We start from the raw sequence: 130,612 nt of genomic DNA on the forward strand, positions 1-130,612 counted from the left end.
AACCCCTCACTGTTTCAGTGCCTTCTAGTCTCATTAACGAAATGTGCCATGAACCACTCCGTCATAAGTTGTTTCGTGAAGCAGGATTTTTATTATTCCTGTAAATCACAAGTAAGAATTTTACTCCTTTCAGAGAAATGGGATTGGCGTTCTTACCCATTAACCACTGGTTTACATTTACAAGTTCCACCTGCATTGCAATATTAAAGAACAACTTTAGCTCCTTTTCACCTGTGATGGTGCCGTCTTTCGCTCTCACAAATGACTTTCAAGGCAAAAAATTCCAGTCTCGTGCATATTAAAATTCTGTTCTGGGGTAACATTTTCTTTTGCCACCCGCACAGAAAATTTATCAATAAAATTCTCTGCAGCATTTTTATCTGCTGAAAGTTTTCCCCCATAGGCTTTCAGATAATGTATACCGTGTCCTCGCTTAAATCTGTTCAGCCAACTGCTTCTGAAATTGCGGTGTCCACCGATAACATAGCTGCAAAAACATCGCGGACGAAAACGTCGCGGAGAAAACAACGCAAGGCGAAAACATCGCAAAGAGAAAACATCGCAGTTCTAAAACATTGTGGTACAAAACATCGTCGTCGAAAATAAAGCGATTCAAAAACTTCGCAGTTTAAAAACATCGTCGTCGAAAATATCGTGGTAAAAAATAAAGTATCTACAAATCATCGCATGACGATAACATCGCAGGCATGCTTTTTCAGGTTTTAATAATTGTAAATGGATATTCTCATAATGATTTTTGAGCGCAAGATGTAAAGAAGGATAATTTTTACTTTCACATTTTTTATTAACTAATAAATTTTTGCTGAAAAAGTAAGAAGGAAACTTAAGCACAGAAAATTAAATACAACTTATAGATTGTACTTTTCATGAAAAATTCCCAGTAAAAACGTTATTAAGAAATGATTTATTAATGGCCCGCTTAAAAATCATTATGAGAATATCCATTTACAATTATTAAAATCTGAAAAAAGCATGTCTGCGATGTTATCGTCATGCGATGATTTGTAGATACTTTTTTTTTTTTAACCACGATATTTTCGACGACGATGTTTTTAAACTGCGAAGTTTTTGAACCGCTTTATTTTCGACGACGATGTTTTGTACCACGATGCTTTATAACTGCGATGTTTTCTCTTTGCGATGTTTTCTCCCACGATGTTTTGTACCACGACGTTTTCGCCTTGAGTTGTTTTCTCCGCGACGTTTTTGTCCGCGATGTTTTTGCCGTAATGTTTTCGGCTGTAACCGAAATTGCACATCTCCTCTGTTTTTAAATCAGCGTGAATCTGTTTTTCCTTTTCTCTCAGTGTAAGGATCTTAAGTTTTACTAACGTTTATTTTATTTTAAATCTTTACTATCACTTCTTATTTTCTACTTCCGGCCAGAATTATAAGCGTGAAGGTTTTTATGCAAAGTTTGTCTGGCGAACGCCAAGTATTTAAGTGTGGCCTTTTTGCCAAGCGTAGGAGAGGAAGCAGTAAGTCAACGCAGGCCGCTTACCTTAGAAGTTACGCAGTTGCTGTTCGCCTTCCAGGCCAGAGGTTTTAATCCTCTTGATAAATTAAACGTATTGTAGTGTTCACAGTCTCTGTGCTACATACGCTTCCTGTTATTATAAGGCCAATCTTCCACGTGTATTATTCTAAAGTTAAATTAGAGTTTAGTTTTATTTTTATACTTTTTTACGTTAGACCCCGAGTGGAGGGTCAGTGTATTCCGAAGTACGGAAGTTATTGTATATAGAGAAAAATAAAGGGTTTTGTATATCCTTCGTCTGTATCCTGTCTACTTACCACAATTAGTGAACATAGCTTTAGTAAGCTCTCTGTTCCGAGTCAGGTCCTTGTGTGTTCCCGAAGAAGGTTAGAAGGAACATTGAACCTGATATCAGGAGCAGACCTGAAACTGGTACCCCATCACACCGCACCACTCGTACAAAATAGCATCAAGACTTTGACAATTTTGCTTCGTGCAAAGATTTCCGTTATTGGATTCCGGTGTTAAAATCACTGCTGCCGTAAAATTCCAATAGCTTTTCTTTATTTTCCCGTATATCATATGCGATTTGTATCATAACTGCATACGATTCTGCAGTAATCGAAGGAGTACCACTTCCCTCCATCTTTTGCAAAATTCCACTTTTCGCATTACCGTCAATGCAACGTATTTACGTTTTCGAACGTTGCAAGCAGTAAATTCATGAACGCGTTTTCTTACCTGCCACTGTATTAAGAAGCGCAGAAATTAAAAATATTTTTAATTTTATCCACAAAAAATCCAGGTGAAATAACAAAACGGCAACAACAAACAATCTCGTGGAATAACACAGCTTAGGAAATAAACTCGTATTCAGTCGTAAACTTGAAAGAGAATTTGAGTGACTTCGTTTGCTTTTTTATCTCGACGCACACTAGAGGGGAAAAAAGCTTTTATCATGAGGTCAATGATTTGCTAAGTATTTCCAATATGTCATCATTATTTGGAAAGTATTTTTCTTTTCTTCGGTATTTTGTTCTCCATGCTGCAGTTTCCCAAACCTATAAACTGAGTGTTTACATTTTGTGAGATTTCGCGGATTTCAGGAGTTGTCAGATTTTTGGTATTTAACTGTACAACTGATTGAATTTTCACACTACAAGTATAAATATTTTTAGAAACGTTTTGCAGTTCACTAAGTATTCTTGCCATGATTAATGACAAATTCACTACAAAAAATGCAAGAGATTCAGAAATAAAAAGAACATAAAAACAGTATAAAAATAGATAGAAACAAAAAAAATATTGATTTTACATACCGAGCGTCAGGCTATCAAATTTAATACTATTAAAATTATGTTTCTGAATGATGCAAAACTAAATAATTTGCACTATTAAACACTTACCTGTAAGATAAAAATAGATCGGACTTTAGGCGAAACTTTTCACTTTTCTATTTGAAAACATTTTTGCAAAATTTTTATCATTTTTGAATTCTGTCGAATTATTTATTAAAATTTTTCTTGTTAATAAAGAAAGGTTTTCTAGACATTCAGACAAGGTAAAATCACACTCGCAGGTATCAAAATGGGGAAGAGCAAGCCAACTCAACTATATAGACGAAAGTTTGTACAGTAACATTAATGAATTACTGTAGCTGAGGAAAGCAGCCTTATGTTTTGCAGTTAGTTCATTTAACACTTGCCCAATATAAATAACAGCTAGCACAGAAATTTCTGATGAACAGATTAATTTGCCACGATCTAATTCTTTTATTAATTCATATGGACCTTCTATATTTTCAATATATTCTATAATTCCAACTGCAACCAAGTTATGCAAGCCACACATTTTTTTTTCAACTCGTTATGAACTATAAAACCTGATATATATATTAAAACAGGTAAAACATCATTTTAAACATATTCAGTTGAAATAGAATCATTAACATATCATCGTATAAAAAATATATCAACCGTATCACAGTTTCTCTCTTCTAATAGAATCAAAGATTTTAGCAGAACGTTCAAATTTTTTGCCAACACAATAACCAAAAGTCTTAAAACATAACTTTCTTTCATTTTCTAAAACTTGTACCAAACTTACGTAATAATTTGATCGAGATAATTGGCGATGTGCTCCAAATCTCGTTTCTAAATCTTTTGTTTGAAATTTTTCAAGTAATACATAAACCATTTTGCATTTTTGAAAAAGATAAGGAATTAAGTGACAGCTGCTTCATTTGCTGTAATTAACGATTGAAAAGTCTGCGGTGATAAACCATTGGTCGAATGAATAGATCGCTTCCAATTATTCAGCCAGAAAGTCATATCTTTCAAAAAATTTAATTGCATTACATTATCAACTCTAACTGGTTCTCCCTACATATAGTTTAAATGTCTGACTTCATATGGACTGAATACATTTATTATTTTCCACCAAGTTGCAAAGTTTGAAGAAAAAACTGCAAGTTCCTATAGTATCTGTGAATACGGTTGGGTAATGTTTAGATATATATTTAAGGGGTGCATTATTTTTTTCATTCAACAATTTAAGAACCAAATTAATATTTTGTTTTTGTATGCTATATGTCTATAGTACTTTACGGGGTAACAATTGGCCATATTTTGCAACAGACTTCTGTTCCATCTGAAATAGCATTTCGAAATTCTTGAGGTATGCTTTCTGAAAATTGGAAGGATTTTTTCTGTCGGTAAAAGTAAGTGTGCCATTATTTTTGCTACTCAAGCATTTATTTCGAATGCATTTTAAAACGTCCACCGAATCAAACAATATAAAAACCAGTCTGGAACCAAAAGGATATGGAATAACAGGCTGTAATAATTTATTTGGCGTTAGGAGCCCAAAAGCTTTAGATTTATTATATTATTGTATGCTATTAAACAAGTAATTTTTAAATCCAATTTGTTCAATTTCTTTACTTAGCAATATACTTTGCAATAAATCACTGGTTAAATTTGTAACCAGCACTGTGCATACTACATCCTTACATGAAGATAAAATTGATAAAAATCATTAAAACTTGCGCAGTTTTACCAGTTTTTGTAGCATTAGAATCAGTGACGCTATATACATGGCCAGCCTTAAAATTTAATTGTGGCTCAATGTAAATTTCATCCAATAGGAGGTTCTCTAAAATTTCTTATTTTCTTAAGTATTTGAATTTTGCTTTTAGATTTTAGATTTATCCCTGAAGAGAAGCATTCTACAATGAAAATTTCGAAAACAGCTTCTGTGTGTTTCATGGATGAGGCAGACAAATTGACCCACGTATGTAGACCGCGCAGTGTGAAGAAGACAGAATGCGTGTACTTTAATGATACAGCTAATACAATCCTCTCATTCCAATATCTTCTATTATTTTAGGTACTTGCAGAAGTTTCAGCTTTTCAGTAATAAATTTAATTTTCTTTTCTTCTTCATGATTAATTAATTTTAAAATATCACTAGCCTAGTTAAGTGCAGTTGGCTTCTCTACCTCTGGCTATTCTAAAAATTTATTGAATTAATACGTATAGTATTTTTCTGAAGCCTAGAATTTATAACTTTGCATTTATTAACAATTATTACATTTATATACATGTCAAATTTTAAATCAGCATATACTTCATTATGTCCTAATATCACAGGAATAATATCTACATTTATCATAGAAATATTTAATGTTCCAGAATTTTGCTGAATATGCTATTTACTTGGAATCTCTTTTTCATTTAATTTAAAATGCAATAGCATATCTAAAATTTCATTTATGGTTTGCTTTTCTTCATTTTCCTTTTGATCTAGTCAGCTCTGCCTTATATCTAAATCGAAATTATTTTGTTCAACATCCACCACGACGAGAGGGTTGACTATTCGAACTCAAATATTTTGGTAAATTAAGAAAACACTTGGGACAGCATTATCTTTCAGTTTTGGAAGTTTCCTAGGATACGGTTTAATATTCTATTTAATAATTTCATCCACAGGAATAATGTCACATTAACGGAAATGCTTGATATACAAATGGATTTTTTCTGTCCTAAAATCTCTGTAGATAGTTTTCTCAGCCAAGCTTTTCTCTTTACATCTCAGAAGTGAAATCAGTGTTATGTATTCTTTTTCATTGTCATAATTTGAGCGACACCCAGCAACACTACACTTGTTTGACATGATGAAGTGTCTGAAAAGAAAGAAAATAAAAAAATAAGAGGACATTAAAAAATAAAATTTAATTAAATAATAAGGTTAATTTAATAGAAAGGTAGCTACACTTAATTTCATTTATTTTAATCCATATGAAAGACAATTTTTGAAAATAAGAAAGTTTATCTATCTAAGCTTTTATTTTAACTGTCAATAATTATACTTAATTTTTAATCAAATTATTCAGTTAACTTGCACAGACATTAGGTTAATTCGAGGCAGGAGATGTGAAAAATTAGGAATGCCCTCGCCGGGATTTGAACCACGGACCTCTCGAATGCGAGCTGAGTGTGCTGACCAGTACACCACGAAGGCATCCTAAGAAGGCGGAAGAAGTAACGTTATAAACTAATTTTACTTAAATAGCGAAATAGCTTTGCTTCATTTATTTTGACATTTATGTGGCTCTGAGAAAGACACTTTAACAATTATGTGAGGGGAAGTTGTTTACTTAACTAACAATATATTTTACGGGAAAATAATAATTTAATTTCTTTTTTCTGCTTTCATATCGCCCTTGAAAAGGCCCTTTTGTAAAAATAAAACTGTTAGCTCATGAAAATTGCTAGATTATTTTACATAGGTACACTAAAAAGTTGTTAGTTGACAGTGCTTAATGAGCAAGTCTTAGTTAATATGTATCTCCCTCTATACGTATTTATGGTTTCAAGTTCAGAATCTCAATAGCTTAAATAATTGAAAGTGTCTTCAAATCAAATATAAAATGAAATAAAGAAAGATCTGCATGCGGTTCGGCGTGAACACATTTACTACTAATTAAATGGAATGCTATTCTCTCATCATAACTGTTTTATTTATTCCAATTAACTTAAATTAAAAATTTAAGTAAAATATGCGCAGTATCTGAAAATAAGAAACAAACTAAAAAAGAATAAATTACTAACCAAAATTATATTTAAAGACTGCTCAAATTTTCTTATTCGAACTGAACTCGGCTACGTCTAAAATAAACAGAATTTCAAATAAAAAACTTAATATAAACCTGTACGAAAAACTTTCTTAACTACAGAAACGTACACGTTGCGTTTAACGTTGTTCGAAATTCTAATATTAAACAAATTCAAAATAAAAATACGTTTAATATAAATCACAAAAAGAGCAGCACAATGCACGCACGTAATTCAAGATGGAAGATTTCCAGCCTTTCTTGTTCACGCGACTTTTGCGTGGCAGGGCCTTGTATATCACGTAGGCCTCGGAGTGATAGCGGCATTATCCATTACGGATGCACCAAGAGTAACCCATTTGCCTTCCCCCTGTGCCTCTGTTGAGGACACGTTGATCAAAGAATCCCCATTCTTTCCCATGATGCTGTCTAGCTCATAAATTGTGCAGAATTGAAAATCGATAAGTTTTTAATAAAAACTGAGATAGTAAATGGGAAATTTAATCAGAATAAATCTATTGACTATTTGCCTGCTTTAATTAAGCCTATTTATATTGCATATATTATATGTGATTGATTTGTAATTCCTAACTGTTTACAATGTAGGAGAGTTAAATTAGTAAGCCATTCTGAGAGCTATTAACCTGAATTTATTTAATTTTGGCTATAGTGTTTCTAAAGTTATGTCAATTGATTACTATCAAATCGTTCACGGTTTATCTGTTTTTCGTAGGTATAATTTTCATTAAGTATTTTTCAGGATAGCTCAGATGGATACTTATTGCTAACAATAATCATGAAAAACATTTCTCAGTCTTGTAATATGTGAAGACAACAAAGAAAAGAAAAAAAAAAAAAAAAAAAAAAAAACGTCTAACGAGATTTGTCCCTTTCTTTCATATCTAATTATCGCAGGCTGTCCCAAACTCCACAGCTAATTAAAATGGCTCCAGTCTGTAGGGAAAATAGCGAGTGCTCAGGACAAATAGCCTTCGAACATGATGTTTGGTATATCATCGTTATTAAAATTCAAGAAATTCCTAAATTTTAAATTTTCATTACCCTAGGGAATTTAATAAGCTTCTTTTTTTTTCTTAAAAATAATTGCCGTTTCTAATATTCTGTTCTAGGAATGAAAGTTTGTCGACGAATCAGTTTAAGCGCTCCTTTGAAAAGACTTGGATCTGTGCCATTCGCTACACTGTATCCTGGTTGCGAGCAGTACGCTGGTAATGAAGATGATTATTTTCGGTGCCAACTTAGATCAGTAGTTTTGACATTCAGCCATTACGTGGGTACCGCGAAGATGGGGGATCCAGAAGATCCCACCACAGTTGTAGATCCTCAATTGCGGTAAGTTATATCTTTATAGCATTTTAAGAACACGCAAATGCTGGATGTCTGATAATAAAATCAATAATAATTTATCACCTGTTGTAGACAAACGAACATGTGATAATAAAGTAATACTTTTTAATACTTTTCCTCAGTAAACGAAAAAAATAAAATTCATAACAAATCAAATTGTAGGAACGTCTTTTCCGAATTCATACACTTATAAATCGCAAAATATAGCTATAAGCAAAATATTCGACAAGAATGACCTGTCACTAAGAGAAACTCTTAAGCCATCCCTCCTATAGATTATCATCAGTAATTGATTCTTAAAATGATCCACTATATTTTCATCTATATTAACACAAAGCGTTGGCGTTCAAAAATACCTCGACGTGTTCAACAGATTTCATTTGTAGAGCGTATGTATGTTGCTTCGATTCAAGAAACTCATTCGCAAGATAGGATCGCTGAGCTGGAAAATTGTAGTGTTAGGAAACTCTGTAGTTTCAGGCTCTTAAAAAGGCTTACTTCAGAGTGTGGAACCTCGTCGGTGTACCTTTGGCTGATTTATAATATAAATCGATGCAGCCATATGTCATGTTTCTTCTTGAAACATGCAAACCATCACAGTAGAAACTGAGTTTCTCACGGACATTCCATGAGATGTTGCATGTTTGAGAATTACTCCAAATAATACGTTGGAAAACAATATTTAATCTTAGCCTTACCTTATCGGGGAATAGAACTCGTAAGCAGAACGTCTGTAAGCGCACTTACCAAATTAGCATTACCGGACTAGTAGTTACCCTCTGTTAGCGAACTTACCGAATAAGTATTATCTAACTAGAACTTACTCTCTGTTAGCGCACTTACCGTTATTTCCTACATGTTATAATATATCATATATACATACAAATAACAAGCCTAAAGCATTGAAAAGGAAATAACAATTTTGTAAAATTAAATATTAAAACATTAACATCAGCCAGCTCGATAATTCAACTTAAAATAATATTTAAAATAATGCAGCTGTGCATATCAGCATCTTCTTACTGTGCAGTCTATGCTAAAAAAGCTGCTTTTTCTGGCCCAGGAGTAAATGGAGAATAATATCTTTACAGTTTCCTATACAATCATAATTAAACTCAATGATGTGTTCTGTACTGATTAAAATTTTTATGGTTTCTTCTCGCAGAAAATGCTTGATATGTAAAAAATTCCCACCTATTCGCCTTCTAAGCAACATCCATCAGAGCACACACATTTTCTTCATAGCTCCAGCTTTGACAGAAAGTCGATGACTGATGTTGAAAGGGAAGCACTAATAGAATTTCCTTTTCATCATCAGTTATCGACTGTCCGTCGTATTGTTTTGAATAATTTGAAATGTTTAAAAGTGCTCCATAGAACCATCTTAACAAAAAAGAACACAGGAGTCGGTGACTGAAAAACCTGGAAAATAAAATTATTAGGTCATGAGAAAGAGGTGTTTCTAATCAAAGAAACCCGGTCATCTTTACCAAACGTTTCTTGCTCAGAATACGACATCGCACTAGAACACTATCTCAGAAAATGTCACTTGATATTTACCTTTTATAGAGAGTACTCTTACGCCACTCAACGTCAAATTCAATTAAAGGAAATTTCACAAATGTGGCGGGAGTTTTCCTCAACCGTTTTGAACAGAGGAGTATATGAATATAAACTAACACTTTTACTCAGCATATTTAAAAGTGTGAAAAGAGAAGCGAGTGCATTTTCTGGTTCTTTCAGCATGTTACCTGCCAATGCAATTCAACACTAGTCAATCCTTTTTTGAGATCATTGATATAGGATGAAATTATTTTAATCCTTAAGAAACAGAACGTTATCTATTTTTCTTGTGTACTGTTCAAAACAAATATTGTGATATAATGTGTTCATGTAAACATTTAAATAACTTTCTTTCATTTACTTTAATAAAAATGTATTCACATTTCTTCAATATGTTGATTTGTACTTTATTTGCATTTTACTTCTTACTATTAACTGATGTCATCTATTTCTAGAGTCAAATATATAAAGGGTCTGCGAGTCGTTGACGCCTCAGTTATGCCCACAATAACATCTGGCAATACCAATGTTCCAACAATGATGATAGCTGAAAAAGCCTCCGATATGATTAAAAGCACAATAAACTGCTATGCACATAATCCAGATAAATGGACCTGGACGCGGCATACCGACTTTTCCAACAGTGAGGAAGTTGATCCAACCATTTCGGAGAATCCTGTGAATGCGTTACCGCAGGATGCAAATCAAAAAGTGATTAGAGATCATCCGCCCGATACACTGGAAGAAGCCTGGGATAAAAATTCGCAAATTATTCTCCCGTGGAATAAGGAAATTACGGATAATAAAATGTTTCTTTAATTGCAATCAAAATTCCAAGTGAAGTTTGTTTCTTATTGGTAATTGCTCTCTAGATCATAATCAACTGAGGTCTATTCTGAAAGGTGCTTCACTGAACTCTTTTTTTTTTTTTTTTTTTTTTTTTTTTAGGAGAATGAAGATAACTATGCTCTTGATGGAAATGCGAAGACCAAAACTTTCTTGTCAACTACAAATCAGCCAATTCCATATAAAAGGGAATATATAAATAGAAGTCCTTTTAGAAAAAATCACAACAGACAGTAATTAAGAGAATCTGGAAATATGTTATGATTATTTTTAAGTTTAAAGCTGGAGGCATCCATGATCCTTTAGCAGTTGTGGCTCATATGCAAGAATGAATAACTAATTCTCCTGCAAATGCCAGATTCATTCTGTTATTACATTTCGTCTGGCTAAGGGACAAAATACAAGTGAATTTCATCTTACATTGTTTCTTGGCTATGGAAAAGGCTACACGGATGTCAGAGTTGGGCTTAAAAAGTATTGGAAGTTTTAAGATGCCCGCTCCGTGATGAGAAAGATTAATGAGGGAAGTGGGAACTGACAAAGCTGTTGAAACAAATCGCAAAGTGGTTTAGCGAGTCCATCTACATTATTCTCTTGTTAACTTTTGGTTTGTATCTTAATATTCCTCAAATTTTATAACTAGTTGACCAATAACAAGTTTCTAAAATAACAAGTTTCTAAAATGAAGGCATACAAAAACTGGTGACTTGTCATAGTTTTTATTTAGGAAAGCAAATGGATAGAGAAATAATAGCGTATCTATCTAACTTTTGTACGTATTAAAACATTTTCCCTCATTTTTATTTAATTAATTTTAATTTATTTAATTAATTAATAATTTCCTCATTTTTATTTTTACGGTACATAAATAAAAATAGACCGCGTATTCAAAGCAGTCTCTCAGATATATAGGAAAACAAAAATGCTGTAAGCAAAACTTACTATAAGCAAAAAGAAATATTTCAACCTTTAGAAATTATTCTATCTGAAGTGGAGAGCGATTAACAATAGATATAGCTATTTTGTGTAACATCAAGTGGAAATTACCAAAGACTATTTCTTCTCCTCTTCAGTGAGACTGCCGACTGCTCCCACTCATCCAGAATTAGCTGAAACGAATTAATGTATTTATTATTTTTCTTTGAAATGCTGATAAAAATTTGCGTGTGCTCCTTATTACTTATATAAATGATCTTAATCGGGTACAGACGAACATAAATGGATACATTTTGTGGGCTAATGCAGCCTAATTGTACCACATATAAGATTAATGAAGTAAGAAAATTCGAAATATAATGAAGAAGTGGACAGTCCTTGCCCCAGCAGCAAAACATCATCCTGAACAGTCAAAAGAACCTGAATCATTAGAAGAATAAAACATAGGCATGAATAATACCTGCTGTTGCAAACTAATAAGACTGAATCTTTATTGCTGAATAAAATAAAAGGGGAAGAAAATGTATGGAATTTTCCCCTTCCTTACTGTGTGCCTTCGTGATGTAACTGTTAGTACATCAGATTAACAATCGGAAGGTCGGGAGATCGAATTCCAGTACAGGCATAGTTGCTTTCTCATAATTCTTGCTTCACAAATTCCAAGTTGTACAGACATTAGGCATTTTTTGAAAGCAGGAGATGTGAAAAATGAGCAATGCCCTCACGGGGACTCGAACCACGGACCTCTCGAATACGCGCCGAGCGTGCTGACCACTACAGCACGAAGGCATACTAAGAAGGCGGAAAAAATACCTTATAAAATTTCTATAAATCTCGTTCGATAAAAAAAAGTAGTAGGCGATAATTTGTCACCACCTGAATTCGGCGACTGGGGTCTCCACTCTCAGTTTCTCTTTTAGAAGGAAGAGCATTTGTTTTTGAATGTCAAAAGGAAAATGTCACAGAAAAATGCCAAAATATGAAAAAAAGGGGTACGCAGAGAGAAACTTGATTATTTTTCATTCTTTTAACCTTCAGTTTCTGTTATCTGTCAGCTACAGAGACAGTCTGGTTGACAAAAATGAATCCATTAAAAATAAGTACAAAAACATTTATAATTTTAAATAGACCATATTGTACAAGCAAGTATGATTATTTTGTTCCCATATTTAGAATAAAAGGCTGAAAGTTTTAAAGAGTAGAATACTGTACTGTCAAAAAATAAATTTAAATTTAAAAAAAAAATGCAGTGAAAATGTTTTTCATTAATAATTACCATGCAATTTCGACTGCGTACAATATTCGATGACATTAAAATACATACAGTGTTCAAACACTTTATCTTTTTTAATACGGTGCTGTTATGTTATTTACGCAGTACCTAAAATAACTAAAAATTGCCTTGTTACAGTGGAATGTGTACTACATTTTTTTTAATTACGCTGTAGATAAGACTATAACATGACATTTTATTTTAAATTAAGATAAAATAAAGGCGCTGTCGAAGAGTAAGATTTTTTTTATGTTTATTGTGCTGTCGATGTAGATTGTTTTAGGTAAATAATAAATGTAGTTTTTCTATACACAACAGAAAGCTAAAACAAACTAGCCGTAATAAAATGACAAATTGTCAGTTCTAATCTTAATTTTTATATATATACTACTCGTGCTATACGAAAGTACTAAGAGATCTTAGTTGTCAAATTCATGTATCCTATGCACGTAAGAAGTTTCTGTTATTCACCTGTTCTTTTATCCATCACGATGACTCTCTCGAGACTGATGGAAATCAAAGGGCCATCACATTACACTTTGAACAAAATTTAAAAAGAAATATGTAGAAAGACATGCAATCTATAAGCTATTACAAAATTTCATCATAGCCTAATAAACCAAAATAAAAATTTCCTCATTTATTTTGGATGAAGATAACAGCGTACTTAAGTAATTGGAGTTGAACTTATGCAATCGGTGTATTCCCAATGGTTGAAACTGAAACGGCATTTATATATATGTTACGGTGAAACACCGAAATCTGGAGAATGTCGACTTTCACCGGTGAATGTCAACATTCACATAGTCGCTTGGTGTATGTCCGAAATATTCTCCAAATACTCTTATTTCCGACTTACACCGGTAAATGTCGACATTCATCATGTACTAATGGTGAATGTTGAACATATAAGAATATTATATTTTCTTCTCCGAATTTCAGTTGCAAAAAAACGCACTTGAGATTTAAAATAAGAACTTAAGAATATAAGAACTTAAAACACACAGTACATTCAAAATGAAAAGGAAAATAGAAGTTAAAACTTACTTAATTATACAGTACGTTCTAAATGAGAAAATAAAATAATAGTAATAAAAAACTTATTTAATAGTAATAAAAAACTTACTAAATTGTGTGATTCAAATCTTATGTATTGCAACAATTTAAACTATTATAACACTTTATGACCTCTCTTTTCGACCTACACCAGAGCATATCTGCGATTGTCGACATATACCGGTGAGGGTCCGAATGTAAAAGAATGTAATGCAATATTCGATCTTTCACCGACGTATTTGGTGAATGTTGACATTCTCCAATTTCGGTCTTTCACGGTAACATATACATTGCCCTCCAAAAATTAAGGAACAGGATGCTTTTTCAAAGCTCACCATTACAAAAATGTCAGTAACGTTTAAATTCACAATTCATATGCATGACAGTAACGAAGTTTAAGAAAATATATGCGAAAACAATACCTACCCCTTTTATTTTATAGAAATGAATATTTATATAGGAGTTTGAGAAAAATGCAAAAATTGTAATTTTTGTGCACGAGTGTTGATCTTCAGTTGTTATTACAGTTTCATGGACAATATCCATGAGAGTCTATCAATGTCAGGAGAAGTCATTTGCCCGATTCGTTGAGGTGGCGGGCGATCGGATGGAGGGAAATAGGGATGTCACAAGCTGATGCTGCTAGACGTCGCAATGTCTCTCGTAGTGTGGTCCACCGACAATGGAATCAGTCTGAATACGACGATTCTGTGTCTAGAAGACAAGTTCCAGGCAGACCTAGAGTTACAACATCTGCGGGAGACCGTTATTTAGCTCTTTCGGCCCTAAGGAAGAGTAGCATTACTGTGCCTCAGCTCATAGCAGATCATTTAGAGGCAACAGAAACAAGAATATCAGCTACTACAGTGCTCATATGCCTGCACAATGCAGGTCTGTATGCAAGACGACCAGTTATTTGTGTCCACTTGACCCGAGTACACAGAGGTGCCCGTTTATGTTGGGCAAGAGAACATATCTCCTGGTCCAGTCAACAATGGGCGTCTGTTCTCTTCACAGACGAGTCTAGGCTCATATTGGAGAGTGATTCGGGTCGTCAGGTGATCTGGAGGGAACAACGCACCAGATACAACCAATCTCACATTTTGGAAGGACACAGTTACAGAGATGGTGGAATAAGGATCTCTCTCGGTGGTCACACTTACCTGTGTGTGTTTCATACAGGAACTTTGACCGGTGTGAGATATCGAGACGAGATTCTTGATCAATATGTCCGCCCATATGCCGCTGCTATTGGTCCTGGATTTCTTCTGATGGACGATAATGCGCGACCGCACCGAACTCAGGTTACTGAAGAATATCTTGAGGGTCACGATATGGAGCAGATGGAACGGCCAGCTCAATCTCCAAACCTGAATCCGATAGAGCATTTTGAGACTACCTTGGAGACAAGTTGCTGCTTTAAGTCCTCCTCCAAAAGCCTAAAGAAGCACGAAACTGTGCGCCATGTAATGTTGTATATAACATAAATGTGTGTAATCTGAAATGCTAGAAATTATCACAGCGAATAATGAATGTCTAACGAAGCATGTACTTGTGTACCATGTAATATTTTATGTAATTTAACAGTATGTAACCTGCAACGCTTGAATCAGAAAATTTGTGTCTGCCGGTAGCTTTTTTTTCCATCGGGATGCCATTAATACGTTAGGCACCACAGCCTTAGGCCAGATGTCATCTCGACGACGAGAAGTAACGAGAAGGTAGTCAGATGAGCTTGAACATGGATTACTCCGTGCCCGGTCGTTCCTTCCCATTTTACTGACCGACAACTTAATTGACAGCATAGAACGTCACTGCCGCTAATGTATTGCAGCTAGGGGTGGACACATTCCTTCCATTTTTTTAATGTTACCACATCATTATCCTTCAAAAAAACGTGATATACTGTTTCTCCAAGGCTGGATTTCTCTGCCAAGAGTGCAATTTTTAGTTGCAATTCATGTTTTATGTCAAACTCTAGAAACATTCTGTGTCGCATTCATTAAAGAACTGTTTAGTGAACATGTCCTAAAAATTTCTTGTTTCTGTGTTGCTTCATTCTCAAATTAGACACAAAAAACATGCTGTTCCTTAACTTTTGGAGGGCAGTGTATATATATACTTTACATATGTAATGATTAGGTGGTACCGATGACTTGTTGATTCCCAGCTGAGCACATAAAATGGCAGAACCGTTAGATATCTTGAAGATTAGAAGATGTTGGCGTTGTAACAATTTGGAGAGAGACACGGCAAAGGATTCGAACATAATTTGCATTTCTTGTTAAAGAAATTCCGAAACGATAATCTGATTCACGGATCAGTTTACCACATTTGGAGTTCAGCACACACAAGACAATGAATAATTCTTTGTTTCAGAGCTAGCGGCAGCAGCAGGTAGGCAGTGCAAACTCACAGCGGGTAAAAAAAGAAAAGAGACTGCGCAACAGTGGTACTTATATTAATTTTTTTTCAGTCCGATAGGCTGAGAAATATACGCAATGCAGAAGATGGCATAATGCGGAATTAGTCTTCAGACATGACGCAGTTCAGAAAATGTTGTTACTATTTTTAGAATACGGGGGGGGGACCAACCTAAAAAGATGAATTAAGAGGCTGCTATTAATTTAAAGCATAATTTATAGTTACATATTTTTCTCTTGCGTATGTGTATTATATTACCAAAAAGTTACTTAGTTTAATTATATGCACAAAAAATGAAACATTTTGAAGAAATTTGAATAATTGGTCTCCCTTATAATTATTTCAATACGTGTCAAAATCTTACATCAGAAAACGAAGAAACACAAGTCAAAGATCATAATCACTGAGATTAGAATCTAAATTTGATTTTACTAGTAATTCATGTTTTTCCCCCACTCTAAATTTTTCGCACGACAGTTCCTCATTTCTCTTAACTTTCATGTACTAGTTTGGCTTATTTTCAGCTATAACATTTTAAAAATGTTTCATAAAAGTACAAAAATTTTACAGATAATTCTGTTATGCTCTAGTTTCAGTTTACCATCATCTTTTCACGTTACTACTTACTAATATTGTTACGAAATGCCCATCTGCGGAAAGACAGCTTCCCCGCAAATTGGGTTTAGGGTTGCCAAAAAGTGGCAAGGAAAGGCAGGGTTGCCAGATCTGGCGCGAAAATTGCACACATTTGGCGACAAAATTGGCGATGTGCCATAGACTGAGCGGGAACATTCTAGTCTAGAGCGAATTCTTACCGTTATACTCGAAAATGTTCTCGAAGGTAGGTCAAAAGATATATATACCATGCTTTTACCCGGCGTAGTTTATCTGCTTGGCTGGATTCCTGGGCTGCTTCCATTCAGTGTCAGAATCATCAGCTTTCATTGTAGATTCTCCATTAGGCTTCAGCTTTTTCTTCTCTTGATCGCCACCGTTCTGGGAAAGCTCCACAGCTCGCAGGTCAATCTGATTCTGCTTCAAATTTTCTCCAATAATTTCTTTGAATCTGGTTGGCTCCATTTTAGATAACAGGATTCGCAGATGTTCATCCGAAAACGTTTGCCGAGTAGAAGTAGTGAGTCCTTTTTTTTGGAGGTACAGGATCCAGAAATTGCTTAGCCCTTTGTATTCGCTGATTTCTTCATAGCCTCCGTAACTAAGAAATCTTCTTTTCGATTTGGGAGCGGTTGCGATTTCGTTGAGATAGAAGAGTTTAGCAAGCCCTTCTCACTCATCTCATCCTCACTAATATCAGTCGATGTCCTATAAAAGGACATTTCTTAATGCACCCGAGGGCACAGCAGCAATGAAAAATATTTCAGTACTGTACAGAAGAACTGCACTAGCAAACAAAATAACTGAACAATGCTGACCGCCTACTTGACTGGGTCAGCAGAAAAATCAAATATCAGAGCGCATCCAAAAGCGTACTACACGTTCAGCATTTCAGCACTCGAATTCTCTGAATCCCAAGTCCATATCTTGCTTTGCCAGGAAAAACAAATTGCAAATCCTGCTTTGTCAGAAAATAATAATAACTTGAAGGAAAACTATTTACATATTTACATTCACCACCAGGAAGCATTGTAACTTACTGTATGAGGCCTTTTGATAACACTTTCTATTGTTCGTTCATAATTAATTAATTCTTGAATAGCTATATAAGGTGAATTCCTAATGCTTTCGAAAAAATTATGAGCATTAATTAATATCTGATCATATATGGTCTTGAATTTCAGATCATTATGAATTTGTGATTTTCTGACATATCATGAAGCATTTATAATGGATCTGAGAATTTTATTCTGTAGTACATTAATTTTGACTGTTTATGTTTTGTTAGCAGTAACCCAAGCTGAGACGGCATACAGTAGGAATGGGTGAATTAATGTAACATGCAGAGTTCTCTTGACTTTAATTTTTAAGCTTTGATTTTTCTCCTCTTAAGGCTGTAAAGTTCCATAAAGGCTTCATTAGCTTTATTTAAAATAGGGATAACATGTTCTATAAATGAAAGGGTCTTATCCACTGTGTCTCCTAAGTATTTGTATGAGTTTGCAGTAGGAAGGGTAACATTATCAATTTTAATATCCATTTCTACACTCATATATCTTTTATAGCGTCTAAAAAGTACAGCACAGTGTTTGTTTGAATTAAAATTTATCTGCCAGTCCTTTCACCATTTGACAGCAATGTTAACTTTGAATTGTAGGTGTTTTTTTTTTTTTTTTTTTTTTTTTTTTTTTTGTTGCAATTTGAAGGTTAATGGAGCTGGTAAGAATCACAGTGTCATCTGCATATTTGAAAACCCTAGAATCCAGAGGGTTAGGTAAATCATTAATGTAAATACTGAAAAATTTCGGGACTAAATCACTTCCTTGTAGGACCCTACTAAATATTATCTTCTTGGTAGAGAGTGCATCTCCACGGTGCCACTTGTAAAGTTCTTTTTACTTTCGTGAGCGAAGTAAAGGAAGTATTGTAACTGCGAAAATTTTGGGGTGTCATATTTCAACGAAAATATACCTTTTAACCGCTATCAAATGCAATTGAACGATGGTTTTGAGTAGCATCTGTATGTAAAGACAGATTAAAGGACTCCTTTTTTCTAGAATGGGTTGCGAAAAGGATTTAAATTGATTTAGAAGAGATTTTTTCCCGTGATGTACGTACGTATGTATGTATGTATGTAAATCGCGTATCTCAAAAAGGAATAGCCTCAGAACGTTGAAACTTTGTATATAAGGCTGTTATAACATGCAGTTTTGCACCTCCCTTTTTGGTTGCAATCTGGCGCACCAAAAGCGTGTATATATATACCCATTCTGTTACTCGGCTCCGTGAATGTTGGTTTATTGTGCATTTTTTGCTTTAAAGTGATTGAATTATTTTGTTTTTATCTTCCGGTTAAGGTTTTTATGACTTTAGTTAATCTGCAAGCAATAGTTGTAGAATTATCAACAATTTAAAAGTTGTTTAAGTTCGGCTAAGCCTAATTTTTTTACTATAGCACTATAGCAGTCATATTTGCTTACATTTGAAACTTAGCAGAATAGTGAATCAGTTTCTGCACCTTCAGTGTCTTTTAGCCAAGTGGAACCAAAAGTAAACTTTTAGTTTTATGCACCGAAATAGCTGCCTTCGTCCTCTGGCTGAATTGCTTTTTTTTTTTTTTTTTTTTTTTCGTTAGCCTAAAACGGCAATTTGCCCTGATGGGCTATTAATTTCGTTTCGAAGTTGTTGAAAATAACATGATCATGTCATCTATGACGATTGTCTGTTTGCAATCGTCTGATATCTTTTTCTCAGCAAGCCTTACCATAAATGTTTATGTAAATAACTATTTAGAATTCGGAATGTAACGGATATTTTTTGCTTACTATGCTAGCTTATTCTTTATTCGTTTTCTTGGATTACCTGATTAATTATACTTGGATTATATTCGACTCTAATATGTTTATGTATGAGATGTGGATAAAAATAAGAAAATCTTGGACAACATGGTCTTTAATGCAAGAATCAGGTTTATTGTTTAGTGTGATATAATATTTTTTTTAGCACAAAGGGCGTTAGCTCAGAAGGGCTATTAATTTCGTTTTGACATTTTGCTTCGATAGACTTTCGGCGTTGATTCACTTTTCAAACTGTTGCCATCAACTATTACAGCCCTGTATTATATTTAAAGAAATTAAATAATGACGAATCTACAAAAATGTATGTATATTTCTCGCATTGTGATAAAACAACGGTACCTAGAGCCATCAAATTTTGAATAACGTAATACTCCAGCGAATATGGGCATCTGGAAGCCCTAATTTGGAATTTGGAATTTGTTTTATTATCTATTTCCTATTTCGTCGGACATTAAAAACTTTTTGATTAAGAAACTCAACGATTTCAAAGCGAGAAATGGCAATTTATCGGGAAAAAAAAAAAAAAAAACTTTTTTATCTCCAGCGCGCGAGATTGTGTATCGGGAATTCTAAAGATATGCTCTTTTTAAAATTATTTTGCGATATTGCTGTTGAACTGAATTTTATGGTTTAAGTGCGAAGAAGATGATATTTAATAAATAAAGGTAACACACAAAACGTTAAAAGAACACCCCTTTGGGTGTAATGTAAATCTAAAAGCTTTCAGATTTTTTATACTTTTTAGTCCAAAGGGATTTGAGTCCCGAAGGACTATTATTTTCGTTTTGTCATTTTGAGTCGGACTACTATAAATGTCGGTTCACTTTTCAAAGTGTTGCCACAAAATGTTAGAGTCCTGCATTTATATTTGAATAAATTAAATAATGAAAAATCTGCATAAATGTATGTATATTTCTCGCATTGTGATAAAACAACGGTATCTAGAGCCATCCATTCTTGAATGACGTAATCCTACTGCGAATATGGGCATCTTAAATCACAAATTTGAAATTTGGAATTTGTTTTATTATCGATTTCATATTTTCTAAAACTTTAACGAATTTTTGAGTAACAAACTGAACAAATGCTCATTTTAAAATTATTTTGCGACATTGCTATTGAACTAAATTTTATGGTTTAAGTGCAAAGAACATGATATTTAATAAGTAAAAATAACACACAAAACGTTAAAAAAACGCCCCTTTATACGTAATTTAAAATCTGAAACATTTCAGATTTAAAAAAAAAAAAAAAAAAATTGTTTCCGTGATGTTGCTGTTGAATTGAATTTTACGGTTTAAGTGTGAAGAATATGATATAAATAAATGTAACACATAAAACCTGAAAGAAAAGCCCCTTTAGGCGTAATATAAAATCTGAAAAACTTTCAATTTTTTTTTCTTTTTATATATATTTCAATTTTTAATAAAGATATTTGAAGGTTTTATGTATTTTGCCTTGTTAGGAAGTGAGAACTGAATTAATTGAATGATAAATATATCTCGAATGAAATTCGAGGATTAAATGAAATGCAGCAAAAATGCGTACAATTTAATATTATATACAAGGAAGTCATAGGATGTATTTATCAGATTTTGTTTTAAGAATTAAATCATCAGGTGGATAAAACTGGAGGGTAGAAGAAAACTATTGAGCTTATGAATTAGCCCTGACTGCCGCACTCGATGGAAAGCTTTATTGCGCGGTATACAGTTGAAGATAAGAATTGAAATAAATATAATTTATACCCTTTAGTATCATATAATAATTGATGCAGAATAAAAAATGGCTTATTTTTGTCATACTTTTAGATGTTCCTAAGTGAAATTAAATACTAAAAATATATTGTAAATAAATCCGTTGTTTATCAATTTCAAATCCTGTATACCTACGGACATGATTTGTTTTTAATACTATTATTTTAAGTAATGTTATTTTATTTGTATTATTGTGAAAAATGTTCTTCATTCTGTAATGTAAACACTTTTTTAATTAGTAATAGGTAAGTTAGGAATTATTATTAATAGGTAAGTTATGAATTGCAGTTTTACAGTAGGTCATTAAAAAATAATATATAAACAACAGAATATTCTTTGCAATCATAAAAAAATTAAGTATAGAGCTATTTTATAATAATGCCTTTTAATATAAGTTAGAAAATGCCTGTTAACTATTTATTACAAATCTTTGTGGAAAAAATGTATATTAGTTAACATATGTGCTTAAAACCATCATTAGCTTTGGCAGGGTGAGATTTAAATTCTTTTAACCTTCTAACTAAATTAAGCATAAAATTCATAATTAATGTTGAACAGTTCTGTGTTACAAATTATTTTCATAACTAAAACATATAAATTTACTTTTGTATCTCTCAGGAAAATTATATATTTATTTTTGAAGAAAGAAGGACAATGTAAGTTTAACAAAAACTATGTTCTTTTATACCAACCTTCTTGAACTTAATTTTCAAGAAAACAGTTCTCCTAGAGAAGAGAGCCTGTTTCGATGATTTCATATCAAAAATTGACTTTCATAAAGATAGTAAAAAAGGCTTGCAGTTTTATTGCGAGTATTAATAATAAACAAGCAATTGGCCATAAGCAACCCTTTCACTTCAAAGATAGAATTAGCACTGATTCCAGTGTTGCAAATTCCTTTGTGTAGCATTTTTCCGGTCTACAGCACACAGGGAAAGTTACGCAAGACATCACTTTAGAAAAATACTCGGGGAACTTAAGAGCAAAATGAAAAGGGGAAGCCTATCGTGTGAAAATAGGGAAATATTTAATGCGTCTATAAGCTTAAACGAACTAAGGATATCTCCGAATTACTTAAAACCACGAATGCCCCCAGACGAGGAAGGTATTTTCACTGAACTACTAATGCACTTAGGTCCTAAAGCCTATGAAAATATTTTCCTTCTTTTCAATTTTATCTGGACGATCGGAAATCTTCCTTCTCAATGGTGCAAATCTACGTTTATTACGATCCAAAACAAAAAGGATAAAGACCCGGTTTTTATATCAAATTATAGACCAGTTTCCTTAATTAGCCCTTTGAGTAAGATCATGGAAAGGATCATTTTCAGAAGATTAAATTGGTATCTAGAAACAAAGAAGGTCCTTGAGGAAGAACAAAAGAGGAAACAAAGGAAAAGGAGACAAAGGAATACATACTTGAGGAAGACAAAGAAGGTCCTTGAGGGTTTAGAAGGTTCAGATCCACTAATCAACACGTGGCATTATTAAGCCAGTCCAGTAAGGACGCTATGGACAAAGGACAAATTTTACTATTGACTTTAAGTCAGCTCGTGTGGAAGGAAAATTTGCTTTTGAAGCTTTCAGACATCGGCATTCATTCTAACATGCATAAATAGTATTACGCCCTTCTGAATAATCGGCTTTGCAGGATTAGATACAGCAACTGCTATTCAAAATACAGAGCTCTCAAAACAGGTCTACCGCAGGAAGCAGTCTCTAGCTGCTCTCTTTTTAATATATATATTAATAATCTGGTAAGTGAACTAAAAGTGAACTCAGTGATGTCTTCTGTGACCATCAGCCGAGATAGTGGTTCGCGATGCTGACTGCTGTACCAAAGGGCCTGAGTTCGAATCCCGGAGAAGGCATGTGTGTTTGTAAATCTATAGTGTCTGTGTGGCATGAAGGGCACTCTAAATATATGGCGAACCGAAAGTCCTCTCGAGAGTTTGGCGGTAGTGAAAGAGGGTATGAGAGACTTTTGGACCTGTCCCTCCGGGGTGCTGGGTGTTCTTCTTCAACATTGGGGGAATGGAGGTGAGGAAAGTCGTACTGTCATCTATATGGTGCTCAAGGCTGTTGCCAATGACAGCTGCAATTCTGACCCCTTGCCATGACGAATTTCTTGACCTTGCTCTGATATCAAAAACTTGATCTGATGTTGCTGTCAATAGTTTGGGTTAAGCCACAAACAAAACAAATAGATATCTTCTTTTACGCTGACGATCTGGTCATCTGGACAGTGTTTCCCTAAAACACTGCAGAGCATAGTATAAACTCCATTCTAAATACAGAACTACTAATCATAGAAAATTGCACCCAAATAAACAACATGATTGCAAACCTTCATAAGACTTACGTTGAATCTTTCCCCCTGACCCACTAATCCTTCCTTCCATGACTTTTTTATGAAAGGCATTTAATCCCGATTACTGAAAATTTCAGGTAATTATGTGTAACATTCGATAGAAAACTTTCCTAGAGATCACATGCAGAGGACACAATGCGTCGAGCTTCGAGAGGACTCTCTCTTAAGGATTTTAAAAGGTTCCAAGTGCGTTTGCTCAAGAACTACTCTAAACACCACTTGTAATACCTATATTTTATTTATTTTGACATAGTGTTGTGAACTGTTAATCACTTTCTCTAAGCAAATTCTCAATAACAAACCATTTACTGTGATTATTCGGGAAAATGCTACACTTCTCTGGGAGAAAATTTTCGGAATCCGGGGATCGTTTGGGATCAGGCTTCTTTTGGGCCTGAGAGGAATACGAAGACACAAAGTGGTTTTATCTAGGAAGTTTATGATGTGATTTTAAGTTTGAGCCTAAATTTCGAGGTTGAACATTAATTACTACCACATAATCGCATTGAAAACAAGGGTTTCTCCATCCGCCTCAGACCTTGAACAAGAGTTGTTCAAAACCGAGACTAAAGAATATGTGCTCAAAGCTTTCGCATACGAAACTATAAACTCTTGCTACCCGGAAGAAGAATGATTGCGAGTGTATACTAATCTTTCTAGAATGGGTGATTTCACTGACGTCAGTGCAGGTTTTCATTGCGAATTAATTTCTTTATACAACCCATTGGCCTATATGCAACTGCTCTTGAAGGTGAAATTGCTGACATCCACTGAGCCCTGCTACAACTACAGACTCGTCTGAGGCATTTTTGAAAAGATCGTTTTCTTATCAAATTCCAGAGCCATGCTTCAAGCTACTGGCTTACAAAATGATTCCCGCTCTTCAGCTGTTAATTTTTGTTTCGATTTTCTTAACTGGCTCTCAATTAATGACAAAGAGGTATTCTTTTCCCCAAAACTTGCAGATATAAATAGAAATAAATCTGTCGCATTGTTTCGTCTTATATCCTGCCCTGACTGCCTTCGTAAGCCCCTTCAACGCATGATTCTCTTCAACTCTGCAATGGATTCTTACCCATTGTAGAGTTCAGGATAATGAGGCCACCGATTTCCTGTCTAAGAAAGGAGGATCTCCCCTACAATTCCATTAATTCAATAGTTAGGAAAGCCCTCAGAGACTTCGTTTTCCAAAAACTCGCAGATATAAATAGAAATAAATCATCGTTTAGGCAGATTCTTGAAGTACCCAAATGGCCTAGAAAGAAATCGGTCGCATTGTTTCGTCTTATATCTGGCCATGACAGTCTTCGTAAGCACCTTCAACATATGATTCTCTTCTCCCCTTCTGCAATCTTGAGGAAGACATGGACTTGCCGCATCTCCACAAATGTCCTGCTCTTCCTCGTATTTAAATTTAAGAACGGCATCGTGTGGAGAGTAACACCCTAAATTTATAGATAATTTTATATATTGATGCTAATTTTCTAGTCTTTATTTTGTATTTCATTTGATGTTCAGTATTCTTGCAACTTGCCATTAGAAATAAAAACATTGACACTGATATCTAGGTAAATTAATATCAAAAGTGACGTAAAGCAGTTATGACAAAAAAGTAGGGCAATTACTTTTGGATCTCAATTTCAGGTATGTACTAATCAATCACATTCATATTTCCGGTTATATCATCTACACATGTATTAAATAATTAGTTACTCTTGTCACTTATTCCTGGATAGTTACTATTTTACAACGTTTTGTGCTCTGAAAACTGGACTCCGGTGTTTCACCAATTCATCACAGAAGAGATAGGAAACACAAAAAACATGTAGCACTGTCATTGCCGATGCCAACAAAGTTTTATTCAGAATCCAAAATGCATGTTCAAAGACTTGGCATGCTCCGTCTGTATTACTATATCCATGGTGATGCTGCCATTGAGACCTCAAGCGAGTTGTGAATTATTTAAATCGTACGTTGAATCTGGAAATTTTGTAAGATCTGCAGAAAAGAGAAAGAGAGAAAAAAAAGAAACACAGAAATTTGAACAGACTAGAGAAAGTTCCAAATATTTGAGATTTTTGGAAAAAAAAAAAAAAAAAAAAAAAAAAAAAAAAGAACTTGAATTATTTTTAGGGTTAAAAAAGGCTTTTATTTTTGGCAATACTGGATCTCAGTGACAGGCTGTGTGAGATTTCGTAGTCAAGTTGACCATAGTTTGAATTGGCAGCAGTGTTGTTAAATGACTTGTCTTTTAAAATTTTAAGTATGATTAAATTATTCTCCTTAAAACAACAGAAAAAAGATGGTGAAACAACTGGAAGAGCAAGTAACCAAAAAAGGGCTTCAGCAGCTCAGCTACGAATAACAAAAGGTATTTTGAGATGATAAAATTTCGTGAAAATTTTTAATGATTTGTTGTTAATTTTCTTAGCCATTATTCCCTGTTAAAATATTAGATTTTTTTTTTCGCTTAGGTCATTAATAAAGCTTCTTTTGATTTTCTTAAAGAAGAAAACTTTTGCTACTGTTTTTTTTTTTTTTTTTCATTTCTATGTATTCAAATGTGACAAGTTAAAAATGGTCAAAACTTATTTTACAAGGAATTTGATAATTGGTAGCTTTATATATCAGTGTATGAAAACATTGATGTCACAAGTTTTAAGTAATTGGGACTAAAATGAAACTGATCCGAAATTCGGTATGCGAGAGAGAGAGATGTCCTGTTTTCCAGAGAAAATAAAGCCCATATAATTCAGTTAAATATACGGTTTACATATTCAGAATTAAGAAATTTGGGCTAAAGTGCAGAATCGCCCACTTATTTGATTGCCGTTTGTTTGGCGCTTTTTACACGAGTAAGAAGAATTGGATTTTTGTCAATTGTCTTTGACTTTTTAAATGAAAATAGGTCAATGTGTACATGGATAGTCAAGGGAGTGTGCAATGCCATTTTTATGCAATTCTGTGACTTTTATTTAAGTGAAAATAGGTCGATGAATATAAGAAGAATACTTTTTTTGTAGCCTGTGATTATTTTCTTCGAATATCAAAGAAGCAGTTGCTCCTTTTTCTATGTTAAAAAAATATGCATGAGAGAATTATGCAATAAAATTTGCCAAATATTTTAATCAGTTTTTTTAAACAGGAAGCAGGCAATTGATTTTAGGGATTTGCTGATGGCATTCATTCTCTGTAAAGCGATGTTCCAAACTATTGCCATTAGTATTGTATCATGTCTGTATGCTTTTATACTTTTCCCCCCTAAATCTGAAGCACAGATGTAAGATAAGGCTTCTTTTATAGGTTGTAACCAGGTTCTAATGCCAGTTCTTCATTTTCAAGGCATGTTTTTTTACTCAACAATTTTTCCAACAATCTGCTAGCCGAATTACGCTTATGCTAGAACTTTTATGGAACAAAAGTGCTTAATCATGACCAAGATTAGGTGCGAAATTTTTTCTAAGTGCTTATTAGCTAAAATCACGATTGGAATTTTTCGGAAAGAAGATGAACAAACATGCACAGAAATTTGTTTTTACAGAGCAAATTTATATATGAAACATGTAAATAATTTTTCTCATAAATTAGAAAAATTTGCATGAAAATGCAGGAAAATTTTGTGAATCTTTGAAGTCGGTAAAAAGGACACATATGAAATTACCTGATCGCTAAAAAGTATGTATACTATGCAAGCTTTTATATGTTCAGCTTGCATATATCCTTTCCAAGGATGAACATTTGCACGTATAAAATATACAAGAAATTACATTAATTTTCTTTTCCCTCTAAATTGGCTATTCTAAAAGTCACCTGCGGATTTATAAAGGCAAACAATAAATATGGTTGCAAATGCAGGTTGACTTGTATTGAAATAGATTCCAAAATGCTACAAACGCATAATGTACAAAATCACTATCATTTAATTAAAGAAGCCCACCAGCGGCCGAGCGGTAAAGTCGCTGAACACTGGTAGTTCGGTCCGAGGTTCGAATCCCGCGAACGGGCTGGCTGCATGGGCGTTTTCGTGGTTTTCCCCATGTGTAACGTGTATACGAGCCAGTTTCCCTTAGAAAGTCCTCCACGAAGGCATCCCTCCCCTTAGGCAGATAGCCTTAGTGAGCTTTGCCATAATTAAATAAACCAAAACCAAACCATTTAATTAAAATATAAATAAATTAAAAAATGCTAATTAAAATATAAATAAACATATACATTAAATTAATAAAAATCAGCTTAAAATCTTAGTTACTTTTGTTGGTTTGTGCAGTAGCACTGAAGGCGTATTGAGTAAGTTTCCTTAGGCGCACTTTTCATTAAAGAATCATAAGTCAAAAATTTAACTACGAAATCTTTACTTAATAAAATAGGATAATTTTGCTTAGCTTAAGCATAACCAAAAAGTAATAATCTTCACAGACATTAAAACACTGAATTATCGAAAAGGAGATAACTTACATAGAATCATCATCAGTCCTAAATATCATCAGACTTACCTATTTAGGCAATAAGAAAAGAAACAGGAACATACGTTGACAGTACCTGAGAGAGAAAGTACTACTGAATTAGACCTTTGGCCCAAGTACAAGTAGCTAAGGTGAAAGTCAAATATACTGCATTGCACACAAACTTTACTTTCTCTCGCCAATATATATATATCTTGGCGCACGTTCGTTTCGTATGCCTTTCGAGTTTCATTATGCAAAATACCTAAATTTATGCTAACATTGCCCCTGTTTTGCTAATGAAACTCGTACCAATTGCAATTCATTCCTGCAAAACTGAAATTTAGCTTTAGGAATTGGTTTAGTCATAATATCAGCAACCATTTGCTCTGTTGAAAGATAAGCAAGTTTTACTATTCCTGTGTTATTCAAGTCGCATATATGATGAACTTTTGTATCAATATGTTTTGTGCGTGAATTAAATTTTTCAGATTCTACAAGTCTTATAGTAGACTGATTATCTTCAAATACCTTTATCAGTAGAGTTTGGGGTAGATTGAAATCTTCTGTTAATTTTAATAGCCATAATAGTTCTTGCGTAGCTTGCGATAGTGCAACATATTCAGCTTCTGCTGAGGATAAAGAAACACAAGTTTGTTTTCTTGAAACCCACGAAATACAGTTTTTTCCTAATAAAATAACACTTCCTGATGTAGATTTTGTATCTTCAATATCTTGTCCCCAATCAGCATCTGAATAAACTGTAATATTAGGTTCTTCACTCGACGAAATTTGTAAGGATAGTTTCTTTGTCGTGTTTAAGTATCTAATGATTCTTTTAACAGCATTCCAGTCCTTTTGACGTGGATTATTACACCTTCTGCTGAGTATGTGAGTTGAAGCTGTGATATCTGGTCTTGTGATAGACGATATATACAAAGGACTTCCAATAGCTTGGCGAAATTTATCATTTGAAGTTAGGAGATTTTCTTCCTTGTTTAGGTTATAATAGTTTGTTTCCATTGGTGTGCTAGCGGGTTTCGCTTCTTCAAGTTGAAATTGCTTGACAAGTTGATTTATTTTATTTTTCTTTGATAAGAGATAACTTCCATCTTCCTTGCAATTTATTTCCATGCCTAAGAAATATTTAGCTTCACCAAGATGCGTTATTTGGTAACGTTTCTTTAAATCATTAATTGTTTGAAGAATTAGTCCTTCTTCTGTAGAACTTATTAGGATGTCATCAACATACACTATTAAATTAATTCTTTTATCACGAACCACTTTTGTGAAAAGACACGGATCTGCTTTGCTTTGACTGAACCCAAGATTCTTCAATGTATTTTCAATTTCTGCATTCCAGTACCTAGCTGCTTGTTTGAGACCATAAATCGACTTCTGTAATTTACAAACTTAATGTCTTTCTTCCGGAACCACGAATTCTTCTGGTTGTTCCATATATATTTCTTCATTTAAGTTGCCGTACAAAAAAGCTGTTTTAACATCTAGTTGATGTACCTTGGCATTATCATATGCTGCCCATGCTAAGAAAACTCTTATCATAGTGTGTTTCACTACTTTTGAAAACGTTTCATCATAATCACTGCCGTATTTTTGAGTAAATCCTTTGGCTACTAAGCATGCTTTGTATTTTATATTTTTACGAGTTTCATCATATTTTGTCTTAAACACTCATTTGCTGCCTACTGCATGTTTTCCTGGTGATAATTCTGTAAGTGTATAGGTTTCATTTTCTTTTAGAGAATGTATTTCTTCTTGCATAGCCTTGTTCCAAGCTTCTTGTTCACATTTTGGTAAGTTTAAAATTTCTTCAAAGCTTTCTGAATCTTTATTTTTAGGTAAGATTGATTCTTCGTCTTCTGCTTTATAAGAGAATCTTTCCAGTGGGACCCCTTTGGTTGATCCACTAGAAACCCTTCTTTCTACATTTTCTTCACATTTAATTAACTCTTCAGAACTTTTTGAATCTTCTGTAAAATCATCGCCAAGAGATGTTTCTTCATTATTTTCTTCATCTTCTTGCGAGTTATTGAAGTGAATTGATTCTAAATCTTCAGCATTATTTTCTGCATGTTTGTCAGATAAAGACGCGTTTTCTGAAAATTTAAGAGTTCTACTTACTATTATTTTCCTTCCACCTACATAAATCCTGTATCCCTTACTTCGTAAATCGTATCCTACGAATATTCCTTCTTCAGCTTTGTTGTTGAATTTACGCCGTTTTTGTTTGTTTACATAATAAAATGCTTTACAGCCAAATACTCGTAAGTGACTTAAATTTGGTTTTCTACCATTCCACAATTCATATGGTGTTTTATCTGTGGCTTTAGTTGGTAACCTATTTTGAAGATATGCGGCAGTAGCAGCTGCTTCAGCCCAGAATCCTTTCGGTAATTTAGAGTTTATTAGCATAGCTTTTGTCATTTCTATTAAAGAGCGATTATTCCTTTCTGCGATGCAGTTCTGTGCCGGACAATAAGAAACCGAAGTTTGATGAAAAATACCAAGCTTCTTCAAATAATTTTCAGTAGTTTCGTTACAGTATTCTGTACCGTTGTCGGATCTGAGAACCTTTATTTTCTTTCTAAATTTATTTGTTGTCAATGCAACATACTGTTTAAGTTTGTCGAATACTTCATTCATTCTTACTTGTCGAATACATCTTTTGAAGTAATAAAATAAATTTGAGTATAATGCGAATAGTCATCAATGAAAGTTACGAAATATCTTTTCTCTTTTAAGCTGTTGACTTCAATTGGCCCGCACACATCTGTGTGCACTAAATCCAGTGAATTTTTAGATCTAAAACTAGTTTTGGGATAAGATTTTTCAGTTAGTTTCGCTTTTACACAAGTAGAACATTCCACACTATGAGTGCATTTGCCAAGTTTAATGCAGTCTGCCAAATCATTTTTCTCAAGTGTTTTTATGGTATCTATATTTCTGTGGCCTAATCTTTGATGCCATTTTAGTATGCAGTTCGTATTAGAACATGAAACATCATTAGCTAAGTATGCTTTCTCGTGAATTGAGTTTACGGTCAATTTATATAAACCTTGCTGAGCGTTGCCGTCGGCTACGAGTATATTGTTACACTTTGTGTAACACTTATTACTATCAAATGTAACAATGCAACCTTTTCGTAACAGATTGAACAGAAAGTAAATTACTATCTAAACCTGGTACATACAATACATTTTCTAATTTTATTTGTGTAACCTGACCCTTTAAGTTTTGAACTTTAAAATAGCTTTCACCAATACCATAAGAATTTTATTTAGCACCATTGGCTACAGTTACTATTTGTTTATTAGAGTCATTTAACTGAGAGAAAAAATTCTTATCACTCGTCATATGAGTTGAGGCTTCTGAGTCGATAACCCATTCTTGCGTTTGCGTGTTTTCATGTTTATTTTCCACTTTTAGAACTTGATTAAACTAAATCTGCGAATTTTCAGTTTCAATACTTTTAAGATACTTATTTTCTTTAAGTTTTGTTATGTTTTCTACACTTTGCGTATTTGCTATTTGGCATGCATTAATTTTATAATTTTGAGAATAATTTCTTACTTTACTGTAATTTACATCTGTATTTGGGGAAGTTCTAGCGTTGCATTTTAAATGAAAACAGTCATTTATTGTATGGTTATTTCTCTTACAATAAGTACAATATCGTGTAACATGCTTTGATTTATTTTCGCTTTTACTTTTTAAAGCAACTGAATTGTATTTTTGAACTTTCTTAGTTTCCACACGTCTACAATACTCATCTATTAGTTTGTTTTTAACATATTCTAGCAACAATTCAGCTTCCGATTTACTTTCTATTGCAGTTATTAAGGAATTGTATGAATTTGGTAAAGAACATAGTAATACTGCTATTAAGTTATTTTCTTTAATTTCTTCACCTATACTACGCAGCTTTTCAGCCAATTCTAGTACTCCTTTGATATGTTCCTGCATTTTAGAACTTTCATTATATCTAATTGAATATAGTTTTCTAAGAAGAAATAACTTGTTTGTTAAATTTACACGTTCATGGACACATTTTAACTTCTGCCAAACTTCTTTTGCAGATTTACTATGCAAAACATGGATAATTTGCGAATCCGAAATGTTTACGCATATTAAAGCTTTAGCTTTACGATCATTCTTTAACCAAATATCAGTAACAGTTTCCGGTTTTTCTTCGAATACAACATCATCTAAACCTTCTTTTATTAGAAGTTGTTCTATTTTAAATTTCCACACTGAATAATTTGCATCTGTTAACTTTTCTATACAAATTGATTCTTTTAGAATAGACATTATTATTTGTTACAATTATTCTTATAAACTTTGTAACTAGTATTTTCAACTAAGAGTTTTAACACTTTATGCCCTTGGAATCTTACAACTAATCTTACAATTTATATTCAGTATTTTTCAGTACTTTTCAGTATTTTTAGAAGCATTTCTACAAGGCAATTACCCTATTCAGTCTCATAATCCTTTGTTGGTTTGTGTAGTAGCACTGAAGGCGTATTAAGTAAGTTTCCTCAGGCGCAGTTTTCATTAAAGAATCATAAGTCAAAAAATTAACTACGAAATCTTTATTTAATAAAATAGGATAATTTTGCTTAACTTAAGCATAACCAAAAAGTAATAATCTTCACAGACATTAAAACACTGAATTATCGAAAAGGAGATAACTTACATAGAATCATCAACAGTCCTAAATATCATCAGACTTACCTATTTAGGCAATAAGAAAAGAAACGGGAACATACGGTGACAGTACCTGAAAGAGAAAGTACTACTGAATTAGACCTTTGGCCCAAGTACGAGTAGCTAAGGTAAAAATCAAACATACTGCATTGCACACAAACTTTACTTTCTCTTACCAATATATGTATATATCTTGGCGCACGTTCGTTTCGTATGCCTTTCGAGTTTCATTATGCAAAATACCTAAATTTATGCTAACAACTTTAAACTAATTTATTGCTAATAAAATTTTTCTAATAATAGCATATTAATTTATTTTTGCTTATATTTAGAACAATGCATAAAAATAATCTCTTCAAATGATTAAAAATACTAACTTACCTAATCTTCTTCAGAATCTTGTCCATTTTCACCAGATTTCTTGCACCGCCATTCAAACTTATCTGTAATATCCTTCCTTTCACACAATCTCATTTCATTCCCTCATGTTGGACATTCATACTTATCTGCAATTAAACCTACACTTGTACACCATTCAAGCAACTCTCTTGGATGATCACATAAATGCAATAAAAATTTAGAATTTACTTTAGAGAGGGCCATGGGATCCAAATATTAAGCAACACTGTTTCACACAAGATACAAAATGGAATGAAGCTGAACATACAAAATGGTATGAAGTACTGCAGATATTTTTGCAAATTCCCCCCCCCCCCCTTTTTGGCTTAAAGAACTGATTCGTCCATAAATGTCACATGACATGTCTCATGATCTCTCATTTCTCCGAGACAAAATAATCTGTGATTGGAACTGTGTACATCTCAGATTATTGCTAAAGTCCTAGCTAGTAACCTTTATCGCCTTACCAAAATGTCGCCAAACTACCTGTTACAATATTCCAAAAATTAGTCTTTCATTCTTAATGAAAGTTCATAGATGACTTTCTTTGCCTTTTTAATTTGTTCATTATCCAAGAAAATTTGGTGTTTCGGATCTCCATATATTGAACATAGCAAGATCTCATTGTCTAGCAAATTAGTTTCTCTTTTCTTCATTGAAGAAATGATTCCTTCTGCAATAAACCTTCCATTTCAGAAAGAACAAACATCCCATTCTTCCATTCTCACCTCCTGTCAATTCTTCAGATTGCAGCATTTTTGTGGCTATATATGGTGTAGAAAGAATCATCAATAGATCATCAATTTAAATCTGGTAAGATGGCATGCAGAAATTATACAGCTAAAAATATAAAACCATAATTTATTAAATAAAGAGCAATTATGATCTAAAGGATATCAAAATTTACAAAAAAAAGTTTAATATTTATTTGTTTTATTAAATATTTCTATATATGTTGTTTAAGTTGCTTTGTTTTTATGCTAAATGCGCATGCGTAAACATTTAACGTGCATGCGTAAACGCATTACGCACATGTGTAAAGCATAACAAAAAGAAGTTTGCGGCTTTGAGGCCCGGATTATTGATCATTCCAGATAATGGACGTCTGGATTACAGACTTTGTATTGTATATGTAAAGACATAAAGTAAGAAATTTAGAACTAATTCTTCACAAAGACCAAAAATTGAAATTCTTAATAAATTTCAAAATATCTTATAAATGCAACAAAGAATTTAAAAATTGTTAAAACCAAAAATTTTTAACGAGCAATTTCAATTGATTTCAATGTTCCTCTCTCTCCCCCCCCCCCCCCCGTCCGACGAAGTGGCATTGAGGTTGATTGAATTCCTCTTCTGTTATGTTCTTTTTTCTGTAAATTTCAAAATATTTTTTTTTATTTGGGGTATTGCTTGTTTAAAAGTTTTAGCTTTAACATATTTTAAAATTTTTGTTCCATTTATAGTTTTTTTAAATTTATTAATTATGAATTTCAAGTTTTGGTCTTTGAAAAATTAGTTCTAAAGTTCTTACTTTATGTCTTTACTGATATTTTTCAGCAGCTTAATGTGCAAAAATACTAGGCATGTTTATATTTTGTTTAAAAAAATTTGTTTTGTATTTATATATATATACCCACTCTGTTACTCGGCTCCGCGAGCTGCTTTATTATTATTATTATTATTATTTTTATATGTTGGTAAATTGTGCATTTTTTTGCTTTAAAAATGATTGCATTATCTTGTTCTTATCTTTCGATTAAGGTTTTTATACCTTTAGTTAATCTGCATGCAATAATTGTAGAATTGTCAACAACTGTCTAATTTTTCTTACCATAGCAGCCCTATTTGTTTGCATTTGCTTAGCAGAATAGTGAATTAAATCTTTCTGCACCTTCAGTGTCGTTTTGCCAAGTGGAACCGAAAAGAAAGTTTTAGTTTTGTGCTCCAAAAAAAATCTTTTTTGCATAGAAATTTGAATTGTAAAAATTATTTTAACTGTATTAGATGTTTTATGTTTTTCTATATCTTTCAATTTTTAATGAAGATAATTTGAGTTTTTATTTATTTTTGCCTTTCCACAAAATGAGAACTGAATTAATTGGACGAGAAATGTATATGTAATAAAATTCGAGGAAATAAGTATACATGAAATGCGGGAAAAACTGTGTATATTTTAATATTCCATATAAGGAAGTCATGGTGTATACATATTTATATATAATATAGTTAATGTATGTTAATATAGTTGTTGAGATTACGGCAATGGTTTATCACTATTGGATTCAATCAGAAGGTCAGTAGAAGGCACAAACTTCAGCTGATAGTTAAAATCAACTTTATTTAACATTACAAAAAGGAAAGCACATCTTGCAAAAGGTTAAACATTTAACATTAACACAAATGAGCTGACACCATACATTGGCAATGAACAGGCAATAAAAGCAAGAAGTCATCAGTGAGTCTTGGCAAAAAAGTCCGTGATTTTATACTCTGGCTATTGTGAGCACAGCAAAGATGAATGATGCCACTACTGCAATACAAATTATCTCTCATTAACACAAGGTTGATGTGCACACTGGAGACATTTCTGCCATTTCCTCACACAGTTTCTGTAAAAATGAAGTAGGATCAACAGAATTAGAAACTTGCTTAGGTTGCAAAATCTCTGCAGGAAGGCGAATAGTAGTTCCATGTAACATTTCCGAGCAGGTTCCATCCAGATTTTATTTGTTAGTTGATTGAAGACTGAGAAACACAATTGAAAGACTCACCATCCAGTATGCATTATTATGATACATCAATGCCTGTTTTAGTGAGTGGTGGAATCTCTCAAGTAATCCATTCGTTTCAGAGTGTTATGGGGTAGTCCAAGTTCACTGAATATCAAGAAGTTTATTAATAGTGAACATGCACAACTCAAATTGTCGGCCCTGATCAATACTTATGGGAACTCCAAACCTAGCAATCCAGTAGGTGAAAACCATTTGAGCAACAGTTTTAGCCGAAATATCTTTCACTAGCATTGCTTCTGACCATTGGGAAAATCGGTTGCTGAGCGTTGAAAGGTAGGAGTATCGTTCCGAGGGAGGCAGAGGCCTTGCTATATCCAAATTCACATACTTAAAACGTTGACTAAGTACAGCAGAGGACTGGAATAGACTATGAGTATGATGTATAAATTTGAACTTCAGGCAGTCGATACAAGCACAATCCTTTGACTTAGAAGGCCAAACAAAACGAGAAAGAAGTCGGTCATATACTTGGATTTTTTGGTCGGTCATATACTTGGATGAGAAAGTCCATGGAGTGAATCAAATACTGCTGTCTGGAGTTGGCTGGGAACAAAGAGACGTATTCTTGTCACTACTTGCATCATAATATATATTTATCCCAAGAGACAATTCCATCTTTTGTAGTTTTAATGAGCTACTTTTGGTGGACAACAGATCAGTTCACGATCATCATGTTGAAATTCAGCAATCTGTGCATAACTTGTGATATCCAGATATTTGTGAGAATAGTATCAGTATTCGTGAGATAGCAGTAATTCGTGAGAATGTATCTGCCGCAGTATTTTCTGGCCTAGGAACATGTTATATGTTGGCACTGAATTGGGCAATGTAATTCATATGCAGAATATGATTTTATTTCTTTTTTTTCTAAACAGAAATATTAGAGGACAATAATCTGTATATATTGTAAAAACTTGTCCCTCAAGATTGTTGAAAATGCCTTACAGCACAGTAGATAACAAGTAATTTGCTATTGCTTGTACTGTACTGAGTTTTGCTGAAGTCAATTTTTGATAGAAAAAGGCCAGTGGCTGAAGGCTATTATTGCGTTGCGAGTAGTGATGGGCAACTTCGGTACATTCTTGTACCTGGTACAAGAGTAACGGGTACAGACAAGTACCCGGTACAAAATACCCGTTACTCAAGTAACTGTTACTTTGAAAAGTACCGAAAACCGATTTCGAGTACCGAGTACCCAAGTATCGATTTGGAGTACCGAAGTAATGAAATACCAGAGTAACGGTTTGCTGTACCACAGTATCCTAGTAACGGTTTGCTGTACCGGAGTACCCTAGTAATGATTTGGAGTACCGAAATATGCAGCTAACGATTTTGTACACTGAAGGAACTCTGCCACGTCACCACATGTTTGATTTTATCTGTACGGAGTAAGATTTTGAATATCAGAAAACATGTCAACTACGGAAGTGTCTGAGGAGCAGGAGAGCACGGCGGGTTGTTTCTGGTGTTGGGTTTGTGTAGATTGTCTTTGACGACCAGTGGAGGTTGGGAGGATTGTGGCACGGGAAGTGGATGGATGGAAACATTTTCGCTTTCGGTTGTGTCTTGTGTGCAGGTGCAGCAAAATCGATGGGTGTTCTATCAATTTCGTGAAAGGGGTCGTCCATAAATGACGTCACGCTTGGAGGAGGGGGTTAGTGAAATTGTGACAGTTTGTGACGAGGCGGGGGAGGGGGTAACAAGAAGTGTGACATATTTTGATTAAAATAAAAATGTTTAAAATCAGCAGATTGAATTTTGAAGTTATTTTAAAATTACCAAAATTTGAAGGTATTTCCTTAATTGGGGTGAAAGCAACTTTCATGTGATTTTTTTTTTTACTTACATTCCTTTCTTTCAAAAAAAAAAAAAAAAAAAAGGCATTCAGAGTAGGTTTTGAGAATAGGGTAGCGGCAGAAATTGTAATTTTATTGCTATTGTGTATTAATTATGTTTTTTGCTGTAAACTTTTCTCTTATTTCATACAAAATAAGTGCACGAATCATTATTATTGTTATATTTACAGATGTCATTAAAACATATAGTTTAAATTTAAAAATAAAGTCTGAAATATGATCTATAACGTAGTGCTACGTTTTTGAACTGCAAGTATACGTTTACGTAATATTGCGTGACATGTGACAAAGGGGGGTAGGGGGTACGTTGAAGTGTGACACTTTGTGACAAAGAGGGGGCGGGGGGTCCAAAATGTTGCAGAAAAATGTGACATCATTTATGGACAGCCCCAAATGAGCATAGTTGCGTACTTGAAAAACGTCGGAAGATTTTCTTTGTATGATATTGAAGGAAGGGAGAGTACACTATGTTTTTTCGGCTGTGTTGTGTTGTTGGAGGGAAACAAAGGAAAAAGAATCGGAAAATAGAAATTTTGATGCAACACTATACTATGAGTAAAAATGTCTCAATAAATTTAAAATAGAAAATTAACTATAACTAGCTGTGTAGCAATCCGATAGGATGCAGTTTCCTAAGTAAATATCAGAAATTTAATGATCAATCTGTTTTAACATGATATTTTTTATTTATATGGATAAATAACATACCACAGAAGTCGTTTAATACCTTCAATTCGATAGTAAAGGGCGTAGGGTTACATAGGGTCTAGAAATTAAAATAATCACAAACTTTTATCCCACTTATAGATAAGATAATGACCTTCAGTACCACTGCAAAATAAAACTTATTCAAGCTACCAAATTTTAAAAAAGAAAAATCTCTTATTCTCTACTCTCCCCTATATATATTAAAAATTCTGAATAAAAAAGTAAGATAATTTAAACATTAAATATAACATAAATGACCTTGTGTGTTTAATTGTAAAATACTTTCATAAAATAAAATTTACACATTTATTCATATACACATGGTTGAAGAGCTTTTCCACAAAAAAGTTTATACTGTTCCTTTTTAAATTACATTTAGGTTTATTTTGAGTTAGATTTGTACTTTTGGAGATTTGGCACCATACAATAAACAACAAAATGATTAGAAATATTTTTAAAAACAAAAAATATGATTTTAAAATTGCATAAACATATATATTTGATTACCATTTTGAATTACCAAAAGCACTAGAAAATGAGGTATGTTTTGAAAAGTGAGATTATGTAATATATTTGGATGTACTACAGTAATAAGTAAATTTCAGCAAAATGGTTAATATTTTTAAAAATGCACAATATGATTTTAAAAAGCACATTCAATATAACAATTTTGAGTTGAAGATTATTAAAAACACTAGAAAATAAGATAGCAAAGGGTTTAAAACTGTGAGAGCGAAATACCTGGATGCAGTAAACACAAAAATGCAACAGAATGGTAAAAAATATTTTTAAAACTCAAATTACAGCCAAAGCTCATTCGACGTAAGAATTTTGAGTGAAAGATTATTAACACTAGGAAATAAGGCAGCATGTCTTTAAAACTACGAGAACGTAATATCTGAATGCTGTAACAGCAAAAAGCAACAAAAATATTTGTAAAATCGCATTATATGAATTCAATAAGTACATTCGATATAAAAATTTAAATTAAAGATGATTTAAACACTAGAAAATAAGATAGCATGCTTTCAACTATATGAGAACTTAACATATGTGAGTACAGCTAAGTAAATAATAGAACTGTAGAACTTTATATTATATTAATAATCTAAATACAATTTCAAAATAATATTTTTTTTTAAGAAATTGACATTTGAATGAAGTAATATTTCATTTAATTAAAACAAATAAAACTTTGATAGGCTGTGCAAAACGTTATAAAAGTATCAAATTTTTTAACTTTATGGAAATTTTGGGCATTTAATTCCTTCTATTTTTTTATAAAGACCACTTAAAACATGTAACAAAAAATTAAGCATAAAAAAATTGACTCCCAGAAACAGTTTTGAAAATAATGCAGCGAAAATAAACATAGAAATAACATTTTAAGCTGAACTTAGGTTGGAATTTTAAGAAGATCAACAAATGATTAAATATTATAATTGTAATGTAAGAAAATTAGTTGTTTCAACTTTTGTCCACTCAAACAGTTTTGCCGATCATTCAGTATTAATCCAGCTTTAGAGAACACCCTTTTGCATGGCACTGAAGTAGCCACAAGGCCTAATTTTTTCCATGATAATTCATACAAATAAGGAAATACATTTTTATTCTTTTCCCACCACTCCAGTGGATCAGATTTCCTGGAAAGAATGGGCTCTTGCAGGTATCTTTTCACTTCTGCCGCAGCTTTGTCGATCGCCGCGTCTGCTGCAGGAGCTGATGAAGTTCGAGAGTCTTTACTCTCAAACTCGAACCAAACCGATGATTCGTCTATCTCTTCATCATCCCCTTCCATATCCTCAACAAGATTATGGGTAGTTTGTGCAACTACTGATAACTCGCAGATAATATCACTTTCAATTTTTTTGGCAACATCACATTTGAGCCCCAATTTTTTTATTCGGGGGTCAAGGAAAGTGGCTTGAGCAATGTCTTCTCTTGAATCGATAGTTGTAAATCTATTACCCAATTCACGTTGTAGTACTAGTACCACATTTTGTACTTGTTTGTTCATTAACACTTTTACTAAGCAGATTTTCACAGATTTTTTGAAGTCCGCCGATTAACACAGGCGCCATAGATGCTGACAAGTATTTTTACGAACTCAACTCGCAAGTCACCTTTTCAAAAGCTTTAAAAACGTCACAAAGATGTTGGACACTTTCCCATTCTGGCACATCAAGAGCCTCTGGGGGGGTCGGTCATCAAACCCACTGTAGAACGAATAGCGTCTTTCAGTTCAAGGAAACGTTTTACCATATAAAACGTGCTGTTCCAACGAGTCTTCACATCTAAGATGACTTTTAAGTCTTTTCTCTCCTCGCTAGAGCACAGATATTTTCGCAGATTTTTTGCAGCGATGTTACTTCTGTAAACTATCACAATATACCTAATTTTCGTTAGAAGGTCGTTAACCTCGTTTAGAGAATTTGTGACAGCCAAATTGAGAGAGTGTGCAATGCATCCTAAATGTTTTAACTTTAGTTCGCTGTCGACAGCGTTAATCATATTTTTGACATTGTCAGTCACTATTAAAGACACTTTTTCCATCGGAAAATAAGGTTGGTAAATGTATATGATATTTTCTGCAATATTTTTGGCTGAATAACGTTCATCAAAAATTGAGCAGTCAATCAGTACCATTTTCCTTTGCATGTGTTCGTCAATAAAATGGCCTGTCATGGCCATATAACTTTCAGCCTTTTGGTTGCTCCAACAGTCTACAGTCAAACAGATATTTTGTACAGCACTAAGAACGTTTTTTAAACTATTCTTTTTTTTCTTCATAAGCAGCAGGAAGCAAAGATTTAGAAACCGTTTTCCGTGAAGGTAAGGAATAGGTTGAATTCAAAGCCTTTGAGTATTCTCGGAATCCCTCATTTTCCATGATACTTATTGGTTGTAAATCCTTATATACCATTTTGATCAGTGCGCGATCGATTACTTTTTTTTTCATGTACATCCATCATATTTCTCTGGACAAACTGCATTATGCTGGACTGGGATTTTTGTGAAAATACACCGATAATATCACAAGCACTGTTGTCTACCATAAGTTGTGTAGTCTGCTGGGATGTGCATGGTTGCCCACCATCTCCAGGGCTAGTGACGACAGAACGGGCTGGAGCGGCATCAATATCATCAACATCTTGATTTGGCAAAGCGCGTTTCTCGTGCAGATTTACACAAGGATGCTTCCTTTGCAAATGTTTTTTTTTTTAAATTTCCTGTTGAACCACCTTTGATGGATAAAAGGTCTTTACAAATGTCACACATAACTTTTTCGTCTTCATTAGTATAGGAAAAGTGCTGCGAAACCAAGCTGAATTTCTTTTTCTTACTAGACATTTTGTAATTCTTTTTTTTTTTTTTTTTTTTCTCTGAGGCGTAAGAAACTGATAGAGACTAAGCAATTCTATAACGTACCGATACTCACCAGTACGAGACAAGAATGAATCTTATGGGGAAAGTGACGAAGTTGGGAGATGGTCATCAGCATCGTCAGATAAGCATAAAAAAAATTCTATTAACGACTTCCACTGTTCACTCCAGCTGCAAATTCTGAAATCAGCACTATGATGTGTAAATGGTAAGTGCAATATCGCCTAATGATTCTATTAATCAGGCATGAAAGAGCAAAAAAACGCAAAGGAAAAAAAGGGAGGAGGGACATGTATGTTTACATAAACATGTCTGGATAATTTCCGGTGTTCCATTCGATAGTTTTCCCCCCCTCAAATAAGCTCCAGAGGGAGTGAAAAAAAAAAAAAAAAAAAAAAAAGAAGATTCGGACTGCCAGGTCAAAGTTTACCTCTCTTCCTATCGGAGGAGCGTCGTCATGTCCTGGGGGGTAAAGCAGGCGTTGACAATCCTGCGTTAGGCATGTGACCTAAGTTTAGTTTTTGGCAAGATAGAAATCTGTTTTTAGAAGGGGGAAGAATTATCATAAGTGGGTCAGTTATCTTTGTTCTTCATTAGAAAAGTTTAAAATTGCATCTGTATTTTATGTTGTTTGGCTTAGTGATCCACTAAATGCTGTGACATTTTCTGAAGTAGGTACAGCGGGATAAAAAAAGATCATATTTATTTAAAAAGAATCATATGATTTACGTTGCCCTATTAAGCAAGCAAACGAAAAATATTTTTCATGATTTATGCTAAAAATATGTTGAGGAAAAGGAAGTTATCTAGTTGGTAGTTGATTCCATTCACCAATCCAACAACAGCAACTTACCAAATCAATCATTTCACATCCACACAGTTTTTCTCCTACAAACGATGAAAAATTAAAACATGCACAATTCGGATTGCTAATCATCTAGCGCTCCCCTCCCTTTCCCTCCTGACTATACCGACACCAATCACAAGCGAGCAGTGCCGGCGACAGTGACTCCAACTGCTACTATTCCCCCCCACACACACAATGAACAGCCTTTCGAAAAATTTCCACTATTTCACACTCGTCCTCCCACGCACACAAAGGCAATTAATTATACTATCTCAAACTTTAGTCTCCGTGACGAACGGAACGGAAATTCCTCCCTTTCACGTTTGCCATTCCATGCTCTATTTCAAGGTCATTCATGGACACAAGGAGCGCATATCACCATTTCGCAAATACAACCAGATACTACTGTCCTCGTACCAAAACCGAAGTGAGCTGAACCCACATCGATCCTCCAATAACGAATACCGAAAAGCACCCGTTTCGGTACAGTAGTAACGAATACCGAAAAGTACCCGTTTCAGTACAGAAGTAACGAGTACCGAAAAGCACCCGTTTCAGTACAGAAGTAACGAGTACCGAAAGTACCCGTTTCGGGACAGAAGTAACGAATACCGAAAAGTGCCTGTTTCGGTACAGAAGTAACAAATACCAAAAAGTACCTGTTTCAGTACAGAAGTAACAAATACCGAAAAGTACCGATTTCGGTACTGAAGTAACGGGTTCTTGGATGTACCGATTTTCATTACCCGTTACAAAATACCCGAGTCGGTAGTACCGACTCATCACTAGTTGCGAGTGCAAAAACAGCTCCAATAGCCACATCTGAGGCATTGATCATCAATGACAACTGCTGGTGTGGGGCATGGTAACCAAGTGCGACTGAATTTTTTAGATCAGTTTTGCATTTTTCAAAGGCACAGTTGTTTACACTGTTAAAGACTTTAATATTTACCTTTCATCTGAGAACCTTTTAAAAGAGAAACAGAGCTTTAGTAAAAATCATTGATAAAAATTCAACATTGTCAAAAACCTCTTTACTTCAGACATTATTGCAGGTTTAAAAACATTAGGAATTATCGCAGTTTTTTTAAGGAAAAGGTCAAACACTTGAAGGGGTAATTAAACAGTAAAGAAATGATACCAATGACTTTCCCAGAACACATTTAGAAGGCTCAGTTTTAACCTGTATTTTTTTTTTTTTTTTTTTTTTTTTTTTTTTTGCAATCAAAAATCGAACAGAGGTGGCTTTCATGCTCATCTTCATTTGCTGAAGCCACATGCAAATCATCAATGTAAGGAACACAGAAGTGTAAGCCATAAAGTACTTGAATAAATCTTTGGAATGTTTTGCCTGTGTTTCACAAATCAAGCAGGGTTTTAAGGACCTCAGATAATCCAAACAGCGTAGCCACATCTGTTTTAGGCACATCTTCTGGGTTAACAGGTTTTTGATAGTACACCCTAACACTAACCAAATCAAGTACTGAAAAAACATTTTGTCCAGAAAAAATCTGTGTATTGTCCTGAATTTGGGGTGCAGGATACCGGTGAAGATTAGTCACAGCATTCAAGTAGTTGTAGTCCCTTGCGATGACTACAACTACTTGAATGCTGTTAGTCTATAAGTCACTATTAGCCTTATGGACCATGTGAAGAGGGCTGACCAAAGCACTTTTGGATGGCTGAATGATTCCCTGTGACATAAGTTGCTCAAACTTCTTTCGTGCCGCCTTGAGTAAATCTGGCAACAAATGACAGTGTTTGGGAAACACTGGGGGTCCTTCATTATAATAAAAAATTGTTGAAGTTTGATTATTGTTGCTTACATAAGAAGATATAGTGAGTTCAGGATACTCAGCTAGTAATTTATCAAATCTAGAGTTACCAAGAAGACAGGTATGCCTAAATCAAATAAACTCATAAACAATTTGCCGCGGGATAACAAACCAGTCCTTGAATCGATAAGGCAATTATTAGCAAGATCAGCAAGTAATCCTTATTTTTTAAAGAAATAAGAACCCAAAATTTCCTAATTTAAATATGCAACAGCGAATAAGTCAGTGAATATGCAATGTAAATTTAAATCCAAAGTAAGATGTTCAATGCTAAATGTGGGAATCTTAGTTTCATTTGGGGTGAACAAAGCCAAATAATTAGAAGGCTTAGAACACTGAGCATAGTTTTTTGTAAAACCAACACATCCACCCAAATATTTTAATTTTCACTAGGCGTCGGCCAAAAGTATATGATTCACCCTGCAATCACCACCTTGGCCAACAAGCGATTTGACATTTCCCACTTTACAAAACGAACACAGAGACTGCCATTTACTTGTACCCTTGCCTAAATTTATAGGATAAAGGTCATCTGTTCGCTGGTTGTAACGATTAGTGTGTTCGTGGTACCTACCATGTCGGTATGAATGCCAAAAATTACACTTAGGACTCCGAGAATTGCGTCCTAAGGCAGAGGTTAACTCTCTAACTTGCTTTGTCAGTTACACTACCTGGAGTTCCAGACAAATTAGAGCGGATTCACTTGGCTGAGATTTTATGATAGCCGTATTCATATAAGAGTGAGATGTGAATTGAGTAATCTTGTCGGCGACCATAGCCAATTTACTCAAATCATCTTCACTGAGAGCAGCCAGAATAGATTATATATTATTGCTGAGTTTTGCAGTACCTGTGTAGCTGCTATATTTTCAGTTGCAAAATCATCAGTAGAATTTTCCTTACTCAACATGACTATTAAGTTCAGAAAAGATATATGATTCTAATTTGAAACACTAGATAAATATCAGTACTAACGAATGGTATAAAAAGATAGAAGATGTATTACACATCTGTAAGTAAAATAGTCACCTAGTAAAAATATACTGTACACATTATTAATAAGGAAAAACAGACTGCAGTGGAGACAAAAAATGCGTGGTAAAAAAATATTTTCCTTAAAAAAATACACTTAAAATCTTTAATACTTAATTCAAAAATTCAATTAAACTTGAAAAACACTTAAACACTAAAAAACAATAATATGAAAAAATAATTTAATCATACCCGCATTCAGAAAACCAATACTTTAAAAAGGTAAACCAGTTTCAGTATCAATACACAATTTGATGAAAATATTCACCAAAATGTTCTTAAGAATCATTCGTACTAACACAGTACCACAGTGAAATCACAGAATCCACCTAGGTTGCTCAAAAACTTTCTCCAGCAGCACGTAAAACTGTAGCATACTTCATTTGGATAAGTTCTGGACCACAAGATTTTATAACTGGAAATCATCTTCCATACAAGACCATGGATAAAATCAAAACCGGTCTTCAAAGCAGGTGTAGCCACAATGTATGCAGTGCAGGTCTTTCTTTAGGTCACCAAAATATGGTGATGGTTTATCGCCATTAGACTCCATCAGTAGAAAGGCACAGACTTCAGCTAACAGTTAAAACCAACTTTATTTAATATTAAAAAAAGTGGAAAACACATCTAACACACACAAGCCGACACCAGACATTGGCAATGAACAAGCAATAAGCAGTCAATACTAAGTGTCAGTGAAAAAGTTCATGTTTTGATACCATTTCAAACTGAAAATTTAGGTCTCTTTGCGGAACCTACCTTGACAGATATTTTAAGAATAACAATTTTTTTAAAAAAAGTAATCACTATTAAAGCTTCATTTCTTTTAATCTTTTCATTTTTATTGCACTTCTAGCCACAGTATAATTCGTGGATTTGATCTGATGTTAGTTCAGACAAATGAGGTAAGTCGCAACAAAAACAACAGCAAGGTGACAGAAACCCCAGCAAACATAAAATAAGAAAAAATTACTCAAAATATTTTCTTGGTCAAAAATAACTGTCTAATCCTATATAAAATATGAATTAGGTTATTGTTAAAGACTTTGAACAGTGTATGTAAATGGGTGGATTATTTCTAAGTTTATTATATTATAAATTTACAATATTATTAATATTTATAATATCTTCATTCTTTGCATTATCTCTTGATGACGCGTTTTTAGTATGTTGAGAATTACCTCTACAATTTTGGGGACAGTCTTGTTGAAATTTAGAGATTTCCTTATTAATGTTTTTATTTCGTACATGTCTAACTTCTTTATACAGATCTCATTTGTCAGCAAACTAAAATGGGTTGTTCCACTCACTCCGGTTATCCAAAAACTGTTCTTTATAATCTGGAGGGGGCTTTCTTTTTAATCTGATCTGCCAGTATCAAATTCTTTAACTGCTTAAACGCTGTGGCTCTGATTCTCTAAGCCACCCATCGAAATAGTAGTTTTGTAAGTCAAAATAAATGTCTGTCCAGGTGTTTTTTCAGGAACTTTCTTATTTTGGGTAAACAGTTGTTGAAATTTCTCAGCACTCAATTTGAAGTAGTATTTTTTAAGAGAATTTAATTTTCTGATAATCCTAAGCCTCGTCATCAGATTTTTTGTAACATTTGTTGGCAGTAGACCAACAAGATAGACAACCTATTTTGAAACTGGTACCTTCAGAGGGGTTAATTGCTTCTCGAAGAAGTCGAGAAATAAACTCATATCGACTGTTTTAGGATCAAAATTAGGAATTATTCAATTCGGTTAGAGTAGAGAGAAGGTTACCCCTTGTATTATCGCAAAGTTATTTCATTTATTGCCAAGTTGTTTCATTTATGGTAGCCTGAGTAGTTGAATGTTATAGAAACCCTATTATGATGTAATCGGTTGCATGATTGCTGTAAATTTGTAAGGGCTTGTATGTGTGTTGGTTAGGAAGTATATTGCTTGTTTTGTGCCTGCCAGACGGTAAACTGGCTGAATGTGGTAAGATTAATTTGAAGTTTCTGTATGCTTTGGAAAGAAAGAGGAAAAGAGCATTACTTGACTGGTGTGGAAATGAAGGTTTACTTAGTAGCCATTATTAAGTGTCCTGTTTGTAGAAAGGAAATGCGTATGGTTGAACGTCGGAACGGCATTACGGAGGATATTTTTTACTCTTATTTTGTGAATTTATGTGGTGATGCCGGTATACAGATTCTAGTTCAGGTAATTTTAGGAATTTTGTTTGACTGAAAACATATTAATTTGTAAATAAGGTAAGTGGATATTTCCTTTGTGTAGTGAAAAGATGAATTTCCTTTTTTTATGTTATTTCATTGTTTGATTTAAAATGTAGTTTATTGAGATTATATATTTTTTTGTTGGCTGCTCCTTTGAAGTGAATATAGTTCGATGTGTACATGGACAGAGTCAAGGGAATTCCCAATACCTAGTTTTTGCAATTGCTCTGATGATTTTTTTGAAGTGAAAATAGGTCGATGTGTAAATGGATAAAATCAAGGGAGTGTGCAATGCCAAGTTTGTGGAATTCTCTGATGTTTTTTGAAGTGAAAATAGGTCGATGTGTGCATGAATACCGAGTTTGTGCAATTATTTGTCTTTTTATTTTAACTTTGCGTAGCAGCAATTTTTAGCTCAAAAATTGCCACTACACAAGCCAAAATAGCAAGTCAAAGAATTGCACAAACTCGGTGTCCATGTACCGCCAATTTTCGCCAAGGGGTACCCGTAAATATACTTTTACCATCAATTCTAATTTAGACATAGAGAAGAAGACACTGTTGCAGACTCCACTCTACTAGCAGTAATACTAGATTGTAATTGTAATTTCTGCAGTTCAAACAGCCGTTCATTTTCTTTCTCTCAACACGCTGTTCTTTTTCTATTTCTTTCCTATCATTGATGACGTGGTTGAAACATTCTTTCATAAACTCCGCGTCAGACGTGGAACTAGTGATAATAGCAGTACGTATCCTCAGAAATTCTAAAATTTTCCTCTATCACTGCACTTAGTCTCTCCGCTAATTCAGTTAAATCCTGCTTCTTCCCTTTTGCTAAACAAGCCATGCTTAAATGAAAGCTGATAAGTTTCAACTCAAACAGTTTTAGATAAGTATGTATGTGAGTGCTGCTTTGTTGTTTTCTCGCTTGCAGCACTATATAAGCAAAATGGTGACTCTTGAGCATAAAAGGGTTTTATGGTCTGCGATTTTGCTAAGAATGAATCTGTAATTAAAATTCAGCATGTATTTTATTTAAAGTTTGTGATCCCCATGTAGCAAAAACATCTGCCAATGCAGTGACGTAGCTAGGATTCCAGCTCCCATGGTCAACTGGGAGAATTTATGCCCCTTTCTGTGTGCCAAGAATGGAAAGCATTTCATTAAAAAGTTTTGTAACATCAATTTGGCACCGCCTGGATGCTGCACCCGGGGACAAATGTCCTCCCTTGCCCCGCCCTAGCTACACCACTGTGCCAATGGTATAGGCAATTCAAAATGACCTAACGTGGTTGTAAAGAAAACACACGAGATGACCAAGCGTTTCTGTAGAGGATGTGAACCATGTCAGAGCATCCTTCCTTTGTAGTCCTAAGAAATCTGTTTGGAAATCAGTTCATAAACTTCACTTGCCAAAGACAACATTTTGGAAGGTTTTAAAAAAATGTTTACACATGTGCTTATACTGGTTACTAGTAAGTACATGCTTTAAAGCAATGACTATGGTGTGCATTTTAACTTTGCGTGTGAGTTGTTTGAGTGGGAAGATGACTTTCTTGATCATGTTCAGTGATGAGTCAACTTTTCATCAGAGTGGAAAGGTAAACCTAATTCATATAATTCATATCTTTCATTGTTCCTTTAAGAAAGATTGGCAATGATAGTTGCAGTTTGGTATGGAGCGGTGGCAAAAGTTTACCATTCGTAAAAATCTGGGTAAGCTTGTGAAGGATTCTGGTTTAGAATATTGTTTCATTCTGTTAGCATTTGATGGAAGAGGTTTGATTCCTTCTGTTGATATTTCATAACCTAAAAATTTAACTTAAGCTCAGACCAAATTTGCATTTTGCAATGTTTATTGTCAGTCCATAGTTATTGAGCCTTCTGATGAACAAATCAAGATTTTTTCATTTGTTTCTACATCTGGAGAAGCAACAATAATGCCATCCAGATATCAGAACACAAAGTCTAAGCCTCCCAGTTCAATGTTCTTAAACCTTTGGAACCAGTGTCAACCAAATGTCATATAAAGAAATTTGAGAAGTCTAAAAGGTGTTAAGATAATGGTCTTTGGAATATCAGCTTCATTAACAGGAATCTGTAGGTAGGCCCTTAGCAAATCTAATGTTGAAAAATTTGTTTTCGAATGTAGAATATTTGTATACATTCTGTTAGAAATAGTAATAGGTCAGCGTCTGGTGTGGTGTTTGCATTAATTGTTTGAAGGCGCTTTGCATTAACTCTAGCCCTTAAAGGCTCGTTTCCACTACTGCGTACGAACGCGTTGCGTCAATTGAAGGCACGCCTACGGCATCCGTACAAACGTTTCCACTGCTGCGTATGCGTAAAATATTTTCATTTTCCGCCGCAAGGTGTCACTGTAAGATTTTGGCGCAAGCAGTTCGCGAGTTACGACGCTGAACATCTGAATTTTCCCCGCTTAAGAGAGTATTGTTTGTTTTGGATTTGATATGGAATTTTAGATAAGTAAGGTTATAATGCATATTATGAACATCATGAATTCCATAGAAGCTGACATAAATTTTTAAAAAAAATTTTGTGTTTCTAGAAGCCTTAAATATTATGAAATAATATATATATTATTAAAACTAAAATGTACTGTTAGTGAAAAAGTAAACAAATAAATAACATAAAATAAAAAAGTTAAAGGGATTAAAAAATAGTTGGTACTTTAAAAGTACAGAGCAACTGTAAGGAAAGGTTCACAATATTTAAGCAAAATTTGCTATGCTTGTATACCGCTGACTTCAGGGTCATAGCTGGATAATTTATTAGAAATCTCGTTTGTTTTAAAATGCACTATGGGCAGTTATATTTTATACATAATCCATAAAATATTATTTTTAATTTAAACATTTTTAATTCATATCTCTTTTTATACAAGAAGTTATAAAAATAAGATTTTTCTCTTTATATATACACACATTAGGTAAAGAAAATGGAAATATTTAATTAATTAATTCCTGCGCTTCTGCAGGAGAGGACTGAATTTAAAAGCAATTATTATAGTAATTTTTTGTTAAAAAAATGTTTAGGGCATTAATACTGTTTCATGTTAATTGGAATGAAAGTTTAGAGTCGTAAACATCCCAAAGTCTGAGCACATGTATATACATTCACATAAAAGTGAAACGAATATATATATATATATATATATATATATATTATATATCTGCAGGGTTTCAAAATAAATTTAATTTAAATAATTCTCTTGCGCCATTGCTGCAAGGAATGAAATTTGAATTTAACAAACATTTTCTATTCGTAAAAATTAAAAGTTAATTAAATTTAAATGAAATTTAATGCAAACAAATAAAGGATTAATTATTGCTGCGAACTAATATACAATATCATTTAAATTCTGAGAGCATATGTAAATCAAGTGCAAGTATCAAAATCCATGAATAAATATATAATTCCAAAAATTTATTTATCCTATTATTCACTTATGCATTTTTATAATTTTTTTAGGATTAATAATCTATCCTATTATTCACTTATGCATTTTTATAATTTTTTTAGGATTAATAATCTATCCCATTATTCACTTATGCATTTTTATAAATTTTTTAAGGATTAATAAATTTTTGGAATTATATATTTATTCATGGATTTTGATACTTGCACAGCAATAATTAATCATTTCTTTGTTTGCATTAAATTTCATTTAAATTTAATTAACTTTAAATTTGCTTTTTACGAATAGAGAATGTTTGTTAAATTCAAATATATATGTACAGGATATGCTTTAAATTAGTATTATATAATTTTCAAACTTTTTTGTGGGAAAAATTTAAATAAATAAGAGCATAAATAAAACAATATATTTAATGCATATAATAATAGAAATAAATTATAAAACACGAATATAGATCAAATTGGAATAAAAAGGTAAGAAAGTTGCAGACATGGTGCAAAAAGCGTATGGGATTCGAACTCACGACTCTAAAAAGTGGACATCGTTACCATCAGCTTTACCACTAAGCTAGGATCACACGTAAGTCGCATGCATATTTTGGGTTATATACATCATCAAGTAAATCAATTCTTAAAACTTAAGTTTTTTGGTCCTATTTCACTTTGCTATTGTCTGAAAAATTCACCAGAGTTTGTTCTTCAGCTTCTAGTACATTTTTTGAAAAATCATCATCTTTTAAAGTGGCGTTCCGATTGAAGTTAAACGGGCTGCTAAAAATATATTTCATGTGCTTACAAATATATGTTATCCAAAAAGATATATTTATAAACGGAAATACAAATTTAACATACTCTTCAATGAACTGGAGTATTTAAAAGGCTATCAAATTTAATTTATAATTAACGTTTTTAGTTTTTACCTGTTTCAAAAGAAAAGAATAGCAAATCTTTTAATCATATCTAATTTGCTATAGCAGTTTGATATAGTCAGACATTCATTTTCATTAAAGCTAAATGAGTATGCAGAACTAAAAAATGATTATCAGAACAAATTTTGCTATTTCATATAATTTTTGCCGCTGATTTTCTTGAACGAACAAGTACTGTAGTTGCAGTTATCTTGTTTTTCTTATAATTTTAAACTAAATTCAGCTGATTGCTGTCATTTTCAGCACGCAGATTTCTCGCTATAATGTTAATTCAGAAATAAGTATTTTTTAGCAAAACATTCTTTCCCTATTAGCGAGCGTTCATCACTACTTCTGCCGCCATTAATTTTTAGTCACTGCACCTGATTGCTCCTTTTTCACCACGTGACCCCAACGCAACCGCAGACATATGGATAGAAGTTGAACATTGTTGAACTCCATCCGTATGTCATCCGTCACCGCACACCGACCGGATTGCAGATGTCAATCAAAGTGAATTCGCTCGCTGATTGGAGAAACGCATACGCACCGCAACGCATACGCAGCAGTGGAAACGGGCCTTTACTCTTTGAAGGGCAGTGGGTACCTACAGTAACCACCTTTTCTATTGACCGTCTTCTCACTCGTGTGAGTGGTTTTCAAGACTGACCATTTCTGAAGTTCCCTTGTAGCTCACTAGATGGCAATCAAGAAACATAAGCCAGTAGTTGATGCAGCAATTCATCTTCAAGAAAATAAGCATCAGCCATCGAAGACAACATCACGACAATGTGCACTCTGCAGCACCAAGAAAAAGCCTATAAGAACAGTGTGGGAATGCAGCACATGCAAAATTGCACTCTGCTTGAAAAAGAACAACTGTTTCGATGAGTATCATAGAGAATGGGCTCACCAGCGGCCGAGCGGTAAAGTCGCTAAATACTGGTAGTTCGGTCTGAGGTTCGAATCCCGCGAACGGGCTGGCTGTATGGGTGTTTTCAGGGTTTTCCCCATGTGTAACGTGCATACGAGCCAGTTTCCCTTAGAAAGTCCTCCACGAAGGCATCCCTCCCCTTAGGCAGATAGCCCTAGTGTGCTTTGCCATAATTAAATACACAATCATAGAGAATGATTTGTAGGGATGTGTTCAGTGGTCACTGATACTAACCACCAGAAGTGGTCATTTTTTTCACGCGTCTTGGACAAAATATGTGTGATTGTCACAAATAATTTCATTGTAGCACCTGATATAGTAAATAAAACAAGAGTTTTCCTGAAAAAGTTAATTGCCTTTTCCTGCCCCTCAAAAAGTTAAGCCCATGGTAATCACCGCATGGCCTCTAGTCACGGGATGTTTTTAAAGTGAAATGTAATAGACTTGGCCAGCTGCTTTTGGATGGCCTGCAGAGACCTTCTTGCAGCATATAGTCAAACTCCCTTTCACAGCAATCAACTTTTGAGAAAGTTTTCTGACTTTAGAGAATATGGGGTTTTATTTGGTTTCGATATAATGCTGCACATCATGTTCTTTAATTGTATCATATTTTATGTTGGGTTTAAATAGGGAAATTTATTTAAATATCTGTATTGGTTAGCATTGAATTTGGGAGTGACACTGTGGAGAACTCTTTATTATTATTATTTGTCCACTGGCACAAGAGAGGGCGCTACCAGCTTTCTCCCTCTTCTCCACAAGGGGAAAATTCGACTGGTTACTCTGTTCTTGGCTGCCATCAGAGAAGCACGCACTCACCTTTCTTCCGCTTCACTTTCATGATTTTTCACCTACGTGGACTTGCTACAAAAATGCTTATCGTGCGAACTGTAATCAATGTGACTGTGTATCAGTGAATGTGTGTTAAAATATATACCTTTTTCTAGTGTTAAATAAAAAGATTAAAAATCATCGAGCTAAGCTATCATCGTATTATCTGCAGCAACCCAAAAATGGCATCCATAGACGAAAGCCATAAATGATGACCCGTCAAGTTAGTAAACACGTGCCTCCTGGAACCTGCTTGCATCGTCATTTTCTGTGCTCATAAAGTTCTGTGAAGTGAAAATATCGTCTGTTAATGCAAACGAATGTTGTAATCCATCATTACTTTTGTGTTATTGTCAAGATAGTGTGAAAAACAGTTGTGTCTCCTTAACAACGTGCTTGTGAATGTGCTTCATGGAAAATGTCAAAGTGCTTAGAAGTGATTTACATGTATATCCTGCAACGTGGTTACATATCACAAAATAAGTTTTCCGGAATATTTTTCTATAAGTGAATTGTGTTATGCTGAATCTGCGGCTGACTGAGCAGATATTTCTCGTATAATTCGGAGGTAAGCCACGAAAATTCTTAGTTAGTAGTACTTTAAAACTTATGCTTATATTCGGAGAGCACATTTGTTATCTTCGTCAAGTGTTTGATTGTTTAAAAAAAAAAACATGGTTTGACCTTAAACCCTAACAAATGCGTACTCGGAAAACCATCTGTTTCCTTTTTAGGTTGCCTCATTACTGCTTCAGGTGTAAAACCCCTGCCTGAAAAAACAATAGCAATTGCCAACTTCCCAAAACGTACCACTGTGGTCAAGCTCACGTTTCTTAGCCATGATAAACTTCTATTGCCGCTTCTTACCAAAGGCAGCTGAGACCCAAGCTTCACTGAATGAACTCTTAAAAGATTCACGTAAAAATGATAAACACCCCGTTCCTTGGAATGACGAACTGAATCAAGCATTTGAAAAATATAATCACGACTTTATTAATGCTGCCACTCTCTCCTACCACTCTCCTAACCAAAAGCTAAGTATTATGGTTGATGCTTCTGACATTTCAATCGGAGCTGTCTTAAATGTTTGGTACGCTAATAACTACCAGCCGCTAGGAATTTTCTTATGTAAGCTATCCCCCACTGAACAAAAATACAGCACATATGACAGAGAGTTATTAGCTGTTTATGCAGCTATAAAATATTTCAGGCATAATCTCAAAGGTCAACACTTCACTATATTTACTGATCACCGACCTCTAACTTATGCATTCACATCAAAATCAAATTCTGCTTCCCCGAGACATTCGTCATTTAAATTACATAGCTCAGTTCAGCACAGATCAGGTTCCAGCAATGTCGTTGCAGATACTCTGTCGCATATTCAAGGCATCGATGTCAAGGCACCGCTGGATTTCACACTTATTGCCCACTCGCAAGCCACCGATGAGGAGTTAAAATGTCTGAGTGAAGACTCAAACTGCTCATTGAAATTCCAGTCATTATAACTTACTCGGGATCTCCAACTATTGTGCGATACTTCTAGCAACAGATTTTGACCTTATGTACCACTTGACTTCAGAAGAAAAGTTTTTGACTGTTTCCACAACCTGTCGCACCCAGGTATCTGAGCTTCCAAAAAGCTTATACAAGAAAGATTCGTTTGGCCATCCATGCTAAAGGACATTGCCAATTAGACTCGTTCCTGCATCATGTGCCAACGTTCGAAAGTTACCTGGCACACATAGCCATTTGGAAAAAATCATGATGCCCTCCGAACGATTCGACCATGTTCATATTGACATCGTCGGTCTTCTGCCACCATCTCTTAGTTACCGATATCTACTCACCTGCGTTGACAGATTTACTCATTGGTCTGAAGCTTTTCCCATTCAGGACATCTCTGCTGACTCTGTGGCTCGACAATTCACCTTTCACATTGGATTGCACGATTTGGTGTACCATCCATTGTGACTACTGATCAAGGTCGACAATTCCAGTCCCACCTTTTCGCTTCTCTGACATCTATGCTTGGAATACGTTGAATTCACACTTCGCCATACCATCCTTCCGCCAACGGCTTAGTGGAACGTTTGCACTGCGACCTAAAAGCAGCTCTAAAGTGCCATAATGATACCCGTTGGACAACATCACTCCCTCTTGTGCTTCTTGGTTTATGCTCTTCCTTCAAGCAAGACGTTGCAGGTACATCTGCTGAACTTGTCTACGGCACAGCTCTTTGATTGCCATCTGAGTTCTTTCAGCCATCCTCTGCTCCAGTCAATTCAGCATCCTTTCTCCAGACTTTCTAAGAGGCGATGAAGAAGCTGTCTCCGACTCCTACATCATGCCACAGCAAATCCACCCCATTCGTACACCATGCACTGAGCACTTGCACTCACGTGTTTGTGCGAAACGACGCGGTGAAACCACCACTCACTCCTCCATACAATGGACCCTTCAAGGTCTGTGCACGTAACAATAAACATTTCACCGTTCTCGTGTGCGACAAGGAAACCATTCTGGGAATAGACAGACTGAAGCCTGCCTTCTTCGAAGCTTCAAACACTCAGGTTCCTGTGACTAGCGATCCTCCTGCTTCTCCGGACCTAACTGTTTCTCCAGATGCTCCTCCTTTGATTGACCTTACGCTTCCTCCCAGTGCTCCACCAGTTGTCACACGATTGGGAAGACGTGTGCACTTCAACTCCAGATATTTGTGAGCTGATTTTTTTCATCGTACCTTTGGTACTCGGGGGGGGGGGGGAATACTGTGGAGAACTCTTTATTATTATTATTTGTCCACTGGCCCAAGAGAGGGCGCTACCGGCTTTCTCCCTCTTCTCCACTAAAGAAAATTTGGACTGGTTACTCTGTTCCTGGCTGCCGACGGTGAAGCACGCACTCACCTATCTTCCACTTCACTTTCATGATTTTTCACCTATGTGGACTCGCTAACTATAAAAATGCTTATCGTGCAAACAGTAATCAATGTGACTGTGTGTCAGTGAACGTGTGTTAAAGTATATACCTTTTTCTAGTGTTAAATAAAAAGGTTAAAAATCATCGAGCTAAGCTATCATCGTTTTATCTGTAGCAACGCAAAAATGGCATCCATAGAGGAACGCCATAACACCATTGTTACACAAAGTACCAGTACTCATCAAGTAGGCAGTACCGTTGATTAATTTTCTATTTTCATGGTCAACTAATTAGTTAAAATGGGGAAGAATGTCTATTCCAGTGGTAGTTTTATTGATATCTTCAATTCTGCCCCAGTGTCAATTAAAAAATAAGTTACTGATGCTTTGTCATGGATATACAGATGACTCGGCTCAATCCCTTGATTTTGGGTCATAATTGAAAGCCAGTTCAAAACATGATATTTTGCATGGCACTTGTAAGCTCTCTGTCACAGCATTGATGAAAGTAACAATTATTTGGTTCACTTATTTTTATAATGATTTCTTGAATTCGATCTGTATCCAGTCTTTGTGGACTAGAATCTGTACATCTACTCATTTCTGCTATTTGCAGTTCTAAGTTTGATATCTGTTTCTGTAAATCTTGGGCAATATTGTTATTAAATGATGGAGAAACAATGTAAGCTACCTGAGGTGGATTGGGTTTAATTCTCATATCTTCTCAGCCACAGATAGATAGGACAAAACATCACTATTTATAGATAAAATGCTGTGCATATTAAATAGTAGTTATTATATCTCTAAGGTTTTAAGAAAATTATCCAGCACATGCTCCATTGCCAAGTTGCACATTTCACTGAGAAGTTGGGATGGTTTCCTGTCACCTAATTTTAATTCGATCAGAAGTTTCTGAGTGTTTTGTCATTCAGAATTGGCAAAATAAGCCTGTTTTTAATGGCTGGATATTTGCCGTCATCTGGAAGATGTCAACAACTTGTGTCAGTGTCCCTGCTTTGATTGAACTGACTGCATAATCGTATTTTTTGGGGTCAGACATGATCCCAGCATTGTAGAATTTTGTTTTGATTTGAAGAAACCATATTTTGGGCCAGTTTCAAAAAGAAAAGAAGAAAGACAAATTTTTTAGATTTACTCTAACAGTTGTTAATCTCTCTGATATCTGGTTCAGCACTCTCATTTGTAGAAATTTAATCACAATCAATTAATCATGAATGCAGTCACCAATTGTAGGTTCATTGGATGTATGAACAGTAAATATACTATAGAGAACAAGCTTCTTTGAAATTTTATTAATGGGAGAGCAGAAATAAAACAAATGATAATGAGTTTTTTTTTTTGTTTTTTTTTTTTTTTTTTTGTTTTTTTTGTTTTTGTTTTTTTGTTTTGTTTTGTTTTTGGTGGGGAGACTAAGCTGTAATGTTTATTTTTTATTCCCAACTCTTTTACAGTTGCCATTTGAGCAAAAAGAAAGTCACAACGCAAAAAGTTGACAGATGGTGCATCTGTATTGCAAATGATGTCACACACAGTGTATGTATTAAAGCCTCCTTCATGACTTAAGTTTTGCTGTCCTTTAAAAACAGAGATTATTTGCTGAGTTAATTTAGTTTCATTTACTGTTCATTGTGTTTTCATTAGAGCACCTTTAGTATGTGATTTATAGATAGGAATTTCTGGTTTTAAATTTCTTTTAATGTAATTAATGCTTGCTAGAGTTGTTTAACCTTCACTACTTGCCACTGATTACAGTGGTTAATGAAAAGAGTTGTCAGAATGCATCTAGAAAGAGTTTTTTTTAAGATAAAAAGTTAACTCCAAGAGGGAGGCACACTAACTTATATTAGTGTGCCTGTTCAAAAAAAAATTGTGTGTAGTTTTTACATTTATTTTTTGACACAAGAAATGTTAATATACCACATGCTCAGTGTATGATAAAATTACAGTGCAAGGGAAGAGTTAGTTGTGCTTAACTTGCACATGCGTACATGTTTTATCATGCATAGGTGACTTTTACTGTCAGAATCCGTGGCACTTGAGAAATATTTCATGTAAGAATTTTTGTTATTCTTGTACTGTCTGCCAAACTCTCTCACAACTAATTGTTCACCAACCTAACACATGAAAAACGGTAGCCATTTTATAAAGAGCAGTGCACTGAAAATTACATAAACCGTCAATGAATTGATGAAATAAAAAATACAAGAAACATCCATAAAGAAGCACTAAAAGCTATGTAAAAGAAATATTCATAAAACATTCAAAATTAAAAAAAAAAAAAAAAAGAGCTACAAATTAACTGGATTAAGAAGCAACAGTAAAATTCTTAATAAAACGCTTAACCTTCTTTTTCCCGGTCTTTTGTCCTTGTGCACTGTGATTAAAAAAAATCGGAGAATTGCGGAATTCTCGGCATTGCGGTACAAATTGACACTGCTGTCCATGTACGCATCAACCTGATATCGAAATAGGGAACCCATGGTGTTGCCCAAATATGTTTATATGGCAACCAAGGTATGCGCACACTTGCAGCATTTGAAAGTGGATTTCCATCATCAAATTATGTGTTCATTTTTCTGTTGAGTACATTATTTTTCTTATAAAGAATTGTAATTTGAATGTAGAGTTTGCTGGCTGATGAAAAAGAAAGTGTTGCATTTATTCCAAAACGGGGCATTTTGGCCAACAGTGAAAATGCAAGGTTTTTTTGCATCCCATGAAGTTATACTACTTAAGTGATCAAAATTTGTGCAGTTTTCTGATACTTTTTTAGGTGAAAAAGTATTGCTGTGTGCATGGAGAAAGCAACAGTGAACCCCCCCAAAAAAAATGACATAAATATTTCTTGAAAGAAGTGTTTTAAAAAGTGATACATGTTCACATATTAGAAGACTTTCGAGGTTGTGGATAATCAGAAAGTTTCTTATTTTGTCCCAAGGTTCTAATGAAATTTTTCACCAACCCTAATTTGATATGAAAAGGAGGAAGTAAAATTTTGTTTGGACTTACTACTGGAATATTCTGAAAACTATTCAGTTTTGAGAATAGTTTAATGAAAAATTCAATGATGTTTGTAGTATCAGGTATACTTCAAGATATTGTTGGTTCTGTTTCTGTCCAGAACAATAAAGTAAATGAGGTTATTAAGTAAGTCAGTGGTGCGCAAATTAGGGGTCGTGACCCCTGTGGGGGTCACCAGAAGTTTTTGGGGGGTCTCTAAATTTTTCTGAAATGCATTATGCCTGCATGCTGCATACCATACAGTGTATATATAAAGAGTGAAGCACCGTCACTCACTGTTTAATTTCAATTTCATGCTGTCCACTCTTTCTTTGACCGTAATGTGTAATGTATGTAAAGTGTGAAGACGCAAGTTTTTCACTCCGGTAGATAGTGCCCTCTTTGCGGTAATTCGCCATTTTTACTGAAAAGCGCCTATTTGACTAGACGTTAACCGCAGGGAAAAGGGAAAAATTCGCTTCCGTGATCAGCCAATCAGATGGCGAGGTACGCGGTGTATCTGATAGTCAGAGTTAAGACGTGAAGTGTTCGCATGAAGTTGTAGCATGACCATTATCAGGAGATACCGTGTCTTGGCGGATTTCCGAAATTTCACGAAATATCGAGTCAGAAGTCATAAAGCGCATACAAAATTCATCTGTATTTGCTTTACAAGTGGACGAGACTACTGATATTACTAAAATGTCACAACTAATTATTTACGTTAGGTTTATTTTTAATGAAGATATAACAGAAACGTTTTTATGTTGCAAAAGTTTGGAAGGAAAAACAGCTGGAGAAAAAATATTCGAAGTAATAAATTAATATTTTGAAACAAAGTCCCTTACCTGGGCAAACTGTGTTGCGGTTTGTACTGATGGTGCTGCAGCATTAACAGGTTCAAATAAAGAGCTCAGAGGCTTAATTCAGGAGGTGGCGCCTCATATGGTATTTAATCACTGTATGATTCATCGGAAAGCTCTTGTTGCAAAAGATATGGATGAAGAGTTGCACAACATATTACAAGACATTGTTAGTTCAATTAACTACATTAAATGCAACAGCCACAACAGCCGTCTGATTTCAATACTTTGCAATGAGATGGGCTCAACGTATGAGAGATTACTGTTACACACCGAAGTCAGATGGCTTTCACGTGGGAAAATCTACGACGGATATTTGATTTGAGAAATGAAGTGTACATGTTTTTAATCGAAAAGAAACATAGATTGGCAAGTTATTATATCAATGAAGTTTGGCTAGGGAAGCTGAGCTATTTAGTTGATATTTTCGAAAAACTTAACGACTTAAATTTGAGCTTGCAGGGTGAGAATTCAACTATCATAACTTCAGCCAGTAAAATTCAAGCTTTTAAGAATAAGCTTAGTCTCTGGCAAACGGAACTGAATAAAAACAACACCGACATGTTCCCTTGCTTTAATGATTTTATCAAGGAAAATAATATAGATATATTTACATTTAAAAACATCATTTCCAATCACATTGAAAAGTTAAATGAAAATTTTTCGAGGATTTTCCTGAAAATGATCTTGGTTGGATTCGTGATCCATTTTCCTTTAACATATGCAGTTCAACTCTTCAAATTAGTGAGAAAGAGCAATGATAGATCTAATTAGTGATTATACTCTTCGAAATCAATTTAAGAATCAGCCTTGCCAAAAATTTTGGCTATCCATGGAAAAACAATATCCCGTTTTATGCAAGAATGCCATCAGTGTGTTAATACAATTTGCATCAACGTATTTATGTGAAACTGGATTTAGGAAACTAGTTTCAATAAAAACTAAATACCGCTCGCGTTTAAACCCTGAAGATGATATGCGAATTGCAATTAGCAACATACAACCAGACATCAATGAGATAATTAGAAACTTGCAGCCACGTACATCTCATTAAAGGGCAATTTACTGATTTTTGTGTTATACAAAAAGTATTTTCTTAAAATTATAAATAAAATGAATACGAGTCAGATATGATGATGTTTTTATTCGATGAAACGAAGGAAATGTGCGAAATATACATCGTATTTGTGAACATTTATCTCTAGGGGTCGCCAAAAATTTTCTCTCTACAAAAGGGGTCGCAATCAAAAAAAGTTTGCGCACCACTGAAGTAAGTCATATTAATCTTTTGGTTTCCTAGTACATGTAAAAGTTATTTTTACATTATGCATGTTAAAGCATATTAAGCAACAAAGTTCTTATAATTTATCTTTTGAGTTTTCTCTAAAATACTATAAGATTCTTAGTTTACTATCTCTATATATGATTGACTTGCCCAAGTGTTTTAAATGTATAAGATAGGTTTTGATTTAACATGAGACTTCTCCTTTCTCTTTAGCACTTTTTGAGTGACTTTGTGCTGTTATGATATTTAATGTCACATGGCATATATTACCTTGTCATTTAAAATTCTTTTTCTTCTTTTTTGTTTCTTCCTTCCTTTTTAAATTTTTTTCGACGTGTGTGCGTGCGTGTAATGAAATGACTATCGCATGACAAGTCATAAAAACGAAGAATAAATAGTTGTCGAAATCTAATAAATAAATGCAGTTTAAACACTGCTTTTCATGAACAAATCTAAAGAGCTGCATTCCTCAGAGGGTTAGAAAACAAGGTTATTGATGTAACTGAAGCACAATTAGAAATTATAAACAGTATTTTTGTATTTAGTTAAAACTAGAGCAGTAACACCAATGAGAAGAGTTTTAGAAGAAAGCTGAATTGTATAGCATGTGAATTTGATCTTTCTTGCATTGAAAGTGAAATCTAAATTATATATGGGAAACTTTGTATGTTACCAGAAAACAAAGCTGAAAAAGATTGAAAGAATGTAAATAACCTGACGGATGTATAAAATATTTGCATCTGAAGGACAGGAGCTAAAAAGAAGGTCATATATGAATCTGTGATTGCACGAAGAAATGACTGCAGTGTAAGGAGAATATATTCACTGAAAAGCTCTGTAGGCACAAGTTATTTGGAATGTATTTTGGTTTACTGAATCTCTGTTGTACTAGTTCCTTTTTCAAGTGCTGGATGAAATTCTGCACTTAAAGGTATTTTACCACAGTTTTGTGCTTTGTGACATTGATTCCTTAGACAAACTAACTGTTAGTGCCATGCCCATGATTTGATCCGCATCCATCCATATACCTTACATTCTGGCAGCTTGATATTTTACTGTGAGAATGTTTGCTTTCCCAGGTATTGAATTTATTGCGGCAATATTTGAAGGTTGCAAATTATTGCATGTCTTTTAAATAAAATAGTATATACAGTCAAAAGTCTTTAATCCGGACTCGTCGGGACTTCAATTCCAGATTATCGGTTTTTCCGGATTATAGATCATCAATTTAAATCTGGTAAGATGGCATGCAGAAATTATAAAATTAAAAATATGAAACCATAGTTTATGACATAAAGAGCAATTATGATCTAAAAGGTAACAAAATTTACAAAAAAGCTTAATATTTATTTGTTTACTTTATTAAACATTTCTTTCAACATGCGCATGCGTAAAGCATACATTACGCATAGTCGAAATTAGAAAATTGCAACCAGAAAACTATTTGATGTGTATTCGTGATATTTATAATGACGAGGAATTTGATTTAAATCATATCAAAGACGGAGTACATCGAGATAAAAGACTACATTTAGTAAGGAATTATAAGCCGAATAAAATAAGAACATTTGCCCTGAAGATAAGGATAGTGCTGACAGATCAATTTCCAGTTCATTGCGCGCCGCGGCGTTTTCCCCTCCCGCAGGTCAGCGTGAAATTGATAAACAGATTTCGGAATGGTTAGAGAAACAAAGGATATGCCTTTATCCATTTTTTGCAGCAATTCCACTTTTTGTTTGATGGACATCGAAACATGCTTTTGCTTTGTAGATTCTTTGGCAGCTCCAGAATCGGAAATTCTTGTTGACATAATCGAAAGTTCAAGCTTACTTTTATAAAATTGCTCTAACAGTCTGCAAAAAATAATATGCCAGATCCAATTAGAAGATTAAGGAACAACGCAATCTTCAACATTAACTGAAATAGATAATTAGATAATTTTAGCTTAGCTTATACCGTCCGTTATACATTAAACGCGCATGCGTAAACGTATAATGCGCAGAAAGTTTGTAGCTTTGAGGTCCGGATTATAGATCATTCTAGATTATGGACGTCCGGATTAAAGACTTTTAACTGTACTACAATTTGTGTTAAATCTATTAATATAAGGGCTCAAAAAATTTTAAGACTGACCCTTTTGATGATTTTCTTGATGCTGGATTACATTCCGGAAAGCTGCTAGGAAAAAATGTTTTTTTTAATAAATCATTCATCACGTAGAAATAATCAAAGACATGACTTAGCTTTTCTTAGTTTTATATTACCATAATATTATTTACATTTTCTGTTTTAAAAGGATAATCATTTAAACAAAAATATTCGATTACAGGCTATCCAGAAACTCCGCAAAATCGAGTTAAGTGTTCTAAAAAAAATGCTAATTTTACAGTTTTCGTCTGGTTTCTCTCTCTTGCCAAAATGCTCGAATCAATAACTATTTTCTTCTCCCTTTTTTCTTTTACCGGAGTAGTTGCAACAATTTCCTTTTTCTTGATGTTATTACCTAGACTTTCAATTTAGTATTTAACTGAATTGAAAGTCTATAAAGGTTATTATTATTAGGCTAAGGTTATTATTCAATCTCTGACTGCATCAGTAGCTCATTTTCAGCAAAATCAACCTTTCTCAGTTTCAAATATAATATAAATTACCGCTACAGCTATTTGTTTGATTATTTCTCTAAGAAAGTCTTTGATAGCAGTACAATTTGCAATTACAATCAACTTCTTTACTCAATCACATCAGTGTTGGGTTTGTCGAATCGTTTTTGTGTTACAGATATGTGTCAGGGAAGACCCCAGATGCCATGACTATATTACGATCTAATGGGTGAAACTTACTTGTAGCTTAAGTTTTATAAATTTTTGAATAAAAATTGTTCTGCTTCTTAATATAATATTCATATGCTGTTATTTTCTTATAGATATCAATGAACTTAATCTTCCAAAGACTTGCAAAATGGAATTCCCTGAACCAGATGACCTGTTGAATTTCAAGCTTATCATATCTCCTGATGAAGTATGTTTATATACGTGTCAAACTTTTGACTTTTTGATCAATATGAAGATGCATTTTCATAATTGACAGGAGAATATTTTGGATTCTTAAAGTTATGAATATCAGAATTCTAGAATATCCATATTAAACACAACAGTTTGAAATGTTATCAATATTAAATGATATTAATAAGAATTTTATAATCAAGGAAACTTCAAAATGATATCAGTGAATTCTGAAATGAATACCAGAATCAATGACTATCAATGAAGATATCAATGAATTCTGAAATCAAGCCTGGTGTTTTAATGACAAACGCATTAAAATATCAAGATTGGTTTCTGAATTTAAAATCATGGATGAAAGATATCAAATTTTCCTTAATGATGTTCTATTTCAACCTAAAGGAAGCTTTAAAATGGCAATACCATATGTGTCCTCACTTTTGACATTCAATCAATATAAAAAAAATTTCATAACTAAAATCACAATATTTTATACTTTAATGAATACTTGGAATTCTAGAATACTCATATTAAATACAGCAGTTTCAAACGTTTTCATCAATAATGAATGATATTAAAAAGAATTTTATAATGAAGGAAATCTCAAAATGCGAGTAAAATATCAATGAATTCTAAAATCAAGCTTGGTGTTTAATGATGAATGTATTCAAATATCAAGATTGGTTTCGGAATTTAAGAAGCTAAATAAAGGTGAAAAGTAATGAATTTTCCTTGATAATGATGAAATTTAGCATCAAGGAAACTTCAAAATGGCATTACATACATATCTGACTTTTGACATTTTGGTCAATTTGAAGATAGTTTTCGTAATTAAAATGAGAATATTTTAGATTTTAAAGTAATGAATATGGAACTCTAGAATACTCTTATTAACTACAGTGGTTTGAAATGTTATCAATAATGAATGATATTGATAAGAATTTTATAATAAGGAAACTTCAAAATGCTGTTAAAATATCAATGAATTCTGAAATCAAGCCTTGTGTATGAATGTATTAAAATATCAAACTGTTTCAAAATCTAGAAACTGAATCATGGATGAAAAGGTATCTTAATTTTCCTTAATGACATTGAATTCAACCTAAAGGAAGCTGCAAATGCCAATATCATAAGTATCTCGCGTTTGGCGTTTTGGTCAATATAACAAAAAATAACTGAAAGAATAATATTTTATACTTTAATTAATATTTGGAATTCTAGGATGCTCATTTTAATATAGCAGTTTCAAATGTTATCATCAACAATGAATGATGTTAACAACTTTAATCAAGGAAATTTCAAAATGCTATTAAAATATCAATGAATTCTGAAATCAAGCTCCGTCTTTTAATGATAAATGTATTCAAATATCAAAATTAGTTTCAGAATTTAAAAAGCTAACTCACAGATGAAAAGTAATGAAATTTCCTTGATAATAATGAGCTTTAGCATTAAGGAAACTTTTGAATGTTATTACCAATATGTATCTGACTTTTGACGTTTCGGTCAGTAAGAAGATATGTTTTCATAATTGAAATGAGAATATTTTAGATTTTAAAGTAAATAATCTGGAATTTTGAATACACATTTCAAATTCAGCAGTTTCATATATTGTCTATAATGATTAATATAAATAAGAATTTCAAATTCAAAAGTTCAAAATGCTATTGAAATATCAATGAATTCTAAAATCAGGCTTGGTCTTTTAATGAAAAATGCATTCAAATATCAAGAGTGGTTTCAGAATTTAGCAAGTTAACTCACGAATGAAAGGTAATGAATTTTCCTTGATGGTAATGAACTCAAGCATCAAGGAAACTTCAAAATGGCATTACCATATGTATCTGACTTTTGACATTTTCGTCAATATGAAGATACACTTTCATAACTAAAGTGAGAATATTTTAGATTTTAAAGTAATGAATCTGGAATTCTTGAATACTCATATTAAATACAGCAGTCTCAAAAGTTATAATCAATAATGAATGACATTAATAAGAATTTTTTAATCAAGGAAACTTCAAAATGCTATTAAAATATCAATTAATTCTGAAATCAAGCGTGGTTGTTTTAATGTTAAATGTAGCAAAATATCAAGATTGATTTCGGAATTTAAAAAGCTGTCTCACAGGTGAAAGGTAATGAAATTTCCTTGATGTTAATGAGCTTCAAGGAAACTTCAGAATGTTATTACCATATGTATGACTTTTTGTCAATATGAAGATACGTTTTCATAACTGAAATGAGAATATTTTAGATTTTAAAATATCTGAAATAAAAGTAAATGATCTGAAATTCTTGAATACTTATTTTAAACTCAGCTGTTTGAAATGTCTGTAATTATTAATATGAATAAGAATTTTACAGTTGTAGAAAGTTGAAAATGCTATTGAAATATCAGTGAATTCTGAAATCAGAGCTAGTGTTTTAATGATAAATTTATTAAAATATCAAGCTTGGTTTTGGACACTAAAAAAAAACTAGCTCATAGATGAAAGGTAATAAGTTTTCTGTGATGATAAGTTTTAGCCTCAAGGAAATTTCAGAATGGCATTACCATATCAGTAAATTCTGAAATCAGTGTTGATGTTGAAATTTAAGAAATTAATGTCGTACTATGAGTTAAAATTTCTATAAATGGCTAAAATATAGCACTTGAGTGTCGAGTAAAAATTTAAGGACTACTATGCCTAGTTATCACCAGAGCTGTGTGTGCAGTAAAACTTCAGAGCAGTATGACGGTTTTTACTAATGAGTTGTTGATATGGTGTTGTGTGCAAGCTTTTAGTGCATATAAGCAAGTTAGCAACTATGTTATCTCATCTCATGCCATTTTTTGGAAATTTATTTGCATATATGTATGTGTACTATCTTCTAGTGTTAGGAACAAAATGTAGCCTCAGGTAAAATGCATTCAAGGCAAACACCATGTTCGCCTTTGTTTTTGCTAGATATTTTTTGATCAAACCATACAGCAGAAATGGCCGAGAAGTTGATTGCAAAAGAATTTTTAATTGATCTTAGCTGACAGTAGATGATCTCAACATGTAAATTCAACTTAATTGTGACTTGGAAATAAATGGTTGTGGGTCATTTAGTATTATAATTGATGTTTACTGTTCACTTTCTGCAACAGCAAACGAGAAAGTGGGAGAGTGGTATCTGTCATCTGTTAAGGGCTGTTCATATTGGGATTTATCTGAGGTAGCAGATACAAATGGCACAATTGACACAGATTCAGATGACTAAAAATGCAGTATTTCGACACAGTAGAGCTACTATTGGGGGGGGGGAATCTCAGCTGTGTGCTAGAAATCTCACTAAACTGCCCAAGCACAAAAGAAAGAATTCATCATCATTACTATCAGTTGGCCTTCTTTTAATACACAGTATGACTGATGATCTAAGTCAGTCAAAAGGCTTCTTGGAAAGACTGTGATGGCTTCAAAGAGGCCTTTGAAATAGATATGATATTTTCATTAAAGGAAATAGTTGCAAGTGTAAAATGATAATTTTGTGAGAAACTGAAAATAAAGAAGGGTTTTATGGTGGAAGTAAAGAATACTACAAAGGGGAAAACTAAACAAATTATCATACTGGAAAAAAGTGCTGTGCTGAATGATATAAAAGAGGTAGCCTGTTGTCCAGTTTGACACTATGAGGTTAACTTTAAAACTATTTAAAACTAACTAAATAAATAAATTTTCAGAAAAGACGATATGTGTATAAGCACATAAAAGACCAGAAAAATTGTAAAATATTTTATATAGGTATTTAAGTAAATTAATAGCTGTAAATTTTCCTGATATCATCGGTTCTCTCTCTCTCTCTCTTTTTTTTTAATGTTAATAGTACCTCAGAAAAGCTAATTCATTAAATTAAGAAAAACTGCATAAATATATTTTACAGTTCTCTTTAAATATAAAAAGTTATGATTATGCATGATGCATATTTCATTATTATTATTTACCTTCCTGTTTTGCAACCTGATTCCAAATATTTCCCAAGTACAAATCAATTACAAGATTAATGTTGAGCATAGAGCTTGGATTATTTTTTGAGCTTCATATTATTTTTTTAAATTATTGTCAGTTTCTGTTTCTTTTATGTAAATATGCATGCATATTACTATGTAAATAAATTAAAGTGATAGTACTTCTAATACCAGTAGTTAAGACTGTTGTGCATAACCAAGTGCAAGCATGTATTGTCATGTGTAGAGGGCTGTGACTCTAAAAAGTTTAAAAAACTGCCAATTTAAGCAATGATTGCAATTTATATGCTGAGAGCAACAACCATTTTCTGGGATAATTAGCTAAAATATGATATAGAGCAGCAGCTCTCAACCTTTTGACTAATGCATACCATCTAAACAAAAATTGAAAACCTTTATACCACCACTACAGAGTACTACTACCACCAACACTCTTAAACAAATCTCAGATCGCATAAATTTACGAGTTTTAGAGAAAGAACTCGATGAGAATGTTGGTGTTTTAATTTTTGAATTTAATAGTTAAAAATAATTTGCTTCTTTGCATACCACACATTTTTCTCTTGTGTATCACCGGTTGAGAACCCCTGATATAAGGGAAACTTAAAGCAGCACTTGGATTCTTATTGCAAACCCTTACCAAAGTGCTGTTTTTTCCCATAATTATTTTCTCTATTCTTCCATTATGGAATGGTAAGTGAATTGAATATCTGTTAAATTCAGTATAGATTAAAAAAGGGGGGGAGAATGCATGTGCATAAATATAAGAAATATTTAAGCAAAAGTATGCATAAATAAATGACTACAGTACTTTCAATGTTTTTCAAGCCAACTAGTTTCATTTAAAGTCTCTTTTAAATCCATGTATTAAGTAATATCAGTTATATTTTTACCAGTACTGATTCTACAGTACTTGTTTGAATGATCAGTGGGTAGACTTTTTTTGGAGGTCTTGTATATCTTTTTTGTCTTGCTAGGACCCATAAACAAATAATGTTCGCTAAAACATTTATGTGTATTAGAAACGTTTTGTGGGTTTTAGATAAATAACCTGGTATTAAACATCTTAAGTATCCACTTTGCTAGAATAAAATATATTTATTTTTATCTAATGATATCTCTACCCACTTTACATTCTGTCAAATTGTGATTCCCTTAAGGGAACAAAAATCCTTTGTATAAAAATTAGGACTTTTGGAGAAGGATATTTTGAAAAACTCTCTGTACCTTCTTGGAAAATACACTAATATGCTGTCTACCACATTGCAAAGCCACACAGAAGGAATGCCTTTAATTTGTTTTATCCTTTTTAAAAGTTTGTCAATTTGTTGTGGAAAAGTGGAAAAGTTGTAGAATTTCATGGTTATCATGGATCACCTTCTTTGTTATTGTTTTAAAAATAGTTTTTTTTTTCCCCCTAATACCAGTTTTGCATCTAACCATTCTTGTCTAACCATTGATAACCTCTTTTCAAATTCATCTTTTGTCTTCGAAAAAATCATGCTAACAATTATAACATATTTCTTGAGACATTTTTTGTTTCCAGATGAAGGCAAGTTTCTTTCTCAGATCATCCAAATGTGGTTTTATGAACCAGCTTCAAGAAAGAATTTAGCATTGCAGCATACTTCTTCATTGTCACCATCAAATTTCCAATGCATGTAACTGTCTTTTTCTTTAATTATTGCATCAATTGATGTATAAATTGTATTTTCAAAACCGTTACTGGTTTTAACTCTAAACAGAGTAGTTCTCAAATTGGACTTGTACAGAAGTCATCATTTCCAGGCCTATCTTGATTAGGCTTTCTTAATTTTCTTTTTGAAAACTTAAATTTTCTTTTGACAGTTGGATTTGTATTTTTATATGAAATGCTGTTGTTTTCATTGCATTTTGTTTCAAAATATCATTATGTTATTGCAAGCTGAAGCTTGATTTTGATTTCATCATGTAGACTTTCAAATGTGGTGGGAGAAAGTAAGGTTATAGGATAATAAAAAATTATAAAAATGAGTGTTTGGCTAATTCTTCATTTAAAATTTTCTTTGTACTTTTTCTTTCTACATTTTTAGGCTTCTTTGTACTTTCAGTTAAATCTCTTTAAATTCATGATGTATCTTCACTTTACTCTTTTTCCATCAGAAATGTCATTGACTGCTATAACTTATTAGTTGAGGTGTATTAGTTATTTTGCTAACTGAAGCCAATTACCCATATTCTTAAAATGTGTCTCATTAAACAAGCTTCAGTGAAGCCCCATGTACACAAAGGAACATATTTCTAAAATCGTTTAGTCAATGAAATAACATTTAGAAATCACGAGATCTATAGGCATGCTCAATTTAATTCTTTTATTGATTTATTATTTAATTTACTTTTTAATTTCTTTATGATATCATTACCTTATTAACGACTGCACGTTGTTTCTCATCCGGTGAATCGATGTCAGCACTCTGATCCTATGAAGTATGATCTTATTTGTTATTTACAGATGAATATAAGATGCAGAGAACAGTAACTAAATACAGATGAGTAACATAACTGCGAAGCATGTTCACAGAACCATCACATTTCTGCCAAAATTTAGGTTCATTTGTTGATGCAATGGAAGTCTCCTATTGCATAGAAAACACATCATGTACTTAAAGCTTTGTGATTGGCTTAGCAGCTCAGAGCAACATAAGAGCAAAATCGCTTTGTTGCAGCTTCAGAAGAAATCTATAAATGAACCTTGCAATGTAGAACTTTGTGCAAATCTGGCAACAGTGAAAAGAGTAAACATCTGGAAAGAGATTGATGGAATTCAACAGAGTAGCATAATGCTTAGGCAGCTCTCTAAATATTAGACTAAAATGGAACTTTAAAATATTAATGTAAAATTATGCAAATAATTATGTAAATAGTAGGTCATTAAACTTCATTTCTTTGCTTCTGGAATGTATGGAGTGTTCATTAAGTGTGTGTTTTAGAGCAGAAGCTTAGAATATTTCAAATTTCAACAGCCAGGAATTTTTGATGCCTTAGAACTTTGATCGACACCGAGTGATAAAGGTAATATGCATGTTTACTTGCATGTTTTAGGAAATATATTAGTGCACTAAGCCTGAAAAACAGTTTAAAAATGTGCTGCATGGTGCTCAACAGGTATATCAAATAGAAGTAATGAGATTCAAAATATATTTTAAATAATAAGGGCATCTGAAAAAAATAAAATATTTGAGTACTAATTCAATAAATAAAATTAATAAAGTTATTGCTAAAGATAAGACCATTTGAAAATGAAAGTTTTGATTCTACAATTTTAGAACTTCTCAAAAGTTTACATGATAAGCAGTTATTTCAACTTGTTTTTAGTATAAAAAATGGTTAGATGCAGTTGATTAGGTGATTAAATTAACTTGAGACTGAACTAGAAAGTAATCAACTTTATAGATATCACATTCTCAGTTCAAAGTATAAATTAAATCACTATTGGGAACAGAAATCGGAATTAAAAATAAATTTAAAAAAAAAAAAAAACTTGAAAACTACTACTTATTTGAACTTGGGAAGAAATTCACAGGTGATATCGAAAACCAAACTTGGAAAAAAAATGGTAACATGAAAAGTCGAAATTAATTTTTTAAACAACATGCTAGAAAGGTTTCAAGAATTTGGGTCTTAATTTTTTCCCGTGGGCTTGAAAAACAGTTGTGTACCTTCAGTGGGGGCCCTTGGCTCAGCAGTTGTGGAAAGGGGGGAAAATTATCGAATCAGGCAGGGAAACGGTCAGGATTTCCTTTCAATCCAGTTCCAATGCTCTAGGCGTTAGAACGCGGGATGCATGCTAATCACTTTCACACTGCAGGTAGATGAATGCAGTTTTCCCAAGGGGAACTTTCAGGTAGATTACTTACTAAAAAATAAGCAAAGCAATCAGTTAAATATAGTCACTTGTCATCATATCAAAAATTCAGTGAGTTAAAATATTCAAACGTTTCCTGAAAACAATATATACGGTTTCATTTTTAATAGTAGTATTATTCTGATGTTGAAGAGCAAAAAATAGAGTTTATTTACTACAAAGAAACTAAAAACTTTACTATAAAGCATTTCCAGATTCCAAAATGAGTGTTATTACTTTTACACCTCTGATAATATTCATTTCTGGAGAAATAGAAATTGGTCACTGCGTTTGTACTGCACTAAAAATTTACAATGCATGAGCCAAGAAATTTTTTATTTATGTTTCTTCCATGTGGCGTTGCAAATGGCGGTCCCAGAGTTGATCTGCCTTTACATCAGGCATATAAGATGTTTTATTTTTTTTAACCGCTTCATAGTTTTTGGTTCAAGAAAGAAACAGATGCAAACCCTGGAGCTTTAGAAAATAAAATTCTTGTTGAGTTTTAATGTATTCACAATGTCTGTATGGTCCTTAAAAGTCCTTAAGTTTTTTGGAATCGATTTGTGGTACTTAAAAGTCCTTAATTTTGGCCAAAATCGGCAGAAGGTCCTTAATTTTAATCATCAGAAATGTCTGTCTGTTTTTACAACTGCCATTTTGAGTGTGAATTATCATTTTGGAGGAATATATTTGGCGATTCACTGATATATATGGTTATCTTTTGAATGGGTTCATAGGTTATAATTTGTTCCTATTTCTAATATAAATGGTGGGGTACTGGAGTTTCTAAGCAAGAAGTGAAACATAGCATTTCGGAATTCATTTTTTCTACGAAGAGCTCTTAAACAACTTTTCACCTTTATTAAACGCTTCTGAATTTGGCGACTTATCAACATTTTGGCGATTTTAAGATCAGTTTCTATAAAAAGTTTTTAATTCTTACATCTTGGAATTTTTCGATAATTGTTTTTAAAACATTGTAACGTTGATAAATTTCACTAAAATAATAGTAATATATTGAAATTATACTTAAAAATAACATTAAAATAAAACATTTGTATTTTTCGCTGTCATATTATAAAGTTTTATTTTGGCTACTTATAATACAGTATTTTCAGTCTGAAATATAAACGAGGTATAATGTACAGAAAATGTGTGTATAAAGCACAATTTACAAAACAGTTCTTAACAAAAGCAAAATTAGCTATATAGTAAAATTTAAAATGTCTTTGTTAAATTTTTTTCATAGTAAGAGTTTTTCCCCGTGTAATCGTATCAGAATATGCATCAGTTTTCTCTATAAAATTACTTTTATTCTTTTTCTCTCCATTTTTTTCCCAAAATATTTCTGGCTTTTTGCTATTACAGAATTGGTAGGGATAATTTTTCTTTAGAATTTTAGACATTGGAGCTTCAAAAGTTTAAAAGAATTTGAAGGCAAGATTTATAGATGCATGATTATAGAAGATTCCAGTTGCTGTACACTTAGTTTGAGACACATATGTCCTAGCCCTGGGAAAAGGTTAATTCATAAGAATGAATAACTCAGTAAAGTAGAAAAATTCATCTATCTTTTAGTGTGTGATGAGGGGATCATGGTGAATTACAAAATTTTAAATTTATCTTTCATTTGCAAGAAGGAAGTGCATATGTATAAAATAAATTAAATTAAAAACATTCGCTAACACATATAATTCTTCTCACTTAAAATAAGACTCTGTTTCATTTTTTCCACTGTGAAAATGTGCCGGAGTTGCTGGTAGGCAGTGGTACAAAAGTGTGTGGAGTGCTAAGGGTTTAAAAGAACTTAGAGAGTTCCATGATGCTCGTGAAATCCCAATCAGAAATCTCAAATCATTGTGAATAGAATTCATTTCCTATGGCAGTTTAGAATGATCCACATTAATTAATGATTCCATGTAGTATTGTTTCAGAATATAAGAAAAGTTGTATCTAAAAGTGCAGGATTTATCAAGAGGTATAAAAATTCTTGAAATCCAAAATTGAAAATAGAGAATGACAGTCTCTATTTGGAAACAAAACAGATGAACTATTAAGAAACAACAGTAGTTTAGTGATAAATGTTCATAATTTTTCATGACAGGAAATGATGAAAAGAAAGCTTCCACTATCATGGTCCTGAGTATAGTAGATGAATTCTGTATATTTTGTAGTAATTCAGAATGCAAATCTAAAATTTGTGTTAAGATATTAGAACAAAAAATAATAGCATACAAAAGAACAGAAGATGCTTTGTTGTTGTCGTGTCCATATTACATGGAACAATGTTTGCTAGAGCCTACTCGAAACAGAGGTTGGACTTCTATTTTCCACCTCCAGTTTTGAGGGAGAGCACCCTGTGGGGAAGATTTGGGGTCTGCCCACGCCTCTCCACTCCCACCAGTCCACACGAGATGACTTTCGGCTCGCCTTGTATTTAGAGTGCCGCCATGCCGCACCGACACTATACATTTACAAACATCCATGTCTTCTCCAGGATTCGAACCCGGGCCCTTCGGTACCATAGTAGGCTCCCCTAACCTCTATACCGTCTGGGCGACAAGAGATGCTTTATTTGAATAAAAAATAATTATTTAGCTCAGTATAGCAAATAAAAAATAAACTGTGCATTTTGTAGTTGGAAGCATGAGAAACGTAATTTATAGTGATAACACAACTTTGAAATCCTAATATGCCATCATTAAGATTAAAGAAAGATTTTTTTACTATCAGTGCATAAATTGTGCAGTACAGTGCTATTGCAAACATCAACAGCAGATATAAATAATCGGAATAAATTAACGTCCGTTGAAAGCACTATTTGAATAGAATAGGATGATTAGAGGTACTGCATTCATTTAGTTCAACAGCCGGTTCTACTACTACGGCTACTTCTACAACGGTTGCTGCATCATTTAGTTCACGTTTCTCTTGTCTCTTGTTTTTGCAATTATTCACAAGTCGATAATCTAAGTTATCACTAACAATTTTTCTATAGCTTATAAGACGGTTACTTAAAACTCATAGGAATTGGCATTATCATAGATGAATCATCTTCTTTTCTCTGTAATTTCTTCTTCGTCGCTTTTGAAATCATTCCTTGGCCAATCATTCCTGGTTGGTCAAATAAAGCCAATAGGTGTCTCCCTCCTGCCAGTTTGTTTACACTAAATATCGAGCAAAGCAACCTCTGCTGGACAAATCGGCTGGATTTAATATTCCTGGAACATGTCTCCTAAATTTTTATGAGTGAACTGTCTGGTTTCTTGTACTTCTGTTTTGAAGAAATACATATATCATCATGCTGTATCTCATGCCAGTGTGGTAAATAAATCGGTTCAAAAATAAACTTTATGTGGTGTGAATTTTTTCAAAATATTTACAGCAATGCATTCTGAAACTATAGCTCTAAGTTGTTTTAGCCTCTGTTATTTTAGTCTGTCGCTTTTCACAGGGAGCTACTCTCACCTTAGTTTTGTAACAAATTAACATAAGCAGAATTTTTAGTTTCAATGCGGACAAAAGCAACAACCTGTCTGTGTATCCATCTCAACATTTTTAACTTCCGGTAGTGGTTTAAGCTTTTTAACTACTTACAGAATGTGGACTCAGTTTTTGCATCAACTGCTTGATTTCAAGATAGCTTTACTCTTCAACAGACGCTGCATTAAAAGCTTAGGGGGTAAGGTAACTGGAGAAATATTCCAAGAGGATCAAATATTTTATGAGCAGATGCTAAAACTTATCTTTTAGTTATCTTTTCAGACGAGTATTTAATAATGGTGAAAATATTGAGCAAAGCACATCGCTTTTACTTTCCCAACATATTTCTTGCAAATTGCTTGAGGTATGAGAGTCATGTAAAGGATTGGTACTTTTCCAACCATAGAGATCTAATTTTCTCTCACGTAATATATCAATAGCAACTTTTATAAACTGATGAAGTTGCTAATCAATATTGACGCTAGTTTAACAATTACCCTCATTAGAGCTATTTTAAGCTGTTCTACAATTTTGAAAGGATACTTATAATTTTCTTCGGTCATTTCATTCAAAGTGGATTCCAAATATAATGAATCACAGAGCCTAGCAAAAATGGGCCACACGAAAAGGAAAATAATAATAGTCTTTACAGTGTCAGAAGTGCTTTAATAATCCATCAAATCTGTACCACAAAAATCGTATATAATCTGTATCTCTAGAATAGATCGTATTTATAGAAAGGCCTTACGGATGTCAGACGTAACTCAATTTGCTTCGTGCAAAATCTGTTAAGAAATAAAGGAATACATTCAGTGAGATTCATTTCTTTTTCAAGACAATTATTAAGGTTAGGTGCTTCTTATTTGCTTTGCTGAAACTTCCAAAACAGGCCTGATTTTTGTGGTGGCCGTTCTCTTTTACATCATGCGTGTGAGGTAAATAATAGCACGGTTATTCAATTTCATTATCTGGGATCTGTTTTGCTATTCTTCTCGTTCCCACTCTTAGTATTTCCTCATAAGCTTCATTTTGTTCGAAAACCTATATTATGTATTAGTTAATCTTTCAGTGCCTAAATCAAAATTATCTTGCAAAGATGCTTGATTTTCAAGCTATGATAAGTTTACTTGAAAGCGACCTTCATCGTTCACTCAGTGTTTAAGAAATGTTCTCTTGCAACTCTAAATGATTTTTTTTTTCGGAATGCTCTAAAATCTATATTGAATCAAGAGACTGTAAATAGGATATTAAGTCTTCCGTATTTAACGTTGGTGTTACTAATAATGTTGAGTTATTCGAGATCTCTGGAATGCTATTTTTACCCATTACAGTCGAATTTACTTTCGTCTCTATGGCCGCATGTCCCGAAGCTAGAAGTCGAAAGCTTCCCGTCGATAGCTTACTTGCTATATCAGTCCTTATTTAAGATTGTAATAGAACCAGAATTTTGATCATTAAGACTAATACCGTTTTTGACTAATTCACCTAGCCTTTCCCAGTACTGACTGGTAGCACAGTACTGCAAGGAACATCTTAATGAAGAGTCTTAAAATTGCAAAGATCGCTTCTATCAGTTTTGGATATAATTAAGTGAAAATATGGCGCTCTGTTATACCTGTAGAAGTCCGTCAGATAACGAGTGAAGGAGCATTTCGTTACTACCTTTTACGAAATGCATTTCTGACGCAATGTTGTGTAAAATAAAGGGTCTTTAGGATGCAGAATATATTATAGCTTGGGCTTGATGTTACAACTATGACTTTATTGATATTTAATAGCCATTAAAGTTTGAAACAGAACATTTGAGGACTTCGAAAAATTGGCCAGTGTTTCATGTTGAGGAGGAATTTGACTACTCTCTTGTTTTTCAATAACAGATCTACTTTGATGCTTATCATCAGTGTGGATATTTCTACACAAGAGTTCATGATGTGTTTTCTACTAATAATACACGATGCTTTTTTCTGGTATTTAGCTATGAACTTATTCTTAGCAAAGGAAACAACTCTGATTATTTTGTAAAATATTTTTTCTGTCTTCTGCTCCCATTTTTCGAGCTAATCTGAACGAAATATAGTTATCAAGACGCAAGAGAAACACGCCAACGTGGAAAATAAAACAGTTACAATTCCTGATAATCAGAAATCTGCTATGATTTTGCCTAAGAATCATAATATACTCTACTACTCATTTCTATCATACAACATATATTTTGGATTGTTAATGCAAAAGATGCCATTAGAATGTTCAAACCAATGTATTATTTGCGGTAGAATTAAAGCAGAAAATGCATCTCAACTAATGGCAGACTTACTTACACAAAAGTACTAGAGTTACACAAAGTGGAAGTTGATTTTGCAGAAACAATTAATATCAAAAATCGTACAGTTTAGAAGAGCAATTTGACAAAATCATTCCTTGCGAACAGGTTCTTGGCCCATTTAGGCAAACTGTATGAAAATCATAATGATTGTACATCCAACGTTATAGGAGCTGATAAAGAACTGTATAACATGATGAACTCTCAAAGGTTTATTTCCTTGGTGAATATTAAGTGGTTATGTAATACATTTTGTAATTAATTCAGTAATTCCTCTGCATTTGATTCTGAAGGACTTTAGGGAGGGGAGATGACTATAAAGTGTTTTGGATGTTCTTCCAGAACTTAATTAAACTCAGGAAAAGCTGAGTTATGGAAAGTGGAGGAACCTAGAGGCTATTTCAACACTTTAGAAAACGCTGGAGTAGTGAGTATTTATCTGGGTTACAGCAGAGAACGAAGTATGCAAATTATAACAAGATCTGAAAGTTGGTGACACAGTGCTCATTAAGAGTGAGGGCCTAGCCACAGAATATGTATTGTTAGGAAGGACAGCTTCGCTAGAGCAGGAGCGGCTGCATCACATTGTAGAGGAAAACAGTTGCGCATGCGCGAAATAGCTTTGGAAGCAACTTCAACCTTGATAAACATTTGCGCATGCATGGAATAGTTGTCAAAGGTCCCATTTGTCAAGAGTTTATACATTTGTGACACCATTTTTCCTATCTGTATCCACATAAATGAAATTGATCTGCGCAAGTAGATTAATTAATGGATTATTTATTTTGAATAAAAGAAATCTACGAAACTGAGTGTAAATCATCGCGAAAATTTTTGTCAAAGAACGAATCCAGTAAGTTCTTTGTATTGCATTCCTCAATTTACTGTACATCTGGCAATTTGGCAACGAGCGTTGGCGACAGGAATTTGTCCGTCCTCGATATAGCGCTGCAGTAGTCAAAATGGTTTACATTACGTCTATGAAAGCTTTCCTTCTTTATGTTTATATTCTTTGGCCCAACTTCTCTAAATCAGAAACTAGGCAGCATTATTTAAAGTTTACAGAGCGGCGGATTTAACATGCATTAAGTAGTGGGATGAAGCGACCGGTGTCAAAACTGTATTATTTATCATTTAATTCGTAATAGTGAAAATCGTTTAGCACGAAACTGAGGGAAACTGAAGTATTTTTTCGTGTTAAAGGATATTTAAAAAAAAAAAAAAAAGAAAAGAAAGCACATATTCAACAAAATTAAGTTTTTTAGAGTACGTATGTGACATAGATACGTATATATGCATGTATTTAATAAAAATAAATGAAACAAAAACATCCGAAAGAACTTAATGAAAATTAATATCAGAATTTTCAAGCTTTTTGAAAAACAAAGCATTTATTGAGTTTTTGGGAAATAATCTGATAGCATCAAATTGCTAAACAATTGATGCTGAGGCTCGAGGAATGTTCATTTTTAAGTAAATTTTATTTTCACCGAGCTGAAGAGCAGCGCAGATGCAAAATAGTTGGATTTTTCACTGGCGTGGAGACTTCTTTGGCGGAGAGCTTCAATTTTTTAAGCGGCTGCTGTAGCAGAGAATAGACATTCTTTGGCTGTAGTTCAAGCTGCCTTCTGTTTTTCTGAGATGTGTTTAGTGAAGTATGCAACTACAAAGAGCTTAGTGAGGTAGAATTTTGGAGATTTTTGGCACGCTTGGCAACTTCCCGTTCTTCAGCCTACATGATATCTTCAAGGAAGAAACATAAACGAGTTTCCGTCAATATTATGAGTCTGTGATTTCCTTGAGTTCTACTGAGGGTGTATGGCAGCAAGCCATGTACAGTCATGGTTCGTACGGTCTTTAAAATACATAAAAGTCCTTAGGTTCTTTTGGAAACGATTTTTAGTCCTTGATTAAGGACTTTTACCGTAATTCCATCCAAAGCCGACGAATTGTTTTTTTTTTACAACTGCCATTTTAAGTATGAATCAACATTTTGGAGGAATACTTTTGGCGATGCATTGTAAAATATGTATTTGAGGGGTTAAGATTTAAATTCTTTCTACTTAATATAAACGGTGGATATTCGAGATTTAAGCACGAGGCCCTGCCTCAACTTAAACATAAATATTTCGAAATAATTTCTTTTTTTCCTAATATAGAGTTCATAAAATATTGCACCAAAAACAGTCTTTCACTTTTTTGGGATAAGAGTTCCTTTATTATGCAGCGCCAAATTTGGCGACTTATCAACATTTTGGCGATTTCATGATCAGCTCGTGTACAAAATTTTTTATTTGTAGGTTTGCGAATGTTTTGGCAATCTTTCTACGAACATATTAATATTGGTAAAGATCATAAAAATAATGATAATATATTAAAATTGTGGGGAAAGTGCACAATCACCCACTGCTTGGCGAGTTTTTAAGAATTGCACAAACTCAGTATCCATGTACAGATCGATCTATTTTCACTTTAAAAAAAAATCCCAGAATTGCACAAAAATGGCATTGCGCACTCCCTTGACTTGATCCATGTACACATTGACCTATTTTCGCTTAAAAAGTCAAGAAAATTGACAAAAATCCAATTCTTCTTACTCTTGTAAAAAGCGCCAAGCAAATAAGTGGGCGATTCTGCACTTCAGCCAAAATTGTATTTAAGAAATAACAATAAAGTAAAACATTTTAATTTTCTTCTGCCATTTAAAGTGACATTACTTTCTTTTTTTCCTTGAAAGTTCACATTATACTTTTCCTTTGATTTGTTTTTTCTTCTTTTTGTCCTTACAGAGTTCGTTAGGATAAGAAATTTGAAGTATTATTTTAGAATAAATATCATAAATTATAGCTACTGTAAAAGGTTCTTAGTGCTTTTTAATGCATGTTTTTTTAAATATAAACAAAAATTTTAAAAAAAAATTAACCATGTAAATCTGTTATTATTAAGGCTATCTAACTGCATAATTTAATTATTTGTAACCAGCTGCTCACCCTTAGAAGTTATTGCCTTCCCTTAATCCTTATTGTGGATATGCCTTTTGAGATAAAGTTACATAAAAGTTTGGACTGAGTGAGTACGTAACAAAATGTGGCATAAAAGAAAGAATCAATATCAGGTTAACTGTTATTAAAATTTAAATAAAATTTCACTAATTTTCTTATATGTTGGACTATTATAAGTGTAAAATATAAATGTATAAAGAAATTAAAAAATTTAATGTTGATCACTTGAAAAAAATTTATGCAGTTAATTTTATTCTTGAATATGTTTTCTAATTAAGTTAAATATTAGATTGTGTTTAATAGCAATGTATCTTACAGATTTTTTTATTTGTACAAATTATAAAAATGAAGATAAGATGTAGATAATTGCTTTAGTTTACCCAGTTCCTATTTGCTTGATAGAGCCTTAATTTTTTTCATTGATGGTCCTTAAAAGTACGTAATTTCCACATACAGAAAATGTGTACGAACCCTGTTACAGTGCTAAATATTAAAGACAGAACACCAAGCTTCTTTGCAAAGCATACTTTGATGTACCCTTTGAACATTCAGGAAGAACAGAAAATAGTTTTAATGATCTCTTACTTATATAATTTTACATTCTTTTAAATTTGAAAATGCATTATAGTCTAGTGTTCAAAGAGCTGTCTAAGCGTCATGCTATTTTATCAAATGCCATCAGCCCTTTTTTCCAGATGTTTACCTTTTCACAGTTTATCTGGTTTATCTGGGTTCTTCAGAAGTTGCAACAGATATAATACAGTGTGGGTAGAACAAGTAAGGTGGATGTTCATCAAGTAAATTTTGTTTTATTCCAGAAAGTGACCATGTGAGGTGATTAATATGCTTTCCTTGAAGGAAATATTCATATAAGTTTTTAAATGAGAATGTACTCTATCCTAGAGAAAACTACTGCTTTGTCCAAGCAAATATAAGAAGTTTATTGAGGAACTTGACTTTTGAATTTAGTTGACTGAACAGCCACTGCAAAGAAGTTTATTGATTAGTGGGTTTAAGGAACTCGTATCAGAACCTTATAGTTCAAAGGGAAAAGATGGTGAAAGCAGAAAATAAATGTAAAGCAAATGCCAATAAACAATATACACTGGTGTGCAAAACTTAAGCAACAGGTGTTCTTTTTGCCATAACTACACGTGAAGTCATCTGAGAGACATGAAATTCAAAGTTGAGTCATTTTATATTTAAATGAGGATGAAAGCATAGTTGCACAAAAATAAATACAGTGCATACAGTATGGAATCAAACAGGAAAAGACTTTATTGAACTCATGATATTGCTACTCATGAACTCATGATATTGATTGTATAAGAGGAAGAACAACAAGCAGATGTTCCTTAGTATGGGATATGCCCTCCCCTTACTGTAATGGTTGCTTTGCACCATCTCTCCGTACTCAGCACCAGATTGTCCAACAGATGTTGAGGTAAGAGTGCCCATTCCTCAATTAACATCTGTTTCAGTTGTTAGGTGTTTCTCGGAGCATGTAATCATGCCACAAGGTGTATCCCCAAAGCATCCTACACATGTTGTATGGGATTTAAATCAGGGAAGTATGTTGGCTCATTCATTCCAGTGATATCTTCACTTTCCAGTAGCTTTTGAACAGCAGGACTCTTGTGTGGCTGTGCATTGTCATCCATAAAAATGAAGTCTGCTCCAGTTGCACATCAGAACAGATGCACACGGGGAAGGATCACCTCCTGACAGTAACTATCTCCGGATACAGAACCTCTGTTGAAAACATGGATCTGTGTCCGCCGGTTCAGTATAATGTTTCCCCAGATGGGAACTGCATGACCACCATAATGTTCTCTTTCTGTGCTGTTGTTATGATGAAATCGTGTCCCAACATTTCTCCATATCAACTGGCATTGAGAATCGCTTGTGGCACTAAAACGACTCTCATCCGTAAAGAGGACACAACTCCATTGATAAGCTGTCCAGTTTTTGTGCCCCTTGCACCTCTCTAAATGGTGGCGCCAATAGCTAACTTTCAAAAGGATGCAGCGTTCAGGACAGCGGGCGAATAGGCCACCCTTGTGAAGGTGTCAGGACACAGAAAACCATGATACTTGTCACCACGTTGCTGTGCACAGTTGCTAAGCAATGGCGCTTGCTGACTTGTTTCGGCGTCTTCAGGATGATATAGGTCATCCACTGCAGTTGCTTTCCTGGGGTGGCCACCACCAACCTTTCTAACAGCAGCAGGTTTGGAAGGTTTTCCAACCACGTAAAAGGACACTTTCGTTGATTTCGAACTCTTCAGCTACACTGGTCACACTATGCCCCTTCTCCAGCTTTCCGATCATTCTCCAACGAGTAAAGTCATCCAGGTGATTTCTTCTAGTCATATTTTACAAAAGAACTCATTTACACTTGCAGCGAATGTGTTTAATCACGTTTCCGTCCTTCCTTTTATTGTAGTGTTGAGTTGAGTGCGCCGACTGCACGTGTTTTGCGTACACTTGCGTCGCCTGTGATGTTTTGTTCCTGACATTTGCATATGCATGACCTTTCTACTGAATTGAGTGTTCATTGTACTGATCGCAAGAACCCCTTTTCTGCAATTTCATAGCTATCTGATTAAAATTTACATTGTTGCTTACCAGCGTATTAAGGTTGTTTGACCATATTTTTCTGAAGACAGAAATGGAACACTATTGAGCTTACCATTTCGATAATGCAACTGATATAAATGTTTAGTAATGCTTGAATGTTGACTATTTTGTTTCAAGGCAACACATTTAGTTTTAATAAATGCATTTGTATCTAATTATGCTGAGTGTCTAATTGCGTGTAGTTGTGCTTAGCTGTGAAAAGAAATACTGTGGTTCCATAGTGTGCAATGGAAAAGGGCTTGTTTCAGGAGTTTATGCCATGATGATGTTTCCATAATGTAACTTAATAATTAGTACCTTAAGTAATAGTCATCTGCTTGAAATGTCCAATTTTTGTTTCTTGTTATTTAATAATAAAAGATGAAATCTTATTAAAGTTGAAAATGATTAATATCATTTGTGTGTGATGTATTTTAAAAGTTTTTTTAAAATTTTATTTCCAGGGATTTTACAGAGGTGGATGTTTTACTTTCAGCTTTAGAGTCAGTCCGAATTACCCTCATGAGCCTCCAAAAGTCAAATGTGAAACAATGGTATATCATCCTAACATTGATTTAGAAGGCAATGTATGTCTAAATATTTTAAGGTGTGTATTTGATTGAAGGTATTTTTCTTGAAACATCTGTTACATTCCTGATTATTGTCTAATTATGTACTACATTTTTAATCGCATGCTTTATGTACATTTCAGTGTCCATTAAATTTAATTAATATTTATTGGCTCAATATTATTTAATATTTTATTAGTACAGTACAAAGTCTCTAATCCGGACGTCCATTATCCGGAATGATCTATAATCCGGACCTCAAAGCCACAAACTTACGCATGCGCATTTGATGCACGTGTCTGCTACGCATGTGCGTAAAGCCAGTAAAGCATTTACCCATGCGCGCTTCTGATAGTGAAGAAAGTAACAGAGAACATTATTGAAAGCGAAAAAATTTTTATTGACAAGTTAGTCGGTATTCTCCACACAGCAATCACAGGACTTGAACTGTGGAACTTTGTAACTGAACAAGAAATTATGTCTGTTTATAGAATTAAAGAAAAAGTATTAGCACAAAAAACAAAGCAACTTAAACAACTTACATTGATAGAAATGTTTACTAAAGTAAGCAAATAAATATTAAGCTTTTTTTTTTTTTTTTTTTTTTTGTAAATTTTGATACCCTTTAGATCATAATTGCTCTTTATTTCATAAATTATGGTTCCATATTTTTAATTCTATAATTTCTGCATGCCATCTTACCAGATTTAAATTGATAATTTATAATCGGGGAAAAACCCTAATCCGGAGTCGCCGAAGTCCCGACAAGTCCGGATTATGGACCTTGTACTGTATTCCTTTTGTTAAGAACATTATGCATTACTAGCTCCTGGTATGTGTGATCACGTTTGTTCGAATCTATAACTGAGCTACCTAAAATGCAGTTGTTAATTCAACAATGACATTCTTTGATTATTCTATCACTTTTCATTCTAAAAAACTCTATGTACATTTACATTGATTGGAGTAGATTGATCAGTTATGCCAAAGCATGGGAAGACTGCCTGTCTGAGACAAGTAATGGGGGAAAACTATGAAACTCCTATGCATTCTGCTTTGTAAACTGCTGTGAACTGAAACAAGGATCAGCACAGAGTTGTATTCATTTGACTGTTGGTGGGGCTCAGTTGGTTTGAAGTTCACGTTTTTGTCACGCTTCAGATTTTGTTTTGGCATATTTCTGTACCAGAAAAGCCTGGTGGCATCAGTTAATGGTATCTTAAAAGAAATGTTTCCATAATGGCTTGTTCATGGTTGATGGGCATTTCAAGGTAGTAGTTAGTGATGGATGCTTATGCAATCAGTTTGACAATTATAGTACCCTTCCCTTAAGAAAGTGCATTGGTTAGTTTTAATGTTATAAATGATACTAACATGCAGGATTTAATCCATTTGCTCTGTTAATATATTATTTACCCTTATATGCCAATATTTTATTATGTTTTAAGGTGCTAAAATTGTTTCTGAATTTAACAATTATTTTTTAAAGCAGTGTAATATTTTGATCTTCATGGTGATCATATTGCAATGCTAATCATATCTATTAATTTATTACATCCATTCTGGTATTCATTGCTTAAATTTCTCTATGTTGAAACTGCAGTTGCTTTCCTGGTAAAATTTTCTTCTCCAAATTACTTAAATACTTTAAACAAAGAAATTTTGATTTGTTTTTAAAATGGAACCTACTTTTTTAACGCTTCTGAAAATTTAAGTGTTGTATGTTATGCTAATAATGCTAATAAGTAAAAAAAAATGTTGTTTATGTTTTGCCTTTGATTTGTGTTCCATAATGTATCTGCATTATTTTAATCATGGAAGAAGGAAATATCTGTATTATTGATTTATTTCCTTCTTTCTCAGTTTTGTCATCCTAAGATGGTAGTAGGCATGCATACTTGGAAAAGAAATATCATTTCATTTGCTTTTGAAAAATGTAGCAGTAGCAGTTTCTGAGAATTAAGTGCTTTTATTTATTGTTGCATTATGTATTTTTTTCCATAAAAAATGCTTAATCCTCAAATAAAATGTGACTAGAGGGTTGTATATGGCTTCTAGTCTTGTCTGATATTTGGATAAAAATAATTTTTCAGAAACACTTTCTTGCATGGCATATATGTGCTGCATGCTGCATTTTATTTTAATTTTGATCAGAATCTATGTGGGTTTCAACTAATTAATGTTAAACACTTTAGTTAGGGAAGAAAATGAGGGTTTTTGTTGTATATTTTCTTCAATGAAAGGGTTTAGTGTACCTCATATTGAACAACTAAAAAAATTTTCAATGAATTGTTCAAATGATATGCTTCTAAACATTTTTTATCGTAATCCTTAGAAAAGTATCTGCTTGATTATGGTAATTTTATTCATAGGATTATTTAGAGGAAGAGAAGTGAGAATAGTAGAATGTTCGAGATCTGGAATCGTTGGGATTCCGGCTATTCCAGATTTTAGATCATCAATTTAAATCTAATAAGATATTGGGGCTTAGCTAATGGTTAGGTCAGATAGAGGAATGCTAACTCCCAACAGGGCTGGCATTGCAGCCAGTGCAGTCACACTGGGTGGCAAAATATATAGTGCCAGACTTCCTCCCTCCCCATAACCTCTCAAGGACCAAAAGTTCTGTTGACTAGCCAAATGTCAGTGAATGTATTGTTACTGGCTAGGGTTCAACTCATTAGCCAGCAGGTGTTTGAAATAGACATGAAAAAATCTCACTCTGGAGAAAAGTCATATTTATGGTACATTTGCTTTGTTTAGTATTATATTTTCTAAGGGGGAGATTTTTTGTATTATTTTAATTTATTTATTAGTTGGTAGCCTGGAGATGGGGATATTGGACTTATGGATTTTGGACTTAATATTATATAAAGAAATTAAAGTTTCAGACTGCTTGTACTAAATATAAACTTCCTATAATGAGCATAGATTGCCAGTAGTGAATGCACACTGTTATTCAAAATTTAAAGATAATTTAGAAAATGATGCTTAACAGTGCAGATGTTGACTACAATTCACTGAGTGTAATTTATGGTGCAACTGAAAACAGAAATTTACTATTGTGCAGGTGTTTGTGTGTAGAATTTGCAAATAAAAGAAAAATCATGAAAGAGAGTTTGTTCAATATCTCATTTAAAAGTGAAGTTTGGATGTCAGTAGACATAACTGGATCAAATGTAGTTGGACATCTTCAGAGAGCAGAATATTCCAAGCTTGATCTTAACAACCTGGAATTACTTTTTAGTGCAGGAAGTCAGTTATATTGCTAATGAGTGTCATCTGAGGTTAGCTGCTGCAGCAACTGATGACCATTATATTTTATTGTGGATACAAGGAAACTGTGGTGGACCACACAAAGACGAGAAATTCATAAGTGTGGTCCCCCCTCCTACAAGTGACAGTGTTCAAGCTGTTACAAGGTGTGGGATAACAAGCTCTGACATTGGAAAAGCAAGAATTTTTTTCAGTTAATGGCTTCACTTTACATTACAAGATCATAACTTTATGGCCAGTATCAAGAGATTTTAGTGATCTGCCTCTGTCACCAAAGCCTCTCAATTTCAGGATGGCTGATGGACCAGTGATATTGTTGCTGCTCTAATATTATTTCAACTGTAATAAAATGAAGGATTTAAAACACCAAAAGCACCAAACAACTGCAAAACCATAAATCGACCATGGCCTCCTGGCTGCTACAAAACCATTACATAACTCCTAGACATTTGGCTTAAGACCTTTCAACAGCCACTAGGGCTCTAATAACTTCTAAAAACCTTGCCAAATCATATCTCTATGTCTCTTTATGGAAATCCTTTTGTATATATAAAGCTCAGTGTGCCATCTTGCATGATTTGCCCCCTAAACAAGTACGCTTTCATCATGGAAACTGTGTCTCTTGTGGAGTTGTAATGGAAATGTGTGTGTCCGGTCTCTCTTCCCATTGAAAGGATATACAGAATCGGTGTTTAAATGAAATATGGGCTAATATTTGAGCAGCATTTGGAAGTACTACTCTTTGCTGCACTGACAGTGAATTTTATACCATCTTACATACTGTTGTTGAAGATACTGAAAGTGGGATACATTGTAGTGATCATCTTCTATAGAAATCATGCTTTTGAAATCTTAAGTTATACTACTAAGTACTACTGATACAACTAGACTACTGAGTTCTCGAACATTTAGCAGTTGCATTATTTTTTGTGCATGTACCAACAGTGAAAAATAATGTACTTTAGATGCGGCAGTTACTCTCAAATAGCCTTGACCACCAAGATAACTGCAATTCCAGATTTTATGGATATCATGCTTTAAGGAAGATTTAGTTCTTTGGAGATATACAGCTGAACAATCATCATTTCTGGACTTTATTTAAATGTAGTTCAGTCTGAGCTGTTTGAAACTTTATCTTGTACTCAACTAACCTACTTTAAATCATACAAAGAATCCCGTAAAGATAGATGGCTTCTTGCCGCGTTTTACTTTTAAAATACAGTAAATAGGAACTCGTTAAAGTAAACCCTTTTATTAACACATCAGCCTCATAACTGCATAAAACTGATAACATTACCAAAAAGCAAACCTCTATAGCATGCAGGAAGTTCAGAACAAATGCTAAAGTTTAAATATTAAATAGACAGTAATGTGGACTTAAGAAGCTTTGCCTTGAGGCCTTAGTAATAAAGTAATTCAAATAAGTAGCAGGAAGCTGTTTCAAAGTAATATTCCATTCAGCAATAGAATGCTACCCATTCATCTACTGGATGAAGCCCATAACAAATAACCTAGCCCTGCCTTCCATAAAATAAGAAATGGGATATGTGACTCTACATGAACTTGGCTACTACAAATAAGAACATTCAAACTTCTTATCAAAATATATTATTTGCATGTAGCACTTTAAGAACAATATTCATCTCACAGGCAAATTTAGCATTTACATTTCAGAATCCAACTAGAGTTTATTTCCGTGTTGCCTTAAAGATGTCAAAGTGTTTTCACAGAAAAAATTTTGGGGGTAGACTTGAGGCTATCTGAGAGTGAGGAAGGAAATTCTATTTTGGGGGATGAATTGGAAAAAGATTGTTTTGTTGAATTTGAAAATCGTGAATTCACAGATAATGACAGAGAGGAAAATGAGGAATTATCATGTGGCAGTAAAGATGGAAAAAGAAGCAGTGCTTGAGAAACAAACCAAAGAAGGTGAAAATATGAAGCTAAAAAAGAAAATGCTAAGAAAGTTGAAAAATTCCTAAATTCTTTTAGTCATGACAGATCTGTTATCTGCCCTGGTAAAATTTAAGCTCAGTGGTAAAGATAAGTCAAAGTAGTCATCTGTTCCTAAATCAAGCAACAGGACAGCATCTTGCAATATTATTCAATTTATTAATAGATCGAAGGCCTGAGCCACAGAAGGGACCATAGATACATTGGATTAGATGTACTACAGTGTGTCGTACAGTAGAAAAACTCGCCCTCTTTGTGTGTTATATGGCATGAAAAATATCAGTTTAATGAATTAACATGTTATATATGTGCATAATATGGCTGAAAAATCCCAGAAGGCATTATTGAGAGAAAAGTTCACAATAAAGCTAAGTGAAGATGTTACTTCAACCATGAAAAAGCATTATAACATACCAACTTTGTCTTAATCAACAAGACCAATTATAAGGAAACTGTTAAAATTAGATTTGAACATTCATCCTTCTGAACAATCTGATGGTAAAAAAAGAAAAATGTGTGCATTTTGCAAACATGCTGAAGTTTGACAGAAGTTTTCCATCTTTCTGCACAAATTGTACACGCTGCACAAAAAGCAATGTGACACAAATTGTGCTTCTACACAGAAAGGAATGTGAGAAAAACATCATGCTGATACATGTAAAGACTGCTTTGAGATCAAATGAATGATACTTTCTTGCTAATTTGAAGTTTGAGAGTTGTGAAATCATCTGCAGGTTGAATTCATTTAATTAGCTTTTAAAGTATATTTTAAACATGGTTACTATTCCCGTAAGTTTTTCAAAGGATAGCATTCTAGGATGGTTGTTGTGTTGTCCATATTGCATGGAACAGTGATTGCCAGAGCCTACTCCAAAGAGAGGTTGGACTTCTAGTTTCCACCCCAATTTTAAGGAAAAGCATCTGGGGGGTCTCTCACCCCTCTCCCCTTCCACCAATCCACACGAGAGGACTTTTGGCTTGCCACATATTTAGAGTGCTGCACCAACATCACTTACAAACATCTATGTGTTTTCCGGGATTCAAACCCGGGCCCTTTGGTACCATAGTAGGCTCCTCTAACTGGTCTGTCTCTGTCTGGGTGTCCATTCTAGGGTTAATCAAAATGAGTACATGAAGTTAATGCTCTCTTTTATGTACATTGAATGCTTTCTTTTATGATTTGCTCTGTTGCCATATTTGCATACACAATTTGAAAATACCATTGCAGCAGTACGTTTTTGTGTTCTGTAGTATGCATTTACACTCAGTGGTGTTAAAGTATACTAAAAAAGCAAATAATAATAATATATGATTTATACACTCAGTGGTGTTAAAGTATACTAAAAAAGCAAATAGTAATAATATATGATTTAGTAAATAATTTCTGGCAACAGTGAGTGTTGTCATTAGGAGATCATGTTTTCATGGTTCTGTTATTTGAAAGATATAATTTAATTCGTAATTACAAATAAAACTTCGTATTTTTTACTGTGCTATTTTGTTTCTTCTTTTAGTTCTAGAAACACTTTTGAAGTGGTATTTCATTCAGTCTGTACAATTAGTATCAGTTTATAACTAGATGGAAGAAATATAATCAGGCATCTCATTTGATTTATATTGTACAGGTGGCATCAGAAAATTTTATGCATAGGTTTTTAATGTTGTTTTTTCTTTTTCATGCCACTAATAAAAAAAATTATTAGTAGCATGATTGATGCCACTAATAAAAAAAATTATTAGTAGTATGATTGGAAAGTAATCAGATCATTTTTATTTTTAACCTCACTTTATTATATGCTGTCTTCATAGAAGGGCATTTCTTATTTTAAGATTTGTATGATATTAAGTTGTACTATGACTTGCCAAAAGAGCAAACAACTCAGTAGCAGTATGCAACTCACTAAAATTTAAGAATGTGATAATTTGTATCCAACAGAAGTTACCAGAACTGGAATACAGAATGGTAGTTGGGGCTGAATGCACAAGGCTTAACATTTTTGAAGATATTGAGATTTTAAGATTCCTCACTTCATTGTATTAAAGATTCTTGAAGAGTACTTCATAAAAGGCATTGTTTTCCAATAGGGGATCCTGTAGTGTTTGGCCATGTCCACCGAATAATTGAGACCATTGTTATGTGAATAGTAAAAGGTAAAAGCACAGCATGAAATGAGTATCACAATCAGTGAAGGGTGCTCCAAAGATTTTGTTCATCCGGACTGCATTGTGAAATTTAGCACTCATTGGCTATGGGCTATTCCAGCAGCAGAGTGAAATGAGTGCCTCTACTCACACTTTTGACTCTTTCAAACATCGAGCAATATTATCTAGGAATATTGTTTTAGTTTCTTAGCTTGAAATTATTGTAGAAGAGCAATTTTAGCATCTAAATTTTCCATTCTTTTTATACTTACTTTGATATATTTGTATTAGTTCTTCATCAACTGCAAAAGGCAGTGGTGCAGATAAAAAATAAGAAAATGTTCCAGTTCAAATAAAATGAATAGCATTACTTCATGTTCAATACCAGCTGCTTGAGGTTCAGACCTGACACTAGTTCAACAATTTTAACATGCAATGAGAATTAACAAGACAATTCATCTTAATCTGTAGGACAGTCTATGAACTTTCAAAGAAGGAGGAGGGAAAGCTTTGTAACCAAATTTAGTGAAGGATTGCATTTCGTGGAATTTAAAAAGTCTTGTTTTAATATGGTTATTTAATAGTTTTTTAATATCATAATCATTTGAAAATTATGCTACATAATTTGGCAACAACTCTTAGTGTTTAGGACATACTTATTGAAATCTTAAGGTGGCAGTTTTTTTCTGGCTGTATAAAATGCGGTTGTACATATTGTAATAAAGAACTGAAAATAATCTTGCCCATATGTTAACACCTTGCCTCAATAAATTCATCAAACACTTTATTAATGAAGTCTTATGTTATTTTCAAATAAATCCTTTTTGTCACTCTATTTGTGAAAAAAAAAATATTGGCTGTGAATTATGAAAATCATTTGCACAGAAATTATTAACTAATAATTTTTAATCCTCTCTGATTAGTTATATGAACTGGATATTTAGCATGATTTTATATGTATCCATGTATGATTTCCTTTTTTAAAATGCTGTTACTGCCAGAAAAATAGCTTTTTTCCTTTTATACGGAAAAATGGCCTTTTTTTTATTTATTCTGTGTGTTTTTAAATTAAATGATCATAATTTTCTACGTATTATTTTTAGGGAAGACTGGAAACCTGTATTAACCATCAATTCTATTGTGTATGGTTTGCAGTATTTATTTTTGGTAAGTATCAAAAATAGCATAAAAACAAATTTAAGTCTTTTCAAAATTTTAACATTTTACCTCACAACATTTTAATTATTTTCATCCTTTTACATACTGTTTAGTTTGATGCAACAACTTAAATGGTGACTTAGGAGTGAATGTTTATGTTTAGAGGTGATTGTCATTTACCACTGTATTTAATTCAGCCATTCAAGTGGTGATAAAGGAGTAAATGACTTTTATAAACGTTCCTTATTACATTTCAAGTGCATGATTTCTTATAATAAATGCTACTGTTTTAGGAGGCATTTTCAAAGAATTAGGTAAATTCCCTTTGTGGTAAATAGCCTGAAAGACCACCATATTCTGCATCCTTCACATTTTCTTTAAAGGATTCAATTGTTCTATATATTAAGCTTACACTTCATCTGTATTTATGATGAAAAGTGTATATTTTAAATTTGTTCTTCATTGCTTTACAGTATTTTAAAATTAATGAAATTTCCACATTTTTTAATATATTATGGCTTTTGTTATGAATGAAAACTCAAAGTGAATCAAGTAGTGCTGATTTAGTTCTTATATATGTAGAGAGCCCTTTAGCAGACTAGATATGAAACTTGTATCTATTTCCCTGCCCTTTTCCCACACCAAAAAAAATATGTTATCATGCTGTGGAATTAAAGTATGACTGATAAAATTCAATAATTTAAAAAAGGATCATTGCATGGATTTTTGTAATGTAAATTTGTTTGTTTGTTTGTTTGTTTTTTAATATTACATGCAGAAAAGTCTTCAGTTTATTTAGAATTTATTAAAAAAATTGCTTTTAGTTCTAGTCATTATAAAATCCACCTGACTTCTTTTGTCAAAATCTCAAGCCAAATCTGTATGTAGATCAAAAGAATTTAAGTTTGGTCCTTCGTGGAATACATTTGCTGTCTGGTATATTTGTGTGCATTTTAACAGCTGTTCTGTGAACAGAAAACTATTCCAATTCTAATTTATGCGGTGTTGCTGGATTAATATGCCATCAGTTATAGCAACTAGAAGCAAAATACTTTTATTTAGTTTTGTGACATTTATAAAAGTGATAATCTATAGAGTATGAAAGCTTTCTCCGGTAAAGAATGGGGGATGCCTATTGTGAAAAATAGATGAGGTCATCTGCCTTTCACAGTTGAGAGACTGTGCAGATTTAAAATTGGCGGTTTTTCAGTCTTATACGATATTATTTATTCGCTGTTAATGAAAGGTTACCTAAGATTTTCTGTATTTTGTTGCAGTTTATTTGGGATGTATGTTTCTGGAAAAAGTTTATCAAAAATTAGCTGATTAAGGAAGTACATTTCAACATCATACATTTTTGCGACTAACAGAGACATTTGTAGTATTGCAGTGATTTATAGAATAGTTTGAAAATACTGATTTTATTTATATCATGTTCAATGTTTTGGACACGGAAAAGTATTAAAATAATTGATTAAAAATACCTTATTATAATAGTTAAAAGCGAATTAAAATCTCTATAGCAAGCTATCTACACCTGAGTAATTCTCCAGATTTTGATAGAAGAGTAACATTCTTTGTGAAGAATATACCTGTATGCCTACTGGTTATTAATGTGTATGCTAAACATGTTTTACAAGCAATTTTTTGTAGTGAAAAAAGTGATGTAATCCAGGGAAGAAATGGAAGCCTGAATAGCAGTTAGGTGCAAAATTTATCTTCAGTAGGTTATGAAGGCAGAGATACAACCAGTTTTCTGAAATGCGTAATTTGATTCATTCATATTTGATAAATAATTCTTATACATCAAAATTGTAGTCACCATTCTGCTAATCTTGTCAGTAGATCATTAAAATTTCAGTTAAGAACAAAAGCATTCAATTAAAAATTGAAGCAGAATTTATGGCTGCTGGAATGAATCATTCATTCTAATGATTTCTGCCATATAAGCAGATTTTCATCGAGAATGGTTCTAGGGGCAGTTAATTATGAAAGACAAAAACTTATTGAAAGACGTTATCTTTTATGAAAAATATCATTGCTGCCTTTTAAAAAAGATTGCCAAAGACTGATAAGTTTTCATAGCAGAAGAGAAGCTTTTTTAACTTCAAAATACACTTAATAATTTCTCTCATGATTCTTTTCATGAAAGGCAAGCAGTGGAAAGGTAGAACTATAATTAGTTTAGATCAGACACTCGTTTACATTTCTATCTAGTCGGTGTTACATGATCATTATAGGTTTAATTAATATTACATTCTTGTGTTAAGAATATTTATATTTTGAGTTATGTGTATTGTAAAATGAATTCATTGTAATATTTAACAGGAACCTAATCCAGAAGATCCTCTGAATAAAGATGCAGCTGAAGTTCTTCAGAACAATCGAAGAGTTTTTGAACAAAATGTCCGAAAAGCAATGTCTGGAGGTTATATTGGCACCACTTACTTTGAACGTTGTTTAAAGTAGTGTAAAATATGAAAGGACATTTCTTAAAATTGCTTCCATATGCCAACACATTTGTTTGGGTTAAATTACATTCATGTACATGCATAAATACTGATATTGATACTCATATTTCAATTTTATCTTTTAACTGTTCCCTGCCCCCGTGACTTTTATTGAAAAAGTTTAAATATGTGTTTGTATGTCAGTCTGCAGTACTTTATTATAATTATTTATTAAAGAGATGTTTTTCAGTATTTAATTCTTATAAACTGAAAATTAAATGTTTTGTATAAGTGAGTTTTGTCGTTTAGCATGAGAAAGGTGTTGTCTGCAATAAATGAATGACATTTATACTGACTGAATTTCCTGTTTAAAAATCCAGCTTCTGTTTGATTTGATTTGAAACTGACACTGGGAGAAAAAGTGTAGAAAACATGGAATTTCCACTATTGCTCATTGTATTGAATTTTTTCTTTTCCTGTGTTAGTTTATTGAAAACATTTCAGTTAAGTCCATTCTTTTTTTTTTTTTAATATCTTCAGGAAAATTGTTAAGATTAGATTAGACTAGATATGCTGTTACTTCTAAAATGAGCTCTTTGAGGACATAAAAAATGTTATTTTTATCTTGCCCATCCCCATCTTGTGCATTTCATTAATTTTCAAATGTGTTATGCCCAGATCAGTGGCATTCAAGTTCATGTTAAAAATTATTTGCAAAAATTACAGTAGGCAAAGAAATCTGAAGTTAATGGCTCCTTTTAGAGCAATTAAAAGTAGAGATTTATTTGCTATGTTTTCAGAACTGCTTGTGTACAAATACTAAATCTATGACACTCAATATATTTCAGATAGGCAGCTAAAATGCATTGCTATATGTTTTCTTCAGTTATGATGACCCATAATATAATGAAATACTAATGTACTTTAAATACTCTGATGTGCAAAATTAAACTAATGTAAATTTTCTCGTAATAGGTCAGTGGTCTAGTCAGTGGTCTGCCTTAAAAAATGTTGTGAGCTTCTTTGGCCATATAATGATTATTAATATTTATTTAATTTTTGCTTGGCTTTATAGAACTTTTGTTATTTTTTAATGTGTAGGAGCATGTAGTTGATTTTTTGTTAAATCCTTTAAAGGGAAAAGTTAAAACATGCATTAAAAATCTGATTTTAAACCTTTTAACATTACACTTGAATAACCTAATTAAGTTCCATCTGACATTTTTTATATTAAAATCTTGTTGTAATGATTGCCCATATCTGCGAATGAATAGTGTAATCTTATCTGAGTTCTGACAATGCAACTATCTTCAAATGAAAGTCATGCCATGCGAACTAATACATAACTAAAATTTGTTAAGCACTGCTGACTGAAAATTCCGTATATTTTTATAAAATCAGAAGTTACAATATAAATGAATGGGAAGTATTTCTTCATGAAGTTTAGGTAGTCCATGCCCTTGTATACTTTTCTCACCATATATACTAATTAAATTTATCCATTACAAAATCAAAAAGTCAACACCCTTCTTTTGTTAAAAGTAAAACATGTAAACAGGTTATTTTATGATGTTTTATTGTTCTAAGATTGTTTTTGAGAATTGAAAATCGTAACTCATCTTCAGCATTTTTATTTATTGGACATGGTGCCTATAATAAATCTGTTTAACAAGCTTCAAGCTATTGAGTAAGTTTATTTGAAAAAAGACACAGTGCTCATAGTCAGTTTATTTTATACCATCATGTTAAGTGCCCCCTTCCATAAATTTCAGTTGAGCATAGAAAACAAAGATTCTGCATAGTTTCCTCTAGTTAAAATTTCTGCTCTTTTAGGAAATGGAAGCGATTCCTAAAATTCTTAAAGTAAATAATTTTCTGTATTTCCTGAAATATATGTGTTTTAAGGAAAGCCGTTTTTGATAAATTTTCTGAAGCTCAACTAGAAAATGTAATTCTGTAAGGCTGAAAGTTACACTGTAGAAAGTAGTGAATAATTTTATTGCATGCGTCTTGGTTTTTGGAATTAATCATTTTTTGTGGTGCTTTCATAATGAAATATTAATGTATGTTATGTCTACAGGTATTCATAGAAATATTTGCATTGCGAGCAGAAATTGATAAAAAAATTAAGCAAAATAATAAATGAATATTTTGAGTGAAAATAATGTGAAAATTTCTAGTTATACTTTTTAATTATAATTTATATGTAGGAAATCACTCAGCAGTTATTACTTTTGTTTCTCCTCTTAAACATGCACCCAGTTTTAAAATTTCTGATCATAATAGGAATTTTGATTATCAAGGGAATTTTTTAAAGTGTTCAGTCATACTCCCAAGTTTCACATTAGTGCAGATTTTCTGTTTTTTTTTTTTTATTATTGCTCAGCAGAGCTGAAATGATATGTATCTTTGCGAACAGTATACTATTACATACAAGAGGTGAAACATGCTAGCTTGTAATCTTGTAGGCAAAATTAAATCTTTCATATTTTTTCACATGTAAATGCAAAATGCGTATCAAGTAAGAAATAATATAAATATCATTTTGTTGTGACAGAAATAAGTTTGATATTATATATATATGTTATGAATTAACATTAAAAAATGAGGCATTTTTATTGCTTTAAATTAAAATTTAATTCCAAAAGTAAAGAGTGTATGACTTCTGGTAGATGAGAGCCAGTAATATTGGTTAATATAATTAAAATGAATTGAATTATTATATGCAATGACTTTAATCAAATTTTCAATATCAATCAAAAAGGAATCAAAATAAATGTAAATGCTTTTATATTAATCTGAGAGAAATAAATTTATTATAGTGTGTGTGTGTGTGATTATGGCAAAGCCTCGAGGGCTATCTGCCTAAGGGGAGGGATGCCTTCGTGGAGGACTTTCTAAGGGAAACTGGCTCGTATACACGTTACACATGGGGAAAACCATGAAAACGCCCATGCAGCCAGCCCGTTCGCGGGATTCGAACCTCGGACCGAACTACCAGTGTTCAGCGACTTTACCGCTCGGCCGCTGGTGGGCAAATTTATTATAGAACTTAATATCATAGGTAATTATGCAAGTATTGCTAAATTTCATGAACTATTTTTATATAACCCTTGGCATATATTTTAGTATGATTTCATTTTAAAGTAAAAAAAAAAAAAAAAAAAAACTAAAATTTAGCATAATCCCTTTACTGCAAGATTTGGTAAAAATATATTTACGGGTGCCTCTAAAAATCGCCGCTACACAAATCCAAAATAATAAGTCAAAGAATTGCACAAACTCAGTATCCATGACATCAACCTATTTTCACTTGAAAAAAATATCAGAGAATTGCACAAACTAAGCATTGTGCACTCCCTTTTATCTTTGTCCATGCACATCGATCTGTATTCACTTAAAAAAGTCAAAACAGCAGCCAATAAAAAATATATAATCTCAATAAACTACATTTTAAATCAAACAATGAAATCTCATAAAAAAAGGAAATTCATCTTTTCACTACACAAAAGGAAATATCCACTTACCTTATTTACAAATTAATATTTCTTCAGTCAAACAGAATTCCTTAACAGCATGGAAAAACTTCCTAAAATTATCTGAACTAGAATCTGTATATTAGCATCGCCACATAAATTCACAAAAATAAGAGTAAAAAATATCCTCCGACATTTGACCATACGCATTTCCCTCCTACAAACAGGACACTTATAATGGCTACTAAGTAAACCTTCATTTACATGCCAGTCAATTAATGTTTTTTCCCCTTTCATTCCAAATCGTAGAAAACTTCAATTTAATCTTACCACATTCGGCCATTTTTGCCGTGTAAATTAGGTGTATTAACAATGTACTTATCCAAAATCCGACACACAAACAAAGCTTTCCCCATCATTCAAATTCACCGCAGTCACGCAACCAATTGCGTCATAATAGTCTTTCCATAGCATTCAACTACTCAGCTTACCATAAATGAAACAACAACTTAGTGATAATCCAAGGGGCACCCTTAAATCTACTCTAACACAAAATTTGTATTATGTATATTAGGAACTGAAATTATTTAAAGAATTATTCAGCAATTTATCAGAAATGATGCATCAATGTTTGCTATAATAACCAACTATTCCATAACAATGGCTAGTGCGAAAAACGTCCACCTTATCAAAACGCATAACTCCAGATTTGTAATAGTGACATCTCATGGTAACTGCCTTTTTCTGTAGGATGTAAATATTTATTCTTATAGCATCAATGATAATTTGAAGAGCATATATCATTTAATTTTTCAGCACTTTAATTTTTTCTTGATATGTGTAATTTTCATTTGACAACATTGTTTATATTAAAGAGCAGTTCCTTTTTCTATTCAAGTAAGCTTCAGTAGTATGTTGACATCACCTTTTGGAATGGTTGTTAGTATTAATTTGATTCAGATACGAGAAAGTACTTTTGAGTATTTGAACAAGGGCTTTATTTCAGTATGACAGAAATTATTATTTCTCCCAAAAATGAAGTGAAAGAAGAGAATTTTCGTACATTGTAGTTAAAATTAAGTTTGAGCTGAAGTGGAGTTTTTCTTCAACCACCTATTTCCACTTTACGAAATCTTACCTATATTTAGATATTTTGCTTAGGATATTTGATGTATGTTAGTCAGAAAGATATTAAAAAATATGAAGTTGACTAAATATGAGGACTTCAGAATGAAGTGTAAGAGGAGGTTCCAATGTCTGATTTCATGCTGAAATAAAATCCTTATTGTGATAGCTAATTTAAGTAGAATTCTTTGATATTACTCACTAACAACATGTCTATTGCTTATTGGGTGGTGTGTGTAAGGATACTTAGCATTATAAAGTGTTACTGATTTACTAGTACAGAGGTTACAATTGTCATGTGTAGATTAGATGATTTTAGGTTCAGTTGCCATTTGAAGCAAGATGTTTACGAATTGTTACTTTTAAGTGATGCTTGAAGTAAATTTGTTAAGTGAAAATATGAAATGAAAAACACACCTTCGATAGTAGTATAGGGATATAATTTATATTTAAAGTAAAGTGGCCATCTTTATACATGGTCTTAATGCAATCTGAGAAAATTCTGAATATCTTTCTCTTTAAAAAAAAAAAAAAAAAAAAAAAAAAAACCGCTTATATGAAATAGACTAGGTCAGAGCATATAAAAAGGAAATAATTGATTAATCGTAGCAAAGCATTTAAGGCTGTGTTTCAAAAGGAAATATCTTCATGGAGGATTTTAGAAAAGAAATTGCATCATACCCACTTTACTCTTTGAGAATAAAAATGTACCAAACTGTATACAGCCACTCCCTTCAGCCATTAAAAACAGCACCCTAGACAGAAAGGTTCCATGATTTTAAGTTGTCTTGTTGCTAATAGGAGACAAAGAATAAAAAAGGTATTTTCATTTTTATCAGCAGAAACACTTTCATGAACTTGTTCTGTTTAGCGTGTTCCATTTTATTTGGCTAAGTTTCTAGTTGCAGCATGTTAATAATTCTGTAACATTTGGGCATTTTTACGAGGTTTTAATAACATTTAAACAGTTAATGCATTAAAATTGGATGCAAATACAGTAAACTCTCTAATAATAATAAAAAAAAATATGTTTGCAGACATATTGAGAAGAGAAATACAGCTACCACATTGAGAACAATAATATAATTCGGACTTGACTCTGTGCAGTGTTTCAATACTTGTTTTTAGTGGGCAGTTACATGTGCTTGTATAAGGATACAACAATTTAAATCATACACTAGAAAATCCAAATATGTTTTCTTAAATTGAAAAATATCAAAAAGTTATCCATTTCTATAGCAAATAAAATAATAAATTTAAAACTTTTCTTGTTTAAAAAAACTAGCATATCTCTGAAACTGAAAGGAAGTAAAGTAAAATATTTTATTGTTAAGTGTATTGTTGACGCATTTAATTTTGTATATATTATTGGGAAAGAGAGAGATGCTTACTTACATTGTGATAATAAAAATATTTTGTGGTAATTCAGGCATAGAATATTATATAAATTCTTTTTATACAAAGAAGGTTACTGAAGCTATAAGAAATTGTCGAGATAGCAAAATGCAAAAGAAGATGGGAACAATAATTTACCTGAAAAAGAAGAGATTAATTATAAATTGGTAAATGGAATTAAAATGTTCAAATCTTATTACTAGAGATAATTATTATTGTCTCATAATTCAAAATGTTTAAAAATAAATTGTACATTTTATGAAGATTACATGTAGAAAATTTATAAGCATAAAGATCTGTTTGAGATATTTAGAGCCATTTATATAAGCATTGCTGTAGCATGCTTGTGTGACATAGCGGTATTAAAAAAAAACAAAAACAGACCGATTAAAAAAAATCTTAACATGGCAAATATTCATTTTATAATAATTCAACTCTTATAGCTGCTAAAAAATGCAGAGAAAGTGCTCTGGCAGTAAATGTTACACATTGATCGAAAATTGGTTCAAATTAAATAACGAAATGAAATACAAGATGCCAGCATAAAGGAAATTTTATGTTTATTGTATAATTGTTGATGTTTCGTTTTACTTTAATCAGAGAGACATTTCAAGTGTATAAATTTGCACAGATATCCTAGATGCAACCAATTTTAAACGATTTTAACTTTTTACCAGAGTCGGCAATGAGCCTTGTCACAGAAGTGGAGTATATGAAATCAGTTTTAGAAATATGATTTGAAATGCAGGCAGAGTATATAAGCTCTCAGACGTTATGCCAGTAATTTGCTTTGCTTAATACTGTCACTTTTTAACGGGCTCTAATTTTTTAAATTGCAGTTTCTGATTCTAGAGTGTATATTATATTTGACAGGAATATCAGAAAAGTGTTTTGGGTGGAAGACCAAAAAAGGTGTTAGGGAAATTTGTCTTTGTTTTTCAGGATGCTTTTAGACAGAAAAAACATTCTGTTTTTATTTGTAAAAATATTTTTCGGTAAAATAGCACTAATCTCCAATTTGCATGTAAGAGTTTCTCAGTCACATAAATGATCAGATATCTCATATTTATAATCACAAATAGATTTCATGTTAAGATTGTACTTTTCGAATGCATACATTGAACTAGCTATCAACTGTTGTCAATCCATCTTTTTTTTTTTTTTTTTTTTTTGTTTGTTTGTTTATCCATATGTATAATTTAACTCATAAACAGGTGCTTATGCTTATTCATTCTTTATACAAATAATTTTTCCTAGAAGTTGGGCACCAATGTATGACTTGCATGTTTTGCGAATTTTAACTAAACAAACATTATTCTGACTTCAGTAGCTTGTATGTTTTGATGTTAATCAGTATTTGCACAATTGCTTTAAAAATCAATCATTAAGAGTTCTAACTGATCGTTTGATTTGTGTTTTTGTGAACTAACTATACCTCATAAAATAGATAATTCAGTAATAAAATAAAAAGATGAAATGTTATTAACAAATCTTTAGCCACTTGTATAAATAACACAACATAAATTTACACATAACAATCTACACATGGCACATATAACCATATATAAACAGGACAACTGTAAATTTTGTGTGTGTGTGTTAATTTTCAGGTACTTTGACGTAATACTAAGTAAATTAAAAAATGTTCGAATTTGTCAAAATAATGATATTCTTATCTATGCAGTGTAACATGAGATATTAGCTAATTGTATTATGAAGTTTTTTTCATTGTTGTGTGTGAGTCTTTCAATTCAGATATGTACTTTTTTTTTAACTGTATAAAGTATTTAGTTCTAATTTCAGTGCTTAGTAAGATTACATACTTGAAATAGTGAAGAAGTGTATAGCAGATGGCAGAAAGACACAAAATTCCCATCCCTTAACCACAAGATTGTATATTTTAAGAAATATGTAGGTAAACTAAAATCTGTCAGTTTGTCAGCTACATTACTGAAGGCACATAAAAACTATTTTTAATAAAAAACAAAAGGACACTTAATTTTTTTGTTGCTACTGCTGCATATGAGCTACAGGCATTGTTTAATTAGTGTCACCCAAATTGTATTGCAGGCACGTTCAGTCATTTAACTTTACGTTCTATTGTTACCTTCAGATATTCAACTTGTCTCTTTTTAATGAGGCTGTAGGCATTCAGCATTTTTTTAAAAAATATAACTGGACACTTTTCGTTTCTCACCATCTTATTTTAAAGAAGGAAAGAACTTTTGAAATGATGCATCCAAAAAGATGTTACGGAAGGATTAGAAACAGTAAAATGAAATTGTTCCATTCAACTGATGGTTCTTTTTATATCAAAATATGTAAAAGAGAGAACTGAAAAAATTGTGAGGCATAAATATGCCATGTATAAAATAAAGGAAGACTCATTGTAAATGAAAAAAAATGTGATGTAATGCATGATTAAGTATATATTTGTGTGAAATTTTGAAACTCTAGTGCTTCTGTGCATTCTAGAGAATATTAGATTTTATAGAGGTAAGTGAAAAAATTAGCTTGCCTATGGTGATGAACTGAATCACAGATCTGATTGCTAATTGGACGAGCTAAACACTGAACCACAAGATTGTATATGGGAGGAATGGCAAAACTCCTTCCTTCAGAACTTAAAAATCTCTGCTGAGTAAAAACTAAAGTTTGCTTGCAAAATTTCAATGAATTTTTATATCAGTTAATTATAAAAATTAAAAAATATTACCATAGTTGAGTAATTAGAGCAAACAAAAGAATTCTTCCTTTTATTACATATTTATGTAAAATAGTTTTTGAGTGACAACATGTATTAAAATGATGTGAAGTGGTAAACTAGACTTAAAAGGACTTTCCACTCACAGTCAGGGTATTTAAAGCTAATAATAATTTACAATCAAGGAAGTTTTTCTTACTGTTTAGATCGTTTTGATATGTGTTTTCGCTTGCCTGAATTGAAATATTTTAGTCATTTTTCCTCATGAGTCTGTAAATGCATATAGACACAACTGATTTGTGAACGACTGTTTCTTAAATTTATTTAACCTTGTGTTGCCTACTTAACCTGATACATGCCAAAAATATTTGGAGACTACTCACCTACAGGAGAGTGCATTTATGTGGTTTTTCTGGTGTACTCTTTCTGTTTAAATTTATTTAAGAATTTAAAATTTTGACTTCAAAATTGACTGAGAAATAAGCTTGAGTTATAAAACACAATAATTTAACCATGTATATTATCCAAAACAATACATTTTGTTTTAAGAGTTAAAGATATATATATATATTTTTCTTACTAGTTCATCTTTATGGAATACTTTGAAGTTAACTACATTTAAATAAATCAAAGTCTTAACATAATGTTTTAAGCAAATTCTGTGATCTTTTTGAATTTGTTGTTTTATATTGTACATAAATTAAGAGTTTTAATATGTGAAATAGTTGCCATTTTGCTCAAAATAACATGATATACAAATATTTTCATTCTTGCTGTCTGTGCAGATATTTCCATTTTTTTCCCCTCTGCCCATCTTGCTCAACTCTGAAGCAGCTGAGTTACTCAAATACACAAACATTTTCATTGTTGCTGCAACCTTGAAAGACAAGTGGTCCTATATTTTTAGAGAAACATTTTAGTGTTCGTACTTGTGTATTTGTTTTACATTATGCTCTAAGTAGTTTTGAAGTTTCTATAATATGAATAAAGCTCCAAGCAATGCAGGAATGTTATCCGCAAATGTCACACTAATAAGATTTCCCAGTAATAAGAAACTGCAATTTTTATTTATAATTATGAGCATGCTTTAGATTTGTACCAAAAATAATAAAATTATTTGATTTTTTAGGGGGAATTATGTTAATTTACGTTGTTCATTTTCTTGTGCTTGTGAAATGAGGTACTCCTCAGTTGTTTTTGAAGAAAACTTCCTCACAGCAAAAAAAAAATTATTAAATATGATAACAAAAAACATTCTGTATCAAATATCACAAGCGTAAATTAATTCTTTGACTGCAAGTAGCACTCTTGGGCAATTTTTTTTTTTTTTTGTTTTGTTTTGTTTTGTTAAAAACTGTCACTAAATAACCAGAATTATCATGTTCATGAATGTGCAGAATGCCCCTGGGAAATGCATCCTTTACACAAAGCTTGTAGTGAAAATGGGTGATTTAATATGAAGATAGTAGTACTGAATTCTACACTAACTCCTGCTTCAATGTATGAGAAAAAAATATTAGCCCCCTCTCCCATTTTGGTGGTGGTGTGGTTGAAATGTTAAAAGATATAATTCTACATTAAATGATACATATTCGTACAATATTCAGGGTTTGTAGCCGTCCTTACAAGTGCTTATAAGTCCTCATATTTGAAAATAAAATATAAAGGCCCTTATAGGTGCTTACTTTTTCTTTAAAGCCCCTAATTTTTGGTTTTTAGTGCTTATTTTTTGCTTTTAGTGCTTTTTTTAATGAACGCGTATTTTTCTCCCGTACCAAAGCCGAAACTAAATAAACAACTTTTCTTCTTTATATGGAACGTCGGATGGAGGATCATACTCCAGGAAATAGTTTTTCCCCCCTTTCTCTGCATTAACGTAACCTATGGTGCGCGCGAGAGCATAGACAATTGCACGTCGTTCTTTTGGTCAAAGAATTGCGAAAACCGTAGAAAATTCCGGTACATTCGGTATTCTTTTCCCACCCACCCAAATACTACACACGTTTGAATTTCTATCAAGATCTTAATAATTTGCATTCTAGTTCCGCGGGGTCAGTTCATGTTCGTGTTTATTATGATCGTTATACTTATACTATGAGCATATGTATGAATATTTATAATAATATAGTTGCAGTAGCTGCTGAAATGTAGATAAACTTCCAAAAATGGGTGTATTTTTACACAGATTAGCTTTCTAAGGAATAATATTCGGAATGGCTTAAATAAAAGGAAAGTAATCGAATAGTCAGAATAATTTTTTTTTTCCCCCAATACATTATACAGTACGGAGGTTCTCCCACTTTCTCCGCAAAATCTCTAATATTGAAGCAGCGGACTTTTTTTTTTTTTTTTTTTTTTTTTTTTTTTTTGGTCACTGTCCAATCTGGATTGAATAGGACTAAAAGTTTTGCGGTCTACCCATCCCAAGCGAAGAATGATTCTATTCCGGAAATTTAACGCAGTCTGTTCAAAATTAGAATCAAAAACACCCCAGATTAGTAAGTCTCTTTCTTTTCCTTTATTTAGTTCTTTATTCTCCTAATACCGGCAGTTGTTGATTCCGATTGCGTAATATCACATATGGAAGAATTACGCGCACATATTGCACAATAATGTATGCGATATTTTGCAGAGATAATTAATTTTGATGTTCAGTCTGAGATTTATTTATGAACACTTAAAAGAGTTTTACTGTGCTTTCTAAGCAGAATATTTCTCAGTTCCGTTGATCTATATTTATATGATGCACCTATCGAAATGTCAAAATCATTTATTTAGCCGAGAAATCTAAAGAACGGCTACAATCTCCCCCCCCCCTTTTCCAGTTACGCTCGACTATACGGAATATTCGGCAATTTCCGAGTATGCGGGTTAGTTAAGCATTTACTGTTTAAGGATGACTGCATGAAGCAATTTCCCTTCTCCTGATTTCAGAAATGTTCCTCTTTTTTACTTAAATTACTTTGCTTGGAATATATGTTAAGGGAAAACTGTTATGCAATGAAAATTTAGAAAATGTTCAGAATTTTGATTTATATTATTTAAATATTTATATGAGTGGAAAAATAAATTGTATTTATTATTAGGTGCCAAGCAAATACAATTAATATGGCTTATTATTTATTTTCTATATTTTGAACTGAAATTTCATCATTAAATCTTGTAATATAGTTTAGTTCTGCGTAGTTTTTTTCTCTCATTGTAAACTAATTCTGTAAATTGAACTGTCATTTAAAATTTAAAAAAAAAAAAAAAAAAGTTGTTTTCCATGGTTGAGGTAATGCTCATTCTCTTAATAAATATTGCATTGCTCATGTTTTAAATTGCAAGTCTAATTTTTCTTTTAAGGTTATGCAGTTGTGTATAATGTAATTAGACAGGTGCTTATTTTTTTTCTTAAAATGTGCTTGAAAAGTGCTTATAGGTGCTTATTTTTTTAACTAAAATGTGGCTATGAACCCTGAATATTTCCACATAAATGTAAATAGAAAGTAATAAATGATTTGGTTGATTTGCTCTTACTGTAAAAAGCATTAAAGCATCTTAATGAAATTAATATTTTTTAAAGTTATTCTGCCTCCATTTAATTTTTATTATATGCAAGATACAAAAAGGAATTTTTATTTTAGAATTCTGAAAAAGGCATTTTAACCCATTTATAAAGGAGAGTATAGCAGTTGATGCTTACATTAAAAAAGGGGTCGTCTTATTTAATATTATAGTAAAATGCAGTGAAATTGTTAATTTAATTGTTACTTAAAGATATCCAAAGTGTAAATAATTTGTATGCATAAAATAATGCAATTTCTTCAATCATTTAGATTATTTCTAGATGTCTGCCAAAGCTAAAAGCATGTAACATACGTAATAATATTCATTATGATGCAGTCCTCCAAAGTATCTGGAGGGAAGACAAATCATATGTAAGAGATTGCCCATATATGCTATCAAAGTCAACCAAAATTGACATTAAAATGTCCATTCAAGTTCTGTACAATATAATAGATTCACTGTGTTTAAAAGAACAGACTGTCAGATGACGGTTGTGATTTATTCCACTGGTAAATCAGATTAAAGGCATGCCCTTCTTATAAGAAATCTGTTCCACAAAACTGCCTTATATAGTCTTCTTCACATGATTATCCATCTGAAAATGTCTTTTCAGGGACATCAGAAGATGGGTTGAAAAATAGAAATTTTCTTTGGCACATGAAAGATCTTTAATTTAGAACCAAGATATTGTTTTTAAAGTTATTAAACTTTTGCTTGTTAATCCTCATAACATGAGGTCACATATTGTTGAACAGTAGGATGACTTTTTTTACAGAAGTTGCTAATATGTTTCTCCCTAATTAATTTCTCTCTTATATCTGAAACTGGAACTGAAAAAAGTTTACCTGCTTAAAAGAGCTGCTTCTTGGTTTGTTTGAACTTATTATGTAGCAAAGATAACAAAAAATGAGTAGTATAGTGTTCATATCCAGTTCTGAGTGTAGCAATTGCCCTGCTGTGTCAAGTTAAATCTAATGAACTGTCTACTACACTTATTTAACTTTCCCTTGCCCTAATGAATTTCCGTTTTCGTACAAAATATTAGTCTAAACAACAGTAACAAGGACAAAAGGTGGACCTTAACCAGACCCTTCATTAAAAACTACATCTTATAGTACAACTGAAAATAAATACCAGCCATGGCTACCTGCAGAATCTCAGTTACTCTGTAATGTCCTGTATGCTTCAGTATCATAAACTGTCAGAAGACCATCTAGTGATTAATCGTTGCATCATAAAGTACTACAAAGTCAGAAGTGTGTAATGAACCCTTTATTAACTTAAAGTTCACAGATGGCACCAATTCGTGCTTACAAAAAGCCAACACTTTTGGCTTATTTCAGAAGGTAATGAATAACTTAAGTGAAGTTAGGTTCACAGGTTAACTATCATGCAAGCTAGCTCTGACTTGAAAAGTTGGCTTAAACAAGTGCTGAAAACAAGAGTGATAGGAAAGGCTGTTTCAACATAAAATAACTTAAGTAATTAAATAAATCCTCATAACTCTAAAATAAATGCTACGTGCAAACTAACTTCAGTTCTAGCTTATTGTAAATTCTGTCTCTGCGCGCTCAGAAATACAAAATTTATATGCCTAGAATACTTTCTGTGACGTCATTAAGAACGTCTATATACATGCATCTTGAAATATAAGATTTATATCTCTGCAGTGTGTATATTCAAAACATCTTGGCAATGCTTTCAATTATACACGTGCACTGCTGGGCATTTGCTAAAGTTTATTACCCACAACCACCACAGAATGAAAGGAAGCAAAATGTGGAAAATTACAATACAATAAATGCCGGATAGAGTAAGAAGAGGCGTGCACATGCAAATTTAAATTTCCTTGACTGTTCATCACCTGATAGATCTGATAAAAGATTTAAAAGGAATTTGCTGGTGCAGACAGTTGTAAGTGAAAGATTTAACTGACAATTTTGAAAGTTTCGATATGTCTTCCAGGCATCATTTAGATGATTTTACGCGTGGCCGTATCATTAGAATGGTCAAAGAATTAATAAAATAACAGATTTTATCAAGGAGTTAAATATTGCCCACATCTTCGTTTCATGATTGTGAAAAGCATTTTAAATTTAGATTGGATTATTCAATTATGGCAAAGCACACGAGGGCTATCTGCCTGAAGGAAGGGATGCCTTCGTGGAGGACTTCCTAAAGAAAACTGGCTCGTATACACGTTACACATTGGAAAAACCACGAAAACGCCCATGCAGTCAGCCCGTTCGCGGGATTCGGACCGAACTACCAGTGTTCAGCGTCTTTACCGCTCGGCCGCTGGTTTGCAAAAGCATTTTAAACAACTGAAGCGTGTAGCCAGCGTTACAGGCGATGTCGTGTTAGATATACGACGTCTGCAGACAGGTACGTCGGCATAAAGAAACCAGCTAAGCAGGTAGCAAATAACTTTATTACTACCATAGGACAACGGATCTTGCAGAATGCTGTAGCCAGATGTTTGTGCGAAGGATGGGCACCCGTTTCCAATGATGTAGCGAGTATCGCAATTGAACTGAACAACACTGGGCTTCTGTACTGTTTTTAGATCAGAATAGGTTTAGTCTGTTACCATATTATATTCGCCAACTGATCATTTGTGAGAGTGGTCCTGTTTATTGTTCAGGAAAGGGACCGGTAACCGAGATTAAATATCATAGTATGAACCGGCACCATGAATAATGGCCGCACGCCCATACATGTTTCAACTAGGAGTATGACCGGCCAACGATGCATTGATGAAGTTCAATTGCCTCATGTCTGCCTTTTCCGTTGTGATTTCGGTGGTAAATTTATTTTCATGGTTGTGATTTCGGTGGTAAATTCATTTTTCTTTCGACAAAGCATCATGTCATCGAACACTCACTGTTCAGGATTGTCTAGACGGAATATTCAATGCCTCGTATAACCAGCACGTTTTCCATATCCAAACTCCTCTGAAAATGTTTGGGATACTCTGGGAAGACGACTAGCTGGTCGAAAATAAGCAAGGACACCCTCATCCGTGCACTGACAAAGGAGTAGGGCCAATTGCCTCAACAGCTGCTGGATAATGCTATGCGAAGCATAATGCGACGTGTGGAAAGTTGCATCGCACTCCAAGGTGGACATGTCTTGTACTGACACCTTTCTCAAAGGTGAGTGCTGTCGCTCGTATGCATTTTTTCATTTCTCCGTACACCGATCAAAAGAACACTCTCTTAATTTGGGATGTTTCAAAACCTGTATTTTCCTGAACAATAAATGTTCTTAATTGTTATGTCCAAACAGTGTAGCAATAATGTTTCACTCTGCATAGGCTTCACGCCTGCTTAATGCTATGGTACACTACAGTTTGTGATCTGTGCTTAGCAGTTGTCCAACAGTATATGAATTTTACATGCATAAAGTTTTCCATATTTTCTTGTCAAAATGTTAATAATCATTTGTTTCTGCAATATATCAATTACCCGAAGTCAGCGAGACATTGCATACAAAAATACTGAGGTGGAAGATGCCGGCCGAGGCTGAGATCAAATTTATCCTCAATTTTTTTGTGGAATTCAAAAATCTTGTAGAACTGTAAAATAGTTTCTTGAATATTAAATGACTCGACCAAGGATGTTTATATAAGTTTCTACAAGTTCTTTCGTGCTTAAAACGGACTCGTTTTAACATTACATTTATATAAGGACTTTTTTTTTTAATGTTAAATGTATTGTTAGGGTTGGATCATTTTCTTACAGTAAAGCGGGCGAGGAGCTCTCATAGTGGGATGCTTTGTGGTACACATTTCGTAGGAAAACTAATCCATGGTTACTTTACATATGGAGATCATTCCATGCAGTCAGCCTGTCGAAGTGTGACCTCCTGAGTCTTAAGCAGTGTTTCAAATTTCCGCTTTTTTATAAATGACATTATTTAGATTACATTAAAGCAAACGATGGTTATTTGCCTAAGCAAAAGGATGCCTTCGTGGAGGATTTTTAAGGAAAACTGACTAATATTCGGATTACACATAGAGAAAACCGCGAAAACTCCCATGCAGCCGGTTCATTCGCAAAGATGAAACTGCCAGTTTCGTGCGGTCTCGCCTTTTGGCTCTAAAGTCTAGGAATCTCTGTTTGCTTGAATATGGCAAAGCGAGCCTAGCTGCCGAAGAACACATGGAGAAACATGCTTTTGTTGCCTCCTCTGTAATAAGCATACTCTAGGATTTAAAATTCAGTAATGATGCACCAGGATTCTCACACATATAATGTGCACATCTTTAATTTAAGAAATATCAGAACGCAAGTAATAATTGTTATTACTGCCAGCGGCTTTGAAATTGTTCTAAAATTTCGTTTTGTGTTGTAATTCGTTAATTGTGAAACTGGTAGAAAACACTGCGCATATAATACATCATATGTACTATAACGCATATGGTACAACATTTTCCCACCTTAGTACAACATTTTGTGCTAAAACAATAAACTTTTAGCCGTATAGGGTCGGAAATGAAATACATATGTGGTAATGTACACAGAAAACATCAGAAATGAAAGGATACCACGTAAGTGAATAGTCATTTTTATAATAATATACATTCGCAAAAGATAACAGAGGGTCAAAGAAGGTAATCGAAGTGTACCACAACCTGTTAATGCAGGCCTCACATCGCCTGGTCATAGAATTCCGAGTATTCATGTACTATAGTTCGATGCTGACAATTGAATGAATAAAAATGTACACTCTAGAATCTTTTTGTGGAAGAGAAAAAAAATTGTATTTCTGATTTCTAGTGATAAAGTCGACTGAAAATATTTTGAAACAGCTGGTTCGTCCGAAAAATACGGATGTGTGACCCCTTATATCGGCTAGCTTTGTGTTCATGTGATCACTCATGCTAATGAATGGGGGAAGATTATTCACATCAGTATTGCCTTTTTCTCTCATAATCATTTCCGAGACATTTTTTACCACTAGCCGCACGAAGAAATCTTCCATTATATTTTGCACTCTCAACAAAGAATCCTGTTTTACTCTGGCGTTTTACTATCTTTATCATTTTCTTTTATGCAGATAGTTGTTCTTTTTTATATAGGATCTTCCTTTCTCTACGAACATTTTCGTCAGTATTTTTAATCTGATATTGTTTTCTAAATGCGCGAATTCTCTGCCGGTGTCCACCATAGAATAACATTCTTATCTTTCCTCTTAGGTCTCAGGACCCTATTTGCTATATTAACTAATATATTTTCCAGTTTAGCAACAAAGTCTTAAAGCTCATCTCTCCCTGCAATTTTTATCAGTTCCTTCCTTAAATTTTTCATTTTACTCCTTAAACTTTTAACATATCTTTCGACTCTTTGTATATCACGTGAAACTCTAATTTCTCCATCACATTCCACACATATTTCATTTAAATTGAGAAAAATGTATTTATGATCGCTCAGTGACTCCTCTTGTTCAATATATAATTCCACAGACGTAGAGGACATTCCAGGGGACTCCTAAAATTAAATCCGTCCAACCCTCCCCAGCTGGAGAAGTAAAAGTAAGCAACGAATTGGAGTCGTTATAAGGAATCAAACTATTCTGTGAAATGAAATCAAAAGCTAAAATTCCCCTATTATCAATACTCCTGCCCCCCCCCACCCCAGTATGAGGGTTTCATGTATCAAGGAAGTTTTTTTGTGACTACCTTGTATCAACTTTAGGGAAAGTGCGCATATATTCTTCAATCAAATGCTACATTTTTAACGATTCAGTCTACACAGCAAAAAGACTTTAAATAATATTGTTAAAAATTAATACCAGTGAAGGAATTAATGACAAAATATCACGCTGGTAAGACGGCTTCCTACCCCCAATGTGCGCAGCATTTGAAAGATTGTATCATAGTCTCTGTAATTACTTTTAAATCTAACTAGGGGAATATTTCAATAAGAACTAAAATTAACTTTACCTTCTACCTATAAAAAATGCAGCTGTTATTCCATGTCTATTGTAGAATGAAACACGCAGTGCAAATCATAAAGTAAGGGAAGGAACAGTATTTTGACATCTGTTAAGGAATGGTTACGATGGGTGTTCATCTCTCCCACGTCCCTCTGGGTCTCTCGAATGTAAAAGTCTCCTTACATTTTAGAACAAATTTTATGGTATGTGCAAAATAATGTTATCCTAGAAGAATTGAATATTGTGCAACTCCACACTTAGCCAGAATATTCCATGTTGAAATGAGAAATATCTCAAACTGTGAAATCAGAATCTACAGCTATAATTACAATAGTATGACCAACGAAAAAAGACCAATGGCAATTTCATACCCTAGCGCTGTGATGGAAAAATAGTGCATTATGTGTTGTCCCTACATGTATTATAAATTTTGTGTTGTATTTACATTAATGTAGCATTTCAATTTGTATTTGTATTTATTATATCTTTTGTGTAAATATGTTATTACTTATTGGCATTGGGTGATTATCATTTACTTTATGAATTATGCACCAGCTTAGCAGCTTTCGTTTCCTCCTCTCATTTTTAGTATTCTAAGTCAAAGTTATTAATATTTAATTATTAGCTAAGATAATTAATCTAAGTTACTGGCAGAATTTAATTCATAACTTTCAAGTAAATTCCATTAGGGATAGGATCTCGCATCCAGGCACCCCGGTGTTTGACGCCGTTAAACACGAAAAGACAATTTATAAGTAATAAAAAATGGAATGTTTATTTTGCCTTGCAGTAATTCTAAGAAAGAGAATTTTATAACCCCCATACAAGAAAGAAGAAAGAGGATCTCCCCCCTATACACACATTTTTCCTTCCACATTTCCTTTAAATAACAATGCCATTATTTTTTTATTTTTTTTTTTATTTTTTATTTTTTTTTTTTTTTTGATCCAATAACACTGTTACTTATTTATTTTCGGGTATATTAGTGACCTTATAATGGATGCAGGCCTAAGATGAAATCGCTCAGCTAGTCATGGCTATAATTAGCGGTAGTTTTGCAGTTTATGTGCAATGTAATTACATTCATGATTTATTAATACTTAAACAGTGTAATTATTCCATACAGTATGCTGATATTAACGCCTTCCTCTGATTCTGTAATTTCATTTATCAGAATGCTAGTTAATTTTATTATAAAAATATAACCAAAAAAGGGGTTCTTATTTTTTATTAAATACAGTAATCGCTTTTAGAGAATGCAGAAGGAAAATTAAACCATCTGGATTCCAAAAGATTCTACCGCCTAAATAAAACTGAAACTGTAGTTAAAAACAAACAGTGTTTTATATTATTTTAATACAGTCTAAATTCTTAAAAAAAATTACACAGCAACACTTTTATGAGAAAGATGTGTGTAAATATAATGATTCAGTTCAGTTTTTTACCCTATTTAAGTAGGCGCAGTTGAAAGAGCAGGCGACTCGGAAAAAGTTGGGTCCTCCGATCATCTTGACGTCACTTTCCGAAGGCCGCGCATCCGTGAAGGGGAGGATTTAGTCACTCAGGTTTGCCACGATTGGCTCTTTATCGTCCATTATGTTTTTAAATTTGACTTCAGAATCTTCCATAAATCTAAATACCCTGCAGCAGTGTTTCCCAAATGTTGCTCATTGCTGAGCACTTCCTTAAGTTCTAGTATTTTTAAGAACCACTAGAGTAAATTTTGGTTTTAAGTTATAAGAAATAATAACACAGTTATATTGGATAAACAAAATGACCATTATTCCAGTTTTTATATCGTACTTATAAAATAAATGTTTTTCAGCTCTTAATTTTACGAAAAATGTCGTATAAAACTAATTAAATGAAAAAAAAAATAATATAGCAAAATTAAAACATTTTTAGCTTTCATTGACTTCAATGTGTTTGGTCTTCAAATTACAAATTATTTTATGTCAGGCACAATGTTAGAAACCTAAATTCGTATATCAGATGTAGCATCAAGTCGGTTTCTATGTCTGGATTTTGTTGCAGCGTGATATGAAAAACCAGCCTCGCACAGATACGTTGTCAAAAAAGCAAGTAAATTATGCATAATTTGTTTTGATAAGTTCGGATATTTTTCTGGTTAACTCGTCCAAAATTCATTTAATTGTAGCTTTTGTAATTTTTTTTTTAATGTCCGAATGAGTTGTCAAACCAATTCATTTTTCAAAATCAGATGAGCTAATATCTGTTGGCTGAGCTGTTGTTATGAAAGGTTTTCGAATTCAGGAATAACCTTCCTGGTACTCTGGGAAATATTGACTACAAGTCAAGCAAATGTTAAAATATTTCATTGAAACTTTACTGCTTATTTTTACACTTTCTAGATTAAAAAATTCATCTAAGTTAGGAAAATAGTCAAATTTGTTCTTCTGTGGTGAAAATATCCAGAATATTCTGATACATCTCCATCGTAGCGGAAAAATACATTACTAATTTTTAAAATGTAGTATTTATGACAAAAATATTATACTTATTAGTTAGTATTAGTAAAACTTTTATATTTATTTACCAATTTCAAAAAGATGATAAAATTTTTAAAAAAGTAATAAAACTTTTATATTTACTTATCAATTAAAAAAAAAGACAACATGAAAAAAAAAATAAAGAAGTAAAAAATTGCAAAAAAAACTAACTCTTTTAAAACATTTAAGTGACGCATTTCTTTACTTCTGAGCACAGAACAGGAACACTAGCAGAAATGTATTCTACAAATATTTACATTACTAAATTCATCACGCGCATGATTTAAACCACTTTGTTTTATTTTTTCTTTTCAATTTTCTTTTAAGAGTTGTATTAAATACATAAAAGCAAACAGTGTTTCATTGTTCTTTAACCTCAGTTTCATAATTTTCAGCGGAGTGCTTAGTGATTGTTTGCGGAACACTAGTGTTCTGCAGACTACAGTTTGGGAAACGCTGTCCTACAGTATTAGGAGACGCATTTCTGAGAGCGGCAGTCATTTCTGATTTCATTCTGTAGTTTTTTAATTCAGTTAATTTCGTAACTGATATTTTATGTTTTTGCCCCCTCTGTTAGATTGACTTCTTTTTTCATTACATCGGTCTTCAGAATAAATAAGTCACTGCGAAATATAATTTTGCTTAACATCACCTTCACCAATGAAACACTTTTATAATAAGATGCACATTTCTGGATCTGCATACTGTGCACTAAAATTTATACATCTATTCTGATAGCAAACAATCAGCTGATAAAATTTGTTTCATGTCGGCTGACATACAACACAAGATAAGCTTAAATTAATGGCCCTTATAGGTGTCAGTAATGTGCAGATTTTGGAGGTCCAATGTACTGTTTGCTACATCTGAAAGAGGAGCTAAAGAAGTTTTTCTAGAAAAAGTGTTTTTCAACTTTAAAGTAGCGTTTAGTCAATCAATGGGTTATTAAGTAAGTTGAAGGAATAAAGTCCCGTCAAATGTTCATGTATTTAATCATTATGTTATTAGGTATGTCTCCCGCCTTCTTAGCATGCCTTCGTAGTGTAGTGGTCAGCACGCTCGGCGTGTATTCGACTGGCCTATGGTTTGAGTCCCGGCGAAGGCGTTGCTCATTTTTCATCTCTCCTGCTTTATAAAAATTGCCTAATGTCTCTACAGTGGCGCCTGAACTAAAAGGGTAGTGGATGATGATTCTCTACCCAGCAGGATTTGGTGACTAGGTCCCTTTTCCCCAGTCGCCCTTTAAAAGGGGGAGTATATAAGGTATTTCTCCCCTCTTCTTAGCATGCCTTCGTAGTGTAGTGCTCGGCGCGTATTCGAGAGGCCCGTGGTTCGAGTCCCGGCGAAGGCGTTGCTCATTTTTCATCTCTCCTGCTTTAAAAAAAATGCCTAATGTCTCTACAATGCTTTCAGAATCTGTTGAAGTTAAAAAAGAAAAATATTTAAAGTGGAATAACATACTGTCAAAAGTAAAATCGTTTTAATTGCTATCAAAATGTTTGAAGTAAAAATAAACTAATCACTCTGCTTCTAAAAAAAATATTTTATATAGTTTTAGAAAGTGCTCTGAGGCGACAGCAATCTGGAGTCTAATACAATAATCTGCAATGTTACGCAATTGTTAGAAACCACCGAAAAAAGAATGAAGAACTCCGGATTGCTGTGCAGTGAATCGATGCTGAAGTACTATTTGAATTATGACGGACCATGAGTAAATATAATCTAATATTATAAATGCAAGTTTTTATATGACTTGATATGATATGAAACTGTTGATTGCTGATTAAAATAAAGGAGGCGAAAGCTAACTGCTTTCGGACGTTTGCCATCATAGGGCCTTTTTCGGGAAAATCAGCTATAATTAAAATTACTTGAGTGGAAAACTGCGAAAACACTCATGTTGCTAGTCTGTTTTTTTAAAATAAAATTCGATTCGAATCAACAATTTTCAGGGCGACTGGTTGTTTGTCCCCAAACAATCTTTTGCTAATACGCGAGGGCTTATATTTCGTTTTATTTCTATAAAACAACATTTTTATCTGTATTGAAGAGTCTCACCTGTATGCAGAATCGGTCCTTCATTCCACTACAATTAAAGATATAAGCACATTTTTTTAGGTGTAAAATACGTTCAGCTTTCAATAATAATTCTATATTAATATTCAGTAATTATTCTATATCTTGCATAATTATCGGCAATTAATGATATGTGCCAGAAAACTACATAATCATTTTTTAAAATTTATTCAGTAGTGAAAAGTCCTTTTTAATGTTAGACAACATTGTTACACCTCACAAATTAAGTCACTTTTCGGTGAGAAGATGTTTGTCAGAATGGCTATAATAATAAGAAAGGTTGAGAAGCACTGCTTTTTAGTGCTGTACAAGGTGTTTTAAAAAGATTGCACAAATAAATAACCCTTAAACGTAGTCCACTTGAGGGTCATAGATTCATCATACTAGTTTATGAATTAATCATAAATAGACTACAGATCGACAGTTCTTTCATGAAAATACATAAAATGCAAATTGTTATATTCTACATACAAATATGATGACCCCCACCAGTGACCTAGCGGTAAAGTCGCTGAACACTGGTAGTTCGGTCCGAGGCTCGAATCCCGCGAACGGGCTGACTGCATGGGCATTTTCGTGGTTTTCCCCGTGTGTAACGTGTATACGAGCCAGTTTCCCTTGGAAAGTCCTTCCTTCCTTAGGCAGATAGCCCTCGAGGCTTTGCCATAATCACACACACATACAGATATGATATCAGTGAGAAAAGCGTTTTCTGTGCTGAATTAATCCAGGAGGAATCCTCCTACAACTCAGACTACCCTAAGTATCATTAATTAAAAATTTGGAGACCTGGTTATTAATTCTTTAATGGGTAGAGGAGGGGGAAAATAAAGACAGCTACTAATGGGAATTTTTTTATCTCAAATTTCTCTTAGAAAAACAGGAATCTGGGAGGACTGGTTCAATTTGATTGTTATAGAATATTTAAATACAGACTTTTTTTCTCTTTCTTTTATCATGTTTGATTTGGTTTGGTTTATTTGATTATGGGAAAGCACTAAAGGGCTATCTGCCTAAGGCTAGGATATCTTCCTTGAGGATTTTCTAAGGGAAACTGGATATCAGATGAATGGACTGTAAGTAATGTAATTCTGACAAAGTTCTTCAAAGTCCGTTTTGCATAATATAAAATCAAGTTTCTTTGCTGAATGATATTTGTTAGAATAATTAACAATTTACTAATGGAAATTTTTTATAAAAGTCTCGTATTAAATTTTTAATTCTATATTTGCATTTTATCAGAAAACCATCACGTGACCAAAATTGTCGTATTTTGAAAAACTAACTTACTTTATTCAGTTTTTTAACTGGAACCTTAGTGATAGGAGAAATGTTCAATAGTAACTTAACCGAGCAATCGTTTTACAACCCCCAGTATATTATGATTCTATACCCAGTATGTTCGAATATATTTGGAAAGTCGCTCAAGAAGATTTTAATTTTCAAATTAATTGCGCAAAGTTAACTGAAGTAATTAATTCTATAATCTGAAAGAGCTGAAAAACAGACAGTGACTGCGTGGAAAACAGCAGTCGGGCTTCCAAAAGTGAGGTATAGAAGAAAGTCAAAAATTCTCAAAAAAAGTAAATGATCATAATACACTCATGTCCATAAATTAAGGATAATTCGGAGTCACGCGGAAATCGAACTCTAAAATAAATATATCACTTGTAAAATCATTACACACACCCTCAAAAATCATATGCAAATTTCAGAAAGTAACCAGATGACACCGATGGTACGTCACAAGGACGAGAGTATAAGAGAGTGATATATAAGGAATACAGGCAAAGAAGTAAAATTGTTCGCAGGCGCTTTATAAGCATTTCAGGGAAATAACCGAATAGTTATGACACAAAGAACGCATTTGGATGATTTTTTACGTGGTAGAATTATCGGCCGTCTGGAATGTGTGTGTACCCAACTGAAAGTATCAGACGAACTTGGAACTGCCTAGAGTGTCATCTCCAGGCTTTGGCAACGATTCCAAGATGATGGTAATGTGAGTAGACGTTACAGCACAGGTCGCCCCAGGGTTACAACGCCGAATGAGGACCGGTATTTGGCCGTTACTGCCAAAAGAAACGGGCGGAGCACAGCCTCAGACCTGTCTCGTCAGCTCTCTTCAGCCACTGGTACGACAATTTCAAGGCAGACCGTGTACAGACGCTTAGGACAGATTGGTCTATATGCTCGTAGACCTGTCACATGAGTTCCTCTTACTGCAACTCACTCTCGCCTGCGGTTAGCCTGGAGTAGAGAGTATGCATTGTAGACACTGCAACAGTGGGCTTGTGTGATGTCTTCCGACGAGTCCAGGTTTAGCTTGCAGTCTGATTCTCGCCGGACTTTCATATGGAGAGCTCCAGGTACCCGTTACCACCAAGAAAACATCATTGAACGACACCGTTATGGTGGTGCAGGAGTGCTCGTTTGGGGTGGAATTATTCTGGGTTCCAGAACTGACCTTCATGTTCAAAATGGAACCATGATAAGCCAAATCTATCCGGACGTCATTCTGGAAAAACATGTACGTTTGTTTAGGGGCGGGCGCCATGTGCGCACAATTTGTGTTTATGGATGACAACGGCCGTCCTCACCGTGCAAACATCGTAAGCGAATGCCTTCAATCGGAGGATATCACCCGTATGGACTGGCCAGCATTCTCACCGGACTTGAATCCAGTAGAGCACGCTTGGGACATGCTTGGCCGATGAGTTGCAGCCCATCAACCTCCTCCTACATGTCTACTGGAAGTTCGGAGAGCATTGCTTTTTGAGTGGTGTAATATCCCCCAAGATCAGATCGATAATTTGATACTCAGCATGCCTAGGCGTTGTACGGACTGTATTGCATCGTCTGGGAGACATACAACGTATTAACAATCATTGTAATATTGGTTTTTTGTAAATAGGTTTTTTTTTGTAATTTGCTCCAGGGAGAAAAAATCGCTAATTTTTTTAATAATATCAAACATATAGCATCCCTTTTTTTTTTTTTTTTTTCTCTTTACCTTTTGTTTAATAAATAAGCTTTACAAATAAGTCAAATTTGTTTTGCTTCTAACTCTTCCTTTGCCTGATTTTGCATTATCCTTAATTTATGGACATGAGTGTATTTCAAAGTTATGGAAAACATAGAATGAGTGTATGAGTAAAAAATTAGCGTAAATCTTTCAAAAAGTATTAAAAAAAATTTAACGTTGAGTATTTTTAAAAAACTACGAAATATTTTCAAAATCATTTAATGAATTTTTAATTAAAAAGAAAACGAGGGAAAAAAGGCAAATTAAACAAGTAACTTTTATAGCAGAATACTGTAAACGTTTTATTATTGTTTGTCGGCTACTACAGATTCGAATTACACACGTAATGAGGAAAAATTATTAAAAGAATGAGCTTTAAAGCATATGAAAACATCACAAAGAGATGGATGTAACTAAGAAGTGCATTCGGGAACTAAGTCGTGGTAAACAATATTACGGTCAAAACCGGTATGCCATAATTTATCAGTACTTCACGAATCTAATGCGAAATATACATAATAATTTTACCAGATGTACAAAATATTCGTATTTAATCAACGAATATAAATATTATACACAATTCATTGAAAGGATGTCAAATTAATAAAATACATTAAGAATTTGCATTTATTTTAGAAAATTATTTAATTATGACAAAGCACGCGAAGGCTATTTGCCTAAGGCCTTTATGAAAGAAATGTTCGGGAAACAGCCTCGTGTTCATGTTACACATAATTAAAACGACTATGCAGCAGCTCCTGGGTACTCCTGGATTCAACCTACCAGAATTTAGCAGTTCTATCCACTCGGTCAATGGTAGACCAATGAATTTTCAGACATAAATATTTGAGAAAGATGATTTTTAATTAAATGACAGAATATTTCATAATTAGAACGACAATTTTAGAAATGTCACATATATAACGTAATGCGTTTTGCTACTGGTACTCGGGATTTTATTATATTTAAGTTATCCTGAATAGTTATTTGTTACTAAAGGTATTAAAAGTATTTTTTTTTTTTTTTTTTTTTTTTTTTTTCAAGCTTAAAATAGATTTATTTACTTCGGTCTCGCTGAATGACTAACACCGAAAAGGCCAGTAATCATTAAGAGCAGTTGCGGGGATATTATTTCTATTCTCTTTCGATGAACTGCATTAAATATTCATGTAGATACTTCATTACATTTTTGAAGAACGAGTAAATTGCATATTTCGGATTTCAGCCAGTTCATGTTGGTTAAAGTGCGAAGTGGTAGGTCATTAAAAAAATGACTAGAACTGGGGCTGTTTGGCTGCAAAACATATACCCAAATGAAATTACAACACACAAATGCCTTATTATCAGTTTCTTTTCTCCCCCTCCTCCCGAGGAGTTTTTTTTTTTTTTTTTTTTTAAGTAAACATAATTAATATTTTCCAATTATATTAAGTATCTTACCAAAGCATATAATGCGAAATCTTTTAGAAGATTAGAGATATAAAACGAACAGACGATAAATTGGATATTGTATCTTTCTGATTAAAGTTTAGCCTGATAAAGTTTAGTTTTATTATTAAACTAGTGTCAAACTGACATGCATTGTAGTTAGATACTATATTATTATTATAGTAGTTAAAGACAGGTTGAAGAAGGAAAAACAACAGAAAAAATAATTCGAAAGACTATTGCAGAATTACAAAAAGCAAGCAAAGATGAGGGGGAAAAAAACAAAGAAATAAAAAAATGAAACAAAATCAAAGAATCGTGTTGTAAAATTTATCGAAAACAAAACCAAAGAATGAAATTTTAGAATTTGTCGAAACGAAAAACAAAGAATCAAAATCTTAAAAAATATATATATATCAAATCAAAAAAAAAAAAAAAGAATCAAACTGCGAGATTTGTCGCTGTTACAGTTATCCCATTATTACTATACTATACTGAAATATAACAGCACGCAAAAAGGAGGAAAATAATGCCGAATTAAATTTTATACGGACTGTAAATATATGAAACCTGTATCTAAGAGCCTTTTAATATTAAACATTTCACAACACCTTTAGAAAATACTATTTAGTCTATCAGTTTTTGATCGAGTTGTCAGGCAAAAGGGAAAGCCCAAACAGTCTGTCTCCCATGTCAGCGATAGCAATTTTCCATTTCCACTATGCAACAAAAAGGCCCAATCGCAGGGTGGACAATGCAGACGTTTAGAACAAATGTTGTCCCAGTCCCTCATAAAAAGGATGAATTGTGAACGACAGTTTAAGAGACGGTTCGATAAAACTCCCTTAGAGTGCGTCATTCTAGGCTTGTATGAGGAATACCCAGTTGCTAAAGTTTACTCAAGCTTCCAATTGCACTCAACAAGAGTCTATTAGTTTGTGTCATTGTCTGTTAGGAAGAAAAGTCGATTTCTCCTCGTAGCAGCTCACTAATTCTTGAGGTTCACTCAGTCTGAAAGCAAATACAGCAGAGTCGTAGCTAGGGTTTTCAGCGCCCAGGGACTGAAGATTTCGCGCCCCCTACTGCTTGCCAAGGATGGAAAACATTTAATTCTAAAATTTCGTAACATCAGTTTGGCGCCCTTGGATTCTGCGCCCGGGCACAGATGCCCCCTCTTGCCCCTGAAACACAGGCTAAATATAATTGTTAATTATATTGTGCTACTAATTTTCAAGCCTAGCAATGAGCTTCGAAGGCGAATCAGAAGTTATACATGAAACAAAAAAATATGAATAAAAACTGCAACTTGAAAACTTCAAAATTCCACGAATTTACAATTAAAATTTCAAAGAATTTGAAAAGGTATTTAAACAATTACAAAATATAAAAGACAAAAGATTAAAATAAAATCGTTGTAATCTGATCTTCGTGTGCAGATTTCCGATGAATACTTAAAACAGTTTTAAACTAAGCAATTGCAATAAGCATACTAGCTTAAGAATTCATCCCTCAGAAATTAAACCTATATGTGCAGAACATAACTCTTTGTGTGAAATGACCTGTTCAAAATGACAGAACCAAATGATAAGGGGAAAAAATTTACTATCGTATTATTTTATGGTAAATTAAGGCCACCTGGAGATTTGTGTCATTGTTTATTAATTATTCACGATGTAACTGTGCTTATATTTCGCTGGTTTGATTACACACGAGACTTGATACAAAAAATATTTCAAGCTTTTATCTTGCCAAAACATAAAATTCATGAACTAAAAACTATAAATACCTCGAAGAGATATTTAATAAAATAAGATAGCTAAAAGGATGGAAATTACAGAAGTAATTATGTTCTGCGTAGTTTTGTTTTCCATTGTCGAAGAAGAAGTTTGTATTCGTGCTATTTATGATTTAAAATGTGCTTTTTGTACTAGTGATTAACATCCTTCGCCGCTGTGAATGCTAAGTGGTAGAAATTAAATGATTTTAGATTTAAATTGATGAAAAGGAAAAGTTAAGCTAAATTGATCCGTTATAGAAGGCGCCAGTCGAAAAAAAAAATTAAAGGAAAAAAAGAAAAGAAATTTAAAAAAAAAAAAAAGAGAAGTATTGGGTATTTTGATTAATTCACTAAAAAATTAGCAAATGGTAACAGAGGGAGTTCAAAAAAAAAAAAAAAAAAAAAAAAAAAAAATGAAAATAGCCCGAAGTACATGAGCCCGTACAGTAACCGGACAATTTCTTATATATAAGAAAAAAGATTACTAAACTTCAAAAAAATTATCTCCTTCAAAATAACCGCCAAAACAGTCTATACAATTTTTCAACGTTTCTTCAGGTAATTGAAACCCTGTTTATAAGCGTTGGAACTAACCGTTCGAAAATACGTGCAATATTGAAGGCTCACTATCTTTGGCTCATCTTCAATGCTTTCGCGCCCACATTTAAAGCGGTTGCACCACTCATGGACTTGTGTTCTTGATAATAATGCATCACCACATACTGTTCGAATCATCTATTACATTTCGGTAGCATATTTACTTAATTATTAAGAAAATTTAATGTTATAACATTATTTTCTTTCAAAGCAAATTTTTTTTGTACATTGTCTTCTCAGTAAATGAAAATGATTTCGGCGCTTTCATATGCAGACGACAAAATAACTAGTTTAAACCGGGTTACACACTATTATTCTTTCAGTTTCTTATTTTATCATTTGCTCTTTTACTTTGTCTGGTTACTTTAAGGACGGACTAAGTAGAATACGGGAAACTTTGAGAAGTATCTTATTTTTGCATTTGCAGAATTAGCGTAAAATTCAGGATGTAAAATAAAAATAATGCATTGAACATCATATATTTTTCGAAATTTTTTATAAATTTTTTAACCTAATTTTAATGAAAACTATATATATATATATATTTTTTTGTTTGTTTTGTTTGTTTGTTAGTTTGTTTGTCCTTCCAAGAGGATCATGATCTGCTTTTTGAAAGCTTAACTTCCGAAATTATATAAACAATTTAGGATTTTCCCAAAAATTACTTATTATGCTACCCGTCAAAATCAATTTAATATACGATCTTTTCGGCAAACTGTGAAAAGACATTAGGACTCAAAGATAAACAAGAAAAGATCTATGTTTGTTCATGAATTTCTGCACATTCCAGTATATGTCACTCTTGAAAACATATCACGTAGTCCCTTCTAAGAAGCCTGAGAATTTAAATTCTTTAAATAAACCAAAAAAAAAAAAAAAAAAACCGCTCAATACTTTTTGTTTTAAATGTGTGACTGAAATATTAACAAATTCTGTTCTCACTTCTGTGTGTGTTCATAAAGTGTTCATAAAGTTCATAAAGTGCATTTATGTTTTCATTCTATTTCCCTTCCTCCCGCTTCAGAGAATGAAGTTTATTTTCGGATTCTTTTCAAACGAAAATTCCTACTCCTTTTATGTTTACAGGAAAAAAAAGGCTTATAAATCTAATTTTATTTTGTGGCTTTGATTTCTTAATTTATATCAATACAAATAAAGGGAAACAGCTTCAAAACGGTGCCTGTTAATAAAGTGCCAAATTAATCCAAGTCGATTATTGTTCGAAAAGACAGAGACCTTCATAATGTTTGCCGAGCATATAGGTATTTGCATTGTTATGAAGATCACTTTCCAACTTCTTCGCGTAAAGGTGAGGGCAGATTTATGTTGGAGCTTCACAACACAAGTTTGGTTTTGTTTGCTACTTTGATTAGCAAACCAAATGAAAATTACGCTTGCACAGCGGTGCGTCGGCATAAAGGTGATCGCACTCTCATTACCTTACCTTTACCTAAAAGTTACCTTTTCCAAGTTAAAAACTGATCTTTATAGTGATGCGTAAACCTTTATGAAAATCTCTGCTTTTTGAACAGTGGCTGACTTTCATAAAACTGCCGGTACTTTTACGACGGCATGCCGTTATGAAGACTTTGCAAGCACAGATACAGTGGAACTTTAGATCACGAACAATTTATCTAAATAAAAAATGCCTGGGATGAGGAAAGGTGTATCGAGTTACAAATATACAAATCAGCAACAAATGTTGTTCAAAGGTGTTTTTGGGTAACATTCGAGAATTTTTGAAACAACATTTTTATACTTTCTTTAGCTTAACTCTCATTAATAAAACCTGCATGGTAGCAAGTGACATAAAGGACCATGAATGCAGCCAGGAGGAAATTATAGTCAGTCAAAAATTTTGAATCAAAGATTTTGAGAGCTGCATATTGAGGATTCTTTTGTTATCAATGAATGCTGTGCCTTTATCAATGATGCTGTGCCTAAAGGCACATACAGCATCATTGAAGCAGCAACAAAAGGCTGTTGAAAGAAACGTTTTAGAGAAAGAAATAAAAATGAACCTAGTTCTTTAATTCGTAAACTGTGCAAAATCGGGTAAGATAACCCCTCTCCTGCATATGAGTTCGGTAAAATGAAATTAAATTTTCGACTATTTTATCTATTTAGTATTTTACTGTTGTCTTAGATTTAATCATTTACGCTGGCTTTGTGTCATAAAAGCAATTATCTATGGTCTGTTTATTTATTAGAAATTTGAAATAAGCAGTTATCTATTATCTAAAACGTATTAATCTGTTTTGCGTTAATTCCTACGTAAGAAGTATTTTCGGATGGAGAACAGCCTTCAGAAAGGAATTCAGTTCGAGGTTTTACTGTATAAATAACCATGTTAAAAGTAAAAATACAAATAATTACAAGATTGTAAAAATAAGATTTGGAAAACTGCATGGCTAATTTATATCATCGCATACTCCAGAAATAAGGCAATGCAGATAAAAGCAGTGATCTGGTATCTATTGCGACATATCGTAGGTAACAGAGAACGCTATGTGAACTGGATATTCATGTAACATACATAAATTTGGGGAAGTTTAATTGATAAATTTGTCACGGTAGGACATTATAAGTATTAACAAATAATAATAAAATATAGTGAACACCGTATCACTTCATACAGTACATTGTAATAAAATGACGCAAAAGTTACTGTCCAATTTTTTCTTTCTCATGGATGAGATGTCACAACTTCTCCTAAGCTTGGAAATACTGGTAATATCACTACTGTAACTCTTGGAAGGCATTATAACGTAAATAAAAAAATTCCGAGCACGAGATTGCGATAGAATGAGAACAGAGAGATGGTTAAAAGCAGAGCAGAGAGAAATTTGACGAGAAAATCTGTGTACGTGGGAGAGGGGACAGAGCCAGATGTTATGACTCTGAAGACTGGCGTCTTTTACTGACAATTTTATATCCGTCATGGGGGTGGAGATCAGTTACGAAAAGCGTGATTCTGAGGATCGACCTGTAACATGAAATTCCGAAAGTGACCGTTTTTATCCCCCCCCCATTTAATTACATCCGTTAGAAAGAAGCATGCACATGTGTATAGGTGTGATTACTTTGGCAATATAGTGCTTCACTCCAGTCTGGACCTCAGGATCAAATGCAGATTTTCACAAACTTCAGGTAGTAATAAATAAGAATAATTTCAAAATAAAATTCCGAGAAGAATTCTAAATGCTCATTACTTGATTATACAAATTGACCCATGATGACTTAAAAATCGGCCTTTTACTGGATCAAATTACTGAACTTAATAAGCATTTCTTCAAAATTGGACTTAGCTGTGATGCTACAAAATTTTCAGAAGTTTTTAGATACCAAATCATTCTAGAACATAATTTGATCAGACCATTTGCTACCCGCATTTTTAAAGACCACAACTTCGTAACCTAACTTGAACTGCTGACATTTACTTGTTTTTTTGTACTGTGTGACTTTATCTCTCGTCATACAGTGACTTTTATCTCTCGTCTTTATTTTATTTTTGCACTGTGTGACTTTTCCATCAGACTTCCATCGGCATATATGCAGTACAGGAGACAATGATCTCCCCACTTTTACCTCACTTTCTTGACCATTCTCGGAGTTTCACTTGATAGCTGGTCAAAGTCATATGCCTTCAGAGGCTTAATTTCCTGATCTGGTTTATTAAAGCCCTTTCTGCGGCCACATATGTAACTTCATAATCTGCATCCGTGGTGGCTGTGCTTCATATTTGGTCATAGGCTGTTTATCACTTGGCGTACATTTTGAAATTTCAAAGGAAAATCTGCGGACATGGGCTAGGTTATTTGAATACGGCAAAGCACATTAGGGTTGTCTGCCTGAGGTGAAGCAGCATTCATGGAAGACTTTCTAAGGGAAACAGGCTCGTATTTACTTTACACATGGGAAACGTAATGAAAACCAACCAAGCAGCCACGTTAGTCGAGATCGAACTGAAAGCCCCTTACTCCCAATGTACAGCGGTCAACTCGGACCGCGGATGCGGGGTATAGCTATAGTTATATGTAATGATATGAGGCCTACCAGCGGCCGAGTAGTAAAGTTGCTGAACACTGGTAGTTCGTTCAGAGGTTCGAATCCCGCGAACGGGCTGGCTGCATGAACTTTTTCTTGGTTTTCTTAATGTGTAACATGTATATGAGACATTTTCCCTTATAAAGTCCTCCGCAAAGGCATCCCTCCCTTTAGGCAATAAATTTTCTGGTCTTCCAGCCAGGGCTCATTCAGTTTGCTTCTCTCTTTTGCCTGCGCTGCTTTTTTTTTTGGTCCCCCCCTCTTTTTATAGTCGTGATGCCTCTCCCTTTCTTAGACCAGTTTTTAGCTTTTTGCTTCTTTCTTTTTTTAGCCGTAAGGCACCCCCTCTTCTTTTAGCCGTTTGGCTTTTCTTTGAAGCCCCCTTTCCCAGTTGACGGGCTCTGCCTCGTTTTAGCCTATTGGCTTTTACCCACCTTGGTGGTTAGCACCTGCCTCCTCCTGCCTAATACGAAGTGAGATAACGGAGTGTCTGTCTAGAAGCATAGATTCAAACCCACTTACTGGCAGCAATCATTACAAGACGCCGCAGTTGCTTTCAGTAGCAGGAGCAGTTATAAGAGTTTGTTGTTATTGTTCTTTAGGCAAATAGCCCTCGAGTGCTCTGCCATAATCAAATAAACCAAACCACAGGTAATAATAGGTAAATATGTAATAAATGAATTTTGCAATTATAAGTCATTCTTTCTTTTTCTCCGACAAAAATTTGTCAGACTGTGCCAAGTGGCTATAGTGATACGTACAGAAGTCAGAATAATAATATAATCAACTTTAATTTTTGTTGAATAAGAAATGCAGTGTGATCATACGATTTTTTCAATGCCCCAAACTATATCGCATTCGAATAAAAGTAATGCAAAATTAATTTTAATTATACTCTAATATCAAATACATGTGAGAAACGACTGATGGATGATTCGTGCATTTGATGGTTTATTAACTTTTAATGAAATGTGTGAAGTGAGCTATTTCATCATGATGAAA

At 33.2% G+C, this 130,612-nt stretch overlaps 2 protein-coding genes and 1 non-coding gene across 3 annotated transcripts in view; 2 read left to right on the forward strand and 1 right to left on the reverse strand.

Moving 5' to 3' along the window:
* LOC118196072 (uncharacterized) overlaps positions 1-12,725 on the forward strand; it is a 115,631-nt gene extending 102,906 nt beyond the window's left edge. The window contains 2 exon segments of the mRNA XM_085808804.1: positions 7,742-7,964; positions 9,998-12,725. Of these exon segments, the coding sequence (XP_085664930.1) occupies positions 7,742-7,964; positions 9,998-10,361 (587 nt within the window). The 3' untranslated portion in view covers positions 10,362-12,725.
* TRNAA-CGC (transfer RNA alanine (anticodon CGC)) lies at positions 5,947-6,019 on the reverse strand. Its single transcript has one exon. It is a non-coding gene; the product is annotated as a tRNA-Ala (tRNA).
* A 13,119-nt stretch (positions 12,726-25,844) lies between the features above and the next one.
* Positions 25,845-97,637, forward strand: UbcE2M (NEDD8-conjugating enzyme UbcE2M). Its single transcript, XM_085809774.1, has 5 exons — positions 25,845-26,049; positions 65,029-65,123; positions 84,875-85,017; positions 93,454-93,517; positions 95,837-97,637. Exons 1-5 carry the CDS (start codon positions 25,944-25,946, stop codon positions 95,975-95,977), a joined length of 549 nt encoding a protein of 182 aa, XP_085665900.1. The 5' UTR covers positions 25,845-25,943; the 3' UTR covers positions 95,978-97,637.
* The last annotated feature ends 32,975 nt before the right edge of the window (positions 97,638-130,612 follow it).

Source organism: Stegodyphus dumicola, chromosome X2 (genome assembly GCF_044657685.1).
Source record: "Stegodyphus dumicola isolate Sdum_Otavi_A_Nest chromosome X2, ASM4465768v1".
In the NCBI taxonomy this organism is placed as follows: domain Eukaryota; kingdom Metazoa; phylum Arthropoda; class Arachnida; order Araneae; family Eresidae; genus Stegodyphus; species Stegodyphus dumicola.

What these genes read in the sequence shown, in the direction of transcription:
- UbcE2M (XM_085809774.1), top strand. Translation starts at nt 25,944, where the DNA reads ATGATTAAATTATTCTCCTTAAAACAACAGAAAAAAGATGGTGAAACA. An exon ending in TTATCATATCTCCTGATGAA is followed by an intron (nt 65,124 to 84,874) that starts GTATGTTTATAT and finishes TTTTATTTCCAG; the next exon opens with GGATTTTACAGAGGTGGATG. An exon ending in GTATGTCTAAATATTTTAAG is followed by an intron (nt 85,018 to 93,453) that starts GTGTGTATTTGA and finishes TATTATTTTTAG; the next exon opens with GGAAGACTGGAAACCTGTAT.